Source organism: Tachypleus tridentatus, chromosome 11 (genome assembly GCF_004210375.1).
Source record: "Tachypleus tridentatus isolate NWPU-2018 chromosome 11, ASM421037v1, whole genome shotgun sequence".
Classification (NCBI taxonomy): Eukaryota; Metazoa; Arthropoda; class Merostomata; order Xiphosura; family Limulidae; genus Tachypleus; species Tachypleus tridentatus.
In genome coordinates, this window is record NC_134835.1 from 52,222,512 (window position 1) to 52,366,690 (window position 144,179).

Consider the following 144,179-nt stretch of genomic DNA (forward strand, 5'->3'; position numbering starts at 1 on the left):
AGTGAAACACACCGAGAAGAATAATTTTGTGTCCTTTATGAGGTTTGGTTTATTTAGAATTTTGATTAAAACTATCTCCACTAGCCGTCTCTAATTCAGCAGTGAAAGACTAGAGAGAAGACAGCTTGACTCATCATCACCGACCGTCAACTCCTGGACCACTCTTTTATCAACGAGTGGGAGTGACCTTCACTGTATTATTCAATTACTATTAGACAGAATGGAACAAAATGCCTAATTGTTTTTATAAACTCTCATCTTTCTGCATTGTGATGGCCAGGTGGGTTGAGACGTTCGACTCGTAATCTGAGGGTCGCGGGTTCGAATCCCGGCGCACCAAACATACTCGCCCTTTCAGCCGTGAGGGCGTTATAATGTGACGGTCAATCCCACTATACGTTGGTAAAATCGTAACCCAAGGGTCGGCGGTGGGTGGTGATGAGTAGTTGCCTTTCTTCTAGTCTCACTCTGCTAAATTAGAGATGACTAGCACAGATAGCCCTCGAGTAGCTTTGTGCAAAATTCCAAAACAAACAAACAAAGAAAAATTCTGCATTGAAAAACAAATCGAGGTAAATGTCGAGTTCTATCTCCGTGATGACGAGAACTTCACCTTTTTTTTTGTTTCGTTAACCCGCAGATGGCCTAAGAAGGTCGAAACATTGGTCTCTGCTTTATCAGTAAAAGTGTTAATACCCATACTAGCTGTTCTGAGATATGAATTCTAACTTGTTGAAAATTATGTTACTTTCGGATATTTCAGCTGATAGGGCAAACATGTTCGGCGACAGAGATTCGAGCTCGCGCCCAAACTACCAGTCTGTGATATTCAGAAAACAGTCTTTAACTCTTTAACTATTTATTATCTTAATATTTCGTTTTTAAAATTGTAGAATAATTAATGTATGATTTAAATTTATTTTATCGCTAACTAACATTCTCAGATTGTGAGAAGTGTAAATATGGAAATCAATCTTTATAAAAATACTTTTACAATGTTTGAATTTCCAAGATCACACATTACACATCCCTAATAATTTCTTTGCCAGCTTATTAAAGTTTTTTTTTTTTTAATATAAGCATGAACAAACATACAGTAAATATAGAGAAGCTGATGTCACTTTATAATACAATCTCGCATACGTTAACGCAGTGGTATCGTTGCAATTGGGAATCTTGGCGCCACGAACGACATACTTAGCATTTCTTTAATTGGTTTATGGTACTCTCCTGATCATTAGTCTACGCAATGGTGTAATATACAAAGTTATGACAAGGACAATACGTTGAAATTCTTGTAGGAAAAACATATTCGTGTAACAAGGTTATCGATCAAAGAAAATTCAAAGCAAATATCATTTTGATAAACAGAGCTTCAATAGTTTTCTTTTTTTTTGAAAGCAGAAAATCATCAACTGCAGATACTTATAAGGTGTATTAAGATATTTCTACTTCACCATTTTGTACTTGAAATCCATATAAAGTTCAATGTGTTTTATTTAAGAGAAATATTACACATTGCAACGTACCTCAAAACGTTGAAAACTAAGTGATGCAATTTGGTAAAGAATGCTAGAACGTGTTGCTTTGTGTTGAATTAATATAATGCAGTACGAAGAAGAGACAAAGTGACAGAATGAATACAACTTTAGGCTCTCGCAAAATTTAAATATACGAATGAAACTAAACAGATACTTAAGTTCTGAAGACCAACTTTGTACGGTTAAAGTAAACATGTTAAGATTCATTATCTTTTTCTCAGGCGATCGAGAAGAGTAAATTAATAACGTGTTTGTTTGTTTTTTGAATCATTGCAGATGCGTATGTAATGCTAAATATATTTATGTAATCAAATACATAACCGCGCTATCAGATTATTTATTCGTAGACAAAATTGTAAATGCTTAGTATTAGTTCGAAATGTGCATTTTCAATTAATATTTATTCAAATAGAAAGTAATGAGAAAAATGCCCTCCTGTGAGTAAGGAGAGCAAAAATTAGAAACAGTGTTAGGAAAAGATTGTTTATATGTTTAAAAAAATATTTAACGTTTTAGTGGTTTGGTTTGTTTTGATTTCGTGCAAAGCTACTCGAGGGCTATCTGCGCTAACCATCCCTATTTAACAGTGTAAGACTACCCACTGCCAAATCTTGGGCTACTTTTTTTACCAACGAATAGTCGGATTGACTGAAACATTATAACGCCCCCACGGCTGAAAAGGCGAGCATGTTTGGTGCGACGGGGATGCAAAGCCGCGACCCTCAAATAACGAGTCGCACGCCTCAACCCACCTGACCATGCCGGGCCATTACTAATGTGAAAATCAGAATATAGTACAACGACAAAAAATATACCTGTTTATTAACATCCTTGCTTGGGCTGATTGAAAGTCTCCTACCAATTACTTCCATAATCAGTAATTCCTAAACAAAGGTTACAGTTTTTCACATAAGGCGTTTAATGTTTTTTAAAACATTTTGCCCACAAACTTACATTTGTACTCATATTCCACGCAAATTTCTAAAAAAAAAACACTAACGTTTTACTAAAGTGTAAAACCGCAAATTTTTCAAATACACCACTCTTGAATCATTGTACCGAAAGAAAATTAAAATTCATCACGCCGTGCAAAATGTGTTTAAGACAGAACATTTATAATTAATATATGTTTTTACCAATATAAACCTAGCAGTTTATCATGGATTTGCTCAGGTTAAATATCAGACGTGTTAATGTTTGAATGCATGAAAAGGAAATGCCTGAATTTAACATGTGAGGCGTTTCTGTTCAAACGTCTAATGATTTATTAACCACACTTTGACAGTCTTAAATACACCAGGTATTCAGTTTCGAACGGCACAGTACGTAGTAATGGACACTGAGAGTGATTAACGATGGTGGAAGTAGACCTAAAATTAGCACGAAACTTGAAACAACGCTCTTAAAATTGAGCGATTAACCCTCAGTATCTTACTCTTTGAATAAATTATCTCAATTTCAAACGTTTTATCAAATGTTTTGTGAGGAAAAAAATTGTTTTGTTATTTAGCTCATTTCACGTAATACCTTGAATTTATTCCATAATTTTTTTGATTTTATCCAAAATAAAGTAAAACGAAATCTTTAGGTTTGAAAACAAAAGATAAATAGAAAGTTGATTCACACTGGCACTCAAATATGCGAGACAGTGAATTAACTTTGTTAGTTGATAGTCATGGTGTTAAGGGTATTTTGTATTATATATACACACACATATATATATGTATATATGATGTGATAATGTGTTGAAAGGAGACTTTAAATATATTTTTCACTCTAAAGAGCAATTTGTGTTTTCAAATCTCAACCTTTTACTCATGCTGCAAACGACTGTTTACGTACGTTGTAAAATATATGTCACATGTTTTCGCTTCCAAATACAAACTGTCCCTTTCCTAAATCATGTATATACATGCACACGTTTAGTTATAAACCTGAGAATTATAATGCTAAATATCAGGGCTTGATCCCTGCGGTGTGCTGACCTATTGTGCAGCTTCATGTTTACATATGAACAAGTAAATAATTATAATATTTTATTATAATTGTAACAGTTTATTAATTAGGAATTATAATACATTTAAGTTGAAATAAATATCTGAAAAATAAATATACTTGTAAGAACAAATTTATGATTGGGACAGAAATGATGATATCAGAATAAAAGCGTGGAATGTTTTCATAATGGAGACAGGGTGGTGGGAAGCCAGATGAGTGAAGTTTACACTACAGAAGAAAAATGACGCGAAATTTCAGAAGAAAAAATATGTTACTAGACAGGTTGTATATCAATGAAAACAGTGTCCATAAATCTCAATTATATTTTAAGTGAAAGTCAATGACTTGCAATAAGGTATTACAATATCAACAGCGTGGTTCTCATGAATGTTAATTATAAATAGAAAAATTCGAATATATATATATATATATATATATATAATCCAATATTCTCTCTGTTTATGCTAAATAATTTATAATCCAATTTTTATGAGAATATATTGTCAAAAATATAATGCATTGAACCTAAAATGTCTTATTCGAATTAATTTTTTCATGTTGTTTCTCTAAATGTTTCAAAATATTTCCAGTTATTTTTAAATGGAAGTCTCTGAGTTACTTACAATATGGTTTTACTATGTCAACTACATAGTTCTCAAGAATACTAATTATAAGGGTGGAAATCCAAATGTGTATATATATATATACACACGTAAATAAAATTCCACATTCTTTCTGTTTCTGCTAAAGAATTTAAGATTAAATTTTATGAGAATATATTTTAAAAAATATAATTAATTTAACCAAAAATATCACATTTCTTTTAATTTCTCGCAAAGTTACGCGAGGACTACCTGTGCTAGTCGTCCTGAATTTTGCAGTGTAAGATTAAAGGGAACACAACTAATCATCACCACTCACCGCCAGTTCTTGGGCTACTGTTTTACCAACAAATAGTGGGATTGACTGCCACATTATAACGTACCATGGCTGAAAAAGAGAGCATGCTTGGTGTAATAGGGTTTTGAACCTGCGACCCTCAGATTACGAGTCGAGCACCTTAACTACCTGACCATGCCGGGCCCTTATCAAGAGGAAAATACCGTCTTGTTCGACGTAACTTTTATGTTGTTTCTCTAAATATATTTTAATGCAGACAAATACTATGATTTTTAATGAAAAGTTCGTTTTGGGGTAAACCACCGTTTTTTACACTCTTTATTAATGTAAAGTAAATGAAGTGATAAAATTCATATTAACATATTTGCATGGTACAAAATTACCATTTCTTTAAATTATGTAAATTTGTTTGTTTGGAATTAAACACAAAGGTACACAATGAGATAGCTGCGTTCTAGCCACCACAGACATTGAAATCAATTTCTAGCGGTGTAGGTCCCGCAGACATGCCGCTGTGCCACAGGGGTGAAATGTTATATAAAGTAAGTTTTGAAACTTTCAGCATGCACACATAGAAAATCACTATTTTAATATGCCAAAATTGTTGAATAAAATCGAATAAATTGGTCGGAGGAATCAAAACTGTAATATTTTAAATTTTAAAAAGAAGACATATATTTGATTTTTAGATAAATTGAAACTGAAAATTTGCTACGTATTCCATTCATTTTTTTTAACAGAACCTCTTCTTAAATGCACAACAGATGGCGATATGTGTAATGACTTGTTTCAATGGTTTGTTTTACAGTAAAGTTCTGTGATGAGTTTTCCTGCGCACTAACCTCAGATTTTAGTATTGTAAGTCCGTACGTAAACTTATTTCGGATCAACATAAGTTAAAATATATTATAAATTATACTTTAACATAGACGAAAATACAGTTGATAGAAATTTAAAGTTATTATAAGTCATTTACTGTATACTTTGACAGAAAGGCGGAAGACTTTCGTAACGTCGTCCTCCACACTTGTGTCTCCACAACGCATTTGTCGTCCATTCTACAAAATTTCATCATTTACTGTATTGTTTATTTATTTACTTTAATGGTGTTAAACTTCTTATTTTATGTACATTTTTGTCAACATCTAGCAATTATTCCTAATACATGTAAATATATATTAGTTACATCTGAGCAAATGCTTTTATTTCCGAACTTTGACATATTGCGATTTAACTTTAAGTGCCTGGTGTGGCCAGGTGGTGAGACCTCTCGACTCGTAATCTGAGGGTCGCGGGTTCGAATCCCTGTCATACCAAACATGCTCGCTCTTTTCAGCCGTGGGGCCGTTATTATGTACAATCAATCCCACTATTCGTTAGTAAAAGAGTAGCCCAAAAGTTGGTGGTGGGTAGTGATGATTAGCTGTCTTTCTTCTAGTCTTAAACTGCTAAACTGGGGACGGCTAGCTCGTCTAGCTTTGCGCAAACATTTAATAAAAAAAACAAATTTAATTATAAAACTTACATACATGCTAATTGTAAAATTAAAAGTTGTAACGAAATCCAAATCTTTTAACCTGTCATAGTAACAAAACAAGTTCGAAATATTACTTATAACAGAATATTCTGTCAGTCTTGTCGGTTGGGAAAAGCAGGGCCTCATTTGTTTTTAAATCAAACATACGTATATATATGTATCCATGATATATTAGAAAAGCTTCGATTATGAAACCATGAGCCTTGATTTATTGATTTCTTGAAGCTGATAATATTAATTAACATCAAATAAAAAAAGAAATGTTTACTTCAGTACACGCACATTTTTACTTTTTATCTTGAATGGATAGATGGTAAATGACCTACCGTGTAAGGTAAACAGGCTATCGTTGATGTGTCATTGCAATGTTGTAAAAATAAAGTGAACTGCATCTGTCTTTTTTTTAAGGTATAAATACTGTGTATTTAGTAACTGTATTATTTGTTCTGTATTATACAGGGTAATTTAGATACCTGTTGACCAGTATTTAATTCAAAAATAGATATATGGGAAAATAATTGTTAATGGTATGGGAAATACCCGTATAGCTAACTCGAAGTCATGTTTTTCGGAAAGTTTAATAACATCCATCATGCACTAAAATGTCAATAGCTTATGTAGGCAATAAGAAATGAAAAACTTTAAAACCATAAAGTACCAAAGTATTCAAGACCAACGGTTATAGGCCTAGCAAAGATTGCAGGTTTCAATTTAAGTGGATCGTTGCACTTTTTGAAAGAATTAAAGTGAAAGTTCCACACATAATGTAGTTTGCAAGGATTGTGTTGCAACTGTTCCAGCATTATCTAAATAATTGCTCAGTGTTCATCTGAGGAACTGTTTAACACCTTTCTACTATAAAGAAAGTGTCACGAGAATTTCCGGGCTGTTGCTAAAGTGAGTGCCGTACGAGTTCCAGATGAACGTCATCCTATATATCAACTGATATGAAACGTGTGTCACGGCTGTGTTCTGCGTTTATGTATAAACGCCATGAGAGGCTGACTAAGAACAGCAACTAATAATAACAATCAAACCGTCATACTGGTCTTTTTTTTACGTTTGAGCAATACTTTGAACATAGCTATTGATTGTTCGCTACATCATTTACATTCGTTTTCTAGAGCTCTAAAATACCTATAACCCGACCGCTTTTAAGATGGTAGACTTTTCGTCATCAGAGATAAAGTGCCCTATAATTGTTATTGTTTTTGGAAATGTTTTGTTTTAAATGTCATTGTCTTTTTTTTTTTTATGATACTTAATAGTAAAAGTTTGGAAAGACACGACCATGAATGACCACGACCATGAATGACCTTAATGATATTGCACGGGTTAGAACAAATAACATCTCACTCAATATTACAAATAATTATTTTAAGATATTATTTCTAAATTATTTACCTATCAGTAAATCTCCAGGCATATTACGTCATCAGTAACACTTTGAGGAATTTTATTTATGAAATAATTAGTATCTCAACAGGCGGAGCATTAGGCATAACATGAAATCAGACGATTCCATATATGTTATGGATCTTATAGGCTACATATATATATATTTACATTTAAATTTCTATTAGTTACTTAAAAATGGTACTGTCAACTGTTTCTCTACAGTTTTTCCAACTTTTCAGTTGTTAAAGTTTGAATACCAGTTTACAGAAGAATTCGATTAACGTGTTTAATAATATGCCATTTTATTATTGGTGGATCAATTACATTGAGTTTAATACTTATGTTACCTAGAAAAACCTCCCAGTAACTCAGCGGCAAGTCCAAAGGTTTATAAAACTAAAAGTTGAATTTCGATTTCTTGTGGCGGACACAGGAAAGACAGCCGATTTTATAGATTTGTGCTCAACAACCACAAACAAACAAAATAAGTAGAGAAACTGTTTCTCTCTCTGTCTATATATATATATATGTTGTTCAGTAATTATTCTATACGGTTCGCATTTGCAAATAAGTATATTCGTTAACTTATTTTACACTATTCGGATAAACAGATACAAATATTTAGGTTGATCCGAAATCACTATAAAACAGCAAGTAGGTATACAAACCCTTGAAGACAAATTAAGGAAAAACCAGTAAAACAAAAACCGAAAAACAACAACAAAGCGATACGTATGACATATTATGACGCGAAACCATCATGCAGATACCGAGTGGGTAGACTTGAGTGTTGGGTGGATACGTTGTGTTCCGTCCACGACTGTTTTACACTCCACAATAATATTTACTTATTATATGTGTATACTTACACAATTACCGCTTCAAACTAATAAGTAATATCTGAGAGCGCAAAAATATTTCTTCAATCGATTATATTTTTATGTATTTATTTATTTATTTTTCACTTAAAATTGCTTCTCAATGGTTTTTGAAATAATATTACTGTTTTATTTGTTGTGTTGTTAAAAAGAAAACTACACAGTGGGCTATCTGTACAATGCACACCGCAAGAACTGAGCCCCAGAATTCAAAGTTATAAGCCCCCAAATTGTTAAAGTTAGGCTTAATTATAAAAATTATAAAATTATAAAAAGTACATTTTGTTTGAATAAGAATATTAAGGAAAATTTTAATTCTGCATTATGTTAACTTGCTGCATTGCCACAAAATTAAAACACTCAATATACTTTTATGTTTATTCAAGATACTTTAAGTATCAGATAAGAAGACTGAGATAGCGAATTACCACAGTCTGTTTATTAGCCAAACATTTGCAAATTTGAGACTATTTGCAGCCCCCTCCCCTCAAAACAAATGGGAAAAGAAGTTTCAGCGTAATGAAAAACAAGCGGTACCTGTCCAGAACTATTCTGTATAAAGTGTCAGAATTAGATAATCCACATTAATTTGTTTACCATGATAGATGAATTCGTGTATTCTCATTAACGAAAAGGTAAAACTGTTCAAAAAGTTGAAATACATTTATACTTATTAACATCTTTAACATTTACCTAAAAACAAATAGTGCATTATTTTCCTCTATCTTGATGCAGGAAAACACAAAATCAGTTATTCCTGCTCAATTATTTTAGTTAGTCAATTAGTTCGTTTTCTGAATTAAGCACAAAACTACACAATGGGCTATTTGTACCCACAATGGGTATCGAAACCCAGTTTCTAGCAGCGTAGAGTCCGCAAGTATACCGCTGTGCCACTGGGGGCAATTATTTTAGAATATAGGAACCAAAAGTTCAAATAGTGACAAAGGGACAAAACTATGTAACAATTAATAGTTACAAAGAAAGGGATTTTGATTAACATTTACACCACAAGGCGATGTTTACAGAAAAATAATTTTGTAAATTTATTTAGTTAAAGAATGTGTATTGAATGTTTCAAAGTACAAAAGATACTGGAGAGCTTTAGACAGCTACACATGCCTTCTTTAGTTAAACATTTTCTACAAAATAAATGTTAATACTTATTTACCTTGTAACTTATTTATTAATGCTATGTAATAACTTCAGCACCTTTTATTGAAGTTTTGAAAATTGCTTTAATGAAACTATGTGCTGCGCACGAGTTAGAAATGAAGCTCTTTAAATAGGATTGAAAGCTTTACAGCTGGTTAGGTTCTGAATCATCTACAGGAAAGAGGTAATTGTAAAGTTGTTTTGAAGCCAATTCAATATTCAAAGCTGTAATACACTGCAAATACAATAAGTCTCCAAGCAGGGAAATCGTACATGTGTAGATTTGTCCAAAATACAATATCGTGACTGGCTCTTCAAGATATACGTGTGCGCGAATACAGACTTGTGTGAGATTATGGTATTCGAAATGAAATAATTTTCGTTCGGTAACAACAAACAACACCGAACGACATTCGATAACACCCAGATATATAGATATTTGTCTGCGAATAAATAAGGAAGATTTCTTCATAAGCACATACTGTGTGCGCAGTCCTCTAAACTGACGTGTTCGAGATTCACTTCTACCTGTTGCCTAGGCGACCAGTACCATCGGCATGGTGACAACAAGGGAAACCTGAGAGAGAACTCTGACGCCCAACTCTATACTGGCGGGAGTCAAGAGGCTAACGAAACTTCTTGTAGTACTCATCAGTTTAAACTTGATCTGAAATTTACAGAGAAATGTAGGCGGCTAGTGGATAACAGGTAAGACGTAAAAGTACTAGTGTTACTCTACCTTTTTTATATTACATAGAAACCTAACTACTTTAATAAAAAAATACTTTAAAAGCCAACTGTATACGTATCTATTCTTCTTTGCTAATTTCAATTTGAGCATATAATTGTTCATTATGCCACATTGCAGACTGGTTATAATATTCCTTGGAAACGATAGAGTTTTGCTTATTAAGTTGCATACTTGATCATATATATATATGTATAGTGTATTATACAAAACGTATTATAAAATCGGTATGATAGGTTTCAGTACTTTGTTACTTGAACGGAACGGTTAGTATTATATAAGCCATTGTTGTAGCAACTGTATTACCGTGTTTACTCGCTTATAAGACGGGGATTTTTCTCGAGATTTCGGGCTCAAATTGGGGGGCCCCGTCTTATAGGCGAGGTCTACAGACATAGAAAATAAATTTAGTTCACTCAGAACTGTGCAGATATTTCAGACAGTGAAAATAGGGAAGTGAGCTATCTTGTTATTATTAGATCTGTGATTGTGGAGAACACGGAGGAATGTGACCTCTACGATGATGGATTGTCCGAGGAACAGTTTTATGAACTGTTTGGAGATAGCGACAACGAATAATTTGAAGGCTTTTGAATTTCATAACTTGCATACTGATTTGCTGTGTTCTATTAAAGTGCAGTTTGCGTCAACTCTTTTAATACTTTGAAGAAATGTGGTTTAAAAGTTAGCATAAACGTACTTTGATACTGAAATATGTTGTGATAAGTTTTGTGCGTTAGATTGTTCTTTGTTATGTGTTTTAAATATGAATATTTATCATACAGTAAATAAAATAGTTGATGAAATTCCATTAAACGCTTGAACACCGAGTTTGGATTTATTCATTTATTTTCACTTTTCTATCTCTTCTATTTTTCTCCTTCTAATCTGAAATCGAAATATCTTATACGAAACTCAAAATTAGGTTTCTATTAATTTCCATTTTTTTCACTTTTCTCTCATTACCTGCTTTCCTTCCTTCGTCTTATAAACGAGTCTAAACAGAATATCGACAATCTCTCAGGTGAAGTTGGGACCCGTCTTATAAGCGAATCGTCTTATAAACGAATAAAAACGGTACTTACAAATTATTTTCAACAGAAATACTAGGACGATGTATACTACCATTCTCAGTTTTACATCTAAAGCAGTCTAACTACCTGTTTATACAAACTAACATCTGTTGTTTAATGATTATTAGTAAGCTCACGCATCTATTAAACATGTTAGCTTCTGTTGTTTTCTAAAGCTTCATGGATATATTGAAAAATATTGGCCAATTAAGAATACTGGAAGCTTGAACTTTATATACTTTATACCTAGTTTAATCCATTACTCAGGTTTCTACGTTACATTACGGATTCTCGAAAACTTAAACTAAAAGTTTAAAGGCTTGGATTCCTATAGCCACAAAATTATTCTTAATTGAAACAAAATAACGAAAACTAAAAGAAAAATTATCAGTATTGCTGACCTTCGGTTTAATTGACGTTTAGTCGTGGCGAATTCAGTCTCTAAAAGAGACAGCTAGAGCGAACGAATTATCTAAACTCCAAAGGTTTTCTGTATTTATGCAAGTGGAAACAAGAACTCAAACAACATTTTACATCAGATGTTTAATATAGAAAAATACTAAACAAAAAGTCAATCATCACAATAGGAACTTTATCAACAAAGCAATAAAAACTACAGTTAAAGTTTAAAAAATAACTTCTACTGTTTATTTAGAGAACATTTAAAAGAAGTGTCAGATCGATAGGTAGAATGCTTTTATGTTTAAATTGTTCAAATTCAGATCTTAATGACATTACAATTATAATTATGTATATCATTTTAGAAGATAATTTTTTATCTTTTTTGTTGTTGTTGTTCTGAAACGGATATGTTCACATCTTTAATATTTATTTTTAAAATGTGCTTAAGTCAATCATTACAATTTAATAAAATATTTCACAGTTTACAATATAGTATTTATACCCCCAGAAACGCTGGATAAATGGATGCAGGCTAGCTCTGTAGCAGAGCTTTGAATCCCATAGCTTTGATAAGCTTAGTTTGAATCCGTGTGGATTCCACTAAATATTCCTTCTACTTTGGGTTGTGGCTACGTTATAAATTAAAAGACAATCACATACCATGTATACTGTGTGGTAAGGTACTGCTGACTTGTCACCTTCTTTATGGTCTGTAGTTCAAAACTATAGACGACGCCAGGTAGTCTTATAGTCTTAGTAGCTTTGCTATAAATGCAAGATGTGAATAAGTTGATAAGACTACTTTGTAAGGACTAAAGACATAGAAGGAAAAGAACGATTGATGAATTTGATTGCATGTAGAAAATCAAATAAAATACGTCACTCTTGAGATGGTATTTTATTCGTTGTGGGAGCTCTCTCAACAATTGAATCTTTTCTTTCGAAGCACTGTTTTTAAAAACTTGTTTAAAAATATTTGCTAATAAAAATGAGAAACCTATAAGTTTAGTAATCCTGTTAAACTGGTCATAAATTGTCGTTTTCGGTGATAAATAGAAACCTAAAAGTTTTTTCTTTCGAAACGACCACGAAGTCCAGTGTGGCTCAGCAGTAAGTCTGTGGGTTATATAAGGTTAAAAGTCGGGTTTCCATATCAGCTGTGGGCGTTGAGCTTAACAACGAACTAATTGATACATATATATAATTATTTATATAAATATCACTCTTAGCAAATAGGTAAAAAAGGTCGTAATTAGTGATAAACTAAAGTCCCTATAATACGTATATACTTTACCGACAGCCTTATTTTTCCATTCTCCCATAATTAAATACAATCAAGGATATACCGTGGTCGAATTTAAAAAGAACTCGTATTATGATTCATCCCATAGTCTGTTTCTGACTAATAGTTGATTTCAGTGGCAGAGTTATTGTATCGTTTTGAATTAACTTTATACTATTTACTGTTAGGATTATAGCTATTGGATCGAACTACTTTCTACTCATGACTGTAAACACAAGCTGGTGTATGTTTACAACAAATCATTTAAATTTATTTGTTCTTCTGAACCTCTGAAGCTCGCCCTTCTCATTAATATCATTCAAAAAAAAAAAGAAGGAACCTAGGCGGAATTTGGAAATATAAGGTTGTTTCCTAGTCCCAGCAAAATTGATTTTTTTATGCTAATTAGCTACAGTTACTTGAAGCATCCTTCAGACAAAACCATTTTGTTTTGTTTGAAATCATTCTTAAATAGGGTAATTGAGTCTCTGGCAAATCTAGGTTTACATCTCGGACGAGGGGTGCCCAGTGATTAGTGTGCTGTACTGATGATGTGAAGTTCCGTAATTCAAGCTCCATCAGGGAAAAAACAGTACGGATCATGCTATGACTTTAAGGTTCACTGACCGTTTCTTTCCAGTTTTCCAGTGAGGTTGACTTAATGGCACTGGTCAACTTGTATAGCGCTGTCACTTTTACTGGTTAACTCAATCAGACTGATAAACCTGCACAATGATAGATCTGACTCGTGCATTAAGTACATGGCACACGTTAATTAATCGGTAAGTGCACTTAAATGTCACTGCAATACAACAGAGAAAACACTGTTGACTTGTATGAATGAGGGTTTACTATTAGAGTAGACTACGCACCACTCAAATGGTTCATAGATGTAAGAAACAAAAATTGTGCTGGATAGCCATGCACCAAAAATGAAAGTATTCTACGCAACATTAGCCCAATAATCAGCACGTTATCACAAATGGAGTTTCGTGGCAGTTGATTAGTACCAGCTTAGCCACGAGCACAGTGCAGGCACAAGAACCACAATGGTTGCTGAAAACATTAAACCACTTGCGAATGGACTTCACGACAGAACTCTAGTAGGAAAGTCTAAAGGACTCAACAAGTGACTATAGTTCGAGATTGATATATTTTTCTATTATTGTTTTAAACTTGATATTATGAACCACACTTTGAAGATTTATTTCCGGAAAGTGCATGATGCAAGGTATCAAGTAGAGTAACACACCACAAAATTTTGCAATTTTTCACACATGATTTGCTTTCTTCTAGGGCAAGAGAGGAATTATTGATTACTGTTTATTACTTCAATCAATAAACTGAAATATGTCCATTACCAAGTGTGGCAAATATGTTGATTTTTTGAAAATGAATGCTTGCTCAGAAGTGGTACATGTTCCCTGTTTAATAATATAAAAATGCAATTAAACAAAATATAATTAGCGAGATATTTAAGTGATGAAGTAATCAGTGTCCCAAATGATTGTGTACAATGTTTAATGGCTATACATTAACATTTTGTCGTTATCCTTGTGTGATAGTTATTAAAATAAATTATAAAAGCTCAGTAAAAATACAGAAACATAAATGTCCAAATTTTAGAAATCATGATCGCGTATTTTTAACCCAAAAAAACAGCTCTAAACGCCAATGGCCGTTCATTGTTTTGTAATAAAACGAATATTGAGAGCGCTCAAAAAAAGTCAAGGTGACCATGAAGCAGATTGAAATTTAGGACAACTTTATAACATGAATAAAATGCTTGAATACTTTGGTAAAATAAAAACTGAAATATTAGACATAGATAAACAGAATGTACGTGAAGTTAAACAAGAAATTTTCGAATGGAAAACTGAAATTAATGGTTTCAAGTTAAATCATCAGTAGATTTTTAAATGTTATTCTAATAACATTCATAAATGTATAACAATGATGTCAGTAATAATGATCAAAGTTAAGGGAATTAAAAAAATACCAAATCAGAAACTTGCATTACAAAAAACAACAACAACATGCAACAGGAAATCGATATTTAAGAAAAATAAATGACTGATTTTCAACAGTATTCAAGAAATATGAATATTGAAATACAAGGAGTACTACAAAGTACAGGGAGGGAATATAACTTATAAGATCAAGATAAATTATTATTATTTAGGAAGTTGTAAAGGTTATTAATATTGACATGAAAGATGAAAACATTTAAACTTCTCTTTGAGTAACAACAGAAAATATAAAGAAACTAGGCTAATTATTGTACAATTATTGAACATACAACTTAGAAAAAGAAATGTTTTTAACAAGGGGTGAAGAAAGTCGTAAGAAAGACTGTTATTGAAGAAGGCTTAGTATATGCAAGTAAATAAAAACTTTTCCAGTTACTAAAATTACTGCGAGAAACAAGAACTACGCTACAAGTTTAATTAAATTAAAGAAGGAAACTTTCTAGTAAGAAAATGAGAATCTGAAAAGTTGGGTTTTAAATTGAGTTATAGTCCAAACGTGTGCCAACTTTCGTCTAAATTTTCGAGAAGTTTTGCTGAAAAACACACACAAACATAGGGATGAAAATATAATCTTCTCTCATCTTGGGAGTGTAATAAGTTCATTGATTATACATAGATTCATTTAATATATTTTTAATGCAGTGTTTCAATGGACATAGGAAGGTTGCATTTATAACGAAATTCTAAATACAATGAGGTTCGAACTGTAATGCTTATTGTTTACATGCTCTTGGCTAGTAATTCTTGTTTCATTCTGTACTTGAACTTTTAAAGGAACGTCAAATTTCCTTTAAAAATTTAATTTAACTTCAGTAAGTAAAGATAACATCGTTTACACTATAATTATTATTTTAAAATTACTACTAGTTATCAATAATACTTATCAAAGCGGATACTCCATTTGAAACTATTTTACCTCAATTACATTGGCTTACACCATTGTTTTAGTTTTAGTTATCATATAATAAAAACAAACGATAGAAGAAGAACAAGAAATTCAAACTTTGCTATGATAATTACTGGCATTCCCACAACTTATGATTCAGATATTACGTAAAAGGAAACATTATATTGTGTTTTAAGTTTTGATTATCTGTTGAGGAGATATTATTTTAAATACCATTTCGATGAACAATAGGAGTAATCCCTAGGCTACCGACTGCCTGGTAGGGAAAGGTAATACTATAGCTAAAATTAGTAAAAATAATATTGAAAACTGACACACCCGTAATAACGTATTTGGACAATATGTCGATGAGAAAAAAATTTTCCTTGACATTTTAAAACATGTCGTACGAGCGAATTGGGTAAAATATTTTATTATGGGTAGAATCATCAAAAATCGATCTATGAATTTGATTGCGAAAATGATGTTAAACGAAAAAAAAACTAATGCTAAGGATTTTTCAGTGTTTTCTGGAGCAAAATATTACGTGTATATGGAAATATACACCACCTAAAGATCGATATAATAACGAATATTAGCGAGATATTAGATAGCTCTTATAAACAGCTTCATTTTATCAAGCTGAAACATGAGTAGCCTATCGGGTTTTGATATCGATTTTACATAGATTTTAGTTCATTATTTTGTAGTGAAGTGTAGAATAAATCTTATAAAATACTTTACTGGATAAAATGCGGGGGAAGCTTTGATTATACTTTAATAATATATTTCTTTAACTTGTCACTGGATATGATTTCTTTGGTTTATCTGCTATCTTGTACAACCAGTTTTCCTACATTAAGCTATAATTAATCTGCATCATTAGATAAGATAATGGAACATATTTTCTTTATTATTCAAATACTTAAGATAATTATACAACATGCTTTTCCAATATAATTAAAGAATTTACTTTCACTTGATTTTCTACTTGATAAATTTCTGTCAAAAAATTTTCAGAAAACATCTCCATTGTGTTATACATTCTAGCATTATTTCATTTCTTTTATTATCGGTATCTTCAGATAATGCCAAAACACAATATCACTAAACTTCATATTCTCAATTTTTATTATACAGAACTTCATTACGGATGTTTTCAATATTCGTGTAATTTACCCATGGTCATTTTCTTTTACTGTTTGTTGCACTATTAGTACTTGAAACTTTTTCTGTTGCTTTTCTCTGCGTCTCCGACTCAATTTAGAAGAAAGTTATAAACCACCACAACAAAAGCACGTTAAGTATTTTGAAATTCTAGGCCTTTTACATTTGCAAAATATAAAATAAAAAAGAATAATATAAGCATTAATATAATTCTACAAAAAGTAGAACGTATTAAGTATTTTGGGGTAATAATAAATTATTGATTAAATTAAAAAGAAAACATTAAATTATGAGAAAAGAATTAAATTTACCGTTATTAAGAGTTTACTATTTAAAAAATGTATTCATTTGAAAATGGATATATTTTTTATTTGGTTTTATTCAGTTTTATAACGTGGATTATCTGCTGTGGAGGTAGCTATCAAACAAATCAGAATAATTTAATAGAGTTATAAAAAGTATCAAGTGTATGTTATAATTATCATATCAGATAACATTTTCATAATTTGAATACACTATTTCTGCATATAATATATATTTACAAAATATTTAATAGCTTCAGTAAATATATTCAAAGTTGGCAAAAAATAAAATCAACATTCCAAACGAGAGTTGAAGAACACGGATATCTAAAACTTCCTAATGTAAATAAGAAAATTTAAAAAAATATATCAATGATCAAAATAAGATTAGTAGTTAGTAATAATGCTCGCTCTTTTAGTCGTGGGGGTGTTATAATTTGAGGGTCAATCCCACTATTTGTTGGTAAAGCCCAAGATTTGGCGTGGGATGGGTGGGATGACTAGTTGCCTTCCCTCTAGTGTTACACTGCTAAATTAGGGACGGCTAGCGCACATAGCTCTCGTGTACTTTCACGAAACTCAAAAAGAAACAAACAATTGTGATCTAATTACCGTTTTGGACTCAGGAGGTCAAACCGTTTTGAATAATATATTTAACCACCTTCAAGGTCTCATAAATTAATTTGCTCTAATCCTGTCTAAACGAATTTTAATTTGAGAATAAGCCGAGATAGATCCTGAAGAGTAATAAAATTGAATTGGTGTTTATTCGTGTCCTATGTTTGGTATTGCTGGCGCACTAAACTATAGCTAATGAAAAGAAAAGTAAAGGTCTCATGGGTTAGTTTACTCTACTTCTGCGTAAAAAATTTCAAGTACCTCAGCTATTGAGGATTCTCTCTTTGAAGTCGAATAAAATCTGAAGTTGTAAATTTTGAAGAAAGTGCAACAGCAACCTTTTGAATGAATTATAACGACCATTAGGGACAAGGAAGACTCCCATTTCATCTTATTATCCATAGTATTAAGGTTTAGCTGACCTGATAGTACTATCTACAAAGCCTGCCCTTTCCAAGTTTTTGAGTTTTGAGTAAATACTTTCCAAGTCTGTGAGTCTGGTGTGAACTCACTACAGCGATTTAAGCGCCAGACTTAGTTACGTCGTCTTTTAATGTACTGCTTGGATATTTCATTGCTCCGTACGACTCTTTCTTATCAGTGTATTAAAGTAAATTTAATAAAGGTCGTCGATTTCCTTCTTATTCAGAAATTCTGAATTTTGCGTACAGTGTTAAGCTCTCATACACGTGGATGCTTGATGCAAATTTGCTTACTTGTACTTCAAGCTCATACTGTTTTGATAAGTTTGAATACGTGTATTTGTTGTTAGGCGCAAAGATACACAATAGACTATCTGTAACAAAATCGGGTTTTTAGTGTTATAAGCTGTTGAGTCACGTTCACGTACTTGTGATTATGTTGATGTAATTAAGTCTTTGTTTGCGGCTTCAGTAAATATGCCTGCCACGCCATGCGCACAAATTCGCGATTTTTTTCCGACAGCCCAATCAAAATGTTGCATACAAAATGCTTGCATCATATGATGTCAACCGCAGGTGAAAGGTTAAAAATTAGTATAGTTTTGTCCAGAAAAAATAAGAGTGAGAAAAAAGAATTATTTGAACATTCAAATTTATTGCGTTTTTCTTCTATTTCTTTAAGAGTCGTAAAAATGATTTTTTGTAGCAGAAGATGAACGGTTGAAATACGTTCACTAAGCCTCCTACAATAGGATCGATTATCAATGGTCTGAAATTGAACGTTAGTCACCAGGTGATTTTATTTGCTCAAAGACATTACTCTGTAGAATGTGTTTAGAATTAAGCACAAAGCTACACAATGGGCTTACTGTGCTCTACCCACCATGGTTGTGCCAGTGTGAGGGGCACTCTGTAGAGAAAAGATTCACTTAAGACACTTGAATAGAAACATGAGAATACGTCTTATGCTTGATATTTCAGTAATTTAATTGTAGTTTTCCAAGCAGTTATAGAAATGTTGCTAAAACTTAAAACAAAGTTTTTATCTGTATAAAATAAATGAATATTCAACTTAGAAATGTTTAAGACTTAAAACTAAAAATGTTTCGAAGGATACTTTATAAACCAAAAACAACAAACAATACGTTTTGACGTTGGCTTAGGTTTTAATTCTTTTCAAACGTATAAAAATTTCTGTTTCAAACTGAAACTCGTTAAAAATAAAGAAATAAAACAAAACAACACATAACAGCGTGGAAAAAATGTAAGTGTTCGCCTACTAACAACTAATGATTAAAACGAGAAGAGTTTCTAAATGTTGTCATTTTAGTCTTTCTTTATTGAAGCGCTTCCAGAAAAATTACTTGCGTCTTTGTAAGTAAATTGGCATCATTTTCACCTTTGTTTCGTACTAATCATCTGTTATTTTTGTATGACACCTAAATTAAAAACAAATGAAGTGTAATATTTTCCCTCAATCTTTAAAAGATTCGCAATAAGAAATATTATATATTGGACTTAACTTGAGATGGCTAGTTCACAATTATTTGCATTCTGTCACAGCATGTGATATTTTGCACCCTGAAGATGATGTGCTTCTATACTGGTTTTCTCTCCCTAGTGGCTCCCAGTGGCACAGCGGTATGTGTGCGGACCAATAACACTATAAATTTGGTTTCGATACATTTTGTGGTGGGCAGAGCACAGATGTAGCTTCTTTGTCTAGTTTTATGCTTAACTACAAACAAACAACTATCTCTACGGGTTTGTTGGGTCATAGGTAGTGTGCAGAATATCAACGTCTGTGGTCGATGCCCCAAAGTGCGAAAAGTTCACGACACAAAGTGCAAAAGAAGTATCTTCTCTGAACTGATATAGATATGTCATTAAGATGTGTATACAGAACTTATACTGAAGGAATAGTGACGGTTACCCATTAAAACCTTATCTGAACGAGATTTTAGTACTATTATTTGTACTCACGAACCAGAAATGTAATCTCTTTATTGCACAATTCTATGTTGTAAGCCTCTTTAAAATGCAAAACCACTGAAAAAGGAATGTTGTGTTATTTACATATTTTTAAAGCATTCTCTACACCTTATCTATTTTATGTATCAGAAATATTGCTGTACGGAATTGATAAGCCAGTGTATTACCAACGGTGTGAACTCTGTGAGCTTATTTATATAGGAATTATGGCCAACTTTTGTTTACGTTCAATTTGCTCTGTTTCATGTTTTGTCTTAAAATAATAACTATTGTCTTTGTTTACCATTAAGTAAAAAATTACACAAAGCGCTATCTATATGTGCTCTTCCCAACATGGGTATCAAAATCCGGTTTCTAGCAGACATACCGCTGTGTCATTGAGGGGGGGGAGCTGTAGACGTTTAGAAACATATTTTCTTATCCAAATCCTTTGCAAATTGGCTTATTGTAATTATTCTGTAAGAACAGAGATACCAAATAATACTATTTTCTAATGAGTAATAAAAATATGTAGGTGTCAAGTACAGTATGGGAGATTACCTTCTTTAATGGTATCGTGGGCTTACACGTATTACCCATTCCAGGCAGTAACTTATCAGTTCGAGGTAAGATGATTAACTTTATCTGTTTACAAGCATATTAATTACGTTGGACGATAAATATCAGGTTTACAATAATCAAAAGTTACTGTGGATTTTTGAAGAGAACCCGTTTGTTTGAGTCTCATCAGCTTGAGAAACAAAAATGAATACGTAATAGTAAAACTTTAATAAGTATAATGTTGTATCGATTACAGAATTAGCAAGAAAAGTCTCGAGAAACTGTCTTAGGTATCATTGTATACAGCCCTTAAGCTCCGCAATCTTTTCTTACACGAAACCAAGATATCGCAAAATTTGCGCACGCGTAACAATTACTTGCCATTTTCACGATATAAATACATTCCAGGTTCTTTCTTCGTCATCCTAATAAATGTCAGTTAGAAAATAAACCCGGAAGTAATCCCGAGGTAAGCGTTAATCATGACATTAGCCATTGTTTTACTGACCAGACGATGTGGCTCTTTTCATTCCATTGTGAACAGTTTAATATGTTCAACTAGGATTCAGCGGAAACAGTGCGACCTTATTCGTTTGTGTCAAAACTTCCGTTAACAGCTGATTTTTGTGAGGTAGAAACAAAGACAGCATCACAGTGTGTTTGGTGATATGACGAAGCTTAAGAAAATATGAGTGCATTGCTGCTAGTTTTAGTTCTGCAAATGGATTTATAAGGACCAAATTCTTGCTGCTTTAAACACGTTTTCTTTTTTTTTTTGGGGGGGGCGTGTGTTATCGGAATTTATAAAACAGTGTTATTTCTCCTTCACAAAATTTCAAATTTGAAAACATTGAAAATAGATCTCAAATGACTTTTTCGTCCACACTATACTAAAATGTAATCAATAAAAATAAAATGAAATAATATTTACTAGGTTTTCATTGCTTCAAAGAAACGCTTCACGAATTTAACGATCTGATGTAGCTGAAAGGAATTATTATATAGCAACACGATTGTTACTGGTAGTCATGCACTGGTGTTCGATTAATAAACAGACTAAAATTTAAGCCTATTTATAAAACCTGAGATATAAGTAAAGAATAACAGCAAAAGGAAAAATAATGAAAATTTATGCATATACGTTTCATTTTTTTAGCTCTTGTCAATCAACAACAATGTATCCATATAAACATAAAGATTCATAAAAATAAAAGAGCGTTTTACCAATAAGATGTAATATTTCTAAAGGTTCTCTCTCTTCAGCTCAGATATAGTAGAACGAGTCAGAAGTATACAATTAACAAACAAACCTACACAGTTTCATGCAAGCAGGTGACAAGTGTCTGGTATTTTAGGGATGTACGCTGCAGATGCAAAATTGAAAAAATTACAGCCACTAGATAAAGTTTGATCATGATAAATATCGCGTAACGATCTGCAAGCCTAATATTAAGGACGAATTAGAGATGACACTAATTGTACTAGCAGAGCTCTAGCATTTGCGTAATTGATTCAGGCGAATATTATGAAGCTGATAAAGGGTACTCGCAGCAATTTTATGTTCGCCGATAATTTTAGCCTTGAGTGAAGGATGAGGAACATGAAGCACTAATATGATCGTTCATTTTCTGATATGTAGGAGTGATGTGCCAGTCAACGAATACTTTCCTTTTTTTTTTTTCGCGGAAGAAAGCCATGACGTGTGTTCATTCATGATGAACTTGATCCGGAGCTCGTGAAATTTAATACCACAGAACCTGTCATGTGCCTCGTAAGAAGAAATTACACTCATACATTATGATGATGACTTTGATAAATATTTTATGATGAAATTAAACAAGAGACATTCGTGAAAATTCCACCTAAGTAAGATGTTTGGAAAATACGAAATTTCCTTGTAGAGATGGATTAATTAACTTAGTAATAGCTACCTAATAAATATTTCAAGTTATGACAACAGTTCAAAAAGTATATAAAAGTTTCAAGTTTATTAGCCTATAACTCTCGCGAATTGTTTTCATTTATTATAGTTTTAAGCCATCAAAAATCAGAAACGCTACAAGCTTTTTTACAATAGATATAGTTGGCATAAGTAATTATTATTTTCCAAATGAACTAAAGCAACGATAGGGAAATCCTATACAATAAACAAATGGCTCGGGATTCTACTATTTCCTTATAGTTAGTTTAGAAACAACTTTGTGATTTTAATATATTTTTAAATCAGTATAACAATTTGGGGTGTGAAATAAAACTGGCTTTTCTGAGGCGTATCTAAATGTTATAATTTAGTTACTCCAATCAACCAAAAATTTAAGCAAAGAAGATACGGATGGAATGTCGGTAAATGTTGCTGATGTGTAGAATACAATTATATATAAAGAACTAAAGGTCACGATATCAAGCGCTAAAAATGTATGTCTTAAAACTATCAGAAGTCAACTCATAGAGTTGATGATAAAAATCTGAGATTCACTCCTACGTTTGTGATTGAAGGCCCACTCAGACACTGCGCATAGTGGTTATATACCAAAGTAAAAAGAAATTATTTTCGAAGTCTTAATGTTAGCATTTTTATTTTAGAAGTTTTCCATTCTGTTATGTAATTAAACACCCACTCAACAATCTAACACTTTAATCTTCAGACTCCTTTGTCTGGCAGCGGCTGTTAGAAATAAATTTTACTTTCTGTGTTTATTACTTTTTAACCCGTAATTGTAAATTTACACATTATTTATTTTTCTTTTGATTCATTTTCAAGATCTTATCTATTAAATAATTTCATATGAGTTATAACTTGATTTAATAGCTTTTTTACTTATTATGGCTAGCAGTCTGTTCACAATATCTTTTATGGTTTTCTCGACCATATAGATTGTTGAGTACTTTGTATTAAAACAATTTTTAACTTCACCACGTGGTTATTGCTTGCCACGCAAAAAGCACACCACTCCATCATGCATTCTTTCAATAATCCATGTAGTGTACGAGGGTAGCGACTTTCCAGTTTCCATCTCAGTAGTCCGATCAAACGAATATCGATAAAGGCGCTACATCCGGGAACTTAACTAGTATGTTTTTGTATGGAATATTATGAATTGACGTTTCATTTTCCAGCTGCTTCAGGTATTCAACAGTTGAACGAGAAGTTTGATTGCAGGTCATATCTTTCTTACACAATATCCTTCTTGATTATCTTGCATACTGTTGAGTGAGATATGTGCACAAATTTTACCACTGAATTTTATGCTTGTGGATTTCATCTGTTACAAGACGCCACACTTTCCTTACCACAAGCGGAGCTCATTTTGTTGCAAATCTTTCTGGGTTGCTCTGTTGATCCTAATTGTTCTAGATTACATTAAATACAAGAGATATCTTCGTTTTAGAAATTCTAAAACTATGATCTGGACACGTCTTTATGACCTGAGTATATGAATATTTTACATCAAAAAAGGGTTGTTATATACCTTTTCTAAAACAATAAATTATCGGTAACATGATACTAACTGTGAAATAGCAAACAATGTTAAAATGTAATTGTAATTTATACCATTTTATCGAGACTGTATAACGACTGTTGTTCATGTGAATTGCAGACTGACATATTCAAAATCGTTGTAATATTATCTGTTGAGTTTTGTGGCCTTGAAATGAAAATATATGTAAAAATGTACATTTTATTTTGTTAATTAAAATCTATGCATGCCATGTATTTAACGTAGTTAAAAAAATACAAGTTATTTATTTCTCAAATGACATGATTAGGAATCTACTCATAATCCACTCATGTTGAGTGAGCACTTATAACAACTACAAACGTTATATATTCAGAATATACGGTTCGCGGTGGTCACTTAAAAATGTTTAAAAACACTTAAAATGATATAAAAGTAATTCATAATATCATGTAATTATAAGAACAAGTTACATCTTCAATATAACTGAGAATGACCAGAATGAACTGGTATTATTTAATAGTTTATGCAGGAATGATGTCGTTTTGTCAAGATCGAATTGCAAAATTAGGATTAATTTTAGAAAATTGGAGAAACAAGAAAATATCTTCAGACGTGTGCAAAATTATACAGTGAATACTGCTGTTAAGTATTTATTGGAAGTGCGTGAAATGTGTTTTTAACGTGATGACAATTATGAAATAAAGCTCAACTAGTGTCAAAGATAAACTAGTGTTTGCTTATGTAATCATCTTGGTTAAAATTTTAAAATGGTAAATTATAAATACACCTGTAATTCACTTTGTAGTTAAACGCAAAACTACACAATGTGCTATGGAAACTTGATTTTTAAACATTACAAGCCTTCATACATATAAAATTGATAACTTACAACTGGAAATGTAATACCGACTCGAGGCTGCTGCCAAATGTCAAGCAAACTTCAATAATATTTCATATTATTTATAGAATATCATATCTTAGCAATATTAATGTGATGATCAGTGCAAATCATTAACATTTGAATATACCTCGCTGGTACAGCGGTAAGTCTGGATTTACAACCCTAAAATCAGCGGTTCATTTCCCTTCGGTGGATATGGAAAATAGTCTGCTGTCGCTTTGCTATAAGAAAAAACACATACAAAACAGTTAAATATTCTACTAATTCTTTTCTTCTATTATATATTAGTTTCGTTTAGCATTAGAGAATGAATTGTAAGATTAGAAGTGAATGTTAAAGCATCCTCTTCTAAACTTTTTGATTTCATTAATAATTCAAGTCTATATTTTTAGTAAGTTACATTGTATATATTAAGAGTTGTTAACCATCCTGAAAATGACCTTTAAACAAATAGCAAAGGTTCATCTATACATCGCCACGAGAGTTACAGAAATCACTCTGCTTGTCAATCTAAACGTTATATACATATGTACAATATACGAAAATATTTTAATTCATTGTAGATTTCGTTGGGATATACACACTAGTGAAAAAAGGACATACAATGTACCAAATGAATTTGTAAAGGTTTTATACTATGCTTAAAAATAAGAGACTTTTCAGATCATCATATACAAGCTAAAAACACGGTAATACTTTTAATTTTGTAACATAGGGCCACTCTATTCATGTGTACCAGACAAATGGGATCCACATGCTTTGCATCTTGTTACCAGTTAAACTCAACAGATTCTCTGCTATCACGGCCCTATTTATATTGTTTCAACTTACCTTGCATCAATAATGCAAGTGTCTCAAACTAAGTTCTTTCTCAACATTAAAATGTGTAAGATATGAGTGTCAAATAACGAAGCTTCAGCTAATTTACTATAAAATAATGGTTTTTGTTTGTTTAGAATTTCGCGCCATGGTACACGAGAACTATTTGCGCTAGCCGTCCATAAGTTAGCAGTGTAAGACTAGAGAAAAGGCAGCTAGTCATTATCACCAACCGCCAACTATTCGGCTAATCTTTTACCAACAAATATTAGAACTGACAATAACATTATAACGCCCCACGGCTGAAAAAGCGAGCACGTTTGGTGTGACAGGGTTTCGAACTTGCAACCCTCAGGTTACCAGTCGAGCGTCTTAACCACCTGGTCATGCCGAGCCTACAAACTAATGAAAAACAAAGAAATATATAATAAATTTTGACTGTTTTAATCGTTAATGCTATAGTTTTAAAACACTACGTTCAAAAATCTGACTTATGGGAAATGAGAATCAATGAAATCTTTATCACGTCTATGGATTAATGGCTATATAATCACATGAAGCAGTTGCTTGTTACCTATCCCGGATTACTAAGCCAAGTGTACAACTTTAACTGTAAAACTAGTTAATATTTTCCGATAAATTTAGATGGCTTATTTCCCAGATATTTATATTTTGTGTACACTCTGTCTACGTAGGTTCTTTCAGTGCATGATATATGTCACATGTGTTTCCGTTTTTGTAGAAACTTTTAATAGAAAAGTATTGAATTTTCCAGCATGGCAAGCGGAGAACAGTTTACATTCTTTATTTCTTCTGGAACGTAAACTTGTCGATCTTTCTGCAGCCTGTTCTTCTGTATATCTGATTATTCTAGTGAAAAAAAATCTTAAGTCTGTCTTTTTATTTAACTGTCTCTGTCAGAAAATAGTTTGCTTTCTGAGCCATTAAAAATGACAGCTTCTTTATAGTTGAAATTGTGCTTAATTAATCTTATCATGAGTTGCTGTAGGTAAAAACTCTTACTGATACGATTATAGAGCAGCAAATCAAATTATCATGACTATTACGCAACAAGTCCAATTATCATGATCAGGGGTTCGATTCCCCTCGGCGGGCTGAGCAGATAGCCCGATGTGGCTTTGCTATAAGATAAACACGCGAAACACCCACTTATGATGATTATGACGCAATAAAGTTAATTATCATAATTATTACACAACAAATCTAATTATAGCGATTATTACATAACAAATTTGATTATCATGATTATTACATAAAAATAATTATCATGATTTTTTAACGCAAGAAAAAAAACGCATTATTTATACAATGCTAATAAATCATGATTTATTGCAATATTTTACATGTTTACTCATATTTTTACTATTTCATTCCAAAATAAACTTCTGTTTAAATATGATGACAATGGTAATCTTGTAACAACTCTTTTTCGATTGACATTTATTACATTTAGTATACCTTGACTATTAATTCGTCAAAATGTATTTTTTGTTATCGTATGATTGACAGAAGTTAGATTTTTAATAAAGACTTCAGGATAATATTCTGGACAGTCATATTAATATATTTTTTGTAATATTCTAGTTATAATTTAATTAAATTACTTTGCCTTCGTTTGTTTGATTTTCAAAATTTCGCGCAAAGCTATATGAAGGCTATCTGCGTTAGTCTTCCCTAATTTAGCAGTGTAAGACTAGAGGGAAGGTAGCTAGTCATCACCACCAACCCTTGGGTTACTCTTTTACCAACGAATAGTAGGACTGACCGTCACATTATAACGCTCCCACGGCTGAAAGGGCGACCATCTTTGGTGTGATGGGGATTCGAACCCGCGACGCTTGGATTACTAGTCGAGTGCCTTAACTACCTGTCAGTGCCGGGCGTTGCTTTTGTATTAAGTAGACTGATGTTTTCATCAACATTGGAGTTAAGTTCCGAATCGAATTTATGCAATTTTTCTTGCAATGATACATCATTAAACAAATTTATATATTAGGTAATGTTAGTGACACGTATATTAACTCATTTTGAAGAGTTAAACCAGTACAATATAGATTTGTTCACACTTGTTAGGACTAAAAGTAATTCAGAATTCTAAATAATCGAACCATTCTGATACAATGTTGATGAAGATATATTAATTAGCTAACTTTCATAACTATAACTTTATTATAAGATATGTAAAGGTAGGTGCACAAACAGATAAATAAATAGGTAAAAAATTAGTTTCTATTTCTTTTACCAATACAGATATACAGTGAAATGAATTATTTTCTGAACAAATGGCAAATGTCACGCTATAATTCATTTATAACCCCTTAGGACGTTACCACATGCCTGATGTTTTCTTAGTAGAAAACGTAACAACTTAAAGTATATTTAACGCAATTCACGATACATGAAGTGTAACTCAACAAATGTTAACTCTTGATCGTCAGGTTTTGGGCACAAATCAAACTTTAATCGCAGTTGCTTATTACACTTGGGTCTCTGCACATTGATTAATTTTTTTGAAAAACAAACATGTGTATATTTATGCTAGTGTATTCTACGAATACAAGCTATTTTTGCTTCCGCCCTTCGACGGTAGAATATGTATATTCATGTGGCAGCTCAGTAAGTTTGTCACTCGCCTTTCAATCGATTGGTAACGTCCTTTCCTATACACAAAATTTCATCTCGCGAATACCACCGGCTAATAGGTTCTTTCATCAAACAGATGAATGCTTGTTTGTTTGAAAGTAAGCATAAAACTACACAATGGGCTTACTATAGGTATTAAAATCCGATGTCTAGCGTAACAAGCCAGCGAACATAACGCTGTGCCACTGTGGGGAGAACAGAAGAGTGTAAAGTAATGCGCACATATCGGTAAATCTAATATCTTATAAAAGGTAAGATTCATTTGTTTATGAATACAGGTTTAATAGTTAGCACACGGGATCACTTACAAAATATGTAATATTTTTTTCCTGAATAGCGTGTGTGTGTTTTTTTTATAGCAAAGCCACATCGAGCTATCTATTGAGGCCACCGAGGGGAATCGATCCTCTGATTTTAGACTCCTGAAGAAGAACAGTCGACTATTCGAAAGCACTCGAGTTTGGGTCTCATGTTGAAAATATTACAACATTTATTTATAAATTTTTATAATAATATTATGCTATTTCGTCACATTCTTTGATTCTGAGGGCTAAGAGATCGTCAAAACACCTATTATATAATATTTAAATCCCAAACTTTCCAGATGAATCTGTAAATACAAATATTTTATTTTAAACATAGATGTTTTGTATGATTTCTGGTTTTGCGGTGTTTAGACATACAAAAGCATGTTTCTAAAATGATCGAACTTCACATATTACGTTTTTCTTTAGACATTTGTATTGTTGTTTCTCCAAGACAATAGTAGAAGGTAACAAGCACTTGGACTTACATCTGTAGTTTCATTGAAAGACAAGGAAATATAAAAACACGAAGTAGACTTCAATGAGTTGTAGAGATTACCACAATAGTATTGAGTCAAACAGTTGGTTGTTCAAAGAAGTTTTCAATTTGTGTTTCAAACGAAATACTATACCTACGAGGGGAGGGGACGTAAAAAAGAGCAAATTAACAGGTAACTGGAATATACTGAAACATTGTTTATTGGAGAAGTTAAGCCTATTGCTCATTACGTGTAACTTTTAAAAGTTGTATTTTTAGAGTTTGTTGTCGAAGAAACAAAATCGTTTTGTTATACGTGTACTGGATTTCCTTCTTTTTATTAAATAATCCAAAAACATCCAGCCTACAATATATAGTGCCACAAAAATGTTTTTTTTCAACATGTTTTCCATCTTTTGTATGTTTTGAATTTCGCGCAAAGTTACATTAGGGCTATCTACGCAAGCCGTCCCTAATTTTCAGTGTAAGACTAGAGGGAAGGCAACTAGTTATTACCACTCACCGTCAACTATTGGGCTACTGCTTTACCAACGAATAGTGGGATTGACTGTCATATTATATAGCACCCCCACGATTGAAAGGACGAACATGTTTGGTGTGATGGGGATTTGAGCCAGCGATGCACAGATCACTGTAACCACCTAGCCGTGCCGGGCCTCTTCCATAATCATGACATACATTAATCACAATGCAACAGCTTCGTCAGATCATGTTAGACCATTTGGTTATGGACCAAAGACATATGTAGACCTGTTGATGCTTACTATATATAGATGTTGTAAGATAGACATAATTACAGCAGGTTTTAAACTTTAGGTTTTCGTTTATGTTAGCCTTTTGTTGAGCCTTTTGTTTAAGACCAGCAAGATGATACGAAACTAGTTTAATAGAAACATACAACATTAACCATCATCTATAAATTTGAAAAACTAGGTCTTACAAAGTGTGATATTATCATGAAACACACGAATATAAACGATCGATATGATACTGCATGTTATTGATTTTACCTATGTTATCAATAAAACCAATGAGTGTCGAATCTGAGATTAAGTTTGAGCACTGAAAATGAGTCAGACTTAGTTGTGTTTGTAGTTTGTTCGGATTGTGAATTCAAGAATTCGTGGTCCATGATACATTGCCTCAAAATGCACCCCACACTTTAGAGCTGTGGATGTGTTACAAAAAGTAACGGCTAAATGTTACTATTCAATTGGACTCGAGTATTCCAGAAGTTGGCGTCCGTTTTTGTTGTTGTTGTTTCAAATTTAGAAAAGGCCGTTGTGCAACTTTGCACGAAATTCTGAAACAAATAAACTTCGTGAAAAGTATTTGTATGTTATCTAGTCATATTAATCGTTGAAGATAACCAAAGCCGCTAGATCACAGTGTGTATCCAATAAACATTATTAGAAACAACGATCAAACTTATAACATCAGTATATCAGATGTGCAACATAAATTAATTTTAGACATTTTTTATATCCAAGAACCAAATAACAAAAATTGTATTTCAATAAAAACTTGAAAACTAATAAAAGATAAAACAGGAATACAAGAATAATGGCATTTCAAGAAAGTTTAATTGTTTTAGAAACAAGATCAAGTAACTTAGTGATTTCTTATATAAAAAAAAACAATAATTGTATTCTAAAAAGTACTCAATGTTTTCTACATAAACTTTTAAGTTTGTTTATAGTTAAGCAAATATAAAAGGTACAAAATAAGCTATCTGTACGCTGATCACCATGGATATCGAAACCCAGTTTCTAGTGTTCTGAGTCCGCATACATACATACATTCCCCTGTTTCACTGGGAAGGATAGAGTTCAACTATTTGCTAATGCTTCTTGCATTAAATAATGATATAAAACAATAGTACCTGAGTTAAGTAATGATATAAAACAATAGTACCTGAGTTAAGTAATGATATAAAACAATAGTACCTGAGTTAAGTAGTGATACAAAACAATAGTACCTGTTTGATAATAAAAAAATAAGAAGATAAAAGCGTTTTCAAATGAGATAAAAAGGAAATGAAAATGGTGGTTACTGGTGCTTTTATGATGTCGTGGATATTATCCATGTTTTCACTGTTAAATGATTAATTAATTACTTTTAATGTTGAGTTGGAGGTGGGTGGCATGGACTAGCTGCTCACTTCTAGCCTATTATAGCTAAATTAGGAAGGGCTAAATAACTCTCGAGTAGCTTCGAGCGAATTAGTATAAAGATTAATAAAAGATCTTGTGTAATGCATATTTGTCCAGATCTTCGTACTGTTCAGCTAATTATACAGAATCATACATTTGGGACTAGGAATTGGCGTTTTAAAGTGTATGATTAGAAAATGATGTCAAAATGCCTTCAGAACTTAATGCACTTTCATTACAAGTTTGTAATAGGTAAACCTAATTCCTTATTAGCTTTATATTAGAGCAGTAAATAGTGAATACCACTAACGAAAAATGTATTGAGCAAGCACTGTTACTCTAAATGATTCTACAAAAGTGTACTACAAATAATTAAGGAGACATGTAGCTTCAGATAAGAAAGTCGTGCACGGAATATCAAGAAGTAAATGGCTTTTTTATTAAACCATTATTAAAATTACTATACATATGTTATTAATTAGAGATGTAGACATTGGCTTACATGCATCGTACGTCACGAAATGTCCACATGTTTATGTAATTAGAGATACATTTTTCTTTTTAAATATTGCAGAGTACATCAGGCATAAGTGATGTCGTTGATAATTGAAATACATTAATATTAAGACTATGCTAGCAGTTAAGTTTTAAAGCTACAGTAAGAAACAAAACTTACTTCGAGCCAGTTACTACAAATTATCTTGACTTGTGATCGAATCTGCAAATTTCAAAATATATTATAATGATATGTTATTACAAAACAATGGACTATTTATTTGGTTTTTGAATTTTGCGCAAAGATTTTTGTTTGCTTGCTTGAAGTTAAGCATAAAGCTACAAAATGATCTATCTGTGCTCTACCCAACATGGGTATCGAAACCCGATTTCTAACGATGTGAGCTCGCAGACTTACCGCTGTGCCACTAGAGTGTTCGCGCAAAAATTTACGAGGGCTATCTGCGCTAGCTGTTCCTAATTTAGCAGTGTATGATGAGAGGGAAGGCAACTAGTCATCACCATACACTGATACTGGCTATTCTTTTACCAACAAAGAGTGGAAATGCCCGTACATTTATAACGCCCCCACGGCTGAAAGGGCGTGGATGATTGGTGTGACGGGGATTCAAATCCACGATCCTCAAATTACGAGTCAAGTGCCCAAACCACCTGACCATGTAGGGCCTAAAACAATGGCATAAACATAAAATTTAATATAAATCATAAATACAATGCAATATAAATTAAATGACAATTAACCCAAGAGCTTTTGACCAATTCAGATTAGTAAAACTTATTAATAAAACAAAAATAATATCCGTGATATTTTGTAAATTACCTTGTAAACATTATCAAAATCAATTTTTCTGCTGTTGTTGCTTTTTTAAATTTCTTAGTGTACTAAGATTAAGTTTGTTCAGTATTGAACTAGGAAGCGATTTATCATTTTTATCACCTAATAAACTAGCTGAATTGAAAAAGACCTCACCTATGATGAATAACAGTTAATTTCACATACCTGTATAGAAGGGGTAATAGGTTGTGAAAACTAATGTGAATGTTCTGGTAAGTGAATTTTGTGGAGTGTGTTTGCCTGTTAAGAATGACATTTCAAATTACAAACGAAGGCTTTAACCAGGTAAAAAAAATCTAAATCGTGGAGTATAAGTTAAGGGAAAGATAAGGACTTTAGAAGAAGTTAAGAATGGATCACAATAAAAAGTGTAGAATTATAACTTGTGTATGCTCTATAGCAGTGTTTTTCTATGAATCTGTTAGGCAACAGAACTGAGAAGCTAATGACAGACCTTTTCAAATAAATTATACAGAGTAACAACTTTATCGTCCTAAAACCTGTACACATCTATGATTCTACACACACTAATAGATTAAGCCTCGTATTAAACCAAATGACGCCCTTAAAACGAGTTTGCTTATTTGAAACTAACGCCCAACATTACATGACACATGGCTTGTCGATGCAGTTTGAATTCTGCCTTTCGTAGGCAGCAGTGTCAGAACATGTTTAGAAATTGTAGTTAATTATAAAGTTTCTTTAATGTTAAATAATTCAATTTTAATTTGTTCCAAGAATTATTTTTGTTTGGTTTTAAGCTACGCAATGAGTTATTTGCAGTGTGGCCAACACTGGGATTGAACTCCGAATTTTGGTATCATATGTCCTCAAACTTGCAGCTAATACTTCCTGAAAGCAAAAGTAAAATCACTTTTTTTGTTGTGAAATTTTAAAAAGCAAAATAAAGACAGTAATCTCAATAAATATTTGAACAAAAACACCCCTAAAGTTTGGTGGTGTTTGTTTTTCTCCAACAAAATCGTTGCTCGTACAATACCATCTCTGAAGAAAGTCACATTGACGACAGCCATAGTGACGTTAATAAACAAAGAGTGAAATTTCTGAGTTAATTCAATACCAATCAGTTCTTTATCATTGCTTTACAAAGAACCTAGCTTCGATTTATCTCGTTCGATTACTTTTAGCGATAATGACGAGAGCTTATAAAGGTCAGGAGTGAAACCGACATAGAATGAATCCACGAGTAAAGCGCCTTTTCTAGATAATAGATAAGAAGTCAAGTAAATCCTATATGTGTGTGTGTACGATATTGTGCTTAATACTGATGTTTATCATGCAGCTGTTCAGAAAGCTGACAGTAACAAGCCAAAATAGCTCTTTAATAAGACAAAGTGAGACGATCACCGCAAGCTAGTTAACCTTGGAAAAACTTAAGGGCGATATATTACAAGTATTTGACTAAGAAATTCACAATAATAATTGTCACAATGGAATCAAGAAAGAATTAAAATGAGTTTTAAAAACAATATGCAATCACTGTAGAACGTTCCGATAAACATCGGAGTTTTTGTGGTAAGAAGCACTAAATATTCTGTAACATAACTCTAAAGCGCACAATAAATGAACTAAAAACAGTTTAAAGTCGAGTACCTTTTAAAAATGTGTTAAAGAAACATTATGAATAATCCTCATTTTTAGCAGTCCAGATATGCAGAGCTGCGTGCAGTGTTTCTGTACTTTGAAATCAACGTGAAATCCTCCTTTTTTGCGATAGCTTTTCTCGACTTTGTGAGATAAATCTTAATTAGTTACTTCCCCTTCTGTTATTAAATATATTTTACACTATTTATATGAACCGTATATAAAACCAATTTCATGCTCAGCATGTGATGCTCAGTGTAAAGAAGGAATAGCCTGGCAATTCAGCAATAGAAAACGTAAAATGATATTATTAGTGTCTATGGTTTGAGATTAAATGATATAGAAAATTTATTACACTCTCTATACAGTCTAAAGTTTTTCTTTTTATGTTGTGATTTTTTCCATTTGAGGCTTTAAAGAAACGAAGGAAAAAATTTACATCTTTTTTGAAGTTACATTCATGTATTATCTTAAAATCAAAGTACCTTATGAAAGGCACCCTGTGGTTGAGTAGTAAATATGTGGATTAATAACGTTAAAAAGGTGTTTCGAGCCCACTGTGTAGTTTTGGGCTTAACAACAAAATAGAGAATCTAACAAAAACTTATGAAAGATATCTATATGCTATTTTAATAAAGAGTGATTTTAAGTTTTTTGACTTATACCCTAAGCTTATTTTAGACTATGATAAGTTCTAACACATTTCTTACTCACGAAACACATAAATTGTGTTAACCTGAAGTACTTTTATTCTGAGCAGCCAACAGTTCCTTAATATGTAATAACGCATTCCAAATTTTTTTTATTCACCTTATTGCTTCCAACATCATATATACAAATAGGATTTAAAATAATATATGCATTAGTTACAGTAATGTGTTTTGTTCATAAAATCGAGGAATAAACCTGAAAAAAACAACAGCAAACGCCATTTAAAGAAACTGATAAACTCCAAGTTAATTGATTGGTTGTTAACTTGTTCAAATTCGCGTAAAACAGAGGACGATATTTTTACGGTAAGGAAAGGGAGAGGGGTAACGGATACAAACCTTAGATGCACAAATTAGCACACTAACCGCTGGAATGCGCTCGACCTAACTCATACTGACGCAATCAGGGGTTCGATTCCCCTCGGTGGGCTCAGCAGGTAGCCCGATGTGGCTTTGATATAAGAAAACACACACACATATATTGGGCCCGGCATGGACAAGCGTGTAAAGGCGTTCCTCTTATCATCCAAGAGTCGCGGGTTCGGATCCCACTCGCACCCAACATGCTCGCCCTTTCAACCGTGGAGACGTTATAATTTTTGCACAGATAGTCCTCGAGAAGCTTTTTGCGAAGTTCAAAGAACGAACCTACTGACGTCAACAGAGAAGAGATAACTACTGAGATCACTCCCAGTTAAATGATTCTTATTAAATTGTAGTTCTGTTTGTTTTTGATTTTCGCGCAAAGCTACACGAAGGCTATCTGCACCAGCCATCCCTAATTTAGCAGAGTAAAACTACAGGAAACTCTTGGGTTACTCTTTTTACCAACGAATAGTGGGATTGACCGTCACTTTCTTACGCCCTCACGGCTGAAATAGCGAGCATGTTTGGTGTGATGAGAATTCGAACCTGCAACCTTCAAATTACGAGTCGTGCGCTCTAATCACCTGACAATGCTGGGTCATATAGTAGTTAAATCGATAAGAATATTTATGAACATTACTTAAAATTACTTTTGTAAAATTAAAAATATAGTGTTAAATAATAATTTCACATGACTCGTTAAAGTTTTATGGACATTGAACATTTAGATCATTAATTTTAACTTTTCCGTCCACAAAGCTGTAATAATGTCTGTTCATTGTAACATATTTTATAGATTTCAGGGGTATTCTAACAGGCTTATAACTCACATTGAGTATCAGCGTTAAGTTTACGGTCTTTCAGTGCTAAATTCCGGAGTTAGGTTCTCGACTGTAAACAGTGGGCAGATAGCCTATTTTACAGCTTTGTGTTAAAACACCAGACTAATAAATCTTTACACCTATATTTATCATGAAAGTTTCGGAGATGACCTGTCTTTCAAAATGTTTCACATAATTACCAGAAACAAACAACTGTGAACATTTATAAATAAAAATTCCTTTCAATGAAATTCCAATACTGTTACCAATGGACATTGCAGTGTCTTACCGATGAATTACATCCTGTGGTTTTTTGAATATTACTTTCGAATATATTCTCACGTTAACCATTACTTGAGATAATTGGAAGTCCTAAACTACTCGTTTGTATAGATTCTCTATGTTGTGAAACAGAGAATTTACAATGAAAGGTTTCATTTATATAAGTTGGATGGAAATATTCAAGAAAACGATGTTGTTGTTTCTTATCAATTAGATAAATCAATAAATGAATAAAATATGAAATAGCATTGTAGAAGCATGCTTTTGAAGAAGACTAGATAAGCTGTCATTGTAGAAACACAATTGATATTACTGGATGCTGATAGAGAACAAAGATTCCAAAACAGAAGCTAATTGATATTTACCTAAGATCTAGGATGACCCATTGGCATTTGAAATATACTTCTCGTGAAAACAATGAAGTGAGACTAAACATCTCAAGAGTCCCTGTCCAGTATCTTCAACCACAGCAATAGAAGTTGAACTTGTAGAGTAAACAAGGATAAACGTACAAGATAATGAATCTTAGGTTCAGCAGAACATAATCCAGAATTTCCATCTTGATTTTTGTAATTATGTCAGCAGGAGAACGGCCAAACGGCTGGTTTGAAGGAAGACTTCGTTAAGAGTAAATAAACCTGATGAAGAACGAAGACTTTCTGTCACATAATCACTGTGTATGAAGTCATTAATGTATTTCTTCTATCACCGACCTGAAGATAAATCCTAGGATGACAAGAGACGATAGAGGAATGAAGTCATCTCATCTCAGTCTCACAAACTAAGGCAAAGAAAAACTTTAACAGGAAGCTAATAAACATTACGAAGATTTTCATCCAGAGATATCGGACCAACTAAAGAAAAAACTCCAGACATCTTAGGTAATTAAACTATTTAGAGATAATAAGAGAGTAAATAAAGATAATGTTGTTTTGTTATCTAAGATTTTGATTGTATTTGATTTCAAAGATTCACTTAAGAGTTACTTTATTGTTAATTATTAAAGGATTGGATTAATGTGTCTTCGCTTTGTGTGTGTATAGTACAATTGTACAGTGAACTTCATAATACTAGAAACAGGTAGTGTTGAACGATTTTTTTGTAGTTTAGAAGTTCTCATTACTGTTTGTCTAAAGGAGTATCATGTCACGCGATAGGCTTGACTTAATGACTAGAACATTCTTGCAAGCGTATAAAACACTTTTAGCTATCTGAAAAAAAGCGTTAGTCAGGAGTTAATATTGATTTTTGAATCTATTACAGTGGCGAATAAGTTAGTGAGAATTAGAGAATATTTTTTAGTCAGCTTATCTGTTTCTTTAATTTACGAATAATAAAATTTATATTTCGTCTAAGAACGTAGAGAGGCGAGAAAGCATCTTACTCATTGGAGAAGGTAGCAAAGTAAGTGCATTTGTTATATTAGCGCCTACTGTGATCTTATGCCTATCAACGATTATTACTTAAGTTAACTTCTAGAATTTATAGTTCTAGAAATATAACGCTTTCTTTCCCGTTAAACTGGTTGAATATTATATTCTTATCTATTGTCGAATAATCCAAAATAACATACCAATAGAAATCGTTGCAAACGTATACGTTTCTTCTCCTGAATATGAAAAAATATACTGTTATACATAATATATTTATGTAAAATCAACTGAACTTGCTTTATTCAATGTAAGTCTAGTTTTTCGGTCAAAAGGACAAAAGCAAAAACAATTATCATTAACTCCATTATAATGAAAAAGCTTATAATCCTTACGATAGATGTCACTATCGAAAAGGCACATATTTTTCGGATCTCAATGCAGTGTACTTTGATAATAAACTGGTTAAACTTATCGCACAATTTTAATTATCACCTTTAATAATTTTACGCGTGATAATAAAAAAAACGACATATGTTAGTGATTACACATCACATTAGATTATTTAAAAGTTTTGATCGGTTAAAATCTATCAACTCACAATCCACAGAGTTAGCGGAGGGTGGTATTGATTAGTTGCACTCTCTCTAGTCTGCCACTTCGAAATTAGGAACGACTAGCGAAGGTACTTGAGTAGGTATGTGTGAAATATTTACCTCGGTAGAGCAGTGTTAAATCCATGGTTTGTGAACGCTAAAATCGGGAGTAGATTTCACTTGATTGACACAGCAGTCAACCCAATGTGGCTGTGCTATAGAAAAACACATACACATATATATATATGCGAAATTCAACGAAAAAACTGTTTGAAATACATAATTCATTCGAGGAACTAAGATGTATATTACGAACAATAAGTAAATATTGAGTAATAAAAACATATTTTATGGTAAAAAAGAAAGAAAACAACACTTTGAAAACAAGATAAAATAGACACGCAAGATAACCTAAACACATGGGGCACATAAAAGTAATTATAATCTTGAGAACGAATTCAATTGCGTGACAAAGAAATAGAAGTCGATTTATATTTTTCTCTTCAGAACTTATGCGTGCAACTATCTAAACGTAGGCAGAATTAAAATTAAAGTAGACAAACTACAAGAAGGCTGTTTTTAGCCTTTTTTATTTTATTATGGATCTTCGTCTAGATTTGTTCAACAAAACAGATCTTGAATATTAAGATGCTTCATTACGTTTGCACAACATCTTGCACCTAATTTTGACACAAAGTGATCGTTTTTTCGAGCGATTTCAATTTAGGTGTGTCAAAGAAATAACTGATATTGTTACTTTGATCTTAGAATTCTATAGATAATGAAAAACTATACTCGTGTTTGTCGTTAAGCACAAAGCTACTAAATGGGCTATTTGTTACGAGTATGGTATCGAAACTTGGTGTTCAGCATTATTGGTCTACAAACTTATTGCAGAGAATCAATGTGACGTAGAATCAATTCAAGAATAACTAGTTGAATAGTATTGGCTAATTGTAGGATGTTTTGCATGAAAATACTTCTCAGGATTACCGAGTAGAACTGGAACAAATTAAACAAATTTTGAGTAAGCACTCGTTGTTTAATTTAAAACAAAATTCAAAGTCACAGAATATAATAAACATTTTACAAAATAAAAGTGCAAAATAAGACATAAAACAACTCTATATAAAGGTTTTGGAATCAAGAAACATGTGTTTAATTATAAGATTCTTACTTTCAGACACCAAAATGTTGCGCAGTGATTCCCATGTTCTTGTCTGTTAAAGTCTGCCCTGTTTCTTGGAAAGCTGTGTGTGTGTGTTTTTCTTACAAACAATCCACATCGAGCTATCTGCTGAGTCCATCCAGGTGAATCGAACTGCTGATTTTAGCATTGTAAATCCGTAGACTTAGTGCTGTACCAGTGGGGAACTCTCGGAAAGCTATGGGCAAAAAAAAAAAAAAGCCTTACAACGAACATAGCCACGAAAGTTCTTCTGTATTAATAATATACCTCTGTCTTTGTTACATTTATTTTTATTCTGTTCTTACGAACTATAAAATAATTGAAACTATGTTCCTGAGATTGACAAAATGCTCTCCCAGTAATAACATTTAACAGAAAAGAGTGGCTGAGAATAAGCTGTTCTACTTTGTTTTATGAATTCATCAAAGTAATCTTTCTGAGTAAGTAAGTATCATAGATCCAGCTTTTCCAAATTGGTGAACTGTGGGTTCAACCTTTCCTCTCTAATTTTGATTTATGTAAAAGTATGAGAAGCAAAACCAAACGTTACATTTCCAATTGCAGTGATAATTGTACGAGTGGAAGTTATTTTGATTGGTTTAGTGCCTATTATCTGAATCTGAGTTTTATCCTTGTTATAATAACCTTGTTCACATACACGTAAACACATGTGATTTAAAAGGAGAGATATAAAGCATCTTACACGGGTGTATCTTCTATCTAAATTCAAAAATAAATATTTGTTTTTATCTATAATGAATATTTATATTACTACTAACATGTAGTAAATAAATGTAAATCGTATCTGGCCGATTTATATATATAAAAAGGAATAATATGACGAATTACTTTTTTAAACGTAATTAATACACTCAACAGATCTGAATAAAGCCTTATAAAGGCTGGACAAATTCTTTAATATATCAATATATATTTCCACTGGCTTGATGAACATATCTTTACATATTTTATTTTGAGAATATCAAAAATAACTCGAGATATCTTGCAAAATATGTTTAAAAGTGAAATATTAGGAATTATTAAATTGTGAAAATTACGTGATTGTTATCGCATAAAAGACAAAAATTCAATATTTCTATCAAATTACTGAAGTAAAAGTACTATATATTTAAATATGCGATATCAAATGGCAAACAAACAGAAAACTTGGATTTGAATTTCTATCAAAGCTCCACGAAGGCCATCTGCGTAGCCGTCCCTAATTTAGCAGTGTAAGACTAGAGGAGAGGCAGCTAGTCATCACCACCCACCGCCAACTCTTAGGCTACTTTTTGCCAACGAATAGTGGAATTGACCAAACATAATAACTGAAGAGATTAGCATGTTTGGTGAGAGGGGGATTCGAACCCGAAATCCTCAAATTACAAATCGAGAAGGACTAACCGACTGGTCATGGCAGGTCACGAAAGAAAGTAAAAAAAGAAAGTTCATTGTACATATAAATCATTCAGTGTCATAACTGAACAATGTTATAATTACTCTGAGAGTATACAGAATTGCGACATAGTGGTATGTTCTATTGCTATAAATCGGGTTTCAATACCCGTGGTTGATAGAGCACAGACAGCCCTTTGTGTGGCATGATACTTAATAACAAAAAATAAATATGTAGAATTGCAAACGTACTTTTATCGACGATAAAATACTTTTATTGTGAACTTTGGTCCCTCTCACCGAAGCTTTCATCGGACAACAATGAACTGAGGGAAAATGTATTTTAACGCCAAAAATCTCCGTGAACATTTTTACGTATTAATTTATCTGTGTTATGAGTCTTAAACAGCAATTACTTTGATAGCATAAATGCAGTTAGTAACTAATGCAGCGTTGCGTTACTTCAAGGATTAGAATACAGGTGTTTGTAAAGAAAAATTACATAAAGTATCTAAAATAATTCATTTAACTTAGGGAGAAAATCACAGGAAGATTAACTCTTCAAAACAGTATTTATTAATGAAAGCAAATAGGTTCGTGTTCAAAGAGCTCTGTTGTGACTCAAACTTTTCTATAAAGTTGAAACTTCTTATACATTCAGAATTATACCCGACATAGCCAGGTGGTTAAGGCGCTCGACTCGTAATCCGAGGGTCACGGGTTCATATCTCCATCACACCAAATATGCTCGCCCTTTCAGCCGTGTGGGCGTCATAATGTGAAAGTCAATATCCCTATTCATTGGTAAAAGAGTAAACTTCTAAAGCCTAGAACTGTTTATGAGCACTGAAGTTACACATATTGTAACAATGAAACACTCATTGTAAAGTGTATTTCAGTTTATTAACATATATGGGTTTTCTCTTTCAAAATATGCTAACATTAAGACAATTCATTTGCTAATAATAAACTCCTAAAACGGTTTAATAAACCCCTAAAACTGTTCAAAGAATGGTAGTAATAAGATCATTATTTACCAAAAACAGCAAAACACACATATTTGTAGCTCGTACATACAGAATGTTGTTTAGAGTTATAAAATAAAACAATATGTCAATCGCCTTTCTAAGATGGGAATGTTAAGGCGGGTAAACTAGTGGTAAAATTAAACGAAACTTTCAAAGAATAATATTCGATAAAATATAAAATCATCTCACTGAATACAGATCTTGCGAAATTGTATCCTAAACAACTAATCCCAATGCGAGATCTAACAAAACTACAAATCTCATCCACGATCCTAAACAACTGATCCAAAAGCAACATCTCACAAAACTAAAAATCTCATCCACGATCCTAAACAACTGATCCAAAAGCAACATCTCACAAAACTACAAATCTCATCCACGATCCTAAACAACTGATCCAAAAGCAACATCTCACAAAACTACAAATCTCATCCACGATCCTAAACAACTGATCCAAAAGCAACATCTCACAAAACTAAAAATCTCATCCACGATCCTAAACAACTGATCCAAAAGCAACATCTCACAAAACTAAAAATCTCATCCACGATCCTAAACAACTGATCCAAAAGCAACATCTCACAAAACTAAAAATCTCATCCACGATCCTAAACAACTGATCCAAAAGCAACATCTCACAAAACTAAAAATCACATGCATGATTCTAAAGCTTCTTTTCCATGTTGAAAAACATGGATTTTCTTCATATGAAGTACTGAACGTTCGTTGAGTGTAACAAATAACTAATGAAAATTATAAGTAAAAATTGAATAAATACTTCTACGTTCGCACGAAACTATTTGAAAATACAAAGTGTTTGTAGAAAAACATGGAATTAAATGGTAGCTACAGTAATCGTGAATTTTTTGACATCCAAATTAAACAAGCAGTTTCTCCTCAGTGGGTCAACGGCAAGTCTGAACGCTTATAACACTAAAACCCATATTTTGATATCTGTAGTAAAAACAGCCCGGAACAGAGAGCTTATTGTGTAGCTTCGCCCCTTAATCCTAACAAAGGAACAAATAAACATGTTTTTTTTTTGTGTAACATATCAACAAAGGCGTCTTTATCAGTGAAAATAAACATTGTGACAAGCCATAAAAGTAACTAAAAGTATGTTAGTGTTCAGTTACTAGAACAATGAATCCAAAACAATTATACCATTTAGAGTTTTTTGAGCATCTAAAGAAGTTTCGATGCGATCCTTAACGTTGTTCTTATTGTTATAATAATTAAACCACACTGGAGAGCAGTGTTTCAAGACATATTAAATAATCGTTCCCATAGGTCTGTGGAAAAATGAAAAGAACTTGTACTTAATGGTTGTTGTTATAAGAATGTAAAAAATATAACCGGTCTGTGCTTTAAAATATTTAAATGCGGGCGAATGATTTATAAGGCTCACTATCAGCTTCGTTTTCTTAACACGAGAAACATACATTTCTTGTTGTGACATAAATATATCTATGTGGTTTCAAGCCTATTTCAGATATATTTTTCAACTATGATAATATTCATATTTAAGACGAGCACGATAAAAAGAAAGACGAAAACATGTACACAGAAAGGAACAAAAAGAAAATCACACAGAGACCCGGGTATTTATATAACTTTTTTTGAGCACATGAGTGCTGAATATTTTTTCGCTCGAATTTCTTTCAGCATTATTGGATTCTTAGAGGCAATTCATCAATGCTGCATTTCACAGAAAGCACCTTTCGTTAATAAACGCGACATTCCCTTCTTTCTGCTGTACACATGTTATTGGCACCTCTTCAGTGAACAAACGAATCGTACTTACGACAATTAGGAGAGGGTATGTACGACTTTTTGTAGAACTTGGTGTCGAAAGCTCCACATGTCCGTTTCCTTCTTTTTTTTTTTCTCCTCTCTTTTTCACCACCACCCCCAAAGTAATCCAGCTTATAGTGGATTAAAATTGTCATATGAAATTTGTTTTTGTTCTCGATAATAAGTGAGTTTCTGTAAACCCTTAGTGTTTATTTGATTCAAAATACTGAAAATAAAAGAGATTTCTGATGAACAGATGACTTTACAGGCAGCTGCGAAAATGGAAAAGGCGTCAGTTTTAAAATAATGTTTTAACAAGTATGTATAGATAATGTAATGTCAGAACTTAATTCTCTGAAATGGGGGATAGAAATGATTTAGAAAAGTGGTGAAAAGTTTTCAAGTGGATCATTGAATCTGCAGTATCAAAAAATACTTTCTTGGATTTTCCTGAGGCTGAAAGCGTAGAAATACTGGAACTGAAACTTTCTATCCTAAATTTTTAACATTATTTGAATTTGTGTACATACATATGTAATGATTAAGTGATTAGAAGGACACTTAATCAAGGATAGAGTGTTTTGTTTTTATGTGGCAGCGCTGTTTCAATTAGATATAAAAAAAAGATGTCGTACTTTGAATACCTGTAGCGCTTTAGTTTAGATGTTTGTAAAATACATGCAACTGTTTTATTTTTGCCTAATTAAGCAGGCATTGTTAAAATAGTTTGTAAAGTTTGCTAGCTGATATTTATTTAATTTCGTTTGGTTTTCCACGTTTTTAGTTTCGGTTCTCTATTAATAAAATTTATCGAAAAAGCTGAAGCTCCTCTATTCTTTCTTCTCTTTCAAGTGAAATAATTGAGGGTCGTTAGTTCGATTTCCGTTCCACCAAATATGTTCGACCTTTCAGCCATGGAAGCGTTATAACGCGACGGTCAATCCCACTAGTCATTGATAAAAAAAGTAGCCCAAGAGTTAGTGGAGGGTGATGATGATTCGCTGCCTTCCCTTTAGTCTGACAATGCTAATTAGGGACGGCTAGCGCAGATAGCCCTCGTATAGCTTTGCGCGAAATTCAAGACACAGCAAATCAAGTTTTGATATTAGTGTCATCGGATTTGAACACAGGATTAAGAGTAACTAGAAACAGATATTTTGATATAATTATCACATTCTTAGAAAATAAAGTATGAGTTAATAAAGTTTTAGCTTTAATGCATTTAAAATTACACTATCAACACAGTTATATCGTACTGGTAAAAACAGGTTTAATTATTTTGAATTTCATGAAAAACTACACGAGGGCTGTCTACGCTAGCCGTTCATAATCTATAAATGTAAGACTAGAGGGAAGGCAGTAGTCATCAACACCCGCCGTTAATTCTAGGGCTACCCTTTTATAACGAATAATGGGATTGACTGTAATATATCACGCCGAAACGGCTGAAAGGGCGAGCATGTTTGGTGAGAAGGGGATTCGAACCTGCGATCCTCAGATTAAGATTCGAGTGCTCTATCTGCCTGGCTATGCCTGGTTGGTAAGAATAAAGAGACAGGTGTATAAAAATATCACAAATAAAATTTAAAATTGGTTTGAAAAATTGTTCTCACAACAATGAAACAGAAAAGAAAAACACTAGGAGGTAAAACAGTTGTTAATCATTTTTTGAAAAAACTTTACAAGTTTAATAATATTTCCAGTTTAAATGTAAAAGCATGTAGTGGATAACATGTAACGTATATTTTGTAAATTTTGCGTAGTTGGTTGTTAGATTTCTCGGCTTTTCATGTCGCTGTGGATAAAACACTAAGTCCTGTAAAAATAATTCTACACAGTGTCGGCCTCTTTGAAACTCAGCATTCCAAATAAATCTATTTTGAGCCATACTGTTTTCATCTCTGTTTCATAATTAATCAAATAATCCATTACAAAACTAAGTTTGACAAACTTATGTTGCATACTTTTAGTTCGACTGCTTGATATTTAATCTATTCATACCATTTCCTTATTTATGCACATTTGACCTTAATCTCGTTCATTTGTGTCTTGTCTTTATTTATTGTATTTAATGACATGTTCTCATAATTAATTTTCTGCAGTACAAGTTTGTCCTTATTTACCAAACTAATTCTTTTTGTTGGATTAAGAAGTCTTACGAATGCTTGTTATTTTAAGGTTGCTCTTATCAAGAAAATTATATAGAAATAACAGAAAGTCGTGCTTTGTATGCTATGCTGCTAATTTTAATTGTTTTTTGTGTGTTAGATTTATATCAGTGAACATAAAATAGATTTCAACTATCTTATTACATAGTGTTTCTGTCTAATGTAAAGTTTAGGGAAAGTAGATCGCTTTCATTTTCATTGAAAGAATAACAGTTTCGTTTAGACTTTCCTTGTGAGGAAATAGAGTTTGTTGATGTCAGTTCTAAACACTCGGCTATCACATATTTTATCTTGTCGTATGTTTCATATGGTTTTCTGTACTTGACATTTTATGCTGATATATACGTGTTGCTCATTTCTATCAACTTTGAAAAATAAATGTTTGAATTATCTTGTAATTACAAAATATTTCAATATACAGTTCAGTTACCGAAGGTGAACTAGCCCACAAATTAAATCGTCGAAACGTGATTTAAATTTATATGAATACGTAGTTTTTTTTTTTTTATTTTGGGACCTTTTAACTTGTGAAACTAATTTTTGATGTGAACGCCAATATATTCAAATCAACCATTTATGTAAATAGTTCTTTATAGGTGAGTAGTAAGTCTACGGACTTACAACGCTAAAACCCAAAATTCGATTCCCTGTGCTAGACAGAACGCAGGTAGCCTATTATGTGACTTTACAATAGAACTATAAAAAAGCTTATTTTATGTAAAGGTTGTTGCTTGAACCTACATATTTCCCAATTCCCAGCTCTATAATATTACCGAATATTTGGACTTTGGGTCGATATGCTGTTACATATGTGATTTGACATTGACAGAAACATCCGTATGGTATCAACTACAAAAACTTCCTTATCAAAAGTAAGCCAACTATACAGATCTAAAGTAAACGTAGTTTGTAATTTAACAGGACATATACTGTAAAACTAATTATTAACAAAGTACTTAACTGGAGGAAACTAAAACATGTAACAATTACAACGCATTGAATTGTTAGCAGGATAACTTTGCTGTTAATGATATTTTCAGCTGTATAGATCCCGTAGTTGTTCAATATTTTGAAGTAATCACTTGGTCTAATTATATTGTGCGTCTATTATTTGTTTCTTTCTAAAACAAACACAAACAAATGCATGATCAGAATATATATTTATATATAGGCTCTTTTTGATTAATAATTAATTCATAATATCATTAAAACTTCACCATTATTCCAAAATAGTTTTTATGAAAGCTCTGTGTACAAAATTCAATATGTAAATTAAACTTTGAACTTGAATCAACTTTAACATTAGAACTCAACTGAATAAACACGTATTAATTTACTAACTCATTGTGACAACTAGAATCGATGATATGCTCTTTTTAATGTTATCTATAAATGTTAGTTTTTGAACACTATTTTACGATGCTTTGTCATAGAAAAGAACATTTTGCTAATAACTATGAACGTTATTTTGAAGTATTTTGGAATTTGAATTTAGTAAGAAATATTAATATTTTGTATAATTCAGTGGACATAAAACACTGAGCTATTTTGCTCAAAATCTGAGCAACTTTTAAGTTTTCAATCGTTTATTGTTATCCATGAGAGTGGGTAGCTATTGGTTAGCCAGTATTTGTATGTACGTGTGTAATACAAAATAATCTTCTGTATCACCAGATTTGATGGTTTTGGTACATTTGAGACACTGATATGAAATATTACATTTAATTATACACAACTTTACAGGCACTTTTCCACCAGTGTATGAAGTTTTATAAACCAACATACAAGTTTGCTTTAAATAATTGCTCAAAGTGTTTATGATTTTTTATTGGTTATTTTAATAAAAGACAAAAAGTTTAATTAATATTTCATATACAACCCATAAGAATTTATTACCTAAATCTCTAAGATATTATTACTCAATCTATGTTTTATTAACATACGATACAGTTCAATTAACTGAATGTTCTATTTCCCGTACATATATATTCTAATTAACTTCATATTTCCGTACGCTCTATTTGTTCCGCCATTTTTGCGATCTTTCCAGTTTTATTTTTGTACACGTCTCCTATCTTCTAATCTTGGACGTATCTGCTTACTCTAATACTTTACGGAACTAACACTGTACTCTTTTACCAACAAATAGTGGGACAGTTTGTCATGTTATAACGCCCCCACGCCTGAAAGGGCGTGCATGTTCGGTGTGACAGGGATTCGAACGCGAGACCCTTAGATTGCTTATTCTTATATATGTTGCCTTAGGAGTTGAAAAATTCCATCAGTTTGTGTTTGAAAAAAAAATCTTTGTCCCGATTTTAGTAAAGTTTAAAATGTACATAATACTATAAATTGCTTTTGAGAACCAGAAAATTCATCATGAACACATAAAACTTTGCCCTTCGATTCATATTATAATAATTATATGTGGTTCTTAATGTTTGTTAAATTTTATATAGACTTGCTCAAAAGTTCTTAAAATTAGCAATCATCAGAGGTTTTTGTATTTTATCGGTTTGTACTCTCCAACTTAGTACAAGCCTGTGCAATTGAAAGATATAGCCGGTACGGGATGGATATTTTAACTACCATATCTTCATGGATGTGCCATAGGTTTGGTAGATTGGAATTTCGAAATATTTTACAGCCAGTGTTGTTATGATTATTAACAAGAAATATCCACCATCAAAGTTGTTTAATGTTTGTCTTTGTTTTTATCTAGTTGGCTATTTTTATCTTAAATTCAACTTACTTTAGCGTAGTTTCAGTTTTTGTGAGCTTTTAATGATATCGGTGTAATTGCTTAGATTTTTTTCAGTGTAGAAATCAAAATGTTTTTTCTTGTTTTACCGACATATTGCATCATATACACTTTTGAAAAATGCACCGTCAGGTTTGTTTACTTGTTTTTGAATTTCAAAGGGAAACACATAGTCATCACCAGCCACCGCCACCTCTTAGATTACTCTTTTACAAACAAATAGTGGGACTGTCCGTAACGTTATAACGCCCCCACTGCTGAAAGGGCGTGCATGTTCGGTGTAACAGGGATTCGAGCGCCCTAACCACCTGGCCATGACGTGCACGCACAGTAGACTACATAAATTTCAATAAAACAAAATTTGTTAATAGGAAAGTAACTGAAATGAATAACAGTATTTTCTGTTGCTTTCATTAAAAATGTGAAACGGGTAGAGCATCATGTCAGGACCCCATACCCTTCGAGTCGCTGCTTCACTTGGCACCCACTAGACCACGACCATCCTTTATCACAATTGTCCAGAGTAGTTATTAGCTAATGCGTTGAAGATTTATAATACTTTCCTAAACACACAACTTTGTACCTAAAAACATGTATGGTGATGTAAGAATTTAAATATCTTACATGTAAGTCAGGTTCGACTACTAGGCGTTCAAATCACGCTAATCAAACATACAATTTTGATTATGAATAATAAATCTAGCATGTATGTCATCGTGCGCTCGTCGAATATAACGTACTCGTGAGGCATAGAATGTTTAGGATTCTCGCGAGATAACTTGTTGAAAAGGACTTGCGTGTAAAACAGACTTGATTATTGATTAACAAGCTAAAACCAGAGCTGAACAAGACGTTTTCAAAAACAAAACCTTTAATATTGATATAGAAAAATAGTTTTGACTAGTTTAAATATTGTTTTCCTTATAAAATGATTTATTTTTACGCGAATACAAGCACTCTTCGATGTTGATATTTTAAACTTTCATGAAAAACGATATAGGCCAGCGTTATTAATATTAATAGATTTTGCTTTGCTTTGTCTAACCATAGAAACAGTTTTTCATTTTTAGGTACTCGTTGTGCCCCATGAAAGAATATGCGTATACAATAACTTATTTTTATTGTGTATGTGTTGTCTTATAGTAAAGCCACATCCGGCTATCTGCTGAGCCCACCGACGGGAATCGAATCCCTAATTTTAGCGTTGTAAATCCGTAGACTTACCGCTGTACTAGCGGGAAACATTCGTTGCGTAGTTATTTAATAAAACCAATAGCAGGAAACTGATGGAAAGTAATGTATATCGAAAATATTATAATTAGTATGAGGAGAGAAAAATTGTTGAGACAGTTTTAAAAATGTAAGCTATTCCAAAAATAAAATCGACTAAAATCGATATTCAAGATAAAACAGTAATTATACATTTCTCATCACCCTCCAGTGGCTCAGCGGTATGTCTGCGGACTTACAACGCTAAAAACCGGGTTTCGATCCCCGTGGTGGGCAGACCACAAATAGCAAATTGTGTAGCTTCGTGCTTAATTCAAAACAACAACATTTCTGATCACAATATAACTCTCATGAGGAGCAAACTGAGATAACAGCTATTTTGGTAAACATATTCATGACTTCATGAAAAAGCATCCACCTGTTCTCATCTGATAAAAACTATTGTAAAGAACAATATGCTATTTAACAAAGATAAATTATCAAGTTGTATGACTAGTACTGCTTGAGAGAATTAACAACAATAACACAGGCCTGTGAACTTAAAGTTTACAAAAGTTTTGATTTTAATAATAGATTTTCCATAATTCAGCTAAGTAGATTCAGAAAATACTATTCGTTTTTTTTTTCTATTACGTATGGATTGTTTACACATTAGGAAGAAAAACTCTCACTTAGATCAGCTTATTATTTCGTTTACCACAATGAACATTTTTTATTATTATGTTCAAGTTCTAGAACGATCAATAAGACTCACGTCGCGATTGGTCTGGGGAAATCTATAGCCAATGGTTGTCAACATTTTAAAATGTGACACGATTTCAATAAAAATGATTCAATTATGTAAAAGTACATAAAAAATCTATAGGTGATGAAAAAAAAATTGATATCGTTTGTGGTTTCGGTTTACAGAAGTTACTGGAGAACAGATAAACATTTCAAGACAATAAATCCATTAGAGACTTGTGTATTCAACTATTATTCAATGCGATTCTTTGTGAGCTATTTTATTTACCAGGATATACACTATTAAAATTAATAGTTTAAGATATTAAACCATATCACAAAAGTATCGATGAAAGAAATTACTTCTAAGAGGAAGGATGCTAAGATAGTATTTTGGTTAAAGAAGCTGCTGTACTTTCACTTAAGTTTGTGTTGAACTTTAAAATCGTAGAAGGTTTTTAATTTTTAAAGTTGTTGCTGTACTCGAACTTGGCTTTTTATTCTTATGCCTGTCAATTTCATTTAGTTTATATATATATATATATTTCTATGACAAACTCATCAACAATATAAGCATATCAAATTACTGCTTATTATTGGTAATTAATAACAAACAGAATGGAAGGTAGGTTTTGTTTCTAACCAGCAGCACACAACTTTCTTCCTTCTCCTCTCTCACTTTATTTGTTCTCTCTCGCACATCTTCTGTTCTTTTTTATTTGTTCGTTCAATTCCTATCCTTCTATTCTTTCTTTCACATCTATGCCTAATTGGTCTCTTTTTACTTTACCTGCTTTCTGTTTGTCTGATCATCATGTTTCTTAAACATATGTGGTTTTGAAATCTTCCTATCTACTAAATTCAGGAAGGCGGTCGCTATACTTTCTCACTTTGGTCATTTTCTAATAGCATAGAATATTACATTTCTTTAATTCATTAGAGGCTGATTAAAAGCAGGCCGCTTTCTCACACTCTCTTAACATCAGCTGATGTTACCATACATCCAAATTTATAAAAATAGTACTTATAGTTGCATATATATTACTTATCGTACCTGATTGGCGGAGTATGCCTTGGATGCCAGGATAATATGGATGCTAAAATTTTTATCATGTATCAAAATGAGGTTACTTAACTTCCAAGTAATTTAACAAGAGAATTATTCAGCGTATGCTGAAATAATATAATTTATCAATAGTGAGCTCTGCTTTGCCTCTAAGCCGTTGACGAGTGATAATATGGTATTAATTGTCTAGAAAAAGAAAATTTCATTGGTGTAAAGGCTATTGATCAGTGCTAAAATAATGGCATATTTTAAAACAGTGCTTTGTGAACCATTATTGATCTTTAGGATATCGCTAAATGCTGAAATAATAACATCGATAATGGGTTGTTAATGTCTAGCCTACACTATCGTTGAATGTCAATACGATTTATGAGGATAATTCATCATTAGACTCTGCAGGAGGATTCATAATATTAAATGTGGAACATGTTTATTAATACATAAGCAGTTGTTGATCGATAAAATAATAACATCATCTTTCGAGACAGTGGTCCATGATTCTAGGATACTGTGGGGTGATCGAGTAATACAGTTAAGTAGATTTTTTGTTGTTTAATCTCTTGTTGGATGTAAAATTAATATTATGCTTTCAATGAGACTCAACACAGTTTTATGATTATAGTGGAGTTACAACATATACACCAGTCTGAAAATAACTTTTCTACATCATTATTTTGCTCTTTCTGAAGCCAACATTCAAAGTTAACCTTTAAAACCCTTATTATCTGTTCGTTAGAACGAAACCACATTGGGTTTTCTGTTGTGTCCATTACAGAGAATCTAACCCCGGATTTTAGCGTTCTAATTCCATAGGCTTACAATGTTCTGTTATCAGAAAACTTTTACTCTCGCTTATTTCATTTCAAGATTTATATTTGCAGTATTATTTCTTGTTTCATGTATAAAAGTAACCTGTTTTCTCAGTTTCACATCATACATAAAATCAAATGTACAAAGGGGTCTTTCAAATTCGTACCATGATCGCAGTGTTATGGCTCTTGGTAGAAAGTTCACCTGTTTCCTTTTGTTCTCTCATTTTTATAGTCTTTGATAATGAGATTATGCTTAACTCTGTCTAGCATCTCAGTAAGTAATAACTATTATTTTTTTCACATTTCTCCACGGTTTTGTAGGCAGTTTCCCACATACACACTTTCCCTCGGTTTGTGATAAAAACAACTCTAAAACTAATATAACTTTCTATAGTTTAAATCATTTAAACACCCGTCTTAAAAATGTCTAGTATCCAATAAAAACTAAAAAAATAAAGCATTGCCTTTTTTTAAGTTAAAAATTTATAATCTTGAGGTATTTACTATTAGGAAAGATATTTGAACTTTGTATGAGGAATGGTTTTGGTTAATCAGCTATGCAAAGTTTTAAGAATTACATATACATATTATACAACCAAAACACATACAAGTTTCCATCTGTAGAGACAAACAATAAAACACTATAATCCTTGAACTTCTACTAGTTCCACTTCAAAAGACGATATTCAGAACGTAATCTTACAGATAATCTGTAATACGAATCTCTAAATATTACTTTTCAACTAAACCTAAATATCTTGAAGTAAATACATATTTTAAAAATGAACAAACGCCAATTATACACATTAAGGTGCACACAAAACTAAATTAGTTAAGTCTTATGAAATATGCTGTCTTTCCTATTCTTTTATTATTTTTCATTAGATTAAAGCTTTAATTATGTTTCTACCTATTATTATAGGAAAACCATTTATTACCGTAAACTTTTAACAATTTAATACAAAAACTATCTCCTATCGATTTTCTTGTCACTTTCATGCCTCATAGTAATAGTTTTTCTCTTAGCAAGTAAACCCTTTTAACTATTATTACGCGGGTTTGAATTCCCTTAACACCAAACATACTCGCCCTTTCAACCGTGGGAGAGTTATAGTGTTACGGTGAATCCCTCTATTATTTGGTAAAAGAGTAGCTTAAGAGTTAGCGGTGGGTGGTGATGATTAGCTGCCCTCCCTCTAGTCTTACACTGCTAAATTAGGGACGGCTAGCGCAGATAGCTCTTGTATGGCTTTGCGCGAAATTTAAAAATAAACAAACTATTATTACTTCTCCTCTCTTACTATTCATTGGTAAAAGAGTAGCTCAATAGTTGGCGGTAGGTGGTGATGACTAGCTGCCTTCCCGCTAGTCTTCCGCTATTAAATTAGGGACGGCTAGAGCGGATAGCCTTCTTGTAGCTTTGCGCGAAATTCAAAACACAAACAAACAAAAAAACATACTTCTATGTATATAGAATAGCGCTATAAATGTTTCTGACATTTAAAAAAATAAACTTTTATGTTTTATATTACATACCAAAAAAGAGAACACATAAAAGTTATTTTAGTTTTTAGAATTCTAAATTTGCTCAAAATACATTTATTAAGACGCTTACTGACATATTTTGTTTTTTCACCAGAGGTCTATCGGGGAGTTACTGTAATTACTTTCTTAATTTGAAACTAGCTCTTTCGAGAATTACAATTAAAAACATTATTAATGTATAATGAAATATCTTTGATATCTTCAATATTTTTCTAGTTTTAATATAGCATCAATTTGTTTCTTTTGCAAGTGAAACTACTTTCCCTAGTAAAACCGGGTTTCTATAACGGGGTGGTGGTTGCAGAACATAGATAACCTATTGTGTAGCTTTGTGCTTAACTACAAACAAATAAATAAACCCCAGAAAAATCTTTTTTTCAGACTTAATCTATAATACACGTACATTTTAGAAGGTTTTTTAGTGGAATAATTTTATTATCTTTGAAAACATATTTCAAGTGTTTTATCTGGTATTTTTAAATTGTGTTTTGATTGATAAATGAAACAATGAAATATCAGAATGTATATTTGTACAGTTCGTTCGTACAAAAGGTAAAAATATTCTTTTAGATTTATTAATATTTTTAGCTAATTATTTATTAACAAATTTATTCTCAGCAATTTCGAAATATACTTTAGTTGTAAAATTACATCATGAAAAGTCAAAACCGATAAAAAATAATAACGAAGAGAAAAATAGAAAAGCTCAAGAATTATACATATATATACATACATATACTTCACAATTACCTTTATTACATCAAAGGCATACAGATATTTATTCATGTGTGCACAAGTTTGACAAGACAATTTATATAAAAATACACATTTTTATTACAGATGCACGTACTAACTAATACACGACCACACCAGCAAGATCAGCAAAATGATGTACAATTATGTCGTTTATACAAAAGTATCAACAGGATCATTTTAAAGGTAAAATTTCAGCACCTGAAAGCATTGGTTATTCTGTCTATCAGACATAATCAACACAATAGATGCAAGCTACAGTTTTAATAAGGCGTTAGATTCTGGGTGCTTGGAACCCCCAAATACCTCCCACTCTGTCTACAGCATGTAGAAATAAGAGTTACCCCTAAAGATATAAAATTAAAAACCTGTTATCATCAACCGCCCTCGATTTCTGTCAAAAGCATCACTCAACTTTCACCCTTTTTAACAGCTCTAATAATTTTTTTATCGTTGTTGCAATTTTAACATTATAATGTTATAAACTACGAAACCGCCTCTTTTTGTATCACTATTACGTTTTTGCATTTATTGTTACATTTTTTCCAGCGTTATCAAGTATTTGTTGGGTTGTATATCTATATTAAAAATGTTATAATTTTAAATAATATATTTATATATATATATAAAGAGAGAGAGAGAGTAAAAGACCAAGGTTATATTGATGTTTAGAATAAACGTTTTACTGTTTTTTTAGGATATTTGAGATATTTTCTTTATTTTTCATACTTACCTGCATGGAATTAATAAAACGTTAATATAATTGTTCTGAACACTATAATTCAATATAATTTTAATATGAAATATTATAAAACGTTATAAAATTTAAGATAATAATACTAGCGAGAATTGACATAACTAGCAAAAGTTGTAAAGTAAAAAATAAATTGTTTTTATATATGTTTCTTGGTCATATATATTGTCAAGATCATATATAGTAACTTTAGCAGCATACTGATACAGTAAGTGGAAGAGCGTGCTATTGCATTATAAAGACAGACATAACTGGTATCTAGGCTTAATTTTTTCATTCTTCTAATAATTATAATTATTGATTTATTAGAGCTTCGGCTGTGATACGATTATGAGGACTTATCACTCCTCGTCAGGGCTGTGAATATGAAAGTTTGGACTTTTTGCAAATTATTTAACTGTAGGGTCCTTTGAAAACATAACTTTCGCGCAAAAATGGGAAATTGATCTTATCTGTGTAATAAAAATACCTTATTGAATTTACACACTTTTAAAATAGTTACTCAAGAGTGATGATATACGTTTAAATTTAAATTTATCTCGTTACACGTTATTCGACATCTATGAAATTCAATCTTCTTCTTACATCCTTAAGATTAGAATCGTGTGCAAATCTTAAAGATGCTCCTGAGATACAAATGATCTGAAACTTAATTTTAGTCAACTTTGAAAAATTAATAACAGAAGTGACATTTACAGGAGCTATAAGGAGCATTGGGAGAGTAATGCACACTTTAGGTAATACTGTTGCTAAATCATTTTTTAAATAAAGTGCATCCTTTCAAGAGCAGTAAATACTTTTGGGATGATTATTGCTAGCTTAACTTAACCACTCAACTCAATACATGCACGCTTTTAATAGTTCATTGTGTTCTACATTTTTATTTTTTGACGTCTCGTAAGAAGCCAAGAACTGACATTTGATCACGAAGAAACTCAAATATATCTTTCAGCTTTATTAAAGGAGAGTTCATAATAATACAGGAAATTTAGTTTCGAATAGTTGATATGCATCAATGGTTGGGTCATCTTAGAGATGCCTAATTAACAAAGCGCTTTTTTCGTGTGACCTGTCTCCGATAATTCTGAAACAACTCATAATTTGTCTGCAAGTTCTTTAGTTCTTAGCATAGCACCTTTGAAACTTGTTCTTCTATATTGAAGATAAGTTTGCCACGCGCCACCGATTAAGTCGCAGCAGCATAAGCTTTCACAGTTGAACTATGCATTTTCTTGCTGACTAGATCTATTTTTTGAAGCACATCACAACAAATTACTGAAGTTAGACATCATTATGATGCTACATGATGCTTGCTCATCTACTAATGATCTGGTTTCAGTTTAGTCTTCACTACCTGTTAACGATTCTTTTCACCTCATTAGTGCTGCTAAACATACTTTACATTTGATGTTTTAATGCTTTTTACCATTTTAACTTTTACAGTCTCATCTAGCTTCAAAAAGAGGCTGGAAAGTGACATTGACAAAGAACTTCAAAACAGCTTCTTTACTAATTGATCTCGCTTAAGCAATAAACATTCGTTGACAGCTCCTTTACTACTTGATGTCGCTTAAGTAGTAAACATTCGTTGAAAAAGAAAGAGAAACAAAAATACTTTGAACCATTTGCAAAAAAATTTTCAACATTACAAAGTATAAAATTCAAAAAATTGCAGCAACTTTCATATTGATCTCTTATGCTTGCGCCAATATCGTACCTTTGACCTCTCCGAACCATATCATATGTACCGTAATCTCTTCAAGAATGACCTTTAATAGAGAAGAACCTGTGATATTCTTGAGACTAATGGATAAAAATAAAATATTGTAAATATTTAACTCAACTACTTGGATATTTACTATTATTAAAATAGCTTGTTAAGATGACTTACAGTACACTAGTATAAAATAGTACTTCATACGTTTGATATGTTAATTGCGTTAACGATTTCTTTGGAGAACGCCTTTATTAATTAGCTTTCGAATATTCAAGGTTAAAATAAAGACGACTTGTTTCATTGTTTATGATTTCTTTGCTTATTTGCAACTGAGCATAAAGCTACACGATGGGCTATCTGTATTCTGCTCACTCGGTTTCTTGCCGTGTGAGTCTATTGGGGGGGGGGGGCTATTGCTTCTGAACATGAGAGTATGTTCATTCATTACGGAATCAATCATTGAGCTAAGATATTTCCGTAGCCGCAAAAAGGTCGGTTTTTCTTTGTTTCTCTGTTAAATGCTCTATTCAATCTCGATTAAATTCTAATTTTTCCTAATTACTATAAAATTATTTTTCTCAAATGGAATTTCTAATTTCTTCCTTTCATAAGGTGCTCCATCTTCTCTCGACATAACGGAACTTTTAAACATATTGCCAAGAATGTAAACCTTTATCGATCAACTGAAACATTGTTTGATATCAAACATAATAGAGTAAAAACAGAATATTGTATCTCATTTTAAAGAGTACATTAACTATGGATAAGACTTTTTCATTATTTTTAATTTCCAAAAATAACTATTTTCTAAAGAATTACCTTTAATAATTATCTCTGTTATGTGAAAAAAAATAACGTATTTTACTTGATGGAGTCAGTCTTTTACTAAGGCTATCCTTCTTCAGTTAGTGATGTATTGTGGCCAATAACCCCTATCACAAATGTCAAGTTAAACCTTGCTTTCTCTTAGTCCATTGTTGCTGATGTACTAGAAAGCAAAAATTTGGCAACTGCTTATTTTTTTTTACCGTTTCTAGGTTTCCTTTGGTTGCTCTCTCTTTATTATTTTCTGTCGCATCAGATCTACATTTTCTTAAACCTTCATTCATTCTGTGAATAAGCATATATTTAACTAATTATTAATTAATATATTATTTGTTTTATTCTTCATCACTAAGTTATATCTTTTTTGTTTTCTTTGATTGGGTAATTCTTTTTAAATGCTTTGACTTTATAATTTTCTGAATCATTTGTCAGCTTTTTCGTGAACGATTTATTTATGACAGTTCCACCACTAGGGAACGTTTGTACACTTCGTGTTATTCTATGTTAGACGTAATTTATTCGCGCTTGAAATAATAATTAAAGATGTATTACAAGATGTTAGATATTTGTGCAATACACTTTAAACAAATAAATAATAATTATCTCATTTTTTAAACGTACAACTTTTACAATTTATAATTCGTTATTAATAAAGCTTCCGTGAATCATTTGTTTATTTTATCAAAACCTGATTGGACAAAAATGCGGGAGATTGCCGCACTTTTTATAAAAACGGATTCACGGCTGGCTACAAAACAAATATAAACATACTATCGGCATTCAGTGAGTAAGTGTACTGATCTCATATTGATAAAACAACGTTAATACATGAAGAGAAGAAAGTGGCTTGTAAGTGCAAAGTGCTTTTGTGTGGTACTTGTGGGGAATGCCTTCGACGTCGGTAAGCACCAAAAGCAAGTTGGAAACAGCTGCAGAGCAAATTAAAGGCACGAATAAACAAAAAAGGAAGGACTGATTACTCTATTCTCATTGAAGAGTGATGAGAGAAAATGTCTAGTAATACTTCTGAGGATCCATTGGATTTAGTGACAGCAAAGAAATGATTCAGATCATTCAATAACTTAAGTGTCAAAGCGCAGTGCTGTTGTAGTACTCCAACAGGATATGTGAACGATGACTATTTAATTCAATAGTTCTTTGGTATCGAGTCCACAGCGGCATGAAACTTTTCAAATGAAGAAGCTTGACGGAAGGCATCAAGTTTCAGTGTTATTGTCAAGAGCAATCGACTGCTTGCGTTCTGCATGACTGTACTAAGGATTCTATGAACCATGTTACTCCCAGGAGATCCAGTCTTATAAACGTGATTGGAAACAACATTTGTAAGAAATCTGATGATATACAACTATTCTCATCTGCCTATGAGGTGCAACAAGTTCTGCCAGAGAAGTGTATTCATGGATAAGTTACACTTGCACTGCTATATTAGTCGATGACATTCAAAGAAATGAAAGGGTGATTGAAGATTGGAGAACAAGCTTGTAAAACAGCTAGATGGGACTTTCATCTGTTGAGGTTTGGGTTTCACCTAGAATCTACAGTGTGATTTGTCAAACATTATTGTGAGCTGCATTGTACCACTAATGAAAATGATGAGAATTATCCCACTGACGTCAAGGTCAAGGCCTTTGTATTTACTCTGAAAACAAGGAACAAGAACGCGAACATATAACCAATAACGTAAATTATATCTGATCTTAGACGTTAGGACTAGTCACAACACCACATGTACATCTTTTAAGTTTACTACTGTGTACTATAGGAGTAAAAAAATTACGATAGCGTCATTAAATCTGCAACTGTTTTTCGTAAAACTCTGTATGAAATTTTAGTTTAACCTGAAAACGTTAAAATAGTTTTAGCTTATTACGCAATAATGATGTATAATAAACTCTACCATGAAGCCCAAATCCTAGGTGATTGGCTTGTGGAAGCACTGTTAAAATTATCTTTGGCAGCTGAATAAAAAAATATTTCGCTTAACTAAATTAATGTAATAAATTAAGCATAATAATGTTGCTATTACTGTTTAATAAATGACACATTGAGGCATCTGCTATGTTCACCACCAGACTCCACGTTCTTTCAATGTTGTAAGCTCGTAGACCTGGTAGTGTTTTACCGGAGAACAACATAATAATGTTATAAATATATTTTTATATAAAATATACGGTATGTTTTAAATGAAACAAAATAAATCACCCTTTGGCATAGTTAAAATGTTCATTGGATCCCGGTGGCTAAGGAATTTCAGAGGTACTGATGGCGTCTCTTCTCCCCAGTGGCCTATCTATATAGTAACTTGTATTATTTTAATAATCGTCCCTTGGTCTTTATCCTCCTGTTTCATGAGAAATAAATTCCTTCCCACAACTGTCTTCAGAAGGTGATGGCAGTTGTATATACGGGACGTTATGGTTTTAAATCATATCTACTTTTAATTTTGTTTTATGTAGTAGTTCTAACGTAATTTCAAAGGTAAGGTTTGCCAATGCACATTAATGTTGATAAATTGTGTACTCTTATCACTATTTGTGTCTTATCTCCATATACGCCCCTTTTACTATATAAAATTTTAATTGTTATATATCATTACTTGTAACATAATCTTACTTGATTGTCCTTGAAATGAGAGTCTATATTTTTGGCCTATTTTGTTGTTAAACACCTAAATTAAAATGATGGTGTCGCGGTATGTTATCTTGCGCTTAGGTGTTAAAATTAACATACCTTTTGCGTTTTCTTGAAATAAAGATATATTTGTATAAATGTAGACACACGCAGGCACATAAACTAATTTGGCGTAACCTTAAATAGAAGGTAACTAACTACAAAACTATATTATAAAAAACTGAAATATTTAGTGTCTTTTTAAGTAAATAAAATTTAAAACAAATATTTAGGTACTTTTTCAAAGGTATTAAAGACTATCCAGTTAATAATGTAACACAGAGAGTTGTACATACACATACGAGGAGTGACAAGTTAATGGTTTCCGCTTGTTGAGTGTCATTAATTAATGAAGTGCATAAAAGGATATACGTGACTAGACAGGAACCGAAGATGCTAATCAGACTAAAGAAATACTATTTTATGAATATTTCATTTGACTTAAAACAGCGTACATTTAAGCAGATTAGTAACTAGTATTTGGTGATAACGATGGTTGGATACACATAATATGGGAACGGCATGGCCAAATGGTTAGGGAGCTAGACTCATAACTTGAGGGTCGCAGGTTCAATTCTTCATCACACCAAACATGCTTCCCCGTTCAGCTGTGGAGCGTTATAATATAATGATCAATCCCACTATTTCTTAGTAAAAGAGTAGCCCAAGAGTTGGCGGTGGGCGGTGATTACTAGCTGCCTTCCATCTTGTATTACACTGCTAAATTAAGGATAACTAATGCAGATAACCCTCGCAGCTTTGCGCGAAATTCAAAACAAATGAATAATACACATGACTGGAAAGACTTTCATTTTATAAATATGCTACGAAAAATCAAATATCGTAATAAAGGACTCAAAATGTCGAAACCATTCTAGACCATTCTTCAAAGACATTTTTCTGATATATGAAGCACCTACGCTTATTCTTACCAGTGTATTCATTTCATATAGTTGTCTTTAAGTCCTTTGAGTTTAAATCTAAAATATTCATACAATTACTTCGAACAAAAAAATGTACTTTTTGATTGAAGAAACACTTTTCAACTTTGGTAGTGATGAATTTTGAAAACATAAGTACAATAATTAACTTTAGACGCTCTTGCAGAGTTAATCTAATGAGTTGATTTAGCAGAAAGTAGGGTTTAGTGTGGTTAAGAACTAAATTCTTGAAATTGTTTAAATGTATTTTTTATGATAAAAATATAAAACTTATTTAGTACAGCTATCAGCGTTCTGTAATAGAGATTGTAAGTATACTTCCAAAGTGCCACAGCAAGTGTAAGTTTTGTATGTCGGCTTGTACTTCACTTGAAAGTGGTAGAGAAGATGATGATGTGGTATTCTTTATTGGTAATAATTAATGTTTTTTTTAATCAAAATATTTACGAATGATATATTTATTGAATAAAACTTTTTATAAAAGATGTGAATAATACTGGCAAAGCCATAGCCTTATAGAAATAACATTATAACATTTAAACATTTACGTTTTCTATAAAAGTCCAGATATAACAAAAGATTAAATTCTTTGCTTGAATAAATCTAAGCTTGTACTGTAAGATATATATCTATACGATACAGATTCTTTTGCCGATTTTATTATGTCTTTTGGCTACGCTTATTGTTGTTGGAAAAGGTCAGTTATTATGACTTTTATATTTATCTATCCCTTGTTTGTAGAATATTGTTTAATGCGTTCATAACCTATATTTATCGCTAATAAGAACCTACGACGCAGAGAAGGTCAACTGACTTAGACGGCATTACAAAATATGAGAAAAAGTGCCGAATAACATTACAAAAGTTAGACTACTTTACGTAATAACTCTCATGTGTTACCCTTAGTTTATAAAAACGATATTCCATGTCTCTTGTATCCGTTACAAGCATTACGAGACAGATTTTATCTTTTAGTCAAGGCTATCGGTAATATGTCATGAGCATAACATAATTTGGTACATTACTGTATGGTTCGCCAACATAACATTCGCATTTCGTGTATAAAAAAATGAAATATAGTTTTATATTTGGCAAAGTCAGATATTATCAGCGATTTAACGTTCTGTTCGAAAATATGATAAATAAAACTTACTTTTTGTTATCAGTGTAAATCATGATAGTGTAATACAGGTTTTGAGTGATTCTGTTTCGCTTATGTTTGTCTTAGTGTGTAAAGGTTATTACAACTTCATTCATGTTATCGATAGTTAATTCTCGCTGAAATCGATTTAATTACTTATATATATATTTATATCATGTTTTGAAACGACCATAAATATTAAAGAAAAGCTTTCAATGAAGAAATGACACTACAGTATGTGGATATGGATATTACTTTTTCCTGGATTGAAAATTTTCGGAAAGCGCTTGCCTTAGAATTGAGTTGAGAAATATTATTTCTCAGATTCAGTAAAGATAGCATTTCCTACTCGTATCAATGAAAGTCATTCAGAGCAGTTTTAGAAAACTTTGTAAAATACATTGTATATTACTTGTCAAAATTGTGCGCAAACCATTGGCTCTTTTTGATGTGTTGCGAAATTTTTATTAATTTTCATAGAAGTGTATTTGGTATATGAAGTTTTTACTAAAACTCTTTTTGTAATATGTAGCTTTTTATAAGTCAAAATTCAGTTTCTGTTTTGTAATCGTGAATTATATTTCCCATTAAGGTTTTTAACTTGTTTCGTTTTGAACATGTTTGACAGACAGTGTTAACACTTAAGCCTGACGTTACGTTGCTAGTTTAAGAAATCTCTGTTATTAAAGATTGAGCAAGTTGTTAGAAATGCATAAAAACTTAGCTAGATAACGGGAAATAATATGACGTTTAATTTGAAACAATTTGAGATAATGTAAGAATGATACAAGAATTGTTAAAACTGTTATGTGATGGCAATGTTTAGTGACAATAAAATTTATTTTAATAGGTGTTTCTTCATACGCATAAGATTACGCCTAAACATGACGTGATCAATAGTACATGCCATACGTACATCTGTCATGTAAGTGTTAAGTAATAAGGTATTTATTTTGAATTAATCTATATTATTGATCTTACTAAAAATAACCTCAAAATGTATATTGTTGGCGTTTGTATTTTGTTTTAGTAAATACAAATAAGAAGCTTTCCGAAATATATCATTAACTTAAAAATTATATTCAGTAATGATTGTTTTATACGATGTTGCAATTTTGTTGTGAAAATTTCAATTGAATAGTTGTAGGAATCATATTTGTTCGACGTTGTTGCTAAACAATGACCTATCTATGATTTGCTAACCACAGGTATCGAAACCCCGTTCTATCATTGTAAATTTGGAGACATACCGCTGAATCACTGGGGGTAAGATCCATCTTATTCTATATTAACTTATAATGTTAATTTCAGTATTCGTTTTTCCTTGAGCTCTCACTGTATTGGAGCTAGCACGACCAAACGTAGCATCTGGAGTGACATAGAATGTGTTCATATGATGTATCCCTCAAACAAAGTGACTAAAACTCGCTTGTTAAGTTACTCAGACATGATAAAAGTCTAGAGGTATGTCTTAAGGGTCGCTAAATCTAATTTTGTTTTGTTTTGTATTCCTTCGAAATCTCTGGGACGCCATGTTTGAAACAAAATTAACAATCTCTACTTACAAGTTAGAGTGGGACCAAACATGACATACGTGCTCATGTACCACGAACATGTGTCGTAACATGATATACTTTCAGGTAATGATCCCTTTTGAGTAGCTACAGAAGTAATTTGGGATAATGGAGGACTGTGGTCGTTACACGGGGGCCTACATGAATCATGAGAGGACCTCAGAGGGGCGCAGGTTATTTTATGTTAGTAATTGTAATCGAAGGACTGGAAAATATAAGATAATTTCTGCCTCAGAAAAAAGGAAACAATGCAAGAATTATTTTTTACACATTTTTATTTAGTAAGTAATGTACAGATGTTACCACAACCAATAAATGGACAACATAAATACTCAAAGTACTCATGACTTTGGTCTGAAAACTACTATATGCAGACATGTTTGTAAAAATTCAAAATGAAAATAAACCTAATTTTAATGCTTGATTATTTGTTTATTTCAGAATTTTGCGCAAAGCTGTTCAAGGGCTGTCTTCATAAGGCCATTCCTAAGTTTGAATTTGAACTGATAGGCTAGAAGGAAGGCAGCTAGTAAACCACAACCAGCACTGACCCTTGGGCTATTTGTATCTTCCCGAATATTGGGACTTGGAGTCTATGTTATAGCGCAAACACGACCCCAAAGAACGGAGTTCGTTTTTAAGGAACTGGACACATACCCCACATCTCATGCTAACCACTAGGTTGTGCCTGGTCGCTTCATTGTTAAAAACTAACTGATGTAAGAACTTTGTGTATAGCGTTAGTACTTAATTTAAGTGTACAGTTTTAATTTCCAATAACCTGGGAAACATAACCTCATAGAACTTTAAATTAATAGAACACATCTAAAAAAAGAAAGTAGTTGTTTTGTTGTTTATCTCTAACATTGATTTCATATTTAGATATGATTTTTAAAAGTATGTATAATATTGTTCTGCCTTCGTATCTTTTTAACACATTTCTATCTTCTTCTTTTTTACCTAAGCTTAGATTGCATCAATGGAGAGCTCATCCTACAAATCCGAGACTGACGATTTGCCATCTAATGGAAATATTTCCAACTATAACTCCACTAAAATTGAATATTTGAAATCAAGAAATAATGAAGTTGGACCGTTGATTCTCTATGGGATATTTTCTGTATTTGGGACTACAATTAATATATTTGAAATTAGTTCTTTAGTAGTTCAAGAAACGCTTTGCAGACGTGGAAATATTCTTCTAGTGAATCAAGCACTAGCTAATTTGCTTATCAGTGCACTTTTATTTCCAGTCATGTGTGTCGCCATACTGGCAGGGTTACAGAGAGAAGACTTTGTTTGTCAGTGGGAGTGGCACACAGCAATTGTTTGTTTCCTGGTCACTGTGATGAATTACTTGTGCATTTCTGTAGAGAACTATTTAAGGACTTGCAGGAAAGAAAACCATTTCTACGATAGCTGTTGTAGAGTCCAGTTACTGCTTTCTCTCATCTTGGGCACTTGGGCCGCTGCCATCTCTTGTGTAACTACATTGATTATTTTGCAAAGAGGACCGAATCTCTGTCAGAAAACATTTGAAAACAGTGCCATGTTTTTTGTGTTTTTCGTACCCGTATTTCTAACTTGTGCAGTTTTCGCTAAGTCTGTCTATGAACAACGAAGTATCACACACTCTTTATCACAGCAGAATAGCTTGGGAAGCCGTGATGAAACACTACAACGCCATCTACTGAACAGCAATGCTTTAGCCTTTACTTTATTCTTATGCTTTTGGCTCCCGTTTCTTATCTCTCTCACCCTTCATTCTACAACGGCAGTACCTTCACTCACTACCATTCACCAACTTTTCACTCTTGCTCAGATTTACAGTTGTGTTTGTGGCATGATGTATGCTTTTACACACGATTCATTTCGGCAAGGTTATATGTATTTAATTCGGTATTTGTGCTGTAAAACTCGTGGGGAATTGTCTAAGATCATAACTTCAGAAAATAAACGCGGGGCAGTACGCGTGCACATTGGCATGGAGACGAGGGTAGGGGATCGTGGTCGAAAGGTTAGTCGGATTTCTTCTGCTTTATCACATTATGAAACGAATAATTCAAAATGTGAAGACTTTTTGTAAATTGAGAACACCAGTTTTTGATTTTTTATCAAGTCGTTCCTTGCTTCACTTGGATCTGTTCTTGTTCATCGAACATTTAGTCTACACTAAATACAAATACTCAAGCGTCAAAAAAAAAAAAGAAATAAATAAATAAAACGTGATTAAATCTCATTTCTATTAAAGATAAAAAACAATTTAACTATTTCAACGCTATTCTTGATGTAATTCAATCTTGTTACCATTCTATCATAATTCCAGCTTCTATAAGTAAGATAATTAATTGTCTCCAAAACAAAAAAGCGACATTAACAGTATTTATCACAAGTTGTATAAAACAGTAAACTTAGGATCTCAGTATGTACGTCAGGTTTTCTAGAGCGTTCCTAATTGTAAAGCTTGTCCAACAAACACAGCTGTTACAGTTTGCATTCCAACCAATCAAAGTCGAGCACGCGCCCCTCCATCCAATCACAAGGAGGCTAATCTTTAAACACAGTAACAAAAGAAATATTAACAACAAAAAAGGTATCTTTGTTCCTGAGTAATTAATTATAGGTTTTAATTTCAGCGCATTCCAACCGTTGTAAATAGAAATGAAGTATTCAAATCAAACCAAAGTAATTTCTTTTTAATTGTGAAGTTACATAGGAAAGCAAAGGTTCAAACTTCGATTTGACAAAATCAAAGAGATTCCAACAGTTTACAAAATGCAGAATAACTTAGCTCAACTAAACGAAATGATACAAAAGCCGATACGTTAGCTCAGAACATTTAGGGTCAGTTTTCCCAAGTCTTAACTCACACACAAAAATAGGCTTGGTAGTAACCCCTAAAAACACAAAAACAACTATAAAATCAGCAAAACATAATTTTAAAGTTATTAATGGAATATTTATATTCCCCGAAAAATATATCATTCATCGAGTGCAATGCTAAAATCATCACTTAGCTTCGTATATAATACAGGTTGCTATAAGCTTTCCAAAGAATTCCATTTTACGAGCTATAAAATCTTTAACTTTTGCTTATAATACATTTTCTAGTCTCTTTAGCCTTCAGCCTAGTATCTTTTCGTCTCAGTGTTATTAAAAACAATTGCGACAAGCACTGGCTTGCGATATTAACTGCCAAGGAATGACTACCTTGTATGTACTGTAAAATACAAACGTAAAAGAGACGAGAGAGAAATGAGAAATTATCTTATGACTGTGTTAAAAACTTAAAATGCCGATATAAAAGTAGCATTGATTTTAGTATACCATCTGTGTTTGATTCTTTCAGAAGAGCAGTTAAACAAACAACTATGATGTATGTAAAAACATCCTTTCTTATTATTATTTTGGTTAAAATCAGTTTATTCTTATTTAGCAAACTGAAAAGTTTCTGATAGAGATAACACATACCCAACGTAGCAATTCATGTCTTCAGACAGTAATTGCTTTTTTGTAGTTCTTGCAGAAAGTCCATCTATAGAAACTCATGACTTAAATTAATGTGCATGTTTTTGTAACTCTAGTTGGTTAATGTGTAATTTTAATGCGCAGATTACAAATGGTAATTGTTTATTATTGACGGCATATTACTTTCTTCCTTTATCTCTCTCGGCTTTTCATCCTTTCACATCTCTCAGGGTCTTGTTTGTTTGTTTTTTCGTAAAACTCCTGTTTTTATTATTTTCCCTCAAATTCACGCCTAACCATTCTGTTCCTTTCTAAATTTGCACCATCTATCGCATCATAACGTTTCATAACCACAGAAGGTCTTCTAACTTGCATCCTGGTTGAATGTAGAAAGACGGTCGCTATACCAGCTTACTTCAATTATTTTCTGATGAGTTACACCTAACTTCATAACAATATTTATTTTTGCATAACGAACAGTTGTAAATCTGTTACATAAATGCTATATGAGATATCATAACAAGATTAAAACTTCTAAAGGAAATATTCCATCTGTATTCGTGTTATTTACTGATTATAAAATTGCAGCGTTTATTGAAGGTTAATACGGTACTTTTGTAAACTGCTAAATATTATAAGATATTTATACACGGGAATTTATTTTTTTACTTACCTTATCCTTACCCCACACATGATGTATCGTAATAAATTAAATAGACAAAAAAATGTACAAAATAGTATGGTAACCTCAATACTAAAAGTTTTGTTATTTTTCGATATGCCGTCTAATCAGATGATTTTATATAATATTAAATATTCGGATTCCAGAGAGACTGATATAGGTTACTGTTAAAGATGAAAAGTGACAGTTTTTGAAGATTTTTATAAACAGTTTAAATAAATAAGACCTGTTATATAGGGCGATCCACAGCAAACCCCTTCTCCAATGACAAAACAAAATTACTGGTATCACAACAAACTTTTCGTCATTTTAAAGTTGCATTGCCGTTTGGTTTCGTTAAATGTTTATAACTATTAACAAAATAACCTCACGACTGTTATCAAAGTTCAATGTTTTAAAAATCTGCAAAAATATGCTTTTGAACTATATTATGACCTAACTATTTTTTGAGACTAGAATATTTTGTAAAAGTGTGTAACTGGTATTACACTGTTTTACACTAATTTAGTTCAATACTCGTAGGAAAGAAAATATAAGATTTTTTCTTCATCTTCTCATATACACATTCCACTAATTTTATTTGACAAGCCTATCAAGAAAGCTTGTTTTTCTATTTTTACTTTGATTTATTAAATAAAAAGTAGGCATTTTGTATACTGCGAATATTTCTGAAATTTCACAAAACAATAATTGTAGTTATTACATAAACAAAAACAAAGATTAATTAAAGAAGTATAAACAAGGCATTCAGTGTTATTCGAAATTATAATTATCCAAAAATGTGAGAATGTATACGTGTATAAAGATACGATAAACTCCAGTGAAATACTTTTGAAATTAGGTTTGATGACACCGTTGAACTAGAGTTCATTATACGTACGTATAAGATGGTCAGTTGTAAACCCATTTGAATAATGAATTTAAAGGTACATTTGAATATGTGCTAAGCATAATTACACGTCGTTTCCTGAGTAATTAAACGTTCGGAGTACGTATGTAGGATGGTAAATACTCTTTAAAGGAGACACGATGTACGTTGCTCTTCAACTGCGAGAATAAATCATTTAAAATGAAAACATGGTGTAGTGTATTTTATTGAATCATGTTGCATCTATGATACATTAACTTGAGTTTATCGCTTTAACGAATTATCCAGAGCTTTGTATTAATATCATCGTTTCGGTTTTATAGTTTCTCATTAACATTTATTTATATTGTGTAACTGTTGAAGTTTTGGATAATGTTTGGCAGAACGATTTGTAAAATAAACAACGTGATGAGATTTGATTAAAAATAATAAATTAACCCTCCGAGAAATTACAAGTATGCGAATTTCGTATCGTTGATTTTTTTAAATTCTTTTTCTTTAACTCTGAGTGCTCCATTATGTTTTAGAGGTTCAAATAACGGGTAACTTTAATGCTGTGAAATCGCTCCTCAGTACTCCTAACAAGAAAGTGTATAACATTCTCATTGTACCACAAAAGTGGTTTCCCATTTAGCGCTTGTTTCGCATGTTCTGCTCATTATAATGGCCTCTTGAAAATACACTCCTGTAATGGTTTATGTTATTTAATAGGTTCTCCAGACTATCTCACTCTAAAGAAGAATTTAAAGTCCAATCCACTTAGTGATAAAAAATGTTTTATTTCTCTGACGACCAGTTATGCAAGTTATGTATCCTTTGACAAACATATATTCGCTGTATAAACGTTAATAAAGTAATTTTACTTGCTAATTTTATAGTACATACAGAACTTCTTGTGTGTCTATTTTGTTGTCGCATTATAAACTCAACAACCACTGCACTGAATTACTCAACTGACTAACAAGCTGAGCAAAGTAATTCCTCACTACTTCAGACTCAGTATAACTTACTAATAGATTCAAAAGTCAATATTCTGTAGTCTGACTCGCGTTTTATGTTGCTTAAACTGTTTTGAAACTTGGGAGAAAATTCCAGACGTTGAGCTGCGTCCGTAATGCTACCTCTAGAAATGTAAAAACTAAAAACAAACAAATATGACATAAAGGAATATGTTAAAATAATAGTAAAAAAGATATGTTTTTGTTTAGATATGTCGTTCTTCTTTCGATTGTTTTTCTTATTTTAGGCACTACATACAATAAAATCAATATATATTTATTATTTAACTGAATATATTGGCTTTACAGAAGTATTACAAAATTTCTAAAAATATCTAAATGCACATTTGCTGCAAAATGATATTGATAAAATATGAATTGCATTTGTCATGATAATGTTAATAAATCCAAGAAAAAAAAATAGTATCGCACAAAACATCAAGAAAGGTTTTTCTTAGTCCTTAGGAGATAACGAACTTTAAGTTTTGGCAGTTAACGTTAAAATCTTTAAAGAAAATTATATATAATAACCGTACTACACAACGACCGCGTAAAATCTAGTATGTGTTATAAAGTGCAACATAAAATATTGCCAAAGTAGATTAAACACTCAAAAAAACGTGTAAAAATCAACATTTAACAATACAAAATTTATGATAAACCTACTTATACTAAGCAAAATCATGGCAGTATTTCACAATTGATTACATATATGACCTCAAAACAGCGTACGTCTTAGGAGAAGCTATATCTACACTTAGTCAAAATACCTAGCATGTCAAGGTTAAAGTAGAAAATATTTGCAAACTCACATAACTCACTCTTAAAAGTCCAGCGAGTAAACAAATATGAATTTCTATCCCAAGCAGTATATACGTCAAATAAACTAATAAATATCAAATCAGACCAATGCGAAGCCTTAGATAAAAATAATTAATGACAAGAGTAGAAGATTAGGGTTTCAGAGAAATATCCACAATAAGTTAGAATAATAAAAAGTAAAGGCAAATACGTATTTAAATGAGAAACAAGATTAATCTAAAGGTTCAAAAAACATTTTCCAAACAAAGTTAAAACGGTGCAAGTATTCATAAATTTTATCTTCACATGAAGATAAAGAAAAAGATAAAATTTCAGAGAAAAACATTCATTTCAAAGCAGAAATTTGTGTTAAACATATCAGTGAAATACGTAAAGATAAGAAGAAATACTTCAAAAATTCAAATAAAACTGGATTCACACTAAACCAAAAATTTAAGGAAAGTTTGTTATGAACAATTAAATATCAAGTCACACCAGTGTAAAGTTGCGATTAAGATTTACATTCTTAACAAGCTAAAACAATGTGCAAATTTGCACAAATATATTCATCCATACTAAGGATAAAACAAACTGAAAAATTGCATAGAATCATTTGTATCAATATCCAGCAAAAATAGTGTGAAAGTTCACACAATATTTATACCCACAAAGACCATACTAATAAAAAAAACTCAACAATGTTTTAGAGAGACAATTATATTTATAGAAAGCTAAAACTTCGAATCAGCATTATCATATGTGATTTCGAACTAAGTAAGTAAATGTAAGTAAAAATGATATTTCTAGACAAACATTATATTTAAAACTATCAGCTTTTAAGAGCTCTTTATCAATCTTAATACTTAAGTCAAGAAATTAATTTCAAAAACAAGCAAAGAGGCTGTTATTTCTCCATCAAACTACAGGGTGTTCGGAAAGTCACTGTGCAATTTTGTCTGTTAATAAATATATAAGTGCACAGTGACTTTCCGAACATCTTGTATATAGAAACTCGGATTGTTTATTATGACTGTTATTCATAAGATTACATAAGTTTCATTGTAAGCGGTGCTTGTTTTTGAATTTGAAATAAAGTACGTGTTAAATTAGAATATTGTGTGGCACTTTCTTCATTATCCTAGCTTTTTTAAACTGTTCCATTTTAGGTGAAGCACTCAAGAAACGAATTAACTTTAAAACTGATATCAAAATGGAATAAACATATTTTACGCATAACTCATTGACAAGCCCTTTTGGAAATTCATGGGTATGATTCGATACTACTTTCTAGTGGTTAAAATTACATATTTGCATTTAAAATAAATTAAATTCATTTATTTGATTCATCACGTAACTGAAAAAATACTAGTTTTAGGAACCATGGAATTATTGTCTAAAGTTATAAAAAAAAAGAATACTTTATGAGTGTTTAATATAAAGTAGAATTTCTTGCCAACTCTGTTCCTTTATACTGTATTTTCAATATTTATCAGTCGTTCACAAATCAGTGACATTTTAAAAACAACATAAATGATTACAGTGCTTAATGAATTTTCAAACTTAATATTCTAACTAAATCGTATGCTCACGAGGTCTACTTGAAAATATATTTACTAGAAAGTCTATTGCAAACTTATTGACTGAGTGCAACTTTCAAAATCGTTAACCTTCTACTATCTCTGTATTGAACTTACACTAAAACGTGGCATATTAAATGTTTAGTACCTTTTATTTAGTGATTTCAATTGCACATCATTTTCGTAATATTTTAACGGTTATATTAAATTTTCAAAGGTACATTTTGACCCAAACATTAAAACACTCAAAAACATCTAAGAAACAAATATTGCGTTTAATTAATAGAATCAGTCCCTATGAGAAAATAGGGACAGTTACTTCATCCTTGGACATTTTAACTTCAGACAATTCTTCAACAACAATGCGCCTTAAAGATGGCTATATTTAAATTTCATTATTCATTTTTAGATTATTGATTTATGATGTGTTCTAAGAAAAGAAATGGCGGTAAATATTCGGCTGTTAACCTTAGTGTGGTTTATTACTATGATCGTAAATTTCGTGTTTCGGGACGAGTGTATCTGTATGTTGAAAGTGGAGAAAATGTATACATTGGGCTAACTCTTTTCTGACAACCACGGGTATCGAAACTTGATTTTAGTGTTGAAAGTCCACTGATGAGGAAGAGGGATATGACACCAATTACAATAATTTAACACATACTACAATCAGTTGTCAAGTTATCTAGATCTGAATTTCATCCAGCCTATTTCTATTAAACTATTCTAGCTAAATAAAATGGCTTATGTGATTTTATTAACAGTGCATGTGTGACGTCTAACGTTATTGTTTTATTCTTTTCGTAATTATCTTAAATCGAAGAGGAGAAAAATATAATTTCCCTAAATCAGTTATTCATGTCGAAAATAAGCATGAAAAAAATCAATTAACACTTGTACCTTTCAGTGAAAGCGCGGAGTTTACATTTGTTTGTTTACTGTCTTTGTGTACTCAGTCTAATAGCAAATGTCAGTAACGTATTCTGGAGATAGGGGCGTGTATGTATTCTTATACTGACTATGTTGTTGAAATATTTTTATTGGAATAGGTAATGTGTGTGTGTATACATATATATACACATACACATACATGTAGAACTCATGTTTGTACCTGTTGCTAGGGGACCAATAGTGATTGTGCAACCTTTTAAAATATTACTGGAATGATAGAGCTCTTTAAAAATCTGGTATGACTTGAATTGTTTATAATAAAATTAAGCAAACAAAACACAGACAGCTTTTGGGGAGACACTAGAATAATTTGAACAGAATTATATTGTTCAGTAACATTCGTGGCAATTTTATTCTACAAATAAAAGACTTGATTTCCCTTACGACTTTTGACATAAACCTACATCTTCACTCATTTCTTCTTGCGCAAAGCTGGAGCATGACATTTACTTCACAAAGCTGAAACTCAGTTAATTTATTTAGATACTTGACGGGAAACAGCTAAGACTTATTGTCTATCTGTCTATCGATTATCTTTGCTACTGAAAGCATTTGTGTTTCTTAATGTATTTTTAACGCACTCTTAAGTAAACGTGTTTTTTACTATGGATAAATAGGATATACTTACACGCTTATTTCTGTTTTGTTGGAACTGAATATTTACTAAGAGAATATTTTATTTAGAGAAATTTTAACTAGGTAAGTGCCAGGAGAAATAAATCATCCAAGAAGGACTAAATCATTGATAAAATATTTCTTTCACTAATGCCCAATATTTTGTTGACTGTGAATTAAATAAACCAGATTTTTACAGAAGAAAACCATATACATATTTAGAACACTTAGCTAGTAAAGTGCCAGTAAAATTGCATAAACTGAAGACCAGAAAAACATTTATCAACAAGTCTTATACAACATTTTCTCGCCATACAACGATCGCTTAATTTTCTTTCTTTGTTCGTTTTTGGGATGAAATTTTATCTGTTAAATGTTTTTATATTAAATAATTTTAATAAATGTAAAAATACTGTAACAATTACTAAGTAAAATAAAAGTAATATCATGAAGACTTTTATTTCCATTTGATAATTCTTTTGAGACAACGGGCTGATCTAACTAACCTAATTCACCTAACTTGACATGTTGAGAAGAAAATCATAAGATATCGTGATATTTTACATACAATTGTTTATACGCGTTAGCGCAACGTCACACATTAGGTTATCTACGTTCTGGGGCCTGGCATGGCCAAGCGCGTAAGGCGTGCGACTCGTAATCCGAGGGTCGCGGGTTCGCGCCCGCGTCGCGCTAAACATGCTCGCCCTCCCAGCCGTGGGGGTGTATAATGTTTCGGCCAATCCCACCATTCGTTGGTAAAAGAGTAGCCCAAGAGAAAACGGTGGGTGGTGATGACTAGTTGCCTTCCCTCTAGTCTTATACTGTTAAATTAGGGACGGCTAGCACAGATAGCCCTCGAGTAGCTTTGTGCGAAATTCCCAAACAAACAAAATTATCTACGTTCTTTTCACCACCGGAAATTAACCGTGGATTTTAATGTTGTAAATTCGTGACGATGTCACTGAACCACTGAAGGACAATTATCACACAGCAAAAATGGAAAAAACTACAATTATTGCTAACTTTTATTAAATTTAGATAAAAATCAGAACAAGGAAAAAAGATAACAATAATATAATACAAGTTCTAACTGAAACAAGGGAGTAATAAGCTATGTCTTGACTTTAGACATAGTTTGGGAAAAGTGATTATTGGAATGGTAGCGGTACACGGCATATCAAATTCTGCATACAGCTGGAAGCCATAAATATGAACTAACAGGAAAGTAGCTGCTGAAACCCACAACCTCGTCTACATATTCTGCCTAAACAGTTGGCTGTTTAAAAATAAAATAACACACGTAGAATATTATTAGATGCAGACAAAAGGGAATGTTGTGGTTTACTTATTTCCTAATGTTGGCGTTTAAACTGTCTAAAGTGTCATTTTTGTGAAAATACACAATAAATTAATTATATTTACAATAAGCAAAAAAAAAACCTTAATATGTGGTTGTCAAAGTACTACTTGTAAAATATTTGAGTTGTTTTTTTAATCACAATTTTAAAGATTATTGGTAACAGTAATTTATATCTACCTATGCGTGATATGCAGACATATCATACACTTACCACTTATGCTTCCCAGTGGCGCAGCGGTATGTCTGCGGACTTATAACGCTAAAAATCGGGTTTCGATACCCGTGGTAGGCAGAGCACAGATAGCAGATTGTGTAGTTTTAGGCTTAATTCAAAACAACAACATCTTACTACTTATTTATTTTAGGAATTATTACAATTTTAGTGTGGTTATTTTCTGTACAGTTTTTTGCATAAACGCGTGGTTCAGAAAAACCATTAACATTTTATTGTTTTAGTTGCCTTTTCTTCTCTATAGCAAATAGTGTATACTGTGCCCAAGGAGATATTGCAGTACAATTGCGTTGAAAAAGGTTAACGACTGCAACGTCTTTTGTTGACCGAATGTATGATATCTGTATGTCACAGCCAGCAAACGTCAGAAAGAATAGGTTTTTTCTTCTTGAAAAATTCAATCCTTTTTTTCATTCAGTTCTACTTGGGTTTCATTTGGCAGAGTTTAATCTTAAGAGACAGAAAACTGACGATCTATCCACTGATCGAGAAGAGGCGATTGTCAATTTGTTTATGCTGATGTGCTGTTCACCAACCATGTCCATTCTGTATGTTTCATCCGCAACTTAAAGCTCAGTCGAATTTTCAGATTCATATTACTCTACAAATTGCCTTACCGTTTAACAGACCTATCTGATGTTTATGCAGAAATCGGTTGGTCTAAGAATATTGCATACATATATATATACATCTAGCATGGCCTGGTGGTTAGGTTATTTAACTCATAATCTGTGGGTCGTAGGTTCGAATCTCCGTCACCGAACATGATCGCCCTTTTGGCCATCGAGTCGTAATAATGTGAGGGTTAATCCAACTATTCGTTGATAAAAGAAATTATCAATACATAGCGGTGGTTAGCATTGACTAGCTGCCTTTCCTGTATTTATCACTGCAAAATTTGAGATGACTGATAGTCAAAGTAAACTAAACCAAATATATATATATGTATATGTTTGTGTTGTTCATTCTCAAAAGTTATGCATGATGACATTTAAAAACGTGATCTTGGTTATTAGTAGAAGTAGAAAGTAAAGTTTTTAATTTATGTTTCTTTATTTCGAAATTTTAAATAAGAATTTCAATTTTGCAAGTTCCTTCAATTCGTTTGCCTGTAATATCGAGTACAAAGTTGAGACAAGAAAATAAATTGGACATAAAAATTAACCCTTGAACTATGTAGTAGTTGAAACTTTAACAATTATGAGAAATGTATAATTAACGAGATAAAGTTAAATAATTTGCTTTAAAAACTATTAAAATAAAATGTGTTGGCCAAAACTGTTCAATCCCCATTGGAAGCGAAAATTAAGGTGTTTTTATGAAGGTATTTAGATTAAATTAACCTTAAAAAAACAATTAAGGAGAATGAAGATTCGAAAATGTAAATTATTAACTCCGTAGTCTTTTAGGCAGATTGTTTAAAATTAAAGTTGTTGGATTAAATTTAATGGTAAAAGAGCTTGAATTTCTTAGCTAAGTAGATTAAAGAAATAAAACATAGATACTTTCTAAAAATTCTCATCACAAATATGACAATTAAAGGTAGGTTATAACATTTACGTTCACAAGGGGAAAATAAAAAACAGATTTTGAGGAAAGAATAGCATGAAACAACTACAAAGATTCCATCTCTCAGCATGCAATGTTTTAACCTTTAGAATAATCAAGCTAGAATATACAACAAATAATTCCCCACCATAGAGATGTAAATTGTTTGTTTTTGAATTTTGCACAAAGCTACTCGAGGGCTATCTGTGCTAGACGTCCCTAATTTAGCAGTGTAAGACAAGAGGGAAGGCAGCTAGTCATCACCACCCACCGTTTTCTCTTGGGCTACTCTTTTACCAACGAATAGTGGGATTGACCGTGACATTATAACGCCCCCACGGCTGAAAGGGCGAGCATGTTTGGTGTGACAGAGATTCGAACCCGCGACCCTCAGATTACGAGTCGCACGCCTTAACACGCTTGTCCATGATGGACCAAATATGTAAATCTAAGTACCAAGGTCTTCTTTTTATCTCAATTTGTCGTTGAGATGTGATAGTTTTTTTCTATTATACCAAATGCGGTTGGCATCAATTTTTGAGCAGAATTTGCGAAGAATTAATTACTCAGTACGTGTGAGACAATCAACATGTGTACCAAAGTTGTTAACTATTAAATGAAAACTTTTGGGTGACCTTGATCTATGATCTACCTTCATAAAAGGTTATTTAGTTTGCTCTTGAGGAAAAGTCAGTTTATCCACCAAATCTGATCAAATCCGACGGAAACACAACAGTGTTATGTGATGCTTTTTTAATGTGATCTTGGCCTATAATTTACATTTACCAGAAGTTAAAAAAATCGTGTTTTGGGACATTCAGTTTTTGTTTCAAATTTGGCAAAACTGAGAAGAAAGGTTTACGATTTATATTGTTTACAGATGCTGAGGGAGAAGTGGAAAATGATCATGGCTGTGAGAAAAGGTTAATAAAGCTAAACACTGGTATAAACTAACCACTGTGTCATAAAAATGAATAAAGGAAAACCGCATGTTTGCAGTTACTTCAGTAAATATAACCAACTTAATAATTTAGAATAATGTTCCTAACGTAAAATCAACAACAACTATTTGATGAAAGCGATCGGTGCACAGCTAGAATATCTATTAAGAAATAAAATAAATTGAAACATTAAAAAATATATTTTGAGAGTATAAATACATACACTTATTTTCTGAATTGTTACAAATTCTAAAAACGTTCACTTAATACAGAAGAAGTTTTACAAAGTTATTTTAATTTGTGTTATCTGTGATGCCAAGTATTAGGTTGAAGCAGGAAAGGGTGTGTGTGTTTTTCTTATAGCAAAGCCACATCGGGCTAGCTGCTGAGCCCACCGAGGGGAATCGAACCCTTGATTTTAGCGTTATAAATCCTCAGACTTAGTGCTGTACCAGTGAGAGGCGCAAGAAAATCACAGGATTAAAATAAATTCAAAATGAATTTTCGAAATCAGTAAATAAAACACTAACAAGTGAAATGAACGTATATCTAATAGGATAAAGTTCAGGAATTTCTCTAAAAAAAATGAGGAAGTAAAATTTGTTGGTAAATCGACAGATTTACAAAGCTAAAAATCAAGGGTTAGATTCTCGGTGGACTCAGCAGATAGCCCGATGTGGCTTTGCTATGGGAAATCACAAACACAAACACAAAACTATTCGGTCATCAACGGAAGCAAAAATTTATGTAAGACAAGCTAGGCTATGTAAGACTATACATTTACCTAAAGAGTTAATTAGACTGGAGAAACTTTCAAAAATTGAAAATTAAAACTCTGTACTTTTTTAGATAAAGTTCTTTAAAAGTTGAGTTGTTGAATCAAATTTAGTGGTAAGAAAACAACTAAATTCGTTAGTTAAGTGCCTTACCAATTAAGAATGACGTTAAACTGAAACAATAAATAAATAAACAAATAAACAAGTTTGTTTACTGTATTTTACATATTCTAAAAATGTTTACTTGATACATATAACTTGTGAATGAAGGTATGTAAAAAAACAATTAAGTTGTATGTAATTCCTGATTTTAAATACTACCCCGTGTTCCGTACTGTACTATAACAGATTTAAACTAAATTATTTATGGGTGTAAAATCCGTAAAATATAGAATGTTTGCATTTTAAAAAAATCTAAAGCTTAAAGTACAGTAAAATTAGATAAAATTCCGCTTATCTGTGTAACTTCTGATTTTAGCCAGGTGAATTCAGACTGTAGATTTACATGACATAAAATAACACAGTAGTAACAATGACAGCTGAAAAAATATTCTCAAAATTTTACTTCATTTACAGTATGAATCGTTTAGCTTTATTGTCCAATAAGTATATGGCAATAACTGCTATTATAACGAGCTCAAATTCGTTGACATTTCAGTAATGTTGCTATTCCCCTTCTCGGGCAAAAATTCTAAGACAAAATAGCCCAAGTACATCATTCGATAGATTCCAGTTATTGTACAAAAACTTACGTTAATCGAGCCAGCCAACTCTCTAGATCTTTGTTAAGTGTTTCTTTGACTGTACTTTAATTCTTGGTTCGAGTGTGCTTTTGATGAATAAGATCTTAACGTAAAGCATTTCACTAAATTGGTAATTAGCAGAATAAGAGAAGAAGTAGATAAGACCAGATGCAGAGATAAACTTGATTCAACTTCAACATATCTAAAATAAAGTGCAGAGTTGCCAGTATAAGTGAGATCATGTTAGGTGGACAACAGAAACGTACACCTCATAGATCTGAAATTGCACATACTATAAGATAACCACAATGCAACATTCCTTGGACCACCACGTACTTAACCATTTCCGAAATAGGTTAAACAGGTGCGGAAGAATAAACTGTTAGAACATGCAGGTCGTGTTTGGTCTTCATCAATAGGAATTCTGAACAAAAAGGAAATTATACAAAGATTCTGTGGATAATAGCTGGAACAATGCTAGGATGGCCTGAAGGTCAAGGGAAGAAGAATTTAGCACTTGTGATTTGTAGAAATGATGCGCATGTCTTGTTCTCTTAAAGGTGAATTTTACAGAAAAAAGAAAACTTTGCAGTCAAAAGAACAACTCATACTGATTAATTTTGCAAGTTCACATTTTTTATAAAAATATTTGCTAGTAAATGAAACATAGAACTTAGTGCAAAAAGAGCCCTTTCCGAGCGGCAATCCGAACGTTCTAATTTTTACGTTTGCCGTTAGGAAACGTACTGTGACGTAATAGTTGCCAAACAAACCGCCAACGCCATCGCGTTGAATGTAAATAAACATGGCCAGTGCATACGGAGAAACAGAGGCGAAGTCTGTTTTGACTTGGTGTTCTGAACAGTGTCGAGTAGCGCCATATCAATTCGAACCTACTCTGAACGAATTTAGAACAGTTACTTTTGATACAGATCTGACAAGTTCTAGTGGTGAGGACAGTTCCACGAGCGAGAGTATCGGAACTGTGAGTGATACTGATAGCGCCTAGGTCGGTTGCGAGTCGGTCATACCTCCAGTGGAAGAATGGTAAGCCTAAGTCATGACAACAAATATGGTCTGTATTATTTCACGTGCAATTTTAAGCATCTCGAAACCTGTCTGGTGTTTATAAATTATTGGTATTACAGACTGGGCTTTCTTTTTTTATATATTTTGCCGACTATGGTAACTAATACTCGGCCCTTCCACAATCATTGCACCGGGTATTTATGACTCGTAACAAAATGAATTTCAAATATATGTCATAATTCTCTCTATGAAATCAAACTAGACGTAGCAGTATGAATAGTTAATTTAATATTTACCATAAATGTATAATTTATATGTCATATTCCGTATGTTTGTGCAAGGTGTAGGTGTGGTTTATGCCAGCAGATGCCAACCAGGAGAGAGTGCGTTTGTTGTCGCTCATACGACAATGTGTCAAACCAATTAAAAGATGAAGAATGCATTACCCAGATTAGAGGCTTTGATGGAAATTGCCTGAATATCGATGTCTTGGATGCATCATACTATGAATTTGTTGACTTGAATGATGAGGAGCCAAGTCACGAGTGTGTATTTTTCAAGATGCAGTTAAACCTAAAATAATATATTTGAGTTTAACCTACAATTAAAGATACTGTTTATCCAAAACTATGATCCTACTTGAAACCCACGGAATCCAAAACAGTGGGATCCGATACAAAACATGAGCGTTCAAAGTGATCTTGACAAAGCTTTGCATGGAGTGAAGGAGTCCAGTTCTTCCAATTGACCATTCGCACCCACTGTCGTCACCTTGCCGGTTTCTTCTCCTTGCACGGAAACGAAAAGAAGCTTTTGCTCGATGCCGAACCGTTTTTACAAACACAAGCAACGCAGTAAATCATGTTATCATAAAACAAACAAAGTAGCAATATCAAGACAAAAAATAGTCTCACAAAGCATGTAATCCCGAGAATGCACCGATAGATTTACATAAAACACCAACATTGAAAGGAACAAAATGGCAACTATTACGTCATGGAAACAGCCGAACGACCGAGAGGAACTTGAGTTCGAGGATCCACATATTTTGTTTCATTTTTTACTCAAAAACTAAAGTGTTTAAAAATATGGCAACCACACAGGAATTATACCTAACCAAAGTACAGTTTCTAAGGCAATTATTAAATTTGTTGAAAATTCACCTTTAAGTTATAAACGTTAAAATTTACTTATTTATAACATTTTCTAAACCATCGTGGCGCACAAGTTTTCACAGAACATGACGTTTTCATGAATTTAACTGGTTGAAAGTGTGTTGACTTATTCATGAACCTGTCATTTATTGTCAAAGGTCATTTCCTTCCGGCCCGGCATGGCCAGGTGGGTTAAAGCACCCGACTCGTAATCTGAGGGTTGCGAATTTGCATCCCCGTCGCACCAAACATGCTCGCCTTTTCAGCCGTGGGAGCGTCATAATGTTGCGATCAATCCCACTATTCGTTGATAAAAAGTAGCCCAGAGTTAGCGGTGTATGGTGATGACTAGCTGCCTTCCCTCTAGCGGCCCAGGGGTTCCCAACCTTTTGGCACTCGCGACCTCTTACCTAAAAGTTTGAAACCCATGTGACCCCTACTTTGGGCTTACTTACAGCAGTTTAATTTTTCTTTTATTTTCTGTGAAGGAGAGGGAAAGAAACATCTAAAAAAATATTTAAAAATTCTGTAATTATTTATTAGCAAATTAAATCACATTGGTCCAACCTGAATTCACAAAAAAGAACATTTATTTCTTAAAATAATATTAACATAGGTTTGAACAGCTATCCAACCCAGCTAGTGAGATGCCTGATGTTGCATTTCAGCAGCAAGATTTGAAATTCGTGGCCGAGCGTTTGTTAGAGCCAGTCTCATGTCATCTCCAACATCCAATATGTTCCTATTCTTTGTTTTTATATTGACAAGAGTGAAAAATCCTGCCTCACACAAGTAGGTAGAAGCAAATGGAACAAGGACACGTAAAGCTATCATGCTGACTTTGGAGTATGACTGATACATAGCGCACCAGAACTGAGTCACGGATTTCACCTTGAAGAGATCACAAGCGGAAGAGTCGTTCCTTAGATCCAGAAATTCATCTTGGATATCATCTGGGATGCTGGATACATCAAGTTCAGTACAAAATGGGTTCCTTACCAGGGCCTCCTGTTCCTGTGATAGCTCAGGGAAGTAACGCTCGACTTCCTTTTCTAGAGACTGAAGATGTTCGGTAATCTCATCCTTGAGGAACTGATCCAGTTGGATCTGAGACTCATCCGTCACTCCACAAAGTTTTTCAAACATAGCGATGTTTCCAAGATTGGTTTTCCGACGCCAGTTCTGCAGTTTGGAAACAAAGGCCCGAAGACTATCTTGAAAAAGGAGAACATGTGTTTCCCTTCCTTGAAGCTTCAAATTGAGCTTGTTCAGCTGGTCAAAAAAATGTCGGCTAGGTACGCAACCCTTTTATTCCATGCTTCATCTTCGAAGTGAGCTACAAGATCTTTCCTTTCTTGAGTCTCCAGGAATAGCTTTATTTCATCTTTCATTTCAAAGACACGATTAATAACGTTTCCTTTTGACAACCAACGTACTGCTGTGTAGAAGAGAAGGACTTCGTGGTCAGCATTAATGTCTTTGCATAGTTTTTTGAATAGGCGAGTGTTGATTGCTTGAGTCTTCACATAATTTACAATTTTGATTACAGATTCAAGCACTTCCTGCAGAGAGGCAGGGAGAGTCTTACTGGCGAGAGCATATCGGTGAATCATGCAGTGGATGCCCTTTGCTTGAGGTGCTAGCTTCTTCACTCTCGACTGGAATCCTGATTTCGATTCCAGCATAGCCGGTGCCCCATCCGTATAAACCCCATACACGTTTTCCCATTGAAGATCTTCGTCTTGAAAAAAAGTTGAAACTTTTTTCCATGACATCATCTGCTTTTGTTGTGGTTTCAAGTGCACTGCAGAATAAGAATTCGTCTTTGATGTCACCTGAATTAATGTATCTCACGAAGACAAGCAACTGAGAACATGAACTTACATCTGTTGACTCGTCGAGCTGAAAGGAGAACAAAGGGGAACCCTTGATTTCAGTCAAAACCTGTTCCTTCACATCCATAGACATTTTAGAAATGCGCCTCTGTATAGTATTATTTGACAGGGATACTTGCTGCAACTTCTTTGCACTGGCTTCTCCAAGAATAAGATTTACTGCCTTCATCATGCAGGGTTTAAGAAGTGTTTCTCCAATCGTGTGAGGCTTTTTTTGTTTAGCAATTTCGAATGCAATCTCATATGAAGCTTCCACTACGGCTGCACTCTGCTGCTGAAACGACCCACTTCTGTCGATTCTTTGGCTTTTAAGACACCGTTGATGCCGTTTGAAGAAATCCAAACCATTCTTTGCGTGTTCTGGATGTTTCGTGTCAAGATGACGCTTGAGTTTTGATGGTTTCATTGACTCTGCACTCAGGACAGCATGGCACAAAACACACTGTGGTTTCTCGATGCCGTCGTTGGCGAGCACAGTGGTGAAGCCAATGTTGAGGTAGCATTCTGAGTATCTGCGCCGTTTAGCCATGTAGACAACTCACCTCTACTGCTTACTTATCTCCTTGTTAAAATAAAATAAAAATGTTGAATAATTAACGCTTTGGCAACTGTAGATCTTACACTGACTACTTGTGGGGGGTGCAGGTAGAGTAATGATGGGGTAAGTATTGGGAGGGAAGGGAGCGTGGCCAGTCGCGCGATTCGTCATCCACCAATCAGCAACGGACATGTGACTCACGTGTCAACAGCGAGCACACACACATTTAATCACAGCTAAACAGACACACAAGCATACGTACATGCGCGTGCACTCACATACTCGCTACTCACTAGTACACACATACATACAGTTGCAGACACATACACATTCACACAGGCACATTCACTCACAGGCACGCATACATACACCCATAATATCATCTAATGACATTGAACTAACGTAGCACACGTTTTGCTTCGCATCGAAACAAAAAAAAATGTAAGAGCATGAAAATGTAATTGATGAAATAAAATTATTGTTATCCCAAGCAACTTCTAACAAGGCTACGCGACTCCCCTGCCAAGGCTTTGCGACCCCCCAAGGCTTCGCGACCCCCTACGGTTAGGAACCCCTGTTCTAGCCTTATACTGTTAAATTAGGGACGGCTAGCGTAGATAGCCTTCGAGTAGCTTTGCGCGAAATTCAAAAACAAACATTTCCTTCCCTACTTCTTGGCATTTCTATACCTTTCCATTGTTGACGTTGCTAGATAATTTATTATGATTTTCATTAATAAGTTTTCTCTACGTCAGAGATATAGAGATATGAAAATATCTAAACCTCCGTGTTCTAGTTTTCTTAACAGATATAACCAGGTAACATGAATGACAACATTTTCTGTAAAAATTAATTGTGAACTAGTCTGATTATCATTCTCAGAAACACTGTTTTTCATCAGAATTGTGAGCGTGTTTCAACGTGTACGTACGTTTGGATGAATATGTGTTGTACAAATAACGTTATTATGTTATGTACTGTGCAAATAATTTTACTAAGTTATATGTTATACAAATTATTTTATTGTTATTTTTATGCATAGAGCACAATGTTCCTGTATAGTTTTTTTGTTTATCTGTTTTATTTTATTACTTAAGATACAGTTGTAATTTACAGCTCACGTTTCATAATACAGTTTTCTCGGAGCCTTTTTGTTTGGAGCAGTCATTATAATTATGTTTAAAAATCAGTGTACCTAAGAAAACCAACAGGAATCCACCAGCACTACTGTATTGTTCTATGTTAATCACAGCAGGAACTCTGACCCTTATGATAAATAGAGTATGAAAATATACGAACTTTTTGGTCACTTGCTGACATAATTAATCATCATCGATATATACTGGTCACTTCACTTAGTCTCAAAAATAATCACCAAGAAAGAAAGCAATCTGTTTGAAATGGAGCCTAAATAGGTCGAACCTCTTTCGTTGTTGATGATGAATATGCATTAGTATTTTAGTGTATTATAATACTTCCACTTCCACTGTGTACTCGTGTTTCTGTATCTAGAGTAGGGATGACAAACAAGCTACACTAGCCCTTAGTCTATGTCCATTCCACCATGCAGGTTCCAGATCTTCATTGAATTATCATTTGTGGAATATTTGTAATCGGAATTTAGGTATAAAGTCAAATGCTATTGCGCGCTGTATATATATGCACTGTTAATCAGTTTTGTGGTTTAACTGTAATTTTCTCCTGTGCTATTTTACGTCGTTATTAAATCACACTTCATTTTTAAGGTGGCATTGCAACTTACAGTTTTATTGTTGTAACATTGTTACGTTCAGAGTGCTTTTTAAGATTTTCTAATGCAGTAATTTTAGCAATTACTTCTTATTTTTGGTCATTTAAAAAAAATCCAAAATCGAAATGATAATATTAAAATAACTACTGGCTGGAGAGGAACACAAAACCATTGGAAGCAGATTACAAATCATAACTTTAATTCTAAAGTTCAGATAATGTATAATCTGTTTCAAACCATATTATACTGTGCTAGCCGATTACCCGTGGTGCCAATGTTCACTTGGGGTGCCAGCAATTGGTAGGGATGACAGTGCATAGTGACTATGAGCCATTTGTAGCCTTGTATAATAATCTTTATTGAATTCTTTTTTTTCTCGTTCAAAGACAAAAAATGCCAAAAACAAAAGACATTTACTTAGCTTTTCGTGAGCAATGTGCATAGACAACGTGCTGATTGATGGTAATGACGCTATTTATCGTTTTGTAGCTCTGTAATTCGTGAAAAACAATCAGTTCCGTATATGACGTATTCATGACGTCATATCTACACCCTGCGTATTTGTAAATAAATAGCACCGATTTGAGAACATTTTTCCAAGTTTTCTCAATGTCTGACCACAAATGACAGTTTTTCGCTTGAATACTGGGTAGATACTTGAAAAACTGACAACACAGAACTGTTTCTGACGCTGTTTATCTACATATATAAAGAACAGAAATTTCGCGAACTTGGGGTTTGCATATCGTGTAATCACTTTGTTCACAAATTGCTATTGCTTTCATTTCCCAGAATTCAACTACACAAAGTTCTTGATTGGAATACAGCAAGAATCGATTAACGCCGTCCAGGACAGAAGATTCTTACAGGGGCTTCACTTTTGGAAGGCTTAATCCTCTGACTGAGAAAGGTGGAAGTACAATGAATACCTTTTATGACTACTTTAAAATCCTCTGTACCGCGTCTAAACTTTCTTGAATAAAACTACTACCTCTCAATGTATTTATTTGATATAATTATTTTAAATGTGTGGGTTTAAATGTGGAAGTTTTAGGTTTTGCTATTTCTGTGGTGGAGCTATATACACTATATTATTAAACGTCTTGAAATAGCACATTACCGTTTAATAACAAGCTCATTTCCAGTAATGTTAATGAATATTCCGTGATGGACTGCTGCATAGGGTTTGTAATAATTAGCCATTGTTTCAGTAGACTGTTAGAGTCAATAAAACGCAAACTAACGTGGCAGGGGTTTAGTTTAGAGAGAGAGAAATCAGAAGAATTCTCTCTCCAACTGGGGTGTTCAAGAACGTTGTGGTTCCTCATCGTCCCCTTTCGTGGAAGGTTATTGAATTCAGCTGTTTTTTTTAAAACTCTTTTTTTGGGTGAAGGAGTGAAGTTGGTCATAATTAATATTATTCATGAATGAGGCAAAGGTAGCACCGGAGAAAACTGCCAGATCCCGTCCCGAAAGGCAGATGTCATAGTAAATGTGAACATAAATATAAACGACCCGATTCAGGGCATGGCAATAAAGTTGCCTAGGGTGGGATCTAAAGATCCAATGCCTAAGTTTTTGCTGTGGGGAAACGGGAGCGCCCCGAAAAAAACCACTTTCACAGGACAGGCGCCGAAAGTTTTACCTGTCCTGTGCCCGATACCTGAAAAAGAAAATACGTAGTATTTACGTGAGTTTTGCCCTTTGAGTACTCTGTTGTGTGATTTGTGATTCCTGAAATATATTTTATTGGTGCACTAGTTAATTTATAGAGTGATGCCGTTAGTTTGTTTCTGTGTTCTGCTTTTAAATAATATTTGTATGACATTTCTGTTGGTCTATTTCTTAGTGTTGGTAAGTTGCTGATTTGATGTATATAATTTACTGGAGTGAATGATGGTAGACTGAATGCAGATCTTAGTATTTTGTTTTGTTGAACTTGGATTTTCTGGAGTGTGTTATTTGACATATTATATGTGACTTGACATCCATACTCTATTAGTGGACGGATATAAGCCTTGTATATTTGGATAATGGTTTTTGGTGAGCATTTTGAGTGTTTGCTGGTTAGAGTCATTAAGTGTGAAATGCGTTTTCTAATTGATGAGTGTATATTGTTAACATGTTTTTTCCATGTTAGTTTTGTGTCAAAAGTGATGCCAAGGAATGTGATGTTTTTGCTCATGTTAATGGGCGTATTTCCGAGTGATAATTTTGCTTTTTCTAGATTTTTTCTTTGTTTTTTTAGTTTCCTGTAGAAGGTGATTGCTTGTGTTTTGGTTGGATTTAAAACTACTCTCCACTTGTTACTCCAGGTCGAGACGTTGTTCAGTGATTCTTGCACGCAAGACATCGCCATTACTGGGTTTTTGGAGGTGCTCCAGATAGCGATGTCGTCTGCGTATTGTGAATTATGCGTGTATGTTAAATTGGGGAAAGGTATGTCGCTGACAAAAATAATATATAGTAGTGGAGAAAGGACTGATCCTTGGGGCACTCCTGCAGTTATATTGAATGATTTAGATATGGTTTTATTTACTTTTATTTGTGCTGTTCTATCTGTTAGGAAGTTTGATATCCATTTAACTATAGTAGGGTTTATTTTTAGATGAGTTAGTTTGTATTTGATGGCATTGTGCCATACGCTGTCAAATGCTTTTTTAACGTCTAGGAATACACCAATGGTTACTTGGTTGTTGTTAAAAGCTTTGTAGACTGATTCGGTGGGTCGTGTGAGGTGATCTGTTGTTTGCCTGTTTTTTCTGGAGGCATTTTGGGATTCTGGAAGAATATTATTTATTTAACAAAAGTGAAGAAGACGGTTGGAGATAACCCTTTCCATCAGTTTGTCAAGGCAGCTTAACAAACTGATGGGACGGAAATTATCTGGATTGGTCCTGTTAGTTTGTTTCTTTGGAATCGTGGTTATGATGGCTTTTTTTCCAAGTGTCGGGGTAATATCCAGTTGTTAGTGAAATGTTCATGTTGTTTGTGAGGTGTTGTAATAGGAGAGTAGAGCTTTTTTTCAGAATAATGTTTGGTATTTGGTCATGTCCAGGGGAAGTGTTCTTCAAGTTTTTAATGTTAATTTTTAGTTCAGTGATGGTAATTTTCCTGTTGATTGAACTTGAGTATGTTTCCAGTGTCTCGCCAGGGAATTGTGTTGAGAATGAAGCTTGGTTTGTATTTATGAAGTTATTGACATGATGTTGGTGTTGTGTGTCAAAGTCGACTGAGTTTAGGTTACTGAAGGAGGATTCGTAGTAGTCGGCTAATAGGTCGGCTTTCTCTACGTCCGTCCTGGCGATTATATTGTTGTGTGTGATATGTTGTAGCATATGATTTGTGTTTTTATTGGAAGAAATACTCTTGAATTTTTTCCAACATTCTTTTGGGTTGTTTTTGGCTTTTTCCAAGTTTTTACAGAAGTTTTGCCAATTAGTTTCTTTTGTTATTTCAATTTCTTGTTTAATTTTTGCATTTGTTTTGTTGATCTGTGTTTTGATAGATGGATAGATGGATAGATAGAGTCAATATGTCACACAAAAGGATCATAAGAAACTTAAAAGAGGCAAGGACAATAGAGTCAGCAGTAATTTGTTACATGTGTGATATGTTAACAATGTGGAAGACCACCATGTGTGCCAGTGGCGAATATTAGTTTGGCTACCAAAAGTAATAAGTTTGTAAAGACTATTAATACAAAACAAGAAACAACTAAATTTATTTTTAAAAAATTATACATATTTAAATCCATAAACACCAAAACCTTAGTGTTCTCGTATTAGTAATACGACCCACAGAAAAGCTATATGCTTATGTTATCACCACATAAAAAATATTCCTTTCGCAAGTTCTTCTTATTTTAAAATCACCACTCATTTACTCACGTTTTTCAGAGTATTGATGATAATTATCTACTGCTCCTAATAGCATTCTTTGTTCTATGGACGTTTCATATCTCTACACAAGATTCCCCATGTAAGAGTTTTACAATTTCTTAATACTGCCTTACACATTTTCAACAACTCTGAAATATAAAGTAATTGATTTAGCCACACTTATTTTAACCATGAATGCGCTTGAATTTATCAATGAATAGTACTTACAAATTAATGGTTATGCTATGGCCGCTAAAATGGTCTTCACTTCATTAAAAAAATATGTATGAGAATAAGATTTAAATCCTAGAGAAAGGTTTCTTCACAGCACACTGGACACAATACACTCATGGTATATTTTACATACTGACACTCAGTCTCACAATGACTGTCATTTGCAATCTTTTTCACCAATGAGCAAAAGTCATACTTGAATATCCTCCAATACAAACATATTTTACTAATGTCAGTATATTCTTAAAATATAACTTTATACATACTGACTTATACAAAAACAAGCCACAATATTTCTACCACCAAAACTGTAATCTAGCTCACATCGAATTATTGGTTACAAAACATTTGTTACATTTGTGGTTACAAAACACACAAATACTAAGATGATAAAAATCTCACGAAAGAAAAACTGTTAAAAATTTTCTGAAATAGCAGAACTAATTGAAAAATCTGACAAAATTTGTTCTTTTGTTGCATTCAATCAGTCTGACCCAAACAATATAACAGAGAACATGGGGTTATCACAAATTATTCAAAGCTTAAAAAATACTTCAAGATTCCGTTAAAAAAACGTCTCTGTCCTCTACAGTTATTTAAATATTTAAATATCCCCTGTTCTATTCATAAAAATAAAATATACTTGTTCACGCAAAAGTCAGTCACGCTATGCCAGAGAATGGCTGTTCCTCTTGTGACAATACCAGACTTGTAAGTTTGTAAAGACCATTAGTACGTGATCTGGCCAGCAAGATATGAACCACTACAATATAATAAAACTAATATATCGTGACATCGTCCAATCTCGATATATCCTATAAGGCACAAAACACACAATCATCAGGGTACTGGCTAAATCCAGTCTATCTTTAAAGAACGGTTTAGTAATGACAAATCTTTTATCAAGACTAAAACATACATTTCCATTGCATTACAGTTTAAGCAGCCTCACCATTACATCAAACATGATTCTTGTTTCTTAAAATGTTTTAATAATACTTCACTCTCCTAAAGTTCCTACATCATTAAGTACGTTTGTTGATAAATATTCCGGTTAATCTGGACTTTACTTCTCGTAGAATAACATTATTTTAAGGTGTTTCAAGTCTGCTCTTTATTTTTGTTTCCCATCACTTGCACACACATTGTTATTTCACATTTAAGATCTAACTCTTGGTGCGTCACCTCTGGTACAATGACAACAACGTACTTGCAATGACCACATGTCATTTACCAATGATGAAAAATAGTCACTTTTTCGAAAGCGTTCACGATGTCGGAATTCTTTTCTGATAACGGATAAAAAATATTTTTCTACATGGTTTGGAAATTGATCTGGAATGTGTCCAAATTGTGCAAATAACACGTGTTTCTGATATTTTTTTAAACTGATAATGTTATACAGAATGCTTTCGGTTGTTTTTTTAATATCAATAAAAATTTATCTTTCAGGTGTTTGTATCATATGCGGCATAAAATATGGCTATTTATTACACTAAACAATAGGATTATACTATACACTAACTGTGCTATTGTTGTCGGTATTGATTTCGATTTTAATATGAAATAAAGTTTCAGTTGGTTTTGGTTCAATATTGTAATGTTAAGCATGTTTGACTGTGGCTCCAGGTTTGCGATTTCTCCACACTTTCTGCTGAATCTTTGAGTGTCTGACATGGCCGTTTTTCGCGAAGCCTTGGTGGGTCAAAGGTAAATTTACAGGTTTTAAACGCTAAACATTGAGGTTCAATCCCCATGAAGAAGAGAGTTTAAAAAGGTGTAGTATAAAGTGTCATTCAAATTGAAAATACGTAGTTTTAGTATTTTGCTTCCAGTATTTCAATGAAAAAAATTAATAAATCTTTTTAAATACTCTGTAAGTATTAGTTGCAAGTGAAATTCATTTTCTTTCACGTACATTTAAAATCATGATGCTGGTGAAATAAATGAAATTCATTTCAACTTTGGAAAGAAAATTCATTACAAAAAATATACGTCTTATCCTTTTATAAAATGATGTCTAATATGACAATATTTTGAAGGTAATGCTTAATTTATTAATCTGTTTATCCTTTCGATGTCTTTTCTCAACATTTTTCTAAGCTTTTAAATGATCAAATCTTGAATATTTTATCTTCTCTTGTTTTGAATTGCACGAAGTAACTACCGCTCCATTCTGTCCCATTAAAGCTGTATATGTTCGTTTTATTGTAAAGCTACATATTAGGCTATCTGCGCTCTGTCCACCACTTGGAATCAAACTCCAGATTTCAGCTCTGTAAGTCTTTAATCTTGTCGTTGACCTACTGGATGACTTAACAAACCTGTAATTGTCAAAAGCTACTGAACTGTGCTTAAAAGTACAACTACATTCCCATAGGTGACATCACAAACGTATTCGTAATTTATACATGCTAACAACAAAAGTATTTAGTGATTATATTTTCCAAATCTGTGCCAATTAATTATAAGCGTCTTAAGGCGTGCGACTCGTAATCCGAGGGTCGCGGGTTCGTATCCCCGTCGCGCCAAACATGCTCGCCCTTTCAGCCGTGGGGGCGTTATAATGTGACGGTCAATCCTACTATTCATTGGTAAAAGAGTAGCCCAAGAGTTGGCGGTGGGTGGTGATGACTAGCTGCCTTCCCTCTAGTCTTACACTGCTAAATTAGGAACGGCTGGCGCAGATAGCCCTCGTGTAGCTTTACGCGAAATTCAAAACAAACTAAACCTTCGATGGGAATCGAACCATTGATTTTAGTGTTGTAAATCCGTAGACTTACTGCTGTACCAGCAGGTGACCTCATCAGTTATACTTTTAACCTTGTCCATTTAATTTACAGAATTATTATTTACTACACATTTTTTATATGATTATAGTCATGCCAAAAATTCAGTATTAAACTAATATCTTAATCAATTAGGCCCGGCATGGCCAGGTGGTTAAGGCACTCGACTCGTAATCTGAGGGTCGGGGGTTCGAATACCCCTCCCACCAAACATGCTCGCCCTTTCAGCCGTGGGCCGTTGTAATGCAACGGTCAATCCCACTATTTGCTAATCAAAGAGTAGCTCAAAAGTAGCTGTTTTCTTTCTAGTCTTACATTGCTAAATTAGGAACGGATAGCGCAGATAGCTCTCGTGTAGCTTTGCGCGAAATTAAAAACAAAGAAACTTAATCAAATATTTCCGTGAAAGTGTTAACATTAGGTTTTCCAACTTTCTGTTGTTTTCTTATTATGTCATCGTTAAATATGAAGACTCTAAAATATACAATTGTACGATTATCTTTAATCCGTGTATTCTATTTCGGTGATATTAAGTTACATTAATACAGTTTTACCTAAGTAACAAAACGCTTCAGTGTTTCCATAGTAATTCAGCTGTCTGTTTACAAAGTACACAGGCTTATTCTATAATTTGATAAGTATTATTAAATGCTATACTTTAATATAACTTCCATTAATATTTTCAAAACTTATTAATTCAGTAAGAAATATTATTATTTGTTCGCTTTTTTGATAAAACTAAAATTTAAAGCTGCAACGTTTTAAATACTGCGTAACAAACATCGTTTTTAGCCGTTATTTAGACAGTTAGAATGTGCATAAAACATAGAATAAAGTTATGAGCTAATAAGAATTACAACTATAAATACATTTAATAAAACACATATGGTATGTATTTGGCTAAACCTTTCTCCATTATAAAAATACGTTTTCTTCCTTTTATGATGGCGTGTATCTCTTTACTATTACCATTAAAACACTTATCGCATCACCGTCACCTGACAAATGTTCCTTTACATTGTGAGTAATAACTAACTTTAGAAATTGCATTTAGACTGCAACACGTGCTGTGTTGATCATACACTATATGATACGAAATGATAAGTTGTCAAACAGTTGCTGCAATATCTGATAGAAAACGCTACCCAGTTGCTTAAATCAATACTTACTTGTGATGTAAGTGGTGCTGCTTTATTTTGGTGTTTCACAAAACTGAGAAGAATATAAAGGGAACGTTGTTCAGTTTACAGTGAGTATTACATCGCTTAACATTCGCTTTGCGATTCCTCAACTCAGTTATTAGTTACATTCTCATTTTGCTCACTAGTGGCACAGAGTCTGCGGAGTTACATCGCTAGAAACCGGGTTTAGATATTTATGGTGGGCAGAGCACAGATAGCCTACTGTGTAGCTTTGTGCTTAACTTCAAACTAACAATACATCCTTATTTTTTGTTGCTGTGTTAACCTACTCTTAATATCTATGGATATTGATGTACCACATGAAATTATCTTATCATGAAATCAAGGTGTTGATTTATGTGTGCGGAATAGGTTGTATACTCTTAGTGTATGTGGGTGTTAATGTACTGCGTAAAATTCTTTTAGCATAATACAGAGCTGTTAATTTATGTATAGAGAGAGGTTTATGTGCTCTTAATAGTATGGATGTTGATGTACCACATGAAATCCTTTTATCATACAACATGGCTGTTCATTTATGTACGCGGAACAGTTTTTTGTCTTTTTAAATGTCTCACAGAAGTAAAAAACTATTTCAACAAGTCAACTTTAGCCATTATTCATGAAATAGAAAAAAACAGTTAAATTTTATTTGTGCAAAACATTTTCAAGTGAAACCATACCTGTCCAGCTGCTTACATATAAGTATATATAAAATGGTGATTTATTTAAAGCAAGTAAGTGCGTAAGTAGAGTTTCTTATTGTTCCAAAGTATTTATAAAGTTGAAAAAAGTGTTTGTTTAACTTTAATTGTATTTAGAAATCCTCAAAAGTTTAAAATATTTCATCGTTTTTCTTTTCATACACTTCAGCAATGGTTGCGCCACGGCTGCCCAGAAGAAGAGAACAGGAGGATGACACCCAGGACACCATTGCATCTGAATCAACCCAGCTGTTGTCCACACAACCACAGGAAAGCTGGTTGGAGAGATACAAGCGACTACCTGGGCCGGGAGTTATTTGTGCACTACTGTCGGGTTTCTTTTACTCTACTGGATCATTAAGTGTAAAGCTTATACCTTCCATGAACCCCTTGGAAATAGTTCTTTTTGGAGCTATAATACAAACTGCTATATTTATTAGTATCAACATACAATCCCGTCGGTCTATTTTCGGGGCATATGGTGAGTGTTTCTTTCTTCTGATGCGAGGTCTCAGTGGTGTGGTTTGTGCCAACCTTATCTACTATTCCTATCGACTGATTCCTTTAGCTGATGCCATATCCATTGTATTCAGTACACCGATCTTTGTTGCTATCTTTGCATGTATCTTATTGAAAGAACCATGTAACTTGTTTTTTATTATAACTGTGACCACTGCTGTGTCAGGCTTAATATTTATATCTAAGCCGTCGTTCCTTTTTCAAAGTGGCCAAGAAAACGTGTACAGCAGTAACCGAATCATTGGTATTAGCCTTGCTTTTGGAGGATGCTTTTCTCTTGCTTTGGTTAATTTCTTCACGAGGAAACTTCAGCAGAGTCATTATTCTTCTATTATACTCATTTTTCTGTATTAGTAGTTATTATTAACCCCATTTTGTTAACCCTTAGCAACAGTTGGTCAATTCCAGGATGTGAAAGAGACGGCTGGCTACTTGTTTTGTTAGGTTTAGCTCTCGTAGGTGCACAGATCTCTCAAATATTTGCTCTAAAAATAGAGAATGAGGAATTAGTCTCAGCTGCTAGAAGTTCTGAAGTGTTTATGGCATTTATATTTCAAGCAACGATACTAGAAGAAGAAGTAAAGTGGACTAGTGTAGTAGGAGGAATTTTGGTGTGTTCTAGTATCGGGCTTTTCAGCTTGAGACAATGGAAAAATAAATAATCTATCTCATTAAAAAGAATATAGCTTGCCAGAAAATAAAATCATTTTTCATTAAGTCTCAATAGTTCTCTATTTTATTTTTACAAGTTACTTTGTTTTCCCATATGGTACAACTTGCACTTACTTTGGCACCCATATAAATAAACATACATGTTTAACAGCAAGATTAAATTCATAGGTTTATAATATTTTTACCTCCTAAATAAACAAACTGGGCAACTGCTGTGCTTTCTTTGTTTATACAGCACCAGTTTAGGGCGAAAAAAAACCCACCAAATTAAGCATTAATTAAAAGGTTAATAATAACAATAATATGAGATAAAGAATATGCTAAACAGTCGAAATGTTAGAGTAAAAATAAATATTTTTAGTTGAGCCAGTATTTGGCTCTAATTTTACACCTCAGTTACTTAAGTACAGGGTGTTGGGAAAGTCACTGTGCACTTATATATTTATTAACAGACATGTTTCAATATAGAATACAGGAAGTAAATATGAATGACAATTATAAACAATGTTGAAAGTGACCCCCGTTGGCATCAATACAGGCTTGGATCCTTTTTATTTGGTTTCTAGACACTGATATCAGTTGCTGGCTTGAAATAGACTGAATGAATGCTGTTATCGCTGCTTTCAAAACTGCACAGTGACTTTCCGAACATCCTGTATAATTTTATTTTACCTGTGAGGCATACGGATAGAGGTTAATTCTAATAAGCCATGTGTTCCCAGTCCTTTGATATTTCAACCAATTACAAAATTTACGGCTTATCATTCTTATAGTATAGTTTTAAAAGTATATATATTTTTCTCTGTATATGCAACATCTTTTATCTTTGACCAAATACTTATATATTAATATCTAGATGTATTCCCATGGCGAAGTTAACGTATTGTGATACAGGTGTGCTTTAATTCTCGCCCCTCTTTATCAGTTTCATCAAGCACTGGGTCTGAGGCTACATACGTAACATTGTGGCTGTAATGTACACACACGCAAAACAAGCTTAACAATCATTTGATAATAAATACTATGTGTCTTTATCGAACAATATAAAAACTATTTTATCGGGGTTAACACACACACAAACAAATAAACAGTATGGATTATCTCTATGTTTGGCTTTATTACAGTATGTATTTACACTATTTTGTCGAACCCTTTAATTTTGTTTGGTACATTTATTTATTAAGAATAATATATCACTACAGGGTAGTATTCTACCTGTAGTAACCGGTGATGAATACCGAAACATTCTTCTTAAGACGGCACTAGTACCGGAACTTATTTGAGCTGCTTTGTCCTTTTTATGTTCACGGAGATTTTTTTCACTTTTAAAAACAAGCCCATTTCCCCCAGTCGAGTACCTTTGGTTTTTTGTGTGTTTTTTTTTTTTTAGAATATTATCCTTGATATCACTAGATTTCTCGAAATAAAGTCATAAAGCAGCAATGTTTTATCACTCATCGAAAATATTGCTGGTGGATGTCGAGATGGTATTATGTTCTTACATAGAATACTATGATCCGTCATTTTGTGACTGAATGATACACAAACTCTAAACTATTTGGTGAATTAGTTTAGCGAACCAATTGTTAATACATTTTAGGGTTAAGAAATGGAAGATATGCAGAAACATAATATATTTCTTTCCTTGTGACTTTTTGTTCAATTTACGTATGTTTCAACAGAGGTGAACATTTTAAGTTATAGCACCTTGTTATATAAAATGAATATTCAGAAAAGTTTACATTTTTACGAAATATCACGACTTATCGTCTGTATTATTAACAGTTTTGACAATATAAACTATACTAGAAATAACATTTTATAAACATCACTTAAAACTCCCATGGATCAAATATGTTTAAGACGTGTTGAACGTGTTAAAATATGACGGGAAACATTATTATACAATTGTTGTAACGAAGATGCTCGTTACGTGTAATGTGTGAAATAATGAAACTGCTCGAAAACGTATTTAGTTGGTTATTCAATATTACAGTTTGTGCTGCCATCTTTTAGTAAAGAAAAGAAGCATATTTAAAATAAAATTGTGAAAACTTTTAGTTTTACTGAAAAGCAACACGGCTAACTGTGTTGTGTCTACTGCATATATCAGTTCCTGGTTTTTAGTGTTATAACTTCTAAAGCTCGTTGCTAAGTTAAAATGGATTAATTCGGTAAAGGATTACATTTCACAGGGAAAAACACATTTATCTATTTATATATTTATGAATTCGTGGCATTATGTTTACAAATTACCATTAAAAAGGATAGTTAAAAACTATCCAAGACACACTGAATATTTAGAGCAGTGTTTTCTTTTCAGTATTAGGGAATAACAAATTAACTCGACTTAAAGAATGATGAAGAACTTAAAAAAAATCCACTCTTATATGTATATGTGTTTCTTTGTTTTTGAAATTCGCGCAAAGCTACACAAGGGCTATCTGAGCTAGCTGTTACTAATTTAGCAATGTAAGACTAGAGGGAAGGCAGCTAGTTATCACCACTCACCGCTAACTCTTAGGCTACTTTTTGTCAACGAATGGTGGATTAACCGTCATATTCTAGCACTCCCATAGCTGAACGGGCGAGTATATTTGGTGTGACGGGATTCGAATCTGCGACCCTTGGATTACGAGTCAAGTGTCTCAACCACCTGGCCATGTTGGACCTGTATGTGTGTACGGCAAAGCCACATTGGGCTATCAGTTGTGTCCACCAAGAGGATTAATACCCCTGATTTTAGCTATGTAAATATGAAGACTTACCGCTATCCCACTCTTTTATAAAAGCTTAAAAATAATTTCTTGGTTTTGCTAAAAAGTTAGGTTTGAGAAAGACGGTTTGTTACCATCTAAAATTTTTATTGTATTGTTAACATTTACGTTTGATAGATATGTGCATACATATCTAACAATTCTTTTTAGGTAACAGGAACGGAATAATTTATTGTAAAATATAATACAAAAATTACAGTATTCCATATTAGAGAGTATGTAACTTTGTCTTTAACAATGATGAAAATAAATAAATATCCTATCAAGCGCCATTAATAGAACAAAGTAGCTTTCTAAAAATCTCTAAGTTTTCTCCCTCTTGAACTTAAGGATATTTGGTAATGGTAATTTGGAATATACTCAGCGAACTTCTCTGTCAAACTTAAGTAGAAACTCTCAACGGAATGCGTTGTTTGGAGTGTGGAAGAAATGTTAACGTGTACCAAACCTTCATTTGCTTGCGTGTGTTCTCCTTCATTATTAAAGAAAATACCTCCTTTCCAAACGAATACGTTTTCTTGTTTAAAAGATGACTTAGGTTGTGTAATTAATTTTGGATAATGTAACGAGTTTCATCCATACGCAATAGCTTTGAGACGACGTTTCTTATTTCGTAAAATGAAAGATGAAACTTGTTACAATAACCAAAACAAAGCATACCTACCGTTACCTTCGAAATGGGACCGAATATTGGCCAGATCTTTGGTATTACCATAGCTGTTCCAAATGTTGTTAATATCGCTATTCGTATTTTAAACAGATATAAACACTACTACATGCTATCAAGAACAGCAGCTCTATATCTATTTTAGATTAACATATGTAAGCAGTTAAAAAGTTGAAAAGGTTTTTTTTCCTTCCTGAAGAGGTAAAACATAAGGTAAATTAAAAAAATGCCAGCACATAACAAAATTCCACTGGTAGAAATTAATACAAACCAGGGATTTTTGACAACAGTATCATATAAAATAATAATTTTTATGAACATTTTTGAGATAACTTCAATCATGAATTGCTCTGTACTGTCATTTATTTTAAGTTGATGACTTAAGAGCTTAGGAGTACATTGCAACTCTGATATGAGGAAATGGTGTAGTGGTATAACTTACTACACGTATGTTGGTAATTTCACCTATCAGATGATAACCTCACCTGACAGTTTTAACGTTATTTGAAATATTGTACCATGTTAAAATAGGTTACATTTGTTTTTGTTTGTTTAGAATTAAGGAAAAAACTACACAATGGCCTATCCATGCTCAGCCCACCATGGGTATCGAAACCCGGTTTTTAGCGATGTGAGTCCACAAACATACTGCTGTGCAACCGGGGGGAATTTTACACTTGTCACAGATTAGGAAAATTAGCTTTCAAAGAGTGTTTTTTTATCTTTTATCTTCCAATTATCAATGTCGGAATCTTTAGCTGGATTAATGCCTTATGTTTAAATAAACATTCTCTGTAAAATAGCTTTGCTAAACAATCAACATATGTAATAAAAATCTAATCATTTTTGTAAAATAATTTAACATTTTAAACGCAGTAAAACGTTATTGAAGATTGCTTAATAGAACTCGTAAATGCACAAAAAGTGTCAGCTTCTATGTACACGACACCTAGATACACGGTAGTGAGACAAGCAAATTATTATAAGAAAGGTTGGTGTTACTGTACATGTAGAGACAGATCTGGGGTATTACCTCAACACTTCCTATTGTTATATTTCTAAATATATCCATACACTCTTAAGTCGTTTTGAAAGCAAGAACTTCACATCTATATTAGATTAAGATATATGAGCTATCAACAAGTGTTACAATTACTGTTCTACTTCTAATCCTACTTCTTATTGTGGAACGGAAACATAATGTAAACAAAGTGTAGATGCCGTACACACCTATGACACAAGTAGATAGTTATCTCACCTATAAAATCTAGCCATTTTGAAATATGTAGTATGTGTAATACTACTACTATTGACATATTTCATTATTTTTCATGATTAATGTATTCACAGTCATTAGAATATAAATGCGATCTGAATTAAAACAGATGGTGACTTCAGCTTTTAGGACTAGATGAAAAAATTAAAGTCAAAGGGTGTTCTGATGAGAAGAGACTGAGTACCCATATCACACTGTTATTTGATGGTGAGGAACAAAATTTCATGTTAGCTTTTCTTTTTAACCGTTTTATAATCATGTAACCTATCTTTATTAACAGATAGGACAGTTTAAAAGATGGTATGGATGTGTGTGTGTGTGTGCATCTATATTTATATGGACTAAGAAGCTTTCATTAAATTCAGGTCTTGTATTTTTGAAAATTATAATAGAAACAAAAATCCTAAAAATGGGACAAGTTATACAGGAATAAATGGAAAATACTTGCCCCTTTCTACTTGCAACAAAAAAAATCACCAACGTTAATATAAATAAATATGACAGCGTTCAAAGTTTTTCAAACAATCTCAACAATTTTGTTTTTTTTCACAACCTCTTGTCACAATGTCAACAAACATTATTTTATAATATCTGTTGATAAGACTATGTACTTCAATTGAATGATTTGAAATTATGGCAATTGAAACTTATTTTTCTTCTTGCAAATACGAAAACGTATTTAGAAATTCACGATGGTGAATTAGACGTTCGGATCTGTAAGTTTCAACTTAGAAAACGTCAGGTTACGGACTTTGGGGGCAACATGGCTTAGTGATTTCGAACTTTGGACTCATAATCGGCTGATGGGAGAACCACAGCTGGGTGACCTACTGTGTTTCCTTAAGCAAGCTACTTGCACTACTTGTTGCAGTTTAGCCTGCTGGAAGCTAACCTAAGATGAACTGACATCCCATCCAGGAGTCATGGATCACCATTTTGATGGTGAAATACGTTGAACACTTTTAAAACAGATATTTTTTATATTTTATATCTCTTATTTTTACAAACTAAAACCCTAAAATATTCAGGATTGCAAATGAAGATATAAGGGATTCAGCCTCTTAAAATGTTGCTAACAAAATTAAAATTAATCGAAGTGACTTCCAAATTATACGATATTAATAGTTGTAAGTGTTCAAAAACGTACAAATACTGCTTTAATACTAATTACTCTTTCATTCTTTGATGATGATTAAATAGATTGCTAAGGTTCATATTTCCTTAACAGCAAACGATCAGATCAGATTACAACCAACAAATACATGTACACACCAACGGTAATCGTTATGTATGACGCATTTCCTCAGTCAACTGATAAAACTTTTCCACGAAAACCGTCTTTAGAACGGCCGGAAATGATATAAGCTACTGAGTACTAGATTAGGTCTGTATAAAGAATAAGGAATTCTCCATTAGAAGTTTACAGTTACATTCCTTACACAACTAGACGTCTCAGCCCTTGTATTACCATAGGAGTTTTCAGCAAAGGAAGGACGTTGAACTTATAAACTCTATCATTCAGTGGCTGACGCTTACAGATATCTGGCTCGTTTCCTTTTAATTAAGTTTTATATCAGATATTTGTTTCTCTCAAATATTATAATGTTTCTTTACTTCTCTTGGCTTGAACTGTTTTGACTCTTAGGAGATATTTGTTTTGTTGTTGTTGTTTTTTATACCAGTTACGTAGCTTAAGTACGAAACGTTACCCAAACGTGGTCTGGTAGAGTGCTGTTGTGTAAGGCTGTGTTAGCTTATATCAAGACTGATGATGAGGTCTGGTAGAGTGCTGTTGTGTAAGGCTGTGTTAGCTTATATCAATCCAGCAAGACTGATGATGAGGTCTGGTAGAGTGCTGTTGTGTAAGGCTGTGTTAGCTTATATCAAGACTGATGATGAGGTCTGGTAGAGTGCTGTTGTGTAAGGCTGTGTTAGCTTATATCAATCCAGCAAGACTGATGATGAGGTCTGGTAGAGTGCTGTTGTGTAAGGCTGTGTTAGCTTATATCAATCCAGCAAGACTGATGATGAGGTCTGGTAGAGTGCTGTTGTGTAAGGCTGTGTTAGCTTATATCAATCCAGCAAGACTGATGATGAGGTCTGGTAGAGTGCTGTTGTGTAAGGCTGTGTTAGCTTATATCAATCCAGCAAGACTGATGATGAGGTCTGGTAGAGTGCTGTTGTGTAAGGCTGTGTTAGCTTATATCAATCCAGCAAGACTGATGATGAGGTTTGGTAGAGTGCTGTTGTGTAAGGCTGTGTTAGCTTATATCAATCCAGCAAGACTGATGATGAGGTCTGGTAGAGTGCTGTTGTGTAAGGCTGTGTTAGCTTATATCAATCCAGCAAGACTGATGATGAGGTCTGGTAGAGTGCTGTTGTGTAAGGCTGTGTCAGCTGATATCAAGACTGATGAAAATAGGAAACTTTATCCAACTGAGCTACAGCATGACAAAACTTCTGTTTCTACACATATATTTGTCCTCTTTCGTATAAAAACAAGTTAAGCGGTGATCACACATTGTAGCTAGAAGTAGCATTTGCGTTTTCTACGCTTGGAAACATATTACACATCGTAACTAGCCATACCTTTACATAGTGAAATATCTTTTGTTTTTTATCGTAACTAGCCATACCTCTACATAGTGAAATATCTTTTGTTTTTTACATTTCATTGTCAACACCAACAAAGAAAGTTCAGCTACAAGGTTAGCTGTCATCATCCACTTTCCTCTCAGCATCAGAGTGTTTGTTTGGAGTTTCACGCAAAGCTACACGAGGGCTATCTGCGCTAACCGTCCCTACTTTAGCAGTTTAAGGCTAGAGGGAAGACGGCTAGTCATCACCACTCACCGCCAACTCTTGGGCTACTCTTTTACCAACGAATAGTTGGATTGACCGTAACATTATAACGCCCTCACAGCTGAAAGGGCAAGTATGTTTGGTGCGACGGGGATTCGAACCTGCAACCCTCAGATTACGAGTCGAGTGTCTTAACTACCTAACCATGCCGGGCTTCAAAGTGTTTGTATAACCAATATATACACCATAGAATATTTATTATGTTTCATTTAGTTATGCTGAAACTGTTAGAGTTCCTGATTAAATTTATCCCTCTTTTCTAACTGTAATTATTTATCTGCAATCAGTATTTAACATTAGGAGAAGTAACTAAAATCAATCATTGCTTTTCTTATGTATTTTCATCTTTTTGTCATACGATACAGAAGATGCATACAATAACTTGAAATCGCGTTATTTCCATGTAGCAGGATATTTGTTTAGGCTTGTAACATGTTCATTGACCTTAATATATTCAACATGCATATGGCAGTGATATGGAACACAAGCACATTACTTTCTTCGTTGATTTTGTTCGTCAGCAACTGTTCATACACATATACAGAGTTTTATGAATACATTAACTTTGATTATAAATCAGCTTTATATTTATTTTAAGTTTCTAATGATCGGGAAACCTCCCGAGACCGCTTGACCTCACGCACGAAAACGAGTAGGTAAAATAGAATTCGTACGGTTTAGGTCTAACAGGGAATTAATGCAGTTCAGTGAAAATATTTTTATGACGTTTGCATATTTCATGCAAAAAATTTATTTTATATATCACAGTGCAAAGTGATAAGCATTTTATATTAAAACTCAATAAATATATGATATCAAGTGTAGCTACTCTTTTTGAGAATAAATATATTCTACTTTACATACCTTGTACAGATAATATATGTACAAGTCTTAACCGTGATGTTCTTTATTTAAATAATATTAGAAGTTTTAGTATTTTTACCTTTCTATCTTAAGCTGAGATAAATTAAAACGTTATATTATGATAGATTGTTTAGACAGAGTATTCATGATGAAACTTTGTAAAATGGATGGCAACTACCTGTTGTGGAGACACAAGTGTAGAGAACGATCTTTCGCCTTTCGTTATTATTTATTTTCGCCAAACCGAATTATTTTGTTGGTTCCTACAATAATTCCTTTAAGCTATCAGTGACTATCAGGAGTCGTTAAACTGTCGAGGACTGTAGGGAGTCACTAAGTTAATAGTGACTGTAAAAAGCTATTAAACCATAAAGAACTGTAAGAGTCGTTGAATTATTAGAGGCTGTTATTCTGTCAGAGGCTATGAGGAACTGCTGTGCTCTCAGGGACTATAAGGATCCTTAAAGCTATCAAGGAGTCACTAAGCTATCGAAGACTGTATAAAGTCACATGGTTATCAGTGACTAGAAAGAGAAAAACAGGAACAGTCTTCATTTTTTATTTCAATCCATATCATTAAAAAAGAAACAACGAACGTAATATGATTTAGATCACAAGATGGCATCCCATCTGTTCTGTATTTTTTCCGTCTAAGCTGATCACAAGATGCATTTTAAATCTAACACTTAATTTACTTTAACGTACATAGGTAAACATATTTTAGTGTTTATTATTGTTAGTAGTAAGAATAACTTTATTTAATCGAAAAGGTGTAAATTACCCCCAAAAATTCACAGTGTCACAGTATCTGATTATAAACGAGAAATAATTCAACAAATAAGAATTCAAGGTCGATGGTTAAGTAAACAGAAAGAAAATCAGTTTTGTCATATGCTAGTAAGATTTTTGTGGTTGAAAAACCCCATACACGATTGGTTAATCGAGATAGTTAGATTTCTGAAGCCACTAAGACCGATTATACCAAGTAAGTGAATATGTAAGGTTTCATAAGGACCTAATTTCATCATCTACGGAGATTGTGATCATTCCTAAGAACATACCTGAATAGTTTGATGTTTATAGGAAATATGAATTTTACAGTATGCTTCGTAAAACGCTTCATAGTTTAAATGTTTAATTGTTTCGAAAAATCATCTTTCAGCACATTATTATAAAAATATTTGTCACAGAAATATATGTGATATTATTTAAGTATTTAACAGCGTTCAAAAACGGATAAACTCCAGAATTAAGACTTACGTCTACCTAAAACACTAAAAGTGAATACAATTTCATTACATAAATTTTGAGACTCAAAATGAATTTACTTTTTTTTAATATTTTGTTTTATATACAAAAAAGTGTTGGCTGCTTTCTCATATTTTATAAAAGACTTAGAACGTTAGTGGATTCTATTTGTTTTTGTGGTGAAAAATCGTTTATAATATTCTTTTCTGTTTCTGATTTATTTATTTGAACAATGTGTGGCGCGATCTAGCGGAGATTTTCTGTCTTATATTGTGATGTGATTTTATTCACATATTATTTATATATAAATAGTTTATATTCGTCATTTTACATTCAGTTCGTATGGATAACACACGAGACTTCCATTAAGACGATCCACAATCGAATCCTAACCACTACAATAGTCGAAAAGCAGGAAAAAGAATAAATTCATAAACAGTATTTAATTAAAAATAAATGAATAAATAATTAGACGATTGTGTGGGCTCCTAGATTTGACAACGATAATGTCACGAATGTTATTTCGTGATATTGAATGACACTCAACAGTAAACTTTCAATGGCTAATTCAATTTACTGACGATGACAAGTCTAAGCTCTTCCAAGAAACAGTAAAAATAAGTTTTAATAAAATTAACGAAGAATAGTTATTAGCAATATATAAAATAAGATACAATCAAATGAAGAATCAAAAATGTTCAATAACTAATTTACAAGACATTTAGCAAAATTAAATATTGTATAATACTTTATTTGCTTTGAGGCTAATAATTTAAATAATTAATTAAACATAAGGTACTCTTTTCATTACGATCAGGCATTTCGAACAAATTACAACTGAAAATTAGCCAAATGACAAATAAATACTGATTTTTTTCACTATACATTAAATCCACTTAATCCGTAGGCGTGCGACTCGTAATCTGAAGGTCACGGGTTCGCATCCCCGTCGCGCCAAACATCCTCGCTCTCCTAGCCGTGGGGGTGTTACAATGTGACGGTCAATCCCACTATTCGTTGGTAAAAGAGTTGGCGGTGGGTGGTGATGACTAGCTGCCTTCCCTTTAGTCTTACACTGCTAAATTAGGAACGGCTAGCACAGATAGCCCTCGAGTAGCTTTGTGCGAAATTCAAAACCAAACAAACAAAACTTAATCCGTTTAATGAACAACTTGGAAACATTTCTTTGTCTTTATTTTCGTAAAAAAGAAAGTTTAAATAAAATAACTAATGTTAGTTTTGTAGCCCATCGAAACAATAATTGATTTTATTAAGAATTAAAAATATTTTTGTTGTTTCCTTCGAAAAATTTAGGCTTGAAATGTCGAGATTAATCTCCAAGATACCTCTTGTTGTTGGATTTTTTTTGTTTATTAACTATTTGAGTATAATCTCTATTTATTGGTATTCTGGCTCGAAATAATGCAAAATTTGTGTTTGAATGATAGTGTAGTGTTTAGTAGTAAAGCGATGTGCCCTTAATAACTTTTTACTTTCAAAATTACAAAATGTATTTTACACATAAACGATGCATTCGATCGTATATCCGCAATACAAAATTGAAAAAGTAAGTAACTTACAGAAACACTAATAGCCTGGTCTAACCTTATGTAATACTTTCTTTATAGTTGTAACCTAGTTTAAAGTCAAAGCTTACCGCTGAACCGCTAGTTGAAAGAAAGCATGCTTGATTCTCTCTCTGGTTGTTTTCTTTGACAGCCTGGAATGAAACTAACATTAGTTCTGCAAAATAATCGTTTGAACATTTCTAATCCATTGCAATAGCAGGATCTGTTCACTCCATATACATAACTTTAACCTCCATGACAACACGCACAACTCTCAAGAAACATACCATGAAGCTCAAAGATTTCACATAGTGATGTGCGTGCAGTGAGAGGACTTACAGACGAACGCCACACACACACAAAGATACTAAAAGATAATATAACTATCTCTAAGGCAAATACATATATATTTTTATTCTTCAGATATATTTTAAAGTATGCTTCTTTTCATAACACTTAATAAAGAAAGATAAAAATAAATGTTATTACAAGTTATTCGCAAAATTTGGAAACTCACAAAGACCCATATCGCCAAACGCTGCTAAATTTCATTGGAAGTCCATGAAACTGCCTCAAACGAATGGGTACGTACTTTTAAAACTAGTATTTGTGATAAAAACCACGCGAAATTAAATGTACTTTTATTTTCTATAATTATTAAATAGCTAATTTTAATAATTAATATCAAAATATACAACCGTGCACCTTGCGGCCAAAACAAAACAACTTGTAAGAAACGCTGTGTGTTATTAACAGGGGGTGATAGTTGAGTAATTTTATCTCTTCTGTAGTTGTGATTGTATTAATCCAAATTATCACATATTTCACATTTTCATCGACTTATTTCACATATCAAATGTCAGGGTAATCCATTGAAAAATACCTGAGAAATAGCTTTTCCAATTTATTCTATTTTTTCTTCCCATCAAAAGTTGTGATTGTTGTTTTTTGAATTAAACACAAAGTTACACAATGGGCTGTCTGAGCTCTGCCAACCACTGGTATCGAAACCCGGTTTTAGTGGTGTGCGCTCGCAAACATACTGCTGTGCCGCTGGAGGGCCACACCAAAACTATGAAAACTTTATTTGATAGTAAAACTTACATAACGTGTCAGGATTATTTTTCAAGTTTCGTACACTGATGGATAATTATAATCTACAAATAAGAATCTTATTTGGTCTAAATATAAGCTACGTATGCAAAGTTACTCAACATAAACCGCTGAATGGTTACGAAAATTTTTACGCACGCTTACGTAAAAAGACACATTAGCTATTGGTTTAACTAGTATTTTTTTTTTTACTACAGCTTCACCTAAATATAAAAGTGGTCCTTTTTCTTTTGTTATGACCAAGCAAAATATATTAGCAGTTTCCATCTAAAGTTTTCGAAAGAATTATGCGGGTGGACGATTATTATTGACTGTCAATTTTTCAGTACATAACTATTAAATGTTCCGAGATTATCCTAAATGAAGAGCGTTTAGCATCACGTGATATTAGCTTAAGCAGTTAGCATAAATAATAATGCTTGATACGGCTGTACCTTCGCCCCAAGTGACCCAGCGGTAAGTATGTCTATGGACTCGCCACAGTAGCACCTTGGTTTCGATACCCGTGGTGAATAGAACACAGATAGCCTGTTGTGTAGCTTTGTGCTTAATTACAAACAAACAAACAAACAACTGTACTGAGTGTATGAGGTGATAAGAAGAACCTGTTGATCTAAATTACATGGCGTTACTATAAATAAAGCTATTAACAGTGCTGTAAAGAGGAAAACTATCATCACATATTTTAAATAATGTGGTTGGTTCTGTGAAGTATAGGTCTGTTACGGATAATAGGGTTGTCATCCTGAAGTTAATGGTGATTACTATCGAGTGTAATTTTCTTATTTGGCGTGGTTTGTTAGTGTGTATTGACAAAAAGTCATTTTAAATTTAATCAAAAATGTCTTATGTGTGAAAAAAAGTGTGTAGTCAAAAAGGGTTCAGTGTGTGACTTTTATCAATAAGAGTATTAATATCCGTACCAGCCATTCTGAGATATATTAGCATATCAATACATATAATATTTTAGTCAATAAGATGTAAAAGAAAAAATTACAGCAGCCGAGATAGCTCAGTTGGGAGAGCGTTAGACTGAAGATCTAAAGGTCCCTGGTTCGATCCCGGGTCTCGGCGAAAGAAATTTTGAAAACATTTATAAATTTTTATCTGTATTTTTCACGACTGATAATTTCAAAAATAGATTTCATGGTTTAAAAATTTTTATTTCATTACTTTAAATTTTACTCGTGAAAGTACAGAATTATAACCTGATTTATTTCAGAATATTTGCGTTTATTATTTCCGGATCCTATAATAGTGAATGTTTTAACAAACGTTTAGTTTTCTAGTTAAAAATAAAGCAATAAAACGTCTATCAAGTTAGCGTTTTAAACTTCATTTTAAAAAATTCCCTCCCCATCTCTTTCTAATTCAGCATGTAGATGGGTAATTCTATATTATATATATTGTTTTTCATGCCTGCAAAATGTGATAGAAACCTACGAGCAAGTACGTCTTTAGTTATTTAGATACAGTTCTACACAAACATGTAATTTAAGACTGCGATAAACTAGTATAAAAATAAAAAAACTAGAATATTCATGTATTGTGTATAATATAACTACCAAGTACTAAACTTAGTAATATTTGAATAATGATTGTGTATCATAATACAAGAATGACGTTCAGGTGGAAACATTTATGATGTCATCCCATTCTAGCAGGCCATCTTACCTGCCTTCCTACCTACATTCAGCAGATAGCCCGATGTGGCTTTGCTATAGAAAAACACAAACTCAAAACAAATCTACCTATATTAGCATAATAAATTTCCTTATTCGTGTAATGAGGACAAAAAAAATGCATATGAACAAAATAAACCATATAGATTAACAAATAATTATGTTGGTTACTTACACATTACAATTATTATTATTTGCGTTTTAAATTAATAGTTTGAGTTTGATCTCATGTTTGAAGTCACAATTTTATCATGCATCGATTGCTTAAGTTACATTTTCGCCCTACAAGGATTAATAAAGTATTTGGGTGATAGGTTAGATATTATCAAATAATGCAGATTTTCAGAGCAGTTTCAACTTTAAACGTGGTAAGCAGCGCGTAAGCGAAGTGCAAGCAGTGAATGTACAAAATACTAAAAACATCATTTTATAATAATATGTACACATTATAACAAGAATTTTGAAAGTACAAAATATTTTTTTCTGGATGTGAAATTTCTAGCCAAGTTTAGCATTTTGGTATTTGTTGTTGTCTTTCGGTTTAGGTTTTGTTATGGGACGAAAAGCATGCAGTGAATGTCAAGATAAAATATACTGAAACAAAGTTTGGGCGCAATCTAAAAAATGTATAGACGAGAAGCTTTTCACCTATTTGGAAGGAACAGTCTGTTAGTATGAGCACCTATGCAATCAACGCAAATCAACCAGAGGTAGTTTGTATTTTAAACATTCGACACTTGCTGCTGCGCTGCAGTTCGTCCACTCATACCATCTTCGCCTCATTATTATTCCCTTAACCTTGTAAATCGGAGTCGATCTTATCAGGGAGTTTTCCTGGAGTTTAATTGATGAATGACTCATTGTTTTAAAACAAGTGTTTGACAGCTACATTATGAAAACCTTAATGTGTTTTACCACTCAGGTTATCACAGGAAAATGTTAACCCAATATTTTCTCAGTAAATCAATAACGATTAGACGAGAACCAAAATTTTTTCGCGTAGTACCTAAAACAAACAGGATTTCTAAATTAAAGAACTGTGGTTATCTTTGTAGCGCTCGGAAAATTTGAGAGTTAAACTGTGCATGCTAGAAGTGAGACTAAAATCAACATAATTCAAAAGAGTTTTGTGGAACTTCAGGTATAGTGTTTTATATTTTAATTCATATTTTGAAAATCAAAGTCGTGTGAGAAAGTAAGTAATTTTTTAGTTGCAGATAGTCAACAGATGGCGCAAGCGCAGTTGTACATAACTTTTATTGTCAAAATAATTCGTGTTAAATACGCATTTGTAAAGGAATATCTGCTGTAGAATAAGCATATTTTGTAAAGCTTAGATTAGTAGTACGTAAGAGTCTATGGAAGAAAGAGAAAAAAATGATTCTAAAATAAAACAATGTGATTTAAAAATACACATAATAAAATATGTTTGAGAGTACAGAACCTTATGTAACTATAAAGATTGTTAAATCAATTTGCACGCAAATGACCACCAAAATGATAATCATACAGATGATATATAATTACTGTATGTTTTACGTGCTATTCAGGCGTTAGCGTCTGTAAAACTACGAGGACACAAATACGAAGATTTTCAGAAACATCAAAAACTTAATTGTATACTCAATTGATTAAGAATCTTAATACATAAAATGATTTGTTTTCGCTTTCAGTCTTTCTTTATTGTTTTTCGGTCCATCATTAAAAATGCAATATAAGGTTGTAAACGCTTGTACTACGATAACTAAACCGATTTACTAATTAGTAAGATTCTAGTCTAAGCAGTTACTGATATGTAGTCATGAAAATGAAATATATGCATTGTGAGATGAGAGGTCTGGTATGGCCAGGTGGGTTAAGGCGTTGTACTCGTAATCTGAGGGTCGCGGGTTCGAATCCCCATCGCACCAAATATGCTCGCCCTTTCAGCCGTGTGGGCGTTATAATGTGACGGTCATTCCACTATTCGTTGGTAAAAGAGTAGCCCAAGAGTTGGCGATAACTAGCTGCCTTCCCTTTAGTCTTGCACTGCTAAATTAGGGACGGCTAACGCAGATAGCCCTCGTATAGCTTTGCGCGAAATTCAAAAAACAAACAAATAAATTGTGAGATGCGTGCCCTCTGTTGCATGAGAATGAGACTATATCGAGTGATAATTATTTGCTTCAAAAATTCGCACCAAGCTACAATAGTTTGTAAAAGTCGTCCTAAATTTGAACTGTTTGTTTGTTGTGAATTTCACGCAAAGCCATCGAGATCTATCTGCGCTAGCCGTTCCTAGTTTAACAGTGAAAGACTGCAGGGAAGGCAATTAGTTATCACTATCCACAGCCAACTCTGGGGCTACTCTTTTACTAGGGCCTGGCATAGCCAAGCGCGTAAGGCGTGCGACTCGTAATCGAGGGTCGCGGGTTCGCGCCCGCGTCGCGCTAAACATGCTCACCCTCCCAGCCGTGGGGGCGTTATAATGTTACGGTCAATCCTACTATTCGTTGGTAAAAGAGTAGCCCAAGAGTTGGCGGTGGGTGGTGATGACTAGCTGCCTTCCCTCTAGTCTTACACTGCTAAATTAGGGACGGCTAGCACAGATAGCCCTCGAGTAGCTTTGTGCGAAATTTCAAAACAAACAAACAATACTCTTTTACTAACGAACAGTGGGATTGATCGGTACATTACAATGCTCCCACATCTAAAATTGCAAACATGTTTGGTGGGGAAAGGACTCGAACACTGGATCCTCAGATTGCGAGTCGAGCACCATAACCATCAGCCCATGTTGAGCTTAAATTTAAGCTGATAGAATTGCAGGAAAGAGTCCAGCTTTTCAATATTGCATGATTGGATAGCAACATCCGTAAATGCGGAGCGCGATTTTGCAGTGACATGTCTTGAGCCTTGGATCATCTGGTTTACATTTGGGGCATAATGACTACTAGGTTTCGGTGATTATGATGATGATTTAATATGCCACCACTCACTTTGAGTTAGTTTAGCTAACCTGAACAATCCAAGAGCATTTTCACATCCTGTCATTCATTATAACCTGCATCAATAATGCTGAGGGGTTTGTATATATATATATGTATTACTATTGAACATAGAAACAATCTATTGTGATAATTCCAAGATGAGGCTCTATATACGTACAAAAAAGTTCGAATTGTTAAAATACAAAACGTTACCTTGAAAAATGTAGTCTAACTTTCAAACGTAGATGGTTTTGTTTTTTTGAATTTCGCCCAAAGCTACACGAGAGCTATCTGCCCTTAATTGCTAAATTACACTGCTAAGTGTAAGACTAGAGAGAAGACAACTAGTCATCACCACACACCGCCAACTCTTAGGCTACATTTTTATTAACGAATAGTGAGATTGATTGTAACTTTATAACGCCCCTACGGCTGAAAGGGCGAGCATGTTTGGTGCGATGGAGATTTAAACCCGCGACCTTCAGATTACGACGCGAGTGCCTTAACCACTTGGCTATGCCGGGTCTCAAACATAAATGGATCAATAATAATTTTCATCAGGGATATAACGAAAGGAATTTGGAAATATCTTGACAATAAAGGTTACATTAGTCACAACCACACATAAAGCTGCAGAAAGGCTACCTTTTCGACAATATGGCATAAATTGAATTTGACAACATTTAACTGATCTGCTATATTTACAGATGTGTCTAAAAAGGGAACTTGCACTTATTTTACTAGAATTATTTTTTAAATAAGGAAGAGGACATGGTACATTATTTTACTTTATTTCGGTAGTAGGTTTAGTAATATGCACTTTACTTTTTCAATTTGCATTCCAACACGTAGCATGGAACATTAATTTGTTTTAAAATTGTGAAATGGAAGAATAACTTATAAAGCAAAGGAAAGACCAGTCCAAGTTGTTTTGACCACCAGCTAAGAAGACCACTTTTTATAGTGGTCAGAACATTCTTCATGGGATGTCACGTTTAAAGTTGCCTCAGGAATATGAAGGGTGTGGTAGTGTAATAATCTATTTCATATAACATCTGATTACGATTGTTTAAGCTATATGGAACCATCTTACTCTAAGGTAAAAAGGTGTGATTCCGACAAAATAAGATTTTCCAATAACAAAGGTTAAAATCTTGAACAAATAAAAGTTTATGCTCGTGCTGTATGTATAAAATTGTGAATTTATCAAAGGAATGGAAAGTCATATAAGTTATGTGTAAAGATAAAATAAATACTGTTATTAACAAAATCACTTACGATCAAACAGTTTTGTGATTACTCTAAAATTTCATGAACATTAATTTTCCAGAAATCATCAATTCTACAAAATGCACAGATTTTTACAACTACGTCTGCTTACATAAAGTACGGCTAATTGAAAATCTGAATATCTAATACTTCACGATTCGCTTTCATTTGTTTGTTGTATCTTCATTTCTCATTTACAAATATTCGAACCTTCTTTCATTAGGGCTAATGTAACTACCTATTTTTATATCACATCTTGGTTATGTGTTTGATATTGATGTTTAATTAAGACAAGAAACGCAACTCTGGAAAGGGTAATTGCGTTACAAGATCTGTATCCCACACATTTCGATTGTAGAACAATGATGGTAAGTTTCGTTCTGTAAATTTCGAATACTTGGGAAGCTCGTCAAGTCAAAAAGTGAATATACATTTTTCACCATGAATAAACTTCTCTTCATCAGTAGTGACCATGGTTTTTAACACTTTCGTTGTAAAAGGACACTAAAGAAGTCTATTGAGCACGTTCTTAATAATTAATTATCTTTAGTTTTACTTTTCTGCGAAAAAAAAGTCTATGTTTAATCTTTAATCTGTTCCACATTCAACTTATCTTTCTAATAATATTATTATTATTTATTACAATGATATTAAAGAGTTGGATATTATCCTTTAAAAGATCCTTATACGAATGAAAGGTCATTTACAAATAAAACTAAAGTATTTCTGCTTATAATAGTTATATTTTTTGTTGAGAGTTCATTAAATATCAATCAGCTGAAGGAACAAACGATCCATAATTATACCTAATTAAAAAAAAGAATTAAAAATAATAAAAATGCAATGATAAATCAATGAAATATTAAATAAATATTATAAATGGGTGCGAGCCATCACGAAAAAGGTCGGAAAACCTGTCCAACCACGCCCGCTAAAGGTATTATCACTGTGACAAAAATGAACAGATAAAGATCAAACCACCGATCAGTTGTTCTGGTCACACGACATCATCAATCTTTTTGTCGGGTTTTTCCGTATATCAACTTCAAATATCTAGAGTTGAGAACGTTAATGAACCTTTCTGCAAGTTTCCACGTATTAGCAAATTAACTGAGTAGTGGAAAGAACAATTCTTTCGAATAAATTGAGGGTGACATTTGAAGGCTAAGGCCCATATCAAACTAGAGTTTGAATGTCAACGCGGTTCCTGTAATGCAAGCTACTTGCTTGTTAACCACAAGAAATAAAACGTCCTATCTGAAAACTGTTGATTCAAAAGTGCTGAAACTTTAAATATATTAAGGTTGTCGGGTTGGTTGTCTTTAGTCCTCAAATCATGCAAGTGGCAACACTTAACAATCCGTAAGTTTGGAGACCGCACGACCGTCATGATAAATTATGCATACTTCAAAATGCACTTGTGATTTATTTAATATATCATAACATATAAATTAAAACTGACTTTAGGAATTGCTAGTCGAAATTAAAGCGTAGAATAATGGTATGTGGAATATTCTCACAATTAAAACGCACCAGAAAAATCTTTATTTTCATGACACGTACAATTTTCTTAATTACGAATATGAATAATGAACATAAAGCATTCGACGCAGAAACGGAGTAATTATCTTTATCATACCTTATATTAATCAGAATATAAATGAAATAGGTTCACGTTTTAAGGATTCGGGTATATACCTTTTTTGACTGAAGCAGACGTTTTTCAACATATTAACATCTTTAGTTACGCTCTTTCTGTGAATCCGATGATTCATGGTTCGCAATATGTTTCCGTAAAATCGCTTTCCTCGCAGAGAAGAGACACCTACCAAAATGATTTTTATTAGTTTGTAGTTTTGTTTGTTTTTGATTTTCGCGCAAAGCTACACGAGGGCTATCTGCGCTAGCCGTCTCTAATTTAGCAGTGTAAGACTAGAGGAAAGGCAGCCAGTTAGTCATCACCACCCACCGCCAACTCTTGGGCTACTCTTTTACCAACGAATAGTGGAATTGATAGTCACTTTATAACGCCCTCACAGCTGAAATAGCGAGCATGTTTGGTGTGATGGGGAATAGAACTTGGGACCCTCAGATTACGAGTCGAGTGCTTCAACCACCTGGTCATGCCGGACCCCTTGCTTTAGAGCCATAGGCGCACTGTAAGAGCGATATACAACTTCCAATATTTTTTTCAGGTGAGAGTTCTTAAGAGTTAGCGGTGGGTGTAGTTCTCTGTCTGTCTTCCTTCTTTTTAACGAATTCAAAATTAGTGATGACTATGTGCATATAGCCTTGTGTTATTTTTTTTCAGTTATCGTAGCTTTCAGTAACTTATGATGGTGTCGTATTTTAAAATGTAATAAATAATTAATGAAGACAAATGTACTCGCTGCTAATTAAATTTGAAACTGCAGAAGGTTGCGCGATCATTCATACTTTTTTAAACACCCAGTTTCGAGTCAGTGACACCGAATTCGGCAGATTGGGTGGCTACAGAAGGGTATTACAGTTTCTTGCATTGAAATTAGAAAAACAAATTATAATAAGGTGCTCGATGCATTAAACTGAAACAAAATCTTTACCGTCAAATGAACGCGCCTATAAATAGTATTCAGCTACGAAGGTGAGGAGTTTAAGGGTTACACAAAATAGTAAATATGTTTATGTTTAGATAGATACCGCACTAAACCACCTTATCATGGCTATCTCTAGCGACAGAACCCGTGGAGAAAACGGCTTTATGGAACAGAGAAACCTGACTTGTATGGTGCAATATGTATGGCCACTGTCATGTCTTGTATGGCATTTTGATATTGGATTGGGATATGAGTTCATTCTCTCATAGCCTATCAACAAGTGCGACTTCAGCCACGCTAACGGGTAATTCAAACTTCAAATATCGCAAAGATTTTTAAATCCTTATTCAAAATCTATAAGAGAGTATAGGAAAGCTTTGTTTGGGAAACACCCCATCAAACAAGTCACTCCTTACTTTTGGGTGTTAACAGTTATCAGTATACGTTTATTAAAAGTATATTCTATGTTTAGTAGTATCATCCCATAAGTTGTTCAAGACCTTCTATATATATGTTACTATTGAAGTGAATGATTATTTGTTTTCTTTATGGCTGATAGAAGGAGAAAAACCGGCTGACAGTACCAAACATCAACTTTTGAGAAACAGTTACATTAATAATGTTCCCATGGCTGAAAGGGCAAACATTTTCAGCAACAAGTTTCGATTCCACGAACCACAATTGTGATTCGAGTGCTCTATGTACCAGATTGTCCAAAGCCGAAAGTAATGATGTTTTGCTTGCATAATTATACAATTCTTAATATTTTACACAACTGGTTTAAGAGCATGTGATTAACATAATGGTCACATGGTAAAATAAGAATATTTGAAAGTCGGTATTCTTTCATTTTCTTCAATGGGGTTGATTGGATGACATGTAAAACTACTTGGACATAGTTAGTTATCTATAATAAATAATAATGTGAAATTATAATTCATGCCTTTCGACGTTTCGGCAAGACTAATCAAAACGTCTTTAACTAACCATTATGTTACAATGACATAAGACAACATTCCTAGAACGAAATTAGAGGATATATTAGTGAAAAAGCATTAAATTGTCCCTTTAAAGAATTGATTACAACGTAGAGATCCATAAACAAACGAAAATGAAAAGAAATTAATGAAAGTTAGGTTTAATCAAAATTTGAAACTGTCTTATACAGTTCTTCCTTGGCTTGACCATTATAATCATATTTTAAACTTTTTTAGATGATATAAAGGTGGAAGACTCTCTAAAATTAGAAATTACGTATGAACACGCAGTAATGTCATGATTTATTTCATAGTTTAATAATGTAAAATAGAAATAGATTCCTATCTGTTGCGCCGCCTCCCAAGAAATCTGATGCCTGACTTAACACAATTTTTATAGAGGTAAAAAAAATTAACCGCTTTTTTTCTTTCCACTTTGAAATAAATTATCAGGATTAACGTTGCTATTATTTAAATTTTATTCATTGTATTTAAGCTTCGAATATATTTTCATACAAATAGTAACGGTAATTAAATCTTAAGATTTGATAACTTTAGGGTCACTACGACACCTGTCGGCATAAAAGTGCTTTGAAATGATCTTTATAGAAATTTGAGATATTTATCATATATATATGTATATATATATTGTGGGTAAATAAAAGGGGTGCGTATCTTATCATAGTGGTCGGGACGATACGTATCTACATGTTGATGTTGCTATAATAAATACAGAAGTTTGACCAATGGTTTGTTACAGCATGTAACAGTCTTTTCTATAATTTATTTTCAAAATTACTAACACTGTCTTATTTAAGCACTTCACACTTTACAGTGTTTTTTTTTCTTCAAATTCTCAGCAAGAAAAGTAAAATAAATATAAAGTTAATATCTGTCTATCTATTTTGTTATTGGTAATTTGTTGTTATCTTTTGCATGTCATGTTTGTGATAAAAGAAATGAAAACAACTTGTAGTACTCAGTACTAATCTTCTTTTATTGAATCGTTAGTAAAAATATTTCATTAGAAATTCTGTTTTATTCTGTACGACGGTCAGTCCCACTATTCGTTGGTAAAAGAGTCGCCCAAGAGTTGGTGGTGGCTGGTGATAACTAGCTGCCTTCCTTCTAGTCTTACACTGCTAAATTAGGAACGGCTAGCGCAGATAGCCTTCGAGTAGCTTTACGCGAAATTTAAAAAAACAAAACAAACATTCATTAATGTATTTTATTTGCACAACTATATATAAGGAATATATAAAGTTACTTTTGAATATATATATCTATATAGAAAACAAATATATAAACTTACTTTCTTTAATGAAGAGATTCTAGAATTCGGTAGATTATAACTAGTCTCTATATGCTCTTTCATTAGAGGTTTGAGACTTTATCCTACAACAATAATGCCAATGTTATAATTCACCATGCACTTATAAAGAGGACAAGAACGTGGAAACTTATTTAATTTTCACAGATGAGATATTTGACAATTATTTAACGTTAAACTACTGAGTAAAAGAGAGAGCAACGCAATTTTATGTAAAGTTTCTTTCTCAAACACACACTTAAAACCTCTTTCAGTAGCTTCCTAAAATTACCAGTAGGCAAGCCAATACTTTAGGTTATTATTACAATTATATCAACATAAAGTTTTATAGTTGCTGTGTTATTACTTCATAGCTGATATTCTCTGACTGTCATACAAAAACATCCGGCAACAACGCAATAGATTTACATATAAATATTTTGTTACAAGTGACTTCTTACAGCAGAATTCATGCACAAGTATTTGAATCTTAAATTATTTATGTGACAGAAAATGAGTATATTTTTACAATCATTTAATTTATAGTCCTCAGTTAATGAGTAAGATCAAAGCTGACACCAATTTTGTGAAACGTATTTGTATAGCTGTGTAATAATATTATTTTTCTTTATGGATTATCTTAAGACTTCGAAACATGATGTACAAGGCCTTGGAAGATTTTTGCTTTTGTTGTTAACCAAACTGAAATGAAAATTACCTGATTCAACATGGTCGAAAGTATCCCATAAATAAAGGGAAATGAAATAACATAAACACCTGAAATTATTAATTCACGTTTGTTTGTTTTTTCTATTTTTGAATGAGTTTTCATAGGTTTGCGATTAGATATAATTTTTACTGGAATCCCGTGTTTAATGGTTTCTTTTTGGTATATTCAAATATGTTTTTAGACATTAACTACAGACAAAAATTATTTCTTGAAAATTTATATCCCTTAAATTTTTTTACGTACTTAAAATTATTTCAACATTGGCAAGTGACACGTTCGCTTATGTTTCTATTTATTTGAACTACATAAATAATAAGTTACTAATTAGAATTTTAATATTGACTTCATGAAGGTACACACACATACACAATACAAAAAGTTGCTCTAATCTAAATATTGCAAAGTTGAAGTAAGATTGTAACGTTCTAATGTCTAGTAGATCTCTTACAAATTTCGCTGGCGCGAGATGGCCAGATAGTTAGGGCTCTCGATCTGCAATCTCAGAATCGACGGTTCTCATTACCGTAATACCAGACATACTCGCCTATTCAGCCGTCAGGGCGTTATATTGTGACGGCCAATCCCAATCTTCGCTGGTGAAAGAATAGCCCAAGAGTTGGCAGTTGGTGGTGACGTCTAGCTGCCTTCCCTCTAGTCTCTTGCTGTTAAATCTGGGACGGCTAGCGCAGATAGCCCTCTTGTAACTGTGCGCGAAATTCAAAATAAACATAACAATTTTGCAGATTGCTAAATGCCAAAGAGAGGATAATTGAAGCGGATATAGTTGATCAGTATAAAACAATGTAACAATCTTTATTGAAACTAACTAATAATACTTTAAAAGTGTATGCTTAACACTTAGTAGTGAGCACTTAATTATTAACGACTGTTTCCTTGCTACAACATTGAATTTTCTTTCCAAAGTCAACAACTTTCGTGAGAAAATTGCTATCGTTTCATATCAGTCTCCACTGTTATTATTATTATTTCAAACTGGATATCAATTTATACTGTCACCTATAGTATACACTAATACACACACATCTAATGAAGGACAATTTAAGTAACTACAGCAAAAGTACTATTATTAAACCCGTGGCATTAGGTTTAATTGCAAAAATAACTATGACTAATTTTAACAGAATGATAGACAACATATTAATATTTATAATGGTTCGCATCATTTCCCATACTGTGTTAGGGCAACTTTTTATTTCCCTGTGTGTCTGCTAGTATGGACCTAACAGACCCACAGGTGTAAACTTATGTGTCTTCGCAACACGAGACCATACCTATAAACATGCATGATATCTTAGAGTCACTCCTACAAACAACTGCCTATATTCACCACAAACTCAAACTGAGTGTTCAGAATGTAAGAGTCCGCTGGCGGTACACAGTAAGTTTATTGTTTTACAATGTTAGTCCAATGCTCGATTCCACGCAATGGACACAGCAAATAGCCCAATGTGTCTTTGCTCTAAAACAAATAAACAAAACGCAAGGATTGCAAAGCTCTTTCAGCATCTTGACGTATCAAATTGCGTAGCAGTTATCAGCAGTCGTACCATTCTTAGTGTTCTATGATTATGTCTTGTAACTGCATCGACCCGGCATGGCCAAGTGGTTAAGGCACTCGATTCGTAATCCGAGGGTCGCGGGTTCGAGTCCCTGTCACACCAAACATGCTCGCCCTTTCAGCCGTGGGGGCGTTATAATGTGATGGTCAATCCCACTATTCGTTGGTAAAAGAGTAGCCCAAGAGTTGGTGGCGGGTGGTGACGTCTATCTGCCTTCCCTCTAGTCTTAAATTGCTAAATTAGAGACGGCTGACGCAGATAACCCTCGTGTAGCTTTGCGCGAAATTCAAAACAAACAAACAATAACTGCATCTGTCCTTGCAGTAGCAAACTAACACTGTTTACTCCATAAAAACAGTGCATTATTCCACTAGGTATCAATATTTTCAGATTATATCTAATTATTGAAACTGTTCTAGTTGCACTGATCAAATTCCAACTACTGCACAAAAATACTGCCCCATTCCACTATGTAGCTCAGAAAGTATGGTTTACCATGTACTTTAAATTGTTGGGTTTATCTTTTTTTTTATAATGATAACTCATTCAATAGCTTGAAAAGTTGGAGATTAAACTTATTATATTTCAGTATTCAGATCGTACTGCTATCGCAACTACTGATAAGAATCAGTCTAGCCAGAACTGAGCTGCTTATGTACCGAACTCAGAACTATAGGTTTGAACTTCCTTTCGTCTGATGTCTTGAAGTAATATCTCTTTTTATGTATAGTTGCTTTATTTATCTGTTTATATACAAATTTACGTGCTTTAAGAAGATACACTATACATCTTTGTTTGCATCACTTCCACAGTGTATTACATGAACAACATGTTATGGATTGCCCTGTTGACCTATACATCTTTATGACTAGCGTGTAGCAAGTGTTTATCCCAGTCAGTTCATTCAAAGATCAAGCACTATGCAAGCATATACTTAACTATCTAGGTTTTGAGTTCAACCAAACCATGAGCTTGATAGTGGTTTAGTGAAGTACACACTGTCATGACACTTAACGGTTACACAACTGGCTGTTGAAGTTATATCTTTGATCCACGAGAGTCTTTTCAGTTGCTTCAAATCGTAATACGTACTATTTTACTGAATGAGATGTCTTACTGAACTGCTTGGTGAATAATCTTTAATGATTACAACAAATTAATTATCATTTTCAGTGTGTGGGAAAGGACCAGCTGTATCCCTAAGGAAAAGTTTCATTCCTTTAATAGAGCTTAATCTTTTACACTGAGTATCACATACACACCGAGCAGTATTTATATCACCTCTTGATGTCTCTAGATGAATACAGCCATACAAAAGCAGACTTTTCACACTTGGAGTAGTGATTGAAAGATCTCAGTGTCTTCTAGTACCTTCACTACATAAAATGTTATGTAGCTCCTGCATTACAGATTGTTGACCATGTAATCTATAGCAGTGACACAGCTTATTATTCTTTACATCTAACTGTTTACACAAATCTGAGTAAAGTTATTCGTGAATTGTTCCTGCCTTTTAACTATCGGTAAATAATTAAATTGTCAAGTTTTTATGTATATAAGAGGCCAAATTCTTTACAGTAGGTGTCTGTGAGTTGTTGGCGATAAATTCGAATAATCAACGAACAGTACACAATCCATTTGTTTCAAAATAATATATTGAAAACAAGTGAAACGTGTGTGCAAAAATTCCTTGTACGTAGGATATCACAGTTGTATCCAAAATTCTAAATAATTCTCTTTTTTTTTTGTCCACAGTTCAGTTGCTTCATAACCCAACTGGCAGGACGAATTATTTGTCTCTACACTGTTTCTTACTACTTCATCTACAATAACTTACGTTAACCTGTGAATTACCACAGTTCTATCTAGAACTTTAAAAAATATCTCCTTTTTTTCAGAGCCCAAATGAGAGAGTTTAATTACCCTCTAACAAAACAAATTATTTTCCTTATATCTGTTAAACTGTGAAACTTGCTTTAAAATATCACCCGTTATAATATACCTTTACTCAGCCGGGCCCGGCATGGCCAAGTCTGTTAATCCGAGGCAAGCGGGATCGAATCCCGGTCGCACCAAACATGCTCACCCTTTCAGCTGTGGGTACGTTATAATGTGACGGTCCATCCCACTATTCGTTGGTAAAAGAGTAGCCCAAGAGTTGGCAGTGGGTAGTGATGACTAGTTGCCTTCCCTCTAGTCTCACACTGCTAAATTAGGGACGGCTAGCGCAGATAGCTTTCGAGTAGCTTTGCGCGAAATTCAAAACAAACAAACAAACAAAATCTTTACTCATTTTTCTGACTTCACCTCTTTTGTTGGTCACCACAGTTGTACCAGAACATTATATAATTGTCTTGTTTTTTCCTAAACATTTCACACAAACTTGTTCAATTGAAACCCAATTCACAAGACAAATTATTTTTCTTCTTTCTCGTGTTATAATACAGAAGTAAAACACACTTTGGAAATTATCCTTTAAGGTAAATCTCTCACACCCCAGCCAACGTCACACTTTCTTTCACTAATCAACTTTTTCTAACTCAGATTGCACTTACTTGGTAACCTATATTTACACTGCAGGCCAAAATCTTAAAGCCAATGAGCGTAAAAAAAAATATACATTTTGCGTTGTTAGACTCAACCACTTATTTGAGTAAAGCTTCGAAAAATGAAAATAAGAAAAAGGAAAATAAAAAAAACCTTTTTAGCATTTAATAGGGAAAATGTGAGCACTATGAAATTAGCCTAAATACTAGCTGGTCAAAAGTTTACGACCACACCAAAAAGAATTCGTAAACAGGGTAGGAAATGCTCAACAACAGGTCTCAGTACTGAGTTGCACGGCCGTCCTTGCGAATAACTTCAAACATCCGCTTTGACATGATCGATATAAGCGTTTGCAGAAGGCTGACTGGAATGTTATTCCAAGTGGTGAAGATGGCTTCACAAAGAACATGCCTGTTTGGAATTGACGTCCATTTCTATAGAATTCCCTTGCCATTCACCCCCAAACATTTTCAATGGGGTTCAGTTCGGGCGAACACGCTGGATGGTCCAAAAGAATCACGTTATTTGCCATGAAAAAGTCCTTTGTCCTGCGGGCATTGTGGATTGCAGCGTTGTCCTGCTGAAAGATCCAGTCATTTTTACACAAGCGAGAACCATCAGTCAATAAGAATGCTCTCTCCAATATGCCAATGTAGCCAGGTGCTGTTTGACGCCTCTGTATAACCTAAAGCTCTATTATTCCATGAAAGGAGAAAGCACCCGAGATCATGATGTGTCGTGTAGAAAATGTCTCCTGTGGAATAATGTTATCGTGCTAGTAACATTGGAAGCCATCTGGACCATCTAGGGTAATTTTTTTCTTATCAGAGAACAACACCTTCTTCCACTTTTCTACGTTCCATGTTTGGTGCTTCTAAGCAAAGTTTAACCGAACTGTTTCGTGGTGTAGAAGAAGGCGTGGCCTTTGAAGACGTTTACGATTTTTAAAGCCTTTCTCTCATAGATGCCGTCCTATTGTTCTTGAGCTGCATTCTGCGTCCGTAATAGTCTTAATCTGTTTCGACAATCGGCTGGTGTCTTGCTGGACAACCCGTCGAATCCTACTGCTCAACGCCGGTGAAATTTTCTTGGGCCGACCACTTTTAATTTCACGTTCCGTATCCCTCAGGGTCTTTTAAGAAATTTGCAACAGCAGTTTTACCACGCCCAATCTCACCAGCGATGGCACGTTGAGAGAGACTTTGCTTTTGCAGCTCGACAATTCTGCCACGTTTAAACTCTGTCAAATTTTTAGCCTTTGCCATGTTTTTATCCAATGTAACACAGGAGATGTCAGTGGGAGATGTTAACAACGCTAATGCTTGAACACAAATGACTATATTTCGTTACGTGTTTACCGATTAACGCTTCGTTTCAGTATGGTTTTAAACTTTTGACCAGCTAGTATTTAGGCTAATTTCATAGTGTTTACATTTTCCATATTAAATGCCAAAAAATTGTTAATTTATATTTTCCCTTTACTTATATACATCTTTTGAAGCTTTACTCAAATAAGTGGTTGAGTGTAACAACGCAAAATGCATATTTTTTCTTTATGTTCATTGGTTTTAAGATTTTGGCCAGCAGTGTATGTACATTGTCCAAATGAGGCCTAAAATATTTTACAAATTACAAGACACTATGATGTTACAAAATTCACTAGAGGCAATGAGAAAAATATGTTTACTTCTAACTGTTTCTTTTACCTTGTCATGGTTTGTCATCTACATAATTGTGACATTTTTTACTGATAATTATTACGAAGGTTATTTCTGGTTATATTCTGTCTACACCAATGCTAATTAAATGAAGAAACGCTTGCGTGTAAATATAGAAAAAAAATATTTGTGAACAAAAAATTTATTTGTGTGCTTATTATGAAAAGGTAAAACATTATCAGTTTTTAGCTGCCACGTTCACGGTATGACTAAAAATTAGTTCCAAACGAACTTTTGTTGCTTATAAAACTTATTTTATTGCGCTTATAAATTTAAGGTATCAATAAAAAGGATGGAAGATGACGTTTTCCAGCCTCGCAATATGTTTCAGCAAGAAAATTTAATCAAGTGGTTATTCAGTCTTACGCAAGCGGATGTAATTGATGTTTCATAACAAAAAAAAGTATAATGCATGCTATCAAATGGTTTGGTCTAGAACATCTATAAATATATTGTGTGTGTATGAAATAGCACAGAGAAAGTAGTAGCAAAAATAACTACAATAACATTGATAAAAAGTACTTAACTCAACATATACCTGGTAAAATTATTCCCACTAACGATTAATTGAGCGTGCTGCCATCTAGCATCATATATTTGTACCTGGAAAGGGTTAATAATAAATTTATAATTATTATTTCGTTTACCCCAATGAACAATTTTATTATTATGTTTGTTTAAAAATAATTGTTATTGACAATATCTTCGAAATTTGTATCGTTGTCGTTCACTATAAAATTGCTAAAACGTTTCTCAATGATATCTGTAAACGCAATTCACTCTTCTTTTTAAACTTTCCTGACTGTCCTTTTGAACTGTTCATCCGAAGTAAATTTTTTAATCTAATGCCCAACAATAATCGTTGGGAATTACTAACATGGATGCTTGAAATAGTCACAATCTTTCTCCGATGTGGTTTTGCTTTAAGAAAACACACACACACCATCTTTGTCTATGAACTTCACAAACTGGTTCATCAAGCCCAGTTTTGTGTGAAGTGAAGGTAATAGTACTTTCTTTGTGTCATTAAAACTTTCACGTTCAATGTTTTTCGTTCTTGATATCAGACCGACTCTGTGTGGCCGTTGCTTTTTTTTTCAGTGATAATTTCGTGCTCTGCAGTCTCATTCACACAAAAAATGTGGAAACTTTGTATAACATACAAAGGACTTTTAAGTTTCCACATAGTAGTCAACCATGTTCTTTGTATTTCATCTTTTTAAAAAAGTTCGAGATTTTTGTACGTTTCCTTCAAGTGAAATAAATGAACACTAGAAACATATGCGTATATGTTACCATTGTGAAAGATAACATCTTCTAGACTTCTTTTGAAGGAAGGAATGAACCATCACCACTGATTCGGCTTATAGACTGCAGCTCCTACTTAGCACTGGTATTAATTCAGCAATATTGTTGTAATAAACTGGTTAACCTTCTTGCCAAAAGTATGGTATAAATTATTTCTCACAATTTCTGTACCAGTAAAATCACGTGACTGGAGAAAACAAGTTCTTGACCTGAAGTCTGGACCCCAAAACTATTAATGAATCCTTTAGAAAGCCCAAATCATCCAGTTCACCTTGTGTTAAAAGTTATGGTTCACCAGATATTTCAGGCTGAAAACAATCCCAATCATCATTCCTACTGACATCAGATTCAGAATCAAGTGAAACTGTATCAAAGGTCTCCGGTGAAGAAGGTACAAGTACGTCAGGTTCATGAACAACAGGTCTTATAGCAGACTGCAGGTGTAGATAAGATATTTTCTTTTTATTTCGAGTGTTGTAGCCTTGTTTGTTACCTGAATAAAAATAGCAGTTTTCTCCTCGGTTTCTAGGCTCACGCCAGATCTTTGGAATTCCAAAAGGCAAATACTTTTCTTATCCGTAATCCACTGTATCGATTCTTCGATAAAAATGATGGAAACTTTGTATGGAGCTCGTGATTTATCTTGGTCCCTTAGTTTTATTCCAAAATACGCGTAATATGCTTTTCTGGCGAATTCTATAATGTTTTGTCTGTGTTTCTTTTCAACAAATTTACTGCAAGTATAAGAGGATACGTTTGGGTCATTTACACAAACTCTTATTGCAATAGCGATAAATAAATAATATATAGACAAAAAAATAATATAAAAGTGCACATACAAACAAATACAATCCAGAAATGATACGTCATGAGTTCTTTTTTACTGTTTACGTACTGGTAATGTTTTTCTCGTAGGTTCTAGAAAGATTATAAAACTTTTACATCGCGATTATTTAGAGAAATCTGTAGTCAGTTGTCAACATTTTAAACATAATGAAATACGACCCGCTTTCAATAAAAATGATTCATTTATGTAAAAGTATATATGATGTTTCATGAAAAATCTGTATGTGGAGAAAAATAGATATTTTCAGATTCAGCATACAGGAATTTCAGTACAATAAAACTGTCGCAGGCCTGTGTTATTTCAATATTATGTGCTCCTAATTGCTCAGAGATAAGTCTGTGAGGTTATAAAGTTAAAAACCGGGTTTCGATCCCTGTAGTTGCCATTTCACAGTTAGCTTATTGTATTTCTTTGTGTTAAATGAAAATACATAAGAAACAGAAAAATGAAAATTTTGTAATATTGAAAGAATAAAAAATTATAAATAAATGACTGCATTATCAAACGTCTGATTCGTTTAAGTGAAAGAGGATACTTAATTCGTTTTCCATTTTATTCAAATAAAATTAGGGTGTTATTACTTTCAATATCATTTATATTTGATAGTATTGTGTTCTATTTAGTTATGTGTTACTTCACTTTTAGATTACTTGTATGCAAAACTATTCATGTACCTAACAGGTTTTTATTTACTTATATTTTACATGTGTATGAAATATTATTTTATTTTTACTTAAAAATGATTCAGCTCTTTAAAGTTTAAAATTTAAGTTTCAATTATGTCAGCACATTAAAACTCTGCGAGTATTGAAAAAGGAATATTGTCTTCGGTTTATTTTTTATCATCGGAAAATCACAATCATGTTAAAAAGATAAACTTGGTTTTATTGTGCTGTTTTTAAGTTACACCACTCATACAGGTATAATTATCTTACTTTATACCCATGACATTTTGCTGACCAAGAAATTCCTCCTTGATATAGCTGGGCTGATGAAAGCTGACTACATCACTCAAGACCATGGTGCGCATGTTGTTATCTTCCCTTAATGACGTAAGATCGTTAACATATTTAATATTTTACTTGTAGCTCCATGGGCAGATGATAACACATAGCTATAGAAAAATAGTTCCCTGGGATTTAGAATGTGTGTTGGCCAGCTAAAAGTTCTATTGTCCTAATTCATATAATCACTTCTGGTATAAAATCTAAACTACATTATTTGAGTCTAAACACACAGACGGCAGAAATTATATAGCCATTGTAGATGGCAAAGTAGATACCTACCTGTCCACTTTTGAAAATAATCAGATAGTATACAACTGTGAATAGTTACTATGAAGTGTTCTATGGTTTATGGTTTTACATATAATTGTCTCACGTGACACTGAGTTGCTAGATTCTCAACGTCCTTAGCTAGTGCCTGAGAAAGTCATTTTGTAGAAACACTAAAGTTTGATTTGTCATGATAATATGCATTGCCTTGTATAAATAAAAGTTTGTAATAAGTCGTCTAAACCACTTTGTTTTAAAGCATAATTTGAACTTAATAGCATCAAATACTACCCAAATAATGTTTGGTTGTTACATCTAATGGCGTAGTCGTGAGCAAGTTGTCGCGAACAACATGAATTATATCTAGTAAGCCAAATACCCCAATAACATCATACTTCTATAAGTCATTCAACTAAACCTACACAACGAAACAATATTTACTGTTTTTACCCAAGGTATGTCTTTATCTGTATTGTATATATTAACAAGCAGAATCCTTAGCCATAATGATGCCAGGTTTCAATGACACAGAATGGCAACTTGAGAAGAACAACAACAAGTACTCTTTTTTTGCCTTAACAATTTCCTCAAGTTTGTTTTCACTATGATATCTATTTTCATACTGTTTTTATTTGAATTTTGCGCAAAGCTACATGAGGGCTATCTGCCCTAGCCGTCCCTAATTTAGCAGTGTAAAACTAGAGGGAAGGCAGCTAGTCATCATCACCCGCCGCCAACTCTTGGGCTACTCTTTCACCAACGAATAGTAGAATTTACCGTAACATTATAATGTTACGGCGAGAATGTTTTGGTGTGACGGGGATTCGAACCCGTGAAACTTTCATACTAAAAATACAAACGTTTACAAATGTCATAAATCAAAAACTATGGAAGCGATAAAGTGATTCTAATAAGAAGAATATTACTAGTACCTGATGCAATTACCATATTTGGTCCCCTTTTATTTTCACACTTATTGTACACTGGTCCCGGCATGGCCTAGCGCGTTAAGGCGTGCGCTTCGTAATCTGAGGGTCGCGGGTTCGCGCCCGAGTCGCGCCAAACATGCTCGCCCTCCCAGCCGTGGGGGCGTTATAATGTGACGGTCAATCCCACTATTCGTTGGTAAAAGAGTAGCCCAAAAGTTGGCGGTGGGTGGTGATAACTAGCTGCCTTCCCTCTAGTCTTACACTGCTAAATTAGGGACGGCTAGCACAGATAGCCCTCGAGTAGCTTTGTGCGAAATTCCAAAACAAACAAACAAAAAATATTGTACACTGTTCCTAAACAGCTTAGGTGTCAGGACCACCTAAGTTCATCGACATCCATAATTTACACCCATAATCACTGCAATACCTACCTACACGACAGTGCAAATACATTTTTATGGTTCTATCCAGAGCGATACGCTTTGGTGATATTATATTTCTGGAGTTGTGTAGCCATTTTCTTGCTGCTTGCCTTCTGGATGCTGAAAAATCTTAATCATCTCGGAGCTGCTTAACAAGTAATTTTGATAGTCTTCTCACGCAAGATAACCTTTTAAATCATATCTAAAGTATCATCTTACAATAGCCCTATGAAAAATAGAAAGAGAAAAAATACTTTCACTATACCAGTAGTGTATTCTAGTTTTATTTGAATACTAGTCTTATAAGTCGTATCATTCGTGAAACTTAAACATTGTATAATTACATGGGATTACTATGCATTTGTTCTTGAACTTTTAAACTCAAAATGTCTTATATGACTAAGTGGCTCATGACACCCTACAGATTTGTTTATCTGTTTTATCCAATTTATTTTTCTATTCTTCATATTTATGTAAGTTCTGCTGTATGTTTCAGTATATATTAACATAATATCTTGCTAAAGACGTTTATCCTTGAGAAATCAAACAAAATAAATAAAATAAAAATAAAATCAGCTACTAGTTTTCTCATTTAGCCACTGCTTATATGAAAGACTCTTCTACATTCAGGACCATAACTATAAATATTTTATCGCTAAAACAATAGCCAAATTTAATAAATATGCATCTGGACTTCAGCATCGAAACTACAAACTTCAGCTCATTTTACTTATGAACGAGTTACCAAGTGGGACAATGGTAAGTTTACGGACTTACAACGCCAAGATCCAGCCGATTGTCTCATGTGGCTTTCTTATAAAACCATCTTATGAAAGAAAACGCTCGATTTACTAAAGTTCTGTTGACTTTTCTAAAACTAGTTTTCTTAAAAGTCTGTAATATTTACTATTAAATACTTGATTATTTATTTAAAGCACTAAATAAATGCTGCCTATCGCTCGTACTTCTGAGAAATAATCAATTAATATTATATAACAATATAATATATTATTTAAACTTATGAACAAATATAATATACCACAGCGTAACATTTCAAATGCAATGATATTACAAACTCCAACAATTTTGTTTGAAATTAAAAAAAATATATTCTTTGTAGAATTGAGACTTTTTATTCAATCGTAGAAGTAGAGCGGCTGACCCTTTTAATGAAAAACGTTGACCAACCATATTGAAACAATTTATAGTTTAACTTAAGACAAAATTACACAATGAACTATTTGTGCACTGCCAACCTCTGGAATTGATTCCGAATTATAGAGTTACAAGCACTCAAGCTTACCACTTAGCCACAAATGAGCTATTGAAGCAAGTGTTAGCACGTCAAACAACAAGTTTGCTAGTATCATGCTCACCCATCGCTTTGTAAATAGAAAGGAAAAGAAAAAACAGTTGTTTAATATGCTTAGTTGTTGTTATGTCACAGTAGAAACGATATTTTCAACCAATAGCACTTCACTTTAACATTACTAAATTACAAAACTTTACATTTTCGGCAGTTCTTTCATTACTGATGTTGGTTGAATTGAGTAGAGAAATATTTTACGAATATGGCGGTTAAAAATTAAAATAAATATTAGAGCTAAGTACACTTTTTGTTCATTAGATGTCCAATATACTTTGGTAACTTAATAATAGAACATAAATAAATGTACTTTTTACTACAATCACACACACATATATATATCTACTATGCTGTGTATATTAGGAGCTGGAAGTTACGACAGCGTAGTTACCAATTTAGTTCCATTATTAATATTTCATTTTGTTTCTCACCAATTGCCGACTGATTTTATGTCATATTTTTCCCTGTTTCATAACGAAAAATTCTCTGTTTGTTGTCGAATTACTATAAGATTTATATTAACACGAAACTCGATACGCAATCTACAAGTTTTACTCCTGCCACTGACGATGGTTGCTCTTGCAGATGTTATAATGTGATATTCAATCATGTTACTTGTTGATAAAAGAGTAGTCCTAGAGTTAGTGATGTTGACTAGCTACCTACCCTCACGTTGATCACTTTTATACCCCTCGAGTAGCTTTGCGCAAAGTTCAACAAATAAAAAAATATTGTATTAACAGAAACGTCAATGATTATTACATACTTCACCAACGTTGAAGATATAGCTTGTACATTGCTTCTTCATGTAAGAAGACTCTCAAACAACAGCAGTTGAAAATATCATTTCTATCGTATCTCATGAGTAAAAAATATTTGTGTAAGATTTTAACATTTTTTTCTGTGAAAATTTGTATTGTTTTATTTTAATACAGAGATAGAGCTTTAGTATAATGATATCAATGCCCCATAGATCCTGCCAAAGAGAAATCCAGCGTGTCTTTTGGCATCTTCAACAAATTATCTTATGTTTTGTATATGCTATATCATCAAACACAAAATATTAAGAGTGTACCTCTAATAAGCCGCTTACTTTTTTTTATAGTCAGTTTTCCTTGAGCACAAACTTATAAAATGGGTTCCATCCTATCCTAAAATAATGAATTTATTTATTATTTAGATTATTCATTGTGTATATTGTTAGAAATATCGTGATTTTAAACAGCATAAAACATTTAATATTGCTTGGAAAATCTACTTTATGTGCACTCTTAATATGCTCGCAAAACTATATTCCATTTTATTCGGGCCCGGCATGGCCAAGTGCGTTAAGGCGTTCGACTCGTAATCTGAGGATCGTGGGTTCGAATCCCGGTCGCACCAAACATGCTCGCCCTTTTCAGCCCTGGGGGCGTTATATTGTGACGGTCAACCCCACTATTCGTTGGTAAAAGAGTAGCCCAAGATTTGGCGGTGGGTGGTGATGACTAGTCTAACACTGCTAAATTAGAGATGGCTAGCACAGATAGCCCTCGAGTAGCTTTGTGCGAAATTCAAAAAACAAAAAAAAACAACCATTTTATACGATAATTAAGTTACATTTCATTACAATTTTTTTTGTAGATAAAACCGCTGAAAAAGCTGTAAGGCAAAATATCGAATTATAATAAGAATAATTGTGTGAAAATGGATATTGTGTTTTTATTTCTAGTCTTCTTCACAAAACTACTTATACAAAACCAAAGCTATGTGTACCGAACTCCGTAAAATGCATGTAGATGGATGAATGTTTGCAGTGAACTTTATAAAGTCGAAGGAGATGTAATAGTAAAACAAATGTAATTCGCCCTGATTCACAATGTATTGAAGCTCTATACGTATTCATGAGACTCGTGAATGTAAAATATGAAAGATCAATAACCTCTCCAAACCAACCAGAAAGCTAAACATAAACACAGAAATTACATAGAATAAGTGAATGACCTGTTGAACATATATATATACTGATTCATACATTAGCTTCTCGTTGGAATGGTGACGTAGCGGGATAAAAGTTCAATAAATATGTCAAACGTAATGAAAATTAAGGTATAAATTTTCATAAAACTTCTCTGTGTATGTTAACGTGAGTAGCTGTGAATAAATATATTTCCACTGATTGATTTATCTCCTTCATATCAGAACAGAATAATGGCTTCATAAAGTTATATATTTCTGTGTAAACAGAAAACAAAGTCGGAATAATTATTCATTCTTATTTATATAGTATTGAAATACATATGTAAATGGTAAGAGAAAATAGTATAAGTGGCAAATATTACAAGAATACCACCTATTTAGCGTGTGAAAATTAGTCGATCAGTCACGTGCTGATAGTTTACGCCATGATTAGCTGTCATTCAATCAATTAGAAAGTACCTCAAAAGTACAAAGCATATAAAAGAACAAGCAGTCATACTTTGCAAAGTAACAATTATGTAATGCAATCTTAATTCTAGAACTGAAATATCACCTTAGAGATATGTAGAAACCACATTTCTAGCTTGTCTAGGATATTACATGAAAACAGTTTTCACTAGAAACTGTAGGAAATAGAAAACTGAAATTTTGAAAAGTGATATTGAATATCTCAGACTATATTTGTACGAGGTAAACAGACATGTAGCTATAACAACTCGAAAACGGCTGTTGAAAGAAAGTAACCAAATCAAATGATTAAATTGGGTGTTTACCATAAACAGTGGAATGGGTAAAGCTAGAAACATGTTCTATTTACAAGTAAATCCATATTCGAAATGTTTGTAACAATCAAAAACAGGTTGTTTGATGGAGGTCAGAGAAAGATATCATTGTTAATGAATACAACATCTACAGTGAATTATTGGGAGTAGTGAGGTAGTAAAAGTTTGAGGCTGCATCTCAGTTAATACGGTGATGATCTACAAACAGATTATGTCACCTTGACTACCGACAACTACAGCAGACACTGATTCATCATGTTGTTCCTTTGGAACACGATTCATGAAGCTGGGATTCATCTTCATTCAATGCAATGATTCCAAGCGTACAGCAAAATGAAATTAAATGATAAATAGGACAACGAAAACAATGCGTAAGTTCCAAACATAAACATTTAAAAGGCTGTATTGGCTTATATACAAACTGAAAATGTCAAAAGGCAATAGTCGAATTAGCTGAATTGTAGAAAATAAGACAGAACATTTGGAAAAATATTTCACAATTGTCATTGATAAAATGTATGAAAACACGAAAAACAACGTGTAAGGCTCTGTGTAAAACAAAAGACTCCTATACAAAACAGTAGTAAATGGTACAAATGATTCGCTTTTCTTCTATTTCTTGTTTATTTTTACAGCAAAGCCACATTAAGCTGTGTCTACCGCAAGAAATTTAACTACGTGTTTTAGAATTGTAAGTCTGCAAACTTACCACTGTTCCACTAGAGGGCTTACCAAATTGAACATTTGCAAAATACTATAAGAATGCGTTCTGACACTATAATAAAACAAAACGTTATACATATTGTTATATTACATGAATAATTCTGAGGATTGTGGGTTGTCTATGGTACGAATAGCGTAGGAAACCATGAGAAGGAAACGAGTTCTCTTTTACTCCTACTCAATCGTATTTATAAACCTGCCCCCCGCAGTGTCACATTGGTGTGCTTACAGACTTACAACGCTAGAAGCTGTGTATCAAAACCCATGATGGGCAGAACACAAACAGCCCATTGTGCAGTTTTTGCTTAACTTCAAACCGAGTTATACTCATTTTTTAAAACTAAAACCAAATGGTGAATTCTCCTGTATTAACACTTAATAGCGTAACATAGTATCATTTAATTACACATAACAAATAAACTGTAAAAAAACAGAATAATCGTCAAAAATCCTTTAATTTTTTTAAATTGGTTATTTTGAATTTCGCATAAAACTGCAGAGGACTATCTGCACTACCTGTCCCTAATTTAGCAGTTAAGGCTAGAGGGAGGGCAGCTAGTTATCACCATCCACCACCAACTCTTGGGTTACTCTTTGATCAGCGAATAGTGGGATTGACCGTTACATTATAATGTAACCATGGCTGCAAGAGCAAGCATGTTTGATGTAACGGGGATTCGAACTTACGACTCTCAGATTGCTAGTCGAGTACTCTAATCACCTGGCTATGCAGGGCCTGTTACTTTTGAAAAAAAAAAAAATGTATGCTGATTAGTTGTCACCGGTTCCATTTTCTTGGAATAACAATTAACTCAATCACTGTACACAACAATGTGATATTTTAAGCTGAGGAAAAAAATAACTTAGTAAGTCATTTGAAACGTAAAAGAGAAGTTTTCTGCTAACATTTTCTACTAATCACCTATAGATTTGAACTTCGTACAAACAGTTTTTTTTTCCTTTTAAGTCAGATGGTTGTGTATTAAATCACCTAATCTGAAGAATTAGATAGGGTTGTGTCATTTCTTCCCAAGAAACCAGTGTAATCACACGTTTGTATCACTCATTAGAATGAATTATGGTGGACGACAGAAGGCACATTTATCTGTTCTTCCTGGTGCTGATAATGTCCTCACGGGGTTTCCGACAGAATTTTTTTTTTAGTTGCTAAGATAACGTAAATAGTTACTTGAAATACAACAATTTTCGATGCTCATTTGGATGTTGGTCTTATTTCAATCAGTTACAGAAAACTGATCACAAAGTGAATTTAGCTCTATTAGCAATGTGGGCTTCATGCATTAAGAATTTGGGCACGACTCTTCAAAAACGCAAAAACCACTTTTGTCGTTTTTGCTTCAACGCCTCATTAGAAGAAGGATTTGCTTTTGTAACTAAGTACAACATCGTAAACAGGTTTAGCTGATGGGGTATGAAAATATAGTAAACAGATAAACTTGTATACATATATATATATTTTTCCTTTAAATACGATTAGCCTGAATTTATTGACTAGAAGTTGAACAAGTAACAAGAGAAAACTGTTTCTGAAATTGAAACTGTACCAATAAACGTATTTTGTATTAACTTTGGATTAGTAACTATAAAACAGAGATTAGGTCTGTTTTCGATTTCGCTCAAAACTACACGAGGACTATCTATGCTAGTCGTTCCTAATTTAGCAGTGTAAGACTAGAGGGAAGGTAATTAGTCATCACCACCCACCTCCAACTCTTGGGCTATTCTTTTACCAAAGAATAGTGGAATTGATCGTAACATTGTAACGTCCTCACGGATACAGGAATTCGAACCCGCGACCCTGAGATTGTAAGTCGAACCCTCTAACCACCTAGTCATGCCGAGTCTACGTAAGAGAGATATTGGAAATGTTCATTAAACTCTTCCGAATTTCCTTTTTTTATGATAAACTTGGTGTTACAAATAATTTCTACAAATTCAGATGAAGCACGTCTTTTACTCCTGTTTCTAGATGATGTATATATATATATATAACATTAGTTATAATATTTAACTTATGTTTAACTTATAGTTTTTTAGATATTAGAAGAATATAATTATCGTACCATGCAGTAGGACAAAATTTACCTACTTTTTTTTTAACTTGCGTGTGTTAATAGGAACATATAAAGGAGATGCTAATCCAGTTAAGAAAAACTCGTTGGAAGATAGAAAAGGTTTTCTGTCATCTGTATTCCGAGTTGTACTTCAGTTGTGGAACGAGGGTTAGTGCAAGGTGACCCAACACAATAAAGAGCCACGCCCGTGCCCCCTCCCACTCCTCTCCCCTCTTCAGACACAGAGCCGCCCTATAAAATAATATTTGTTATTAACGCAAAATACAACCTTGTAGTGAAGTTATGTGCGATTTTATTGTTCTTAAGCTGTCAGCTAATATAATGAGAAAACAACTATTGAAATGACTTGTCTCCACCCCTTCCTTCCTGCTACTGCTGCTGCTCAGGGGCCAGCAGTAAAATATTTATTCAGAAGTGCATGAAATGCTCATTGTTGAAAATCGCATTTGAAATAAATGAAATACTTGACACAACCACATATAAGGAAGACTTAGTTAGTCGTGAAAGAATCACTTAATTTAATGTATTCGTGTTCCTCATTTTTCCTCTAAAAATATACAGAACCTGATCCTTCACTAAAAAGCTATTTTTTTAACTGAAGTGTTTTTTATTACATTCTGTATTTCAAACCACATTCATTTTAAAATATTCCATCATGTACTTTTGGCGGTGCTTTTTAACAAGCACTCCGCAAACGAAAAGTTTAAATATTCAGTGAAAGCCAGAAAAGTGAATAACACGTTAAAGAGGGCTTGGGATATCGCTAAAACATGTGCGAAATGGCTCAACGTTTCAATTTAACCACTTAAGTTCGTGATAGCATATAGAAGACTCCGATTGGGTTATATCTTTGTTGTTTTTATTGTTTTTAATTATTTTATGCGATGGTATTTGACATTATTTGTTCATAGTTCGAATAATTGCTTAACATTTCCATCTTAATGTCTTTTAATATTCTGAAGGAGAAACGTCTATTCTTTTAAAAAAAATACGATAAAAAAAGAACTTCCAATAAAATGAAGCTAGAAGTATTACCTAAAAATAATCCCACTATATCATAGCGAGAAATACACTATATTACCGGAATTTAAAACCACAACTTTTAACCAGCAGGTTATTACTGGGAGCATACAGATATCGTATTTTATGGTCTTTGGCATCGCATGTTTAACAGTGATTTGCAATATTTCACTGTTTACATTCAACCAAAGACATGCTTACTTGTTATCACCTGTTAGCTACTATATCTATTATCAAAGTTATTAACTATACAAAGCCGAAGATTACCATAACTTTGATTTAAAAGTATGTTATAACAGCTGATGTAATAAGGCTACACAATTATTAGGTTCAGATGTAATATTAAACATCAACGGTGTAATAACTATAACATTATCATACTTAGAAGGTTGAAGAAGATAATTTTTACTTATATAATTTCAGCCACTAATAAAAATAATGATTGTAATTAATGCCTTGTTACAGATGTTCTCAACCTTCTGAATCGTTTTATATGTTTGTGGATTATTCTTCTTTGTGTTTCGTGGACAATCTTTTTTTTCCTCGATAGTTTACAAATTGTACTTATTTTTGTGAACTCAGCGCGGTGGGTTTCAAACCTCCGACTCAGGAAGCTTATGATTTAATCAACTAAATTTATTTTTCTACAATACTAAAATATTCAGTTTTAGTTGTTATTAAGAAAATAAATTTGCTGACTTATTAAGCTATGCTAATTAGTTTGCCACGCTTATAAGATCCATTATTTGCCAATGTTTGAATAAAAGTGTTTGATTGGTGAAACCTTTGAGGATGAAACACCTTCCCGTGGAACGAAAAGTTTCAGTTTTCAGCTTTTTAATTGTTGATGCAAAATTTGGAATTCAAATGACGGGGTAATATCTTTATGATAAATAATAATAACAAACGTTTTATTAACTCAAATCGTAATGAAATTAGTATTTACTCTGTAACGATAAACGTAATCGTTATTTCAAATATAAATATTTGAATACTCGGTAGGTAAATGAATATCAGAGGAAGTTCTACAACGTAAGGTAAACATAGTACAAAATAATTGTTATTCTTCATACATATGTGAAAACTGTTTAAATAATACACTATGATGTAAAGGTTAGTACCAGTGAAAAACAAAGATTTTGACATATATTATATTATTGTATGAAGTTAAAACTTTTATGCAATAGCAATTATGTTAACATCTGACTCGTGTAGTCAAAAACTATTAATTAAAAAATATACAAATGGCTAGTAAAATTGTGCTTTTAACATCGTATTATTTTAATTGGATAAGTCTCAATTTTATAAAAATAATAGTGCATAACTTGTACGGAGGGTTAACTGTATTAATATGAAGCGATGTTTCATGTTCAGTACTGTCTTTGAAACTAATTCTTCTTCCACCGTACTCTCTCTGACACTACAATTTTCATTATAACAAATATCTGCAAAGGATGGAAAGGTGTATTTATGATTAAAAATTTTTCACAAACTTTCCAATAACCTTCCATTGATATCCAGTATAGCAGAGATAAATGTTAGAGTGTTATGACGTTATCTTCAAGACTTTCTAGTGGTAGATCTGGGTGTGGCAGAATAATTTTACATCTTCATTTAGGTGAACTTATTTGCTTTCGCTGATGTTATTCACCAAATTATTGATTGTTTGATTTGTGTCACATTTCGAGCAAAGTTACAGGAGGGTTATCAGTACTAGACGTCCCTAATTTAGTAGTGAAAAACTAGAGGGAAGGAAGCTAGATATCACCACCCAACGCCATCTTTTACCAACGAAAAGCAGGATTGATCTTTACTTATAACGCCCAACATCTGAAGGGGCGTTATAGATGTTCTTGTTCGAAATTGGCATGTTTCAGTGTTCATTCATATATCTTTTTATATCACCATACAAATATCTTTCCTCATAAAGAGCTGTAAAATTAACATTCAATAATTCGTTTCTCGAGACTGCATTGTACAGTTTTATGGTTGGAAATTCTACGTTAACCAAATACATATACGTATCAAACATTGTGGCCGTGGCGTCAGGTTTATGTGCTAAGATATGCTAACCATTCTCATAAAGTGGTATAAATTACGAATAAAGTTAAAGAACTTTTATATATTGTAAAAAAATGAAGAATACAATTATATTGACGGAAAGAAGGTTTATTAAAATATTCTACATACGTTAAGACATAAAAATCACTACTATTTTATTCTTTTTTCAATTTATGAGTATTAACTGAAATCACGTAAAATTCTTATAGTTCTGTTCTTTACAAATATTAACAACTCAACCAAAAATACGTTGAAAAAATGCGATTACATGAGTTAATATAAGCAGATAGCTATTTACCTACACTTATATATATTTGTGAAGAATTAGACCTGGTGATTGCACTTACTGCGAAATCAGTCATATTTAATTACAGTGACAGTATACACTCAAACCCTCAGGGTAGGGGCAAAACATGTCTGTTGACTTTTCTAATTCTCATTGGTATGATAATATTTAAAGCATTCTTCAGTCTTGCTGAATTTACTCCGAAATTGTGTTTTAGTTTGTTTTCTTGGATTAACGTTTATAATGATCACATCATTACAAATTACAGGAATCCCTTGCGAGCTTGCATAAACGAACTGCTCTGTTTTCATCTCACCAAAGGTCACGACACGGTTGTCGAATGCCTTTTGATTTATTAGTGAGCAGTGTTTTCTACATTATGAACTGTTACTAATTGTTATTTGCAAGGAATGTTCCTCACCATTCTAAACTGTTACTAATCGTTATTTGTAAGGAAAGTTTTCTACATCCTAAATTGTTACTTTTCGTTATTTGTAAGGAGAGTTTTCTACATTCTAAACTGTTACTAATCGTTATTTAAAAAGAGAGTTTTCTACATTCTAAATTGTTACTTGTCGTTACTTGTCGTTACTTGTAAGGAGAGTTTTCAACATTCTAAACTGTTACTAACCGTTATTTGTAAAGAGAGTTTTCTACATTCTAAATTGTTACTAATCGTTATTTAAAAAGAGAGTTTTTTACATTCTAAACTGTTACTAATCGTTATTTATAAGGAAAGTTTTCTACATCCTAAATTGTTACTAATCGTTATTTGTAAGGAAAGTTTTCTACATCCTAAATTGTTACTAATCGTTATTTAAAAAGAGAGTTTTCTACATTCTAAATTGTTACTTGTCGTTACTTGTAAGGAGAGTTTTCAACATTCTAAACTGTTACCAATCGTTATTTAAACAGAGAGTTTTCTACATTCTAAACTGTTACTAATCGTTATTTGTAAAGAGAGTTTTCTACATTCTAAACTGTTACTAATCGTTATTTAAAAGGAGAGTTTTTTACATTCTAAACTGTTACTAATCGTTATTTATAAGGAAAGTTTTCTACATCCTAAATTGTTACTAATCGTTGTTTGTAAAGAGAGTTTTCTACATTCTAAACTGTTACTAATCGTGATTTGTAAGGAGAGTTTCCTACATTCTAAATTGTTACTTGTCGTTATTTGTAAGGAGAGTTTTCTATATTCTAAACGGTTATTAATCGTTATTTAAAAAGAGAGTCTTCTGCACTCTAGACTGTTATTCTTTGTTATTTCGACCAGAAATTACTTGAAAAGTGTTCAACCATCTTATTGATAAATTATTAACTGTTGTAAGATTTTTTGTAAATAAAAAGAATATATAAAACTATGAAAATCACTTGTGTATAAAGAGAAATTTAAAAAACCAGATAAACCCAGAAGCATAACGATTGAAGAAAGTGGAAACGTTATTATGCCCTCCATTACCTATTTAAATTCATTAATTTAATTAAAGTTAGGTAGCATTAACTAGTATTAAAATAAAAATGCACATAAAAAACCAAGTTTTGTATGCAGTTATTTTAATATTTAAGTGACCCTAATAAAGTCTTGGGACTTAAATACGTTTAGATTTTATGATTACATGTTTTAAATATCAGACTATAACTTAGTAAATTGATGAAATCCAATGGTAAACTGCACCATATTATTTTATTTTTGTAAACTCTCTTTGTTAACGCGTAGATGACCTAAAAAGGTCAAAACGTTGTACTTTATTTTAATTAAAGTTTTAATACTCAATTGAGAATACAATTTGACGTATAATAAATGATTTAAGACCAAATACATGCGTCAGGCAAGGATAATCAAACACAATGTTAATCGTTTAATTAATTTCCTATATTAGTTCCTTATCAAATCAACTGTCAACGGGTAGAAACTGAATACTGCTATTCTAAGAACCTAGAAATGAAGGCAAGAAAAATATGCAACGATATGATACTCACATATTTCCGTTATATTCAGTGCTGCTGAGGTTTTTCGCGTAATAACAGGTCTCATCAGACCGGATAGAATACAACGTATATAACCATGGAGAAGGCGTTGTTTGTAGGATCAGTTACATGAACAATAAATTTTTATAGAAACTAGATCAAGTAACTTAGTTATAATTATTATACCTTATTCTCTCAAGACTTTTACAAATCATAATAAGAGCAATATTTGATAATGCAATGTTATTTATTTAAATTTAACATTAATTATTTACTGTTATTATTTCACAAATTAACTTTAGTGTTATTCATATATGCACATGATGGCTCATCGTTCTGAATCATTTTATTAAAGATTAAAATATTTTGAAGTGAATTGTAAAAGGTTGTCAGACTATTAGCAAATTTCAGAAGGTAACTGCCCTAGTGAAAAACCTGAGTAAACTTTAACCAGTCTACGTGGATAACATGGTTTACTGTTTTACAATGTGATAGAACTAATAATAAGTCTAAAACTCATCAATATTATTATTGTACTCGTGTTGTCTACTAGTTACTGCTCGGCAACGGATCGAAAGTTCTAAGCCCTTGGGCACAATGCAACTGAACACGCTT

The 144,179-nt window shown here is 32.9% G+C and overlaps 2 protein-coding genes, 1 long non-coding RNA gene and 1 other non-coding gene across 5 annotated transcripts; all 4 read left to right on the forward strand.

Moving 5' to 3' along the window:
• The first annotated feature begins 9,740 nt into the window (after positions 1–9,740).
• LOC143232160 (uncharacterized) lies at positions 9,741–70,725 on the forward strand. The gene is made up of 4 exons (XM_076467264.1): positions 9,741–10,115; positions 64,156–64,230; positions 65,321–65,598; positions 65,850–70,725. Exon 4 carries the CDS (start codon positions 65,859–65,861, stop codon positions 66,963–66,965), a length of 1,107 nt encoding a protein of 368 aa, XP_076323379.1. The 5' UTR covers positions 9,741–10,115; positions 64,156–64,230; positions 65,321–65,598; positions 65,850–65,858; the 3' UTR covers positions 66,966–70,725.
• Positions 70,726–94,969: 24,244 nt separating this feature from the next.
• LOC143232161 (uncharacterized) lies at positions 94,970–96,838 on the forward strand. Of its 2 annotated transcripts, none has more exons than XR_013017401.1 (2): positions 94,970–95,638; positions 95,767–96,838. It is a non-coding gene; the product is annotated as an uncharacterized LOC143232161 (long non-coding RNA). The 2 variants fall into 2 exon arrangements; XR_013017402.1 differs by having other exon boundaries at positions 94,970–95,630.
• Positions 96,839–103,414: 6,576 nt separating this feature from the next.
• Positions 103,415–105,229, forward strand: LOC143231490 (uncharacterized). The gene is made up of 2 exons (XM_076466028.1): positions 103,415–104,083; positions 104,201–105,229. Exon 1 carries the CDS (start codon positions 103,467–103,469, stop codon positions 104,013–104,015), a length of 549 nt encoding a protein of 182 aa, XP_076322143.1. The 5' UTR covers positions 103,415–103,466; the 3' UTR covers positions 104,016–104,083; positions 104,201–105,229.
• A 4,935-nt stretch (positions 105,230–110,164) lies between these two features.
• On the forward strand, positions 110,165–110,237 carry TRNAF-GAA (transfer RNA phenylalanine (anticodon GAA)). The gene has a single exon. It is a non-coding gene; the product is annotated as a tRNA-Phe (tRNA).
• Positions 110,238–144,179: the final 33,942 nt, after the last annotated feature.

What these genes read in the sequence shown, in the direction of transcription:
- LOC143232160 (XM_076467264.1), top strand. Translation starts at nt 65,859, where the DNA reads ATGGAGAGCTCATCCTACAAATCCGAGACTGACGATTTGCCATCTAAT.
- LOC143231490 (XM_076466028.1), top strand. Translation starts at nt 103,467, where the DNA reads ATGATGAGGTCTGGTAGAGTGCTGTTGTGTAAGGCTGTGTTAGCTTAT.